The 140,040-nt window shown below is 46.5% G+C and overlaps 4 protein-coding genes and 2 pseudogenes across 15 annotated transcripts in view; 3 read left to right on the top strand and 3 right to left on the bottom strand.

Annotated features, from left to right (window-relative positions):
• WDR4 (WDR4 tRNA N7-guanosine methyltransferase non-catalytic subunit) overlaps nucleotides 1-7,539 on the bottom strand; it is a 24,306-nt gene extending 16,767 nt beyond the window's left edge. Inside the window, exons 1-3 of the mRNA XM_080654087.1 lie at nucleotides 7,358-7,539; nucleotides 2,073-4,155; nucleotides 175-243 (exon numbers count right to left, since the gene is read on the bottom strand). Of these exons, the coding sequence (XP_080510213.1) occupies nucleotides 175-243; nucleotides 2,073-2,290 (287 nt within the window). The 5' untranslated portion in view covers nucleotides 2,291-4,155; nucleotides 7,358-7,539. The remainder of the gene's footprint in view (nucleotides 1-174; nucleotides 244-2,072; nucleotides 4,156-7,357) is intronic.
• A 4,004-nt stretch (nucleotides 7,540-11,543) lies between these two features.
• Nucleotides 11,544-22,912, top strand: NDUFV3 (NADH:ubiquinone oxidoreductase subunit V3). 2 transcript variants are annotated; one of them, XM_080655931.1, is made up of 4 exons: nucleotides 11,558-11,681; nucleotides 12,340-12,460; nucleotides 19,585-20,676; nucleotides 22,650-22,912. In XM_080655931.1, the coding sequence occupies exons 1-4, from the start codon at nucleotides 11,634-11,636 to the stop codon at nucleotides 22,823-22,825; spliced, it is 1,437 nt and encodes a 478-aa protein (XP_080512057.1). In that variant the 5' UTR covers nucleotides 11,558-11,633; the 3' UTR covers nucleotides 22,826-22,912. The 2 variants fall into 2 exon arrangements, with proteins under 2 accessions (XP_080512058.1, XP_080512057.1); XM_080655932.1 differs by lacking the exon at nucleotides 19,585-20,676 and having other exon boundaries at nucleotides 11,544-11,681; nucleotides 22,650-22,903.
• LOC308242653 (large ribosomal subunit protein uL18-like) lies at nucleotides 14,418-16,200 on the bottom strand (annotated as a pseudogene). The gene is made up of 2 exons: nucleotides 16,182-16,200; nucleotides 14,418-15,264 (listed from the first exon to the last, which is right to left on the bottom strand). The product of its transcript is annotated as a large ribosomal subunit protein uL18-like (transcript).
• Nucleotides 22,913-42,577: 19,665 nt separating the features above from the next.
• On the top strand, nucleotides 42,578-109,673 carry PKNOX1 (PBX/knotted 1 homeobox 1). 8 transcript variants are annotated; one of them, XM_080656427.1, is made up of 12 exons: nucleotides 42,634-42,732; nucleotides 60,971-61,039; nucleotides 62,049-62,155; nucleotides 66,679-66,806; nucleotides 69,886-70,057; nucleotides 71,825-71,995; nucleotides 82,578-82,677; nucleotides 83,783-83,880; nucleotides 96,802-96,924; nucleotides 102,856-102,932; nucleotides 104,297-104,469; nucleotides 106,598-109,673. In XM_080656427.1, the coding sequence occupies exons 3-12, from the start codon at nucleotides 62,105-62,107 to the stop codon at nucleotides 106,807-106,809; spliced, it is 1,305 nt and encodes a 434-aa protein (XP_080512553.1). In that variant the 5' UTR covers nucleotides 42,634-42,732; nucleotides 60,971-61,039; nucleotides 62,049-62,104; the 3' UTR covers nucleotides 106,810-109,673. The 8 variants fall into 8 exon arrangements, with proteins under 8 accessions (XP_080512551.1, XP_080512554.1, XP_080512553.1 ...); XM_080656424.1 differs by having other exon boundaries at nucleotides 96,796-96,924; XM_080656426.1 differs by lacking the exon at nucleotides 42,634-42,732 and adding an exon at nucleotides 55,962-56,152 and having other exon boundaries at nucleotides 96,796-96,924.
• Nucleotides 47,003-47,480, top strand: LOC308242216 (U1 small nuclear ribonucleoprotein C-like; annotated as a pseudogene). Its single transcript has one exon. The product of its transcript is annotated as a U1 small nuclear ribonucleoprotein C-like (transcript).
• A 3,588-nt stretch (nucleotides 109,674-113,261) lies between the features above and the next one.
• On the bottom strand, nucleotides 113,262-132,648 carry CBS (cystathionine beta-synthase). Of its 2 annotated transcripts, XM_080656422.1 has the most exons (17): nucleotides 132,519-132,631; nucleotides 130,045-130,261; nucleotides 127,320-127,426; nucleotides 126,517-126,651; nucleotides 125,138-125,217; nucleotides 124,913-125,047; nucleotides 124,401-124,470; nucleotides 121,549-121,640; nucleotides 120,850-120,975; nucleotides 120,111-120,195; nucleotides 119,330-119,435; nucleotides 117,951-118,028; nucleotides 117,632-117,766; nucleotides 117,098-117,206; nucleotides 116,199-116,283; nucleotides 115,818-115,859; nucleotides 113,262-114,452 (listed from the first exon to the last, which is right to left on the bottom strand). In XM_080656422.1, the coding sequence occupies exons 2-17, from the start codon at nucleotides 130,251-130,253 to the stop codon at nucleotides 114,307-114,309; spliced, it is 1,740 nt and encodes a 579-aa protein (XP_080512548.1). In that variant the 5' UTR covers nucleotides 130,254-130,261; nucleotides 132,519-132,631; the 3' UTR covers nucleotides 113,262-114,306. The 2 variants fall into 2 exon arrangements, with proteins under 2 accessions (XP_080512548.1, XP_080512549.1); XM_080656423.1 differs by lacking the exon at nucleotides 115,818-115,859 and having other exon boundaries at nucleotides 113,270-114,452; nucleotides 132,519-132,648.
• Between the last annotated feature and the right edge of the window lie 7,392 nt (nucleotides 132,649-140,040).

Genomic DNA, 140,040 nt, shown 5'->3' with positions numbered 1-140,040 from the left:
TAATGCCTAATTCGAAAATTCCACATTTCTTTCCTGAGGTACCCGGTTTTCTACGCAGCAAGGTAAAGAGAAATGAAGAGTTCAGTGAGAAGACAACCATCTCCTTCTTAGGCTATCCGGTCCCACTACTCAAACCATGAATCGAATCGTGAGGAGACGTCCCCACTATCTCACCCTTTATTTTCTTGTGACTTCTTTTCTGCAGTACTGCAATCATATGTGAAGAGGCTGTCGTCATCCTCACTGAAGAAAAATAACAGAAAGATTTTTAAAAAGTACTTTGTTAATTAAAATGCTCATTTCTTTTATTTCCCTGGAACAGAAAAATATTTGCCTACTCATTAAGTTAAGGGTCTCAGCCACAGCAGGTAACTGTCTGGGTTTGCTACCTCAGGCAACAGTTATGGAGCTTTATTCGCCTAATCTCTATTTGGGGTCGCCATACACAACTGGCATGGTTCTGCACAAAAATCCGTTTAGTAAAATAAGTGAGAACAAAAGTCACCAGAAAGTATCCTATTCTTTCAGGCACTAGCACATGAATGTAAAATGGTTATGTTTGAAGAAATGTGTTCTGATATTGTTTTCAGTGGGTTTTTTGTACCCAAATTTAAAACTGCCATTTCTAGTTTAGAAAAATGTCTCACCTACCCAAAAAAGCTCCCTTAGCTGCCAAGCACTGACCAATACAGGAGCCACCCATCTTCCCCATTACACCCTAAGTTCTCTACTATATATTCCTCCCCACCACTCCTTAGCACACAGAAGGCATCTTGTACAAATGTATAGCCTTTAAATGACTGCGCTTTAAACTCTTCACAGGGAGCACTGGAGCAGAGAAAAGAGAAGTAGTCCTCCAAGTCAGAAACTGTGCGGGCCACCAAGGAAGCAAGCAGATGGATGTCTCCCTGTGGCATGTGTGAGACACTGTGCACCTCGAAAACAAAGTAATCTGGGATACATGACAGGTTTGTGAGTAAATTTAACATTGAGCCGACACCGGTTTGGCTCAGTGGATAGAGCGTCAGCCTGTGGACTGAAAGGTCCCAGGTTGGATTCCGGTCAAGGGCATGTACCTTAGTTGCGGGCACATCCCCAGTAGGAGGTGTGCAGGAGGCAGCTGATCGATGTTTCTCTCTCATCGATGTTTCGAACTATCTCTCTCCCTTCCTCTCTGTAAAAAATCAATAAGATATATTTTTTTAAAAAATTTAACATTGAGTTGGGAGTTCTGAAACCAGGACACTGAACAGTGAGCACTGATAGTGCATTTTTGTTAGGCACGTTGTCTGTTTCAAGCATGAGAATCAAAACCCTGAGAAAAGAAAAACAGGGGTGGAAACGGACCACTACCAACATCCCTGAGGCTCCCGAGTCAAGAATAATGGAGCAACAAACATTTCCTGATCTAAAAATCCCGAGCGCTGTGTGCACACTGGGGCACCATAAGGAAAGAACGTTAAATTAAGGAAAGCAAAAGCAGAACTGTGTGAAGGGCCACCAGGCAGGTGAGCGCTGCGGACTCCGAGTGCACCCTCGTGTAAGGAGTGGTCGCCGAAGACCCTCGAATCCTGAAGAGCAAGTAGGGCGGGGTCGCTAGATGCAGAGGAGTGTGAGGAAGCAAGGCACCAGCGCAGGACGAGGGAGGCCAGAGGGAGCGCGCCTGAGAGTCAACCCCTCCAACCAGGCTGCCTTCCTCTCACGCTCGGGTCTGGCGGGCGTCCCCGGGACCCCGCTTTGGCCCCATCCAGCCCCACATCGCCCCATGTAACTGGGCCCCACCTGGCCCCCTCAGAACCCAGCCAAGAGCAACGCAGACCAGCCATCGAGGGGGCGGGGCCCTGGACAGGTGGCCAGCGGAGCGCCCGGGGCGGTTCTAGGGAGAAGGGCTGAAAGGAATCGGTGCAGGCAAACAGCCAGGCCGAGGAGGCAGTGGAGGGCCCGAAGGCAGCGGCGGGACTCCCGCGGGGCACCCCAGCACGAGCGCAGCCCCGGGCGCAGGGAAATCGGGGTCTCCAGGCCCCGACGCGCGCCCGCAGCCTGGCTCCCTGCTCCAAGGCCAGACCCCTTACCTGCTCGCGGTGGTGGTGGCCAGGAACCGGCTGCCTCCCCGCACCACCAGCGCCTGCCCGCACAGAGCCAGTCCCGCGGAACTCGCCATGAGCCCAGCCGTTGCGCTAGTACCCACGTGCGCCGCCCAGCGCCTCTGCCCCGACCGCGCCCGAAAGTGACGTTGCGCGCAGACGCAGCAAGGTGACAGGTCACCGGTGACAGCGCCGATCCCGGGCATGCGTAGAAGGTCTTCTCTCTCTCTTCATCCTCCAAACCGGGTTTCCTGTCTCTTGGCGATTCAGGTTCTGTCGCTGATCAAATTTGTCCGGGGGAATACACAGCACACGCGATAACGCTTGCTTGACGTTGGTCTTTTCCCCCAGACCGAATAAGCCGGTTCTGAATTCTAATCATGCACCATGAAACCAACATGAGGTCTGGCCCCACAAGACACGGAGCAATGCATAAATGAAAACTTAAAGAACTGTGTTTGGCCATCAGATGTAAGCACAACTCAATCATTTTGATCTTTTTGAGATGCTAAGTCACTTGACTCACACTTTGACTTCTTACAGTACTTGTGCAAACAAGATTGATTTGCCTCAAGATCTTTTTCTTATCAAATTCCATGATAACCCATATCTTGCTTTTTAATTTTAATCAAGTCTGAATTGAAATGTTTTTAAGCTAAGTCTTATTTTCATAATCTTTCCTTTTTTATGTCTCTTCTGGAACTACTTATTTTGTTGTGAGCTATTAGACATTAACGTTTGCCTGCAAAAGTATTGTTTAAGTGGATTTTATCATCATTACTCTCATATATAAGTAAACTATAAATTTCATCATTATTATGATGCGTTGATATTTTACTATCTAATTATCTTAGCCTATTACCCAAAACCCACAACTTGAATTTCAGTTCTATGTAATTTGTCTATTGTTGTTTTTTTAATTTCTTAATATGGCTAAATTATCACCAAGTTTTCAATTCTATGAAATTTTAAAAACAATGAGGGTATATTAATCATTTACAGCTTTGATAAAAATGGAGAATTACTTGGTTTCATACCATCTCTCTTGGTAATTGTTAGTTCGCCAAAGGAGGAACACACGAGGCCAGAGTGGTGAGGGATTACGAATTTATTTTATTCGATCAGCCCCCAGTGATCGAAAAAGTCAGCGGCTTTTAAAGGACTTTTGGCGGGCTTTTTTTCTGGGTGGAGACTTCTTTGTGCATACCCAGAGGGGAGATAATGGAATGTGGTCACCGCAAGTGAAATGTGGTCAAAGGGAATGTCCATAGTGAAATGACCTGAAAAGTCAGTCCCCAGGGGGAGGGGTATCAATTCAATTGCTCCATCAAACCTAACAGTAATTTTCTCAAAGAAGGTGGCTGTGTTATTAGTAACTCTATCTGCTATCCACTGCCATAACAATGCATGGCAAACACAAAATTTTGTGACCGAAAACAGCATTCACTTAGCTCGATTCTGTGGGTTGGCTGTCGAGGCTGCACTTAGCTGGGTGGTTCTTCTGGTGTTGAATGAGCTGTGCCCTGTGCCTCTGGCCAGCCACCTCGCTGGAAGAGAACTAGCTGGTTTGAATGGCCTGGGACGGCTCATCTCTATTCCATCTGGCCTCTCGTCCCCCAGAAGGGTAATGGGTATGGTGTGCATGGTAAGCAAAATCAGGAAAAAGCCCGCAAACCTCATGAGATCCGGGCAGAACTGGTGCACTGTTCTAAGTGCACTTTTGACACAGTCTATTGGCCATAAAAAAAAAAAAGTCACAAGGGCATTAGGAGCCCAGGGGTGGGGAAATAAACTGCCCCTCCTGGCAAGCGGTGCAGCGAAGTCACATACAAAGAGGGCCTGAGCAAGGGAACTGATGGAACACTGAGGGCATTTGTAGAGTCCTATCTACCACAGTTCATCCTCTGGCCCCAGTGATTCATATCTACTCACCTGGAGAGCACTTACCTCCTCCCAACGTCCCCAAAAGTCCCATCCAACCAGGCTCCAAGTCCAGGATCTTGGGATCTGTACTAGGTTGGATGTGGCTCCTCGGGTGCAGCTAGCTCCTCTTGATCCAGAGACCTATAAACTAAAAGGCCGAGTTATCACCCCTACACAGCCAACCTGCCCCGGTGAGCTGGGAAAGGAAGGAGAACCACAGGAAACACTTCCCTTTGGAAAGGGGGAGCCTGGGGTACACCCAGCAATCTCTTGTCTACAGCAGTTCTGAAACCCACAGGAAACTGTCTGCAGGGTGCCCAGGAGTGGGAAGTACCCCTTGATGAGGTGAGACATCCCATCCTGATTCTTGCCTCTGCCCTCTACGCTAGCCCTCCTCTTCCAGCACCTTCTTGGTCACTTTGAAAAACATGCCCTTTGAGCAACTCTCTGAAACCTTTGGCTGCCTTAGCAAGTTGGGGGCCCAGAGGCCTTTTTTCACTTTAAATTTCCCAGTGCCCTTGAGCCAGCAGGTGTGCTTTGTTCAATACAACTCCCATAAAAACGTTGTGGAGCCCGACTAGTGTGGCTCAGTGGTTGAGCATCCACCTATGAACCAGGAGGGCATGGTTCGATTCCCTGTCAAGGCACATGCCCAGGTTGTGGGCTCGATCTCCAGTGGGGGAGTGCAGGAGGCAGCTGATCAATGATTCTCTCTCATCATTGATGTTTCTATCTCTCCCTCTCTTGTCAATAAAGATATTTTATTTTAAAAGATATTTTATTTTATTTTAAAGATATTTCTCTCTGAAATCAATAAAGATATTTTATTTTTAAAAAAAAGCTTTGTGGAGATGTCAGCATTGCAGTTGAATAAGATAGATCCCTCATCATGTCCTGCCCCCCCCCCCATCAAAACAATGTAACATCCATAGGCAAAAGTGCCCTTGTGGGAGCTGTGGGGTCCAGTACCATATGCCCAGGAACCCAGGAGTATCACCACCTATGCATCAGATAATAGGCATACACACCTTGGTCCCAGCTGTAGTGGCTGCAGTGGCTCATGAACTGCCTCCACCCCTCTTGGCCACAATCGGGGAGGAAAACACCGTCTTAGACCATCACCCATGAAAGAGCTTTGGTAGTAGTCCAGGTTTCCAGTGGACAAGTTCCAGCACATCGTCAGAGCAAAAAATATGAGGGTAGGAGGAGCAGTTTGACTTTGCCAGCACCACCCCACCCCTAAGGCAGCCCAGCTTAGGGCCAAGAGAGACCTTTTCAGCCATGATTTCTCCCACAGGAGAAAGTGAGAGCACCTGAGTGAGCACCCAGCTTCCCCAGCTGTGCCAGATGCTGCTAAGGAGTCTATTTCTCTCTTGCCCCAACCAGAGTACCGAATTGTGAGGCTGGGAGAGCAGGAGATAGAATTCTCAGAGGAACTTAAAGGGACATCAACATTGCTAAATGCATCACAGACTCTATCAAGAAGCCTGCCCCTGACCCGCTAGTCACCTGCAGAATCCACAACTGGCCCACAGGCACCCCAGCACACCACACACCTCATCCACACACACTTCTACCCTGTGAGCCGCTCCCTGTGCGTTCCCAGTGGTGGTGAGAGCCAGTTTGGGCAAAGGAATATTGAGCACACACGGGGGGGGCGGGGGGGGGGGCCTAAGTCTGTGGGCCAAGGAGAGACAATAAACTTGAGTTGTAGCACCACTTTTGGAAAACAAAAGGGAGTGTCAGCCCCCGCCTTTTGCATTGCAGGATCCGGAAAAGGCATGGAGCTTAGGAATTCTACCACAAGAGGGAGCAAGAAACGTGAAGCAAATGTATCCACAGAAGGTCTGAAAGACAATCCCTATCTGGGCTAATGGAAGGTGCTTCTCTCCCAGAGGCAGTTAGCAAAGATTGAGATGGACTGCTACTTCAAATGTGAAGACAGCAACACAAGACTTCAAAGAACACGAAAAATCCAGGAAACAGGATATCACCAAAGGATCACAATAATCTTCAAGTAACTTATCTCAAAGACAATGGACATCTTACAAGTTACCAGATAAAGAATTCAAAATAGCTGTTTTAAGGACTCTCAATAAATTGCAAGAAAGCAAAGAAGGACAATTCAATGAAATCAGTAAAACAATGCATTAAAAAATGAGAAGTTTAACAAAGATAGAAATCATAAAAAAGAATCAAAGAAAATTCTGGAGCCTAAGAACACTATGAATAAATTTTTTTTAAAAAGGCAATAGAGAGCATTAACAACAGAATGGATCCAGCAGAAGAAAGAATCTGTGAGTTAGAAGACAGAAACTTTGAAATATTCCAGTTGGAAGAGAACAAAGAAAAAAGAAAGCCTAGGCGATCTATGGAATACTAACAAAAAGAACAATTTGCAAATTGTTGCAGGTTCAGAAGGAGAAGAGAGAAAGAAAGGGGCAGAACACTTATTTAAATAAATATTAACTGAGAACTCCCCAAGTCAGGGGAGAGATTTGGACATCCAAGTTCATGGAGCTCATAACTCACCAAACAAACTCAAAGAGATCCTCTCAAACACACATAACAATAAAGATAAAGTAAGAGATCCCTAGCTAGTTTAGCTCAGTGGATAGAGCATCGGCCTGCAGACTGAAGGGTCCCAGGTTCAAGTCCAGTCAAGGGCACATGCCTGGGTTGCAGGCTCGATCCCCAATAGGGGGCATGCAGAAGGCAGCTGATCAACGATTCTCTCTCATCATTGATGTTTCTATCTCTCTCTCCCTCTCCCTTCCTCTCTGAAATCAATAAAGATATATTTTTAAATGCATTATGAAGTATTTCATACATGTCAAAAATATATAAGATACAAACACTCATGTACCTACAACACACCTGAAGAAATAAAGATTACTAATGGAACTGAAGCCCAAGGCTCCCTTCCATGTGGCTCTCACCCCAATCTACCCCCCGCCAACCACCCCTCCAGAGGGAGCCATTATCCTATTCTTGTGGGTGGCCTGTCTTTCTTGTTTAACGAGTAGGAAAGTCTTTATGTACTCTGGATACTAATTCTTTTTTTTAATTACTAATTCTTTATGAATTAAATAATTTCCTAGTTTGTCTTTCTTAACTTTTTATAGTGCCTTTTGTAAACAAAAATTTTAATGTCATTAAATAACTTGGAATGTCCTAGACCACAGCACGTGTGTGTGTGTGTGTGTGTGTGTGTGTGTGTGTGTGTGTATTTAACACCAAATTCAAAAGAGAGTAGGTCTGTAGACATTTCCCCCTGCCAGTGCCCAGGCTGAGGTAGACACATTCCCTGTGGCCTGTTTTTGCTAGCAGGTGGCTTTGCCCAGGTTTACCTTGTCAGTGAGGCGCAGCTCTGCTAGGGCTTCCTCTGCTTTCCAGCCCACTCCCAAGGGTTCACAGGTCCCAAGTCTTGTCTTCTCTTCTCCTGATATCACTTAAACCACGGGACTGGCTTACTGAGATCTGCAAATGCTCCCTGGGCAGTGCCCTGGGCTTCTTGTGTTTTCTTTCTTCTGGTGTTTCTTTGTTCTTGTTGTTTTGTTTTGTTTTTTTTGTTTACTTGTCCCTGGAGAACACTTCTATGGCCCAGGACATTCCAAACTATGACAAAATGATCACATGAGACCAAAATGGGCATCACTCAGAAGAGCCTAGTGGACATGAAAAGCAAATCCACGTGGGAGGCATGCACACTCAACCCAGGCTTAGGAATTCCCACAGTTAGGAGCCCAGAAAGACATGAACTTCAAGCACATCACTGCACAGTGATCATGAACAAGCACCAGCAGACAACAGAAAACAGCACTGGATGTGTGAACAGAACTGGTGGTTTAAATTATGCTTGAAACATTTTGCCCAGAATTGCTAAATGTTCTGTAGCCCAAGGGTTTTTCACAATACCTAGTGGCCCAATACTGCCAGGAAGAGAAGTCATTACATGTGTTTTCAATCACAGTTTTAGGTACTCCCATTTCACTTTAATTTTCCTTATTTCCTTAATTTTTCTTGGCAAAATTTTTTTTAATTTACTTTTCCTGTATGCTGAGCTGCCTGTTTTTATTCTTTTATTAAAAATAAAATTATCATCCCTGGCCAGGTATCTCAGTTGGTTAGAACATTGTCACAATATGCCAAGGTTGTGGGTTTGATCTCCAGTCAGGGCACATACCAGAAGTAATCAATGAATACAGAAATAAATGGAACAACAAATTGATCTCTCCCTCTCTCTCTCTCTTTCCCCCTTCCTCTCTCTCTCTAAAATCCATAAATAATATCTTAAATAAAAGTAAATTATCTTACTAATTTAGAAAAGCATAATATATAGGGTCATCCTAAACAATATTTTAAAACCAGTGTAACTGAAAGCTCTTTAAAAACAATCTTAATTTAAAATGCATAATTAAATTGTGTTAATTTACATAGGATAGTGGCATAATACATTCTTTTGGGGGCTTACATATTAGACAAGAATGCAGCTGGACTGATGTGGCTCAGTGGTTGAGCATGACCCAGGGACCAGGAGGTCACAGTTCCCCCCTCCCAGTCAAGGCACATGCCTGGGTTTTGGGCTCAATCCCCAGTAGGGATCGTGCAGGGGGCAGCTGATCTATGATGTTTCTCTCTCGTCGTTGATGTTTCTATCCCTCTTTCCCTCTCTCTGAAATCAATTAAAAAAAAAAAAAAAGAATGCAGAGCTAGGGTGTGCAGATGGCGTGATATCTGAGTATTTTTATTTTCTTCTTTGACCCCAACACCTTTGAGTTCACAGTTTGGGTCCAAGTAATGCTCCAGTTATCTAGTAAGTTATATTTTTAAAAGTTTAATTTTTCCTTAGGAGACATCTAGTAGTTTATATAAAACTATAGGGGATTAATAAGAGAATATGGACAAATGTAAGTTTTTGAGGTTGTTAACCTCAAAATAGAAAGCCAAAGTGAGAGGCAAGCAGTGTTTGAGAACAAAGGCTAGCTAATCAAGAAGCACTGACTGAGGCAGAAACCTAGTGTTCCAATAATGGGACTGAAGGCAAGAGGTTTTTATGAGAAAAAGCAGGGAAATCATTACATGAACAGAAGGAAGGAATTTGTATTGCTGTTAATAAGCTATGTTATTCTTTAGCTACACGTGGCTGTTTACTAATTCTAAAGAATGTCTTTATTTTTAGTCCTATACAGGGGCTGTTTCCTGTTAGCTTTACAACTGTTTGGAAGACAATGCTGCTCCGGCCCAGTCTAAAGGTTATTTTGCCAAGTTCAAAAGTTCAAGGAGTAAGACATGCAGGCGGGACCTCTGGAATTGCTGCCCAACTCTATTTTAAAATGGCTCTACTTGTGCCAACTTTTCACAAGGTTTTATCTAAAAATGCGGGGTTGGTACTTGGTAGAGCTCCAGGCAGAGGTGATCGGTGCCTGCAGAGAGTTTGGACAGAGAATTAGCAGTTGGAGCACCAACCCCTGCTGCCAGCAAACTCTAGGCTAGTTTCTTAGCTGATTGGAAAATATGGTCTAATCCCCTCTCCACAAATACTCATTAAATCACCAGCCCTTTCTAGCCTCCGCGTCTTCGATTTTTCTGCAGCACTTTATATTTGCTTCTTTTTTTCTAAAATATTTTTATTGATTTCAGAGACAGAGGGAGAGGGAGAGAGAGAAACATCAATGATGAGAGAGAATCATAGATTGGCTGCCTCCTGCAGGCCCCCCACTGGGGATCGAGCCCGCAACCTGGGCATGTGCCCTTGACCGGAATCAAACCTGGGACCCCTCAGTCCACAGGCCAACACTCTATCCACTGAGCCAAACCAGATAGGGCTGTATTTGCTTCTTGCACTTGGCTCTGTGTTTTCTATTCCTTTTGGCCAAATGCAGTGCAGACTAGTAATAACCTCCCCACCTGACTCAGCACTAGGTTCCCAGTAGATCCTGTGCCCTCCAGGCTTAGGCATTGATCATACATGCTGCCATAATTACCTTCACATGCATAATTATGTTGGTTCTTTGAAAACCATTAAGATGACATCTCCCTACTCACTGGGTCTCTTCTTCCCCAGGGCTCCCCTCAACCATATCTGCCCCCTCCTCAAATCACTCTGGCTGGTGATCACACCCCATCTCACTGGGGGAGGTCTTTTCACTTTGTTTGTTCTTGAATCTTAACCTTTAGCTGATTGTGCCTGCTGTTGGGGCTCCAGATCCTGTGAAGGAGGGTGAAGTGAACTACCCAAATCCAGATCAGCTTCTCCAAGTGGCAGCTGTGGGTAATCACCTTCAAAGCTTTTTTTAAAAATAAAATATTTTTATTGATTTCAGAGAGGAAGGGAGAGGGAGATAGAAACATCAATGAGATAGAATCATTGATTCACTGCCTCCTGCACGCCCCCTACTGGGGATCAAACTCGGACCCGGGGCATGTGTCCTGACCGGGATTTGAACCTTGACCTCCTTCACCTTCAATTTTCTTAATCACTTGTAAAAAAGGACACTTCACAAAGACAAGCATGAACTTTCCCCTGGGACAACAAAGTTAATTTGGTTTGAGCAAAGGATAATTATTGTTAGCATGTGGGTTTTTTTTTTTCTTCTCCCTGTAGGGATGTTAGTAGGACAAGGGTCTCAAGGTCTGGGCAGTTCTAAATGTTATTACTAAATGTTATTCTTGCTAAATGTTAAAATGTAATACAGTCTTTTGCAGGCCAGCTGTAAACAGGATGAGCTTGACAGGAACCCAACGGGATACATGTAGCCAACTGTAAAGAAGAAATCAATGTGTAATTAACCAAATATGTTATAAGCAACGGGTAACTTGAATGTAATGCTTTATTAAGGACACTGGGCATAGAAGGAGTGGGGGCGGGAAGACATGACCAATAGGGAAGGAAGCCGATTACTAACTACATTTACTCCACGATTATGTCTAACTCTGGGGAAATTTTACATTGAAAGCTATAAACATTCAGGTAAAATAAACTTGCATTTCTGATCTGCCTGGATCCGGTATTAGTGTTGTCACGGGCCAAAAGCGCGCTCACGGTCTGGCCTGAGGTAACCCAGTACAAGGGGCAGTAAACAGAGGTGACCACAGAAGACTACGCCGAAGGGAGGACGGAGTCTGATCGGATGCCGGAGGGTGGCCGCGGAGGGAGGCTGGGCAAGTGGTGCAGTTTCCACTTAACGTGCAGAAGGGCTTCAAGTCCACCAAGGCCAGAAAAACTCCCTCGGACCCGCGTTCCGCACACAATGACAGGAGGCGTGCCTGGCAATAAGCACGGTGCGGTCCCTGCGCCCAAGCTGCTGCATCACCCTGGTCCGGGAGGAACACCAGCCCGCGACCCACGATCCACTGGAGAACAATCTCCAGGCGTCCCGCGGAGAGCCGGGAGCAACTGGGGTGCGCGCTCGGGGCCACGCCTCCGCCCCGCCCCCTGTCCCCTCTTGTGATTGGTGCCCTGGGAGCATGTACTCAGCGCGCGCAGAGGCTGTTTCCCCTCCCATCCCTGCCTGGGATTGGTGACCTAGGTTCAAGGGGCGGGCTTTCAGGTGGGTGCGCGCGCAGTGCTCGCGTCAGTCCGGATGCGACCTCCTCTGGCCGGCCGGCTTCGGAGTCACCGCGATGGCGGCCTTCGTTCTGCTGCGGCAAGGGCGAGCCGGTGCGCTGAAGGTAAAAGGGAGCCGGGCGGTGCCTGGGAGCCCACGTAGGGCCGGGGCGAGGAGCGCGGCCCTAGCGGCCACCTCTGGCCGTCATGGGAGACGCTGACCCGCTTCCCGGCGGAGGAGAGAGCGCCTGGCCCGCGCAGCAGCCGGGGGTGGGGGCCAGCGAATGGACCCCCGACACTGGCCGGGCTCCCGGGGGAGCCTCCGTTGCGCGGGGCCCCCAGGTGGCGTGCGCCTCCGTGCTCTGTCAAAACCGTTCCGGACTGCGTCTTTACTTACTGAACCAGGAGAAGAAATGAGGGAACTTCTAGGTATCTAGTTGACCTGGTAACTTATTTCGCAGTTACTAAGAAGCCAGCTTACGGTACCTCGTGTGTGAAAAGGAAGAAAGAAGGGCTTTCTTTCTCCATATGTAAAAACAGGCCACTTCACTATATTGAAAATGTGAAAAGGTTCTTATTACCGAAGCAGTAACCATTTATTGCAAAATAATTTAAAGTACAGATGGGAAATCTATGGTCAAAGAGTCTACTATTTACGCCTTGATATATCTAGTTGCAAATTAGTTTTTCTGCTTTCATATACACACGTGGGTAAAGTTATAAACAAAAAATTTTGTTGGTTCTTCAGATTCCTAAAATTATCCTTATTAATTCTTTTGTCAGACTCTGCTTCTAGAAGGACAAGTGTTTCGAGGACTTGCGTCTACAGCTTCTCTCTCTGCAGAATCAGGAAAGAGTGACAAGGGACTGCCATCAAATTCCAAGAAACAAAGTCCACCAAAAAGTAAGATTTTAATGGTGGTCATGGGGGGAAAGAATGCAGATAAATCAGTCAGCTTTCCAGGAATGAAAAAGTTTTACTGGCTCCATAATTTGTGATTGTTCTTTTCCAGCACCATCCAGTTTATAATCAGACATAAGATCTGTAACAGATTTTAGACCAAACACATCAATAATGTAACAGTCTTTTACTCAACATTTAGCCCTGAACTGGTTCTGTCTGTATTTACTAAATGATGTGTAGCAACGGGATGTAGAGTATAAAGGCTCTGGGTATTTAGATGGCCCTAATACAGACCCCGTACTCCCATGAGGTGGTCATAAACACCACTTTACTTTTCTTTCCCTAATTCTGACGTTTTTCAATGTTTTGAGACTCCTCTGTAGTCTCCCAAGCTTTGCTCAGCCACAGTCCAGGACTGCAGGCATCAACATTTTGTGACTGTGAAGAGAGTTAAGAGCAGGCACCATTTTTCATTATATGACTTAACTTTGATGGAGTATGATGTCTGCTTTGTTTTGAGCTCTTTCTATAGTCATTTTGACTTATAGCACCAGTTTTTACTTTACTTTTCCCCTGAATACCAATGTAGCAAATCCGCATTGAAGGAAAAGGGGAAATGTAACAGTATGTTTTAAATACTTCTCTTCTGGGAATTTTATGTTCTATTCCCTGCGCTCATTGTTAATTGATTATAATCCAGATTCATTGCATTTGGTCTTAACTGATGAAACTTTACTAAACTCTTAAAAAATATATATGGTATCTGTAGTCTCTTGGCAAATCTTCTGTTTTCTTTTTTATTATTTGCGTGATATTGGTTAATAAAATTATATAGGTTTTGGGTGTACAATTCTATAATACATCATCTGTTACTGTGTTTTCACCACCCCAAGTCAAGTCTCCTTCCATTTATATCCCCTATACCAGGGGTGGGCAAACTTTTTGACTCGAGGGCCACAATGGGTTCTTAAACTGGACCGGAGGGCCGGAACAAAAGCATGGATGGAGTGTTTGTGTGAATATAAATTCAAAGTAAAGGAGCGGAGGGGAGAGCAAGAGAACTGGATAGAACAGCTGGATCCGGCCCGCCGTAGTTTGCCCTATACCCTCTTCTACCTCCCCCTACCCCCTTCCCCTCTGGGAATCACCATACTATTGTCTGTCTGTGAGGGTTTTTTGTTTTTGTTGTTTAATCTCTTCACCCAGCCCAGAAACCCTCCTCCCCTCTGACAGTTGTCAGCCTGTTCTCTATCTATGAGTCTGTTTCTATTTCATTTATTAGTTCTTTTGGCATATATTTAATATGCATGTGGAGTTTAGAATGATAATTTCAGTTTGTCTTATTTTCATGAAAATACCATTTTCTCAGTTTAAAAGTGTTTAGATTCTTTTGTTAGGTCCCTCCTTGGTCTGCACACAAAAACATGAGTAGGTTATAAGAGATTGGCCCTCTGTTGAAAGTGCCAACCTGCCAGCTGCCTTTCACATGCCATTGATCTCAACTAAGAAGACACCTTGCTGGTGGTGTCTTCGGCTCCTGAACACTGGAGGCCTGATTTTGACAGGAACATTATTTAATTCTGTCTTGTACCTGCTTCATTTTTAAATCCAGTGTTCTCTTTTTTTAGTCCATAAGTTTTAAAATAATTATCTTATACATAAGGGCTTTTATTTACTTATTTTTGTGTGGACATAACCATAATACCATCATCACACTTAAAACATGTTTATAAGAATGTCAGTTAAATTCTGTAGGTGCTGGGCATGTTTCTAACATTCTTTCATTGTTTACTGATGAATGACTAGTTGAGTTTCATTACTGATATTACCCTTGGCCTTGGAGAAGTTTTATCTTTTTCTTTCTGGGCTTTTTCCCCCCTGCTTGGTTAGTAAGTTTATTATTGTCTTTATCTGAAAATATGCATTAAAAATTGTGGTTTGGTTTATTAGCTCTCAGCAGCCCATTCCTGAGCTCTGAGGAAGCTTGCCTTCTTCTGAGCTACCAAATCGTTTTTCTAGACACTTTGGAATGTCTAGAGACATTTGGGAATGTCTTCTTTCTTAGGCCTCTTCGCATAGACAGGATTATCTCGTATAGCAGCACAAGATTTCTTATACATCTCCTTTGTGTCTGGAACCACATCGTTCTTTATGAACTTAGAGAGTTGTTATTGGTAGGCATCTTTATCTTCTTCCATTAGGTAGCACATATAACCTGCAATGTTCTGACCTATGTTGTACTTCCGCATTGAATCCCTTGCTTTCTGAATCATAGCCAGGGAATCATTTAGTACTGTGAGGGATAGACAAGCCTCCATCCATAGCTCCCTTCAGGGCCCCAAAAACTTTATTGCCGGTAGTAGTTCTGACAAGCCCTGCATCCAAGTAGCAGGTGAAGGCACCAGGTTGACCAGCGATGCTTTTCACATTCTATTCACCTGTAGCCACCTCCACTTGCCCTTCATAGATCTTGCCCATACCAACTCTGTTGAGAAGCCTGCAGGCCAGTATAATATACTGTAGCCTAATTTGTCAGGCCAACCTTCACTCCATACTTTGGGAGTTCATGAGTATAAACTGCACAAACTATTCTGCCTCCTTCTATACAGGCATAAGCAATCTGACAATTCATATCTTTGTTAATTACAGTACTATCACCCTGCTTTGGGGTGTGTTCTGCTTATTTTTACCCTGGACTGCCAAGCATTTATGGGCATAGTAATCAGTTTTTCCCTCTCATCACCTTCTAAATTTCACTTGGTATCTCTTGAAGTAGGCCTTATTTTTGACAACTTTGACAAACCCTGTTTTGCAGAAGAGAGATCCACGTTCGTGGCTCTGAAATTTTATATCTACAATCCTGCTTCATAGGCTTATGAAATTGGGTTAATGGATTTTAAAATATGGCAGAGCCAAAGATTCCCTTTTTACAAATTCGCTTCTGTATGTGAGTGGGAATGAGGTGCTTCTCCTGTGACAGTTTGGGGTGCAGTTATGAGAAGGGAACCCTTAGCTGGGAGTTGGCCTTGGCTTGTAGCTTTTGCCTCTGGATACAGCAGACCCTGCAGGCCCCTGAGCCTCAGACCCTTCCTGCCTTAGTGGGGTCATCGCATCCCAGAATTTAAAAAATAGTGATCCCCATTTGAAGACAAAGAAGTAATGCTTCTGAATAGATGTGTGCAGGTGCCAGTGTTTCCCCAGAGCATCAGTGATTGGTAAGCATGAGACAGAACCGCTTATCGCCCACAGGTGGCACACTGCCAGATTAAACCCCTGCCAGTGGTGGGTGTGTTTTATTACATTTGTCTTTCAAGGAAAAGTCACTACCGAAGTAAAACATTGTCAGATCTATCGGCATCCTGCTTCTAGACCAGGTGGGCTATATAAGGCCTTGGAAATCATTTGGTCTGGCACTGCCAAAGCATTAGAGGTGAGTTAATTAAATGTTTGACCAAATATAGCAGGCTCATTTTTAAGTTGATTATTTTGTATGGCCTGCAAATGATGTTATAAATATTCAAATGGCCCTTGGCAGCAAAAAGGTTCTCCACCCCTCTGTAGACAAAGGTCAGAGATTTCATGAAAACACAGGTAAAGTCATCCTTACATTCAAAGTGACAGCCATTGTTCCTCTACGTGACACTGCTGTGTTCCAGGAACATCGTTTGCACTACTGAATGCAGATTTGGTGTGAGCACTGGCACTTTGGTACAGCAGTTACTGGAGCAACCATAGACCATAGTGGCAAGCTTCCTTCTGAGTCACAAAGGATGCTGGCTGTGCTGCAGCGGGTCAGAAATGGACTCTCAATAAAAAGCAGAATGCAGTAGTTTAGTCTATTAGCCTTTTCATGGATTCTCCCAACAACTTCTCATGAGAACTTTAAAGCATTCTTATTTCTTGTGATGGAAGTTTCCTCTTCAAACAAAATTTTTAAATTCTATCATTGTTAATCTCATTTGAAATTTTCTTTCCATTTTTAGTAGGTGATGAATCAACCTATAATGCAGTTTTGGTAACTTATTTACAATTTTAAAAACCTCCATAACAAATTTTGGAAAATGTAGGTATAATTTTTCTACTCAAAGAGCCCATCTAAGATAAGCCTTATTTTGAATTACCTTATTTTTAAACCCCATCCCCTTTTCCACCTAACCCTCCCATTGTAACCATCAGTTTGTTCTCTTTGTTTTGTTTGTTCATTTGTTTTTACATTCCACAGTATTTGTCTTTCTCTGAGTTATTTCACTCAGTATAATACCCTTTAGGTCCATCCATGATGTTGCAAATGGCAAGGATTCTTTTTCTTTTTTGAATTGTTGAGTAATATTTAATATATATACCACATCTTTATTCATAATCGATGGACATCTGGTTGCTTCCATATCTTAGCTATTGTAAATAATGCTGCAATATATCTTTTCGAATGAATGTTTCCATTTTCTTTGGATAAATACTCAGAAGTAGAACTGATGGTTTTTATGGTAGCTCTGTTTTTTTAAGGAACCTCCATACTGTTTTCCACAGTGGCTGCACCAATCTGCATTCCCAACCAGAGTGCTCAAGGGTTCCCTTTTCTCCACATCCTCCCCAGCATCTGTTCTCCCTCTCTCTCTCTTTTTATCCTTACCCAGGATATGCTTTTTTATTGATTTGAAAGAGAGAGAGAAACAGAAACATCAATCTGTTGCCTCCCGTAGGCTCCCCGAACAGGGATCGAACTCAAAACCTAGGTATGTGCCCTGACCAGGAATTGAACTCTCAACCTATTTGGTGTACGGGACAACGCTCCAACCAACCCAGCCAGGGCTTTTGTTCCCTTTTGATAATAGCAGTTCTGATAGGTGTGAGGTAGTATCTCGTAGTTTTGATTTGCATTTACCTGGTGATTAGTGATGTTGAGCATCTTTTCATATTAATATTGGCCATCTGTATGTCCTCTTTTGAGTATTACCTGTTTAGGTCCTCTGCCCATTTTCTAATTGGATTATTTGGCGTTTTCTTTTTTCCCTCGTTTTTAGAAAATTTTTGCTCCGTAGAAATGGATTAATGACACTGGTGAGCAGGCTATTGGGGTTTGGAGGCCAGCATATCCTGTACATTGCCATTAGGCATATCTGAACTGCATGGTTTAGAGCAGGGGTGGGCAAACTTTTTGACTCGAGGGCCACAATGGGTTCTTGAACTGGACCGGAGGGCCGGAACAAAAGCATGGATGGAGTGTTTGTGTGAACTAATATAAATTCAAAGTAAAGGAGCGGAGGGGAGAGCAAGAGAACTCTCCGCTCTTTCGGCTCCACGGGCCAGATAGAACAGCCGAATGGGCCGGATCCGGCCCGTGGGCCATAGTTTGCCCATGGCTGGTTTAGAGAGACAGGGAGAAAGGGAGAGTTCAAGTGTGTATCCACTTCTTTGCCTCATTTTTATATTTGGCATGATCCTGGAGCTCTGTGTGAGTTCTGAGAGTTAACTGCATCAGCACCTGCTCTGGGCAGTCAGGATGCAGTCTACGCTGGCACCTGGCCACAGAATTAGACGTGGCGTGAAGGAAGTAGTGCTGGAAGTGGAGGTGACGGCTCTAAACAGTCACCCATGCTCTAGTTCAGTCAGATCCTTCTACACTGCCCATTAACCTCTGGCCCATTTCTGATTTTTTATTATTTCAGTTTTCTTTCATTATTTTCTGTCATTCTATTATATATAAGTCCCTGAGCTCAGAAGACAATTAAAAACCTTTTGGATACTGGTAATACAGAAAAGCTAGGAATACAGTTTTTTCACTTTAAAGACATAAGATTGATATCTTTTTAGTATAAAATTGACTTCTTGACTTGAAAATCAAGACTCTGGATTTAGAGTTTGCTCATTTGTAATATTGCTTAAGTTTTTACTTTAGATTTGAAAAGTAATTTTAATTTATAAAAACATGTCCTATATTTTTCTTTTAATCTGTATACTTAAAAAAGATTTACCCCCTGAGAAAACTGAAATTAGCTCTAATCAATGTACTGTGTAATTTCATTTTTCATAATTGACTTGACAAAACGTAAGACTTTTATGTTAGCGCTTACTAGATTTTGTGCAGTAAACCTGTTGCTTCCAATGATATATATGATGTTAAATTATTTTAGACTTTTGTGGTCTTATAATACTTTGCTTTCCTTAGCTAAAGAAATCCCCAAGTGGCTTATGATTTTGAAGGACTTCTCTTCCTCTTAGGGCAGTTTCACTTGAACTACTTTATACCCTCTCGCTGAACCCCCCACTGTGTGTGTGTGTGTGTGTGTGTGTGTGTGTGGTGTTGTGTGTGCACGTTTGTTTGTTTGTTTGTTTGTTTGTTTGTTTTATTAACCCTCACCAGAGGATATTTTTCTATTGATTTTTAGAGAGAGTGGAAAGGAAGGGGAGAGACAGAGAGAGAGAAACATCGATGGGAGAGAGGCACATAGATTGGTTGCCTCCCGCACATGACTGGAGATCGAGCCTGTAACCAAGGTATGTGCCCTTGATTGGAATCAAACCCAGGATCTTTCATTCTGTAAGCTGATGCTCTATCCACTGAGCCAAACTGGCTAGAGTATGAGCCGCCCACTCTTAACACACATGGATGTGTATACCCCAAGCTCAAACCAGGCTTTTGTCTCTACTTTTGCTTTGCTATTTTGTTCAAAAAGTTCAAGTTCATACAATATGGGTAACTGCTTTAATATATGAGAAGCGCCAGTTTTTTTAGGGTTTTAAGAAATTATACATTTGTAAATTTCAACAGTCATCTGAAAGTATCTTTATATTATAGTTTAACCATCTTAAATTTGGATGAAATAGTTTAAAAATAATTACCAAAGAAGCTCTCTTGTGAAAAATGGAAATGTTTACTTCTGTTTTTAAAAATCCCCATTTTTAAAATTTCCATTTACAAAGAAAAAAGCACCTACATTTCTTACTGTTTCCTCATGTGGTTTGGCTTGCACTTAAGAGTGGGTTCCCCTGAAACGTTTCTTGGGATTATTACGTTGATGATGTTATAAATGACAAGTTGGTATATGATGCAATGTCTGTGACACTGATGAATTTAGATTGTTTTACTAATTATTAAAAATAATCCTCTTTATGCCATTTCCTAGATGTAGTGGACCCAAAAGAGAGGGGCAAGCTACTAACCACTCCAACAGCAGCTGAATTACCTAAAAACTTAACTTCATCCAGTTCTTACTCATCAATTGTGAATCAAGGTGGGACAGTAGCTAGCCCTAACCGTGGTGACAACATGCTATTCACAGATGATGGGGTTGCAAAGTTTTTGTCAAGAAAGACTTTGGTAGAGTTTCCTGAAAAGGTTCCATCTTCATTCAGAAAACAGGGCTCCGACTCAGAAGCTCTTCAGAAGAGCAAGAGAGTGACAGACAGTTCATCTTCATCGTCATCTTCATCCAGCTCCTCTGATTCGGAGTCTGACGAGGAGAAAGATGGCTCAGAAGTTGATTCTCAACTGGTGAGCAAAGGCAAAGGAAGGGTTTCAAAATCAGAGGCCTCCCCTTCCTTTGAAAATAGAGCCTCCAAAATTTCAATATCAGCAAAAGAGAAAACCTGGTCACCACAGCCACAACCGGACCTCCCTTTGCCAGAAAAGCCCCGTCAGGCAAAGAAAGGGACCTCCATTATGCCATTAAAGGACAAGAAAGATGAAGCAAAACCCACAGTACCCAAGTCACAAGTAGGTGAAGAGTTTATGAAGCAAAATGTAAAGGAAAAAAAACTGCAGAAAATAGTTCGCTCGAATAAAATAGATGAAAGCCAGAAGCCATTTGAAGGTAAAAAAATTTCATCTGACCATACAAAGTCAGGGTTATCTACACAACCGAGTGGTGGCCCAGTGCCCACTCAATTGACAGAAGAAACCACCGCAAGAAGACAGCTACAAGCAACTCCTCCTGAGACCAGAGGAGGAAACTTAGAAAAACAAGTCCCAGAGCCTGATGGGGAGGTGCCTTTTTTCCCATTCAAAAAAGAAAATTTGGGAAAGCAGGCAATAGAAGGACTCTCAAAGGTTAACCAAGAAATTTTGGAAGATCAGGTACCAATGAAAAATTTGAAGCCAGTTCCTGTTCCTAATAAAGACGTTCTCCATGAAAAGACAACAGTTCTAAAGCTTGAGGCAAAGGGTGAAATCATGGAAGACTCAGCAACCCAAGTGGGAGACCAGCAGGACACACAGGGTACACCTTGATTGTTGAGAACTCTCCTTGTCCTTCGGGGGTGGTTAGACTGAAGAACTAGGATATGAGGCATACTGTACTTAATCAGATTCAGTAGGAGAAATACTGCCTGTTACTCTCAGATAAGCAGAGGAGTCTATGAATTATGAATAATACACACCTTAGAAACAAAATCCCTAAAACGTTTTACAAGGAAAGAGTAGGCCCTTGACACTCTTGACTGCTCCCCAGCCAGTGTAATTTTGAACACTGGCAATGTAACGCCTCACCCTTAACTTTGGAGGGTGTGCCAGTGTCCACTGCATGAGCTTACAGAGCAGCCCACTGAGTGGAAAGGGGAGTCCTGTTCCCTGTGAAGGGCGGCGGTTCCATTGGTCTGATGGACCGCATGATCTTTTCCCTGGACTTTCCTTTTCTGCTTTACTTAAACAACAGTGGGCTGCTGCCCTCGGCTATAATGAATTTTACCAAGGGCTTTTTTGCTACCACAGATTTTTAAAGGGAAATTGTTATTTTATGTTACCATTTACTTATGCATTGAACTTCATAAAATATAGTGTGCTTTAGGTAGGTCATGGCAAAACAGTAAAGGAGGTCTCCAATTTTAGGGTCTGTGTCTCTTCAAGACACCTTTAAAATGCATTACTAACAAATCCAGCTCCTTCCTGTCTGCTCTTTATACTTTTTAAAGAGTATACATTTTTTCCTGATTTATGTTACCTGGTCATTGTTACTGGTTGCGTTATGTTGACAGAATTTACGTGTTTCCTTCCCTCCTTTTTCTCCGTTTGTCATTAATATGCAAAGTGCCAGCACTTACCAGACTGCTCAGGACCTCAAGAACTGCATTGCCTAACGCTCCTGTTTCAGCCATTGTGTTGTAATGAGGAATACCGAAACCTTCAGGAGGAAAGCAGAATTTGGGGTTTTCAGAATGCACATCTTTTTGAAAAAACTTTGCTCCTAATTTTTCATGGATGTGTGAATTTTCCAATATTCTCTTTGCCCTTTGGAGGCGAGTGATGCCGTCCAGGAGTGCAGGGGCTGTGTCTGTGCAGTGGGCTGAATGTCACTAAGCCCACCCGGCTCCGTGCCTTCCAAGGGGACCGGTTTTTGATAAGTTTTCTATACCCATGTTTACCTTCACTTTGAAGATGCCCCACACCACATTGAAGACACTCGACTCGTGGAGATTGGAAAGGTGTCAGCTCTTTAAGACATCATTTTTACTTAATACAATTAAAAAAAGAAAAAAGAAAACCAAAGCTTTTGGTATGAATTCAAATAGTGGGAAAATGTATTTAAGATTTTTGTGCAGCCCAGAGAGCTCCAGTGAGACCTTAACCCGGACCTTAGCCGACATCCCACGCAAGCTTGATCCTGCCGTCATTCTGTCTTGCATTCCACCTTGCTGGCGAGCGATATTTCTTTTGCTTCAATCACACACTTCTAGTTTTAAGATTACCAAATATCTAGTGTCCTATATCAACAACTTTTTAAAAAAACGCTACACATCCCATTTCCAGTACCCTTTAACAGTGTTATTAAAACAATTGGAGTTTGTTTAATTTTCTTGTATTCAGAGACTTAGAAGAGACTTAGTTGCTGCTTTTGAAAATTTTCTTCTGTAAATGTTTGTTTCTGTTTATTTCTAGTAGATCTCATATTTTCCCCCTGCATCTTTATGTGACCTGAAAGTCCCGCCTCCGTAATTGTTCTAGGCATTTTCAAAGTTCTGACAAGTCCAGGGTTTAGAAGTACAAAAAGCAAGATGTTAATACACTTTATAATAACTATTCTATTTCATAGGCTATATGTTTTAGAATAGATTTTCAGCTAATCTCTTGATTTTGGTTTTGAAGATACTGTTGCTCTAATGGGCTTTCCTTTTCTAATTAAACACTTCATAGCAGGTAGGGTTCTAACGAAGCTCTTTCCTTGTCCAATATGCTCACTGTACATTTCCCCCACAGAGCCTGCACCAGCTGCCGCACCAGCCGCCGCTCCTGCCGAGCCTTTTGACAACACCACCTACAAGAACCTCCAGCATCATGACTACAACGTGTACACCTTCTTGGACGTGAACCTGGACCTCTCTAACCGGAGGTTGCCTCAGCCCTCTTCTGGCCGAGAGTCACCTCGCCACTGAGAGCTCAGTTTAATGATCACCCTTCATTGTCTGCTGCGTTCTTGCCTGCAAAATAAAGTCTGCTCAAGTCGTAAGGCCTGGCGTGTCATTGGTTTCCCTTTTATGCCTTCACAGTGAATGGCGAATTAGCAGCAAGACTGCTGATCATTTATTTATTCAGCATGTGTTTAGGAATTTTTCTTTAAAGCTATGGCTCACTGAACACATCCATAAAATTAGAGAATGTGAGTGCTTTCTAACTGTGTGGTTCTATGTTGAGCCCCTCGGCAGTTTAGTGTTAATCTGGGTTACCAACTAACTAGGTGTTGACAAATGGAATGGCAGCTTCTAATTTTATAGACCTAGTTCTTAATAAATTAGGAGTAGGAATTTGCTAATTTTAACTACTATATTGCAAAGAAATAATAATATAGCCTTTTATTATCAGGAGAAACAATCCTTTTGTTCACTTGAATTAGGTATTCGATGTAAACTCAGAAGCTTTCAGTGGTGGGATTAGCTAGAGGAAATTTTATAGGGTCCAGCAGCATCTTTGTTCCCAGGTGGCCACAGCCGACCCAGCTAAATTAGCTACGGTGGCCGAATAACCTTCCATCCTTCAAAATGTTACATGCCCTGGGTGTGTGTCATGCAGTGTCTGCACCAGGCACGCTGTGGGGACAAAGTAAGACTGCTCTGAGACAGTAACAAATCTCGATAAGAGTGCTGCTGATTCAGAGCTGAGATAAAAGACAGCATCCAGTCCTTGGGCAACACTTAAACAGCCTGACATGGAAAGTTCGTCTGCACATACATGAGTTTCATGATTGCCTTTGTTCTCTCAGAATCCCTTGTTTATGGGCTTCATTTCATTTCATATGAATTCTGGTCCTTGGCCTCCAGTCAATTTAGCAAATACTGTGGATTTGTAACTCATTATTCACATTCCTGTAATCCTACATTTCTTAAAATTAGTCCAAGTAAGAATACCAAAATTGAAAACAGTCTTGAAAACTAGTACTAAGATTGTCTGCCTCAGATTTTCTTACCACCCAAGAGGCTTAGCAACTCAGCAAGTCTTCTAAGCACATTTTTTATTATAAAAGTACTAAAACCACATTACCAAAGGGAAAATGGAAAGTAGTAAGATTACCTAAAATCCAATATGCTAACCCAGCCATTATTAACATTTTACATGTTTCCCTGGTGGTGGTGGTTTTAGTTAGATGTAATAGTATATAATGTACATACAGTTTTCTTCCGTGGTGGTTTTTTTCATGTAATAGCTTGCTTGTCAAACTGGCCCACAGAACCCCTATAATGTGCTGGGGTCTCAGGATGGTAGGGGAAATAGAATATGAAGCCACAGAGTGTGTTTCCCTGGACTGTTAATGCCACAGACTTGAAAGACTTTATATAAAAACTAGAGGCCTGGTGCACGAGATTCATGCACGGGGTAGGGAGGTCCCCTCAGCCTAGCCTGCACCCTCTCCAATCTGGGACCCCTTGGGGGATGTCCAACTGCCAGTTTAGGCCTGATCACTGGCAGTCGGACATCCCTCTCACAATCTGGGATTGCTGGTTCCTAACTGCTCACCTTCCTGCCTGCCTGATCGCCCCCAACTGCCCCCCCTTGCTAGCCTGATCACCCCCAGCTGCCTCTGCCTGCCGCCTAATTGCCCCCCCTCCCTGCCGGCCTGGTCATCCCTAACTGCCCCCTCTGCCGGCCTGGTCGCCCCTTGCTGCCCCCCCCCCACCAACCTGGTCACCCCCTACTGCCCCCCCGCCGGCCTGGTCCCCCCATGCAGCCTGCTGTTCAGTCATCCACCTGGTTGTTTTGGTCGTGATGGCCCCTGGCTTTTTATATATTAGGATGAGTATGAGTATATTTCAATTTGTGTGAAGTTTTCCCTTGGAATCAGTCCTGTGGGGTTGATTTTCAGTCTCCCTGGGACTTTGGTCCCCTCTCTGCCCACTGAAAAGGCTTGAAAAGCAACAACAGGCAGTGCCTGGCGGGTCTGCGTTTTAGACCCATTGTCACTAATGACTCCTTCATGTCCCATCTGGTGGCGACACGATGGTTGCCCACTGAGTGCAGTTTGCAATCTGTGTTATTTCCCGTGTTCTTGTTTGAGGAGTACTGCCAGAAACAGCAGTGTGAATATAACTTGTTTTGTGTTTGGTATTGTCTCCTTAAGATGGATTTCCAGAAGTAGATCTGATGGATCACATGTGATTCATGAACATTTGTCTTACTTTTGTTTCTGTGGTATTTTTTAAAAATGTATTTTTAATGATTTCAGAGAGGAAGGGAGAGGGAGAGAGAAATTGAAACATCAATGATAAGAGAGATTCATTGATCGGCTGCCTCCTGCATGCCCCAGACTGGGGATCAAGCCTGCAAACCAGGCGTGTGCCCTGACGAGGAATTGAACCGTGACCTCCTGGTTCATCGCTTGATGCTCAACCACTGAGCCACGCTGCTGGGCTCTGCGAGATTTTTTAAACCAGTTTAATAGGTTTGAGCTAAATAAGGTAAGTAATTGTTTTACCTTCTGTATTTTTCCTGTCACTTGCACTCTGGATTCTTTCTAGACATTTGATCTCTTATACCTGTCAAATCCTCTGATGTTTACTGGCAGCTGGCTAATAACTGAAAATCGCAGATGACCGGGACGGGCGTAGGGTAGAGGGGTGTCTGATTCTGCCTCCAGGCATGTGCTTTGTATTTTAATAGTTCCTGTCCTCCTGCCTATCTCTAGCATTCAGAACCCGGGAAGCACTCAGCAGCTCGCTACCCAGCACTGTCTGACCTGGCCCCGTGCTGGCACCAGGAAGTAATCCGAGGCCTGTGAAATGAGCTCACCCACAGCACAGAACTTACTGCACCCCATAGGATGCTTCAGGAGAGAGAAACGCTACTAAATTGGTTTGTCCTGTGGAAGCAGGGAGTGGCGAACTTTTTTAGGCTTTGCCACATACCTACAGTCAGTGTTGCACCGACTTCTTTTAACCCTTTAAAAATGTTAAAATCACTGTTAGCTTGTGTGCCTCACACAGGGTTTCTCTGAGGGGCCCCCAGTTTGTGGACCCCAGTATTAAAAGGGCTCGCCATAGATCACTGAATTGAATAAAAGGGCTGGCCAGAGAGAAGACTCAACAAGGGGTGTGGTCTAGGTGTCCAGCCCCCCTGGTTCTGCCTCCTCTCCCTGGCCCTCTGTCCCTTTTCCCTTCTCTTGCCCTTATTCTAGAAGGGATCTGAAACAACATCACGGTGTCAAAAATTAACAGCTGAAGTGCTGTTTCTTCTAGAGCAATTTTCACTCTTATGGGCCTGTAATAAACATTACTGTAAGTGTCTCCTAAGTCAGGCCTAGTCTGGGACTGTGGGTTCAGAGATGATAAAGAGTCTCTCCCGGGGAAGGGAGGGAAGCTAGTGAAAAGCACCAGGAGGTAAGGAGCTGTATCCAATGACAGCCGGGTGATAACGGAAGTGAGCTGATTGGGGAGGAGGTGAAGGTGGGCGTTCATCACAGAAGGCTGTGTGGGACATGAACCCACCAGGTGCCAGTGGAATTGTGGAGGGAGCCTGCAGGGTCTTCAAGGCATCAGGATGGGATATGCAGAGGCCTGGATGCTGAGACATCCATTGGTTTTCAGGAAACTCAGTCCTTCGGCATTGCTGGAGACCCCGTTTGAGAAGGGACACAGCCGGAATGAGTCATGAGGGCTGAATCATGAGGCTTGGGCTCTGCTCTCTGTGAGTCAGCCCCGGCTGCCATATCAAAATACCACAGTGAACGGCTTAACCCACAGATTTATCATCTCACAGTTCTGGAGGCTGGAAAGCCCAAGATCAAGGTGCTAGCCGATCCAGTTCATGGTAAGAGTGCTCTTCCTGGCCTGCAGTGGCTGTCTACTAATACCATCGCAGTGGAGATCAGGGCTTCAATATATGAATTTGGAGGGACACACACCTCCAGTCCATGTCAGACTCTAACCTGTAGGAAAAGAATTTAGTGTAGCTATCCTGTTTTATAAAAAGAACCAAGCTGATCATTTGTTTGAAATATTCTGACAAAAAACGGAGGGAAGGGGCTGTAGCAGAGGAGATAGAAGAATGGTAAAACAGGAAATGTTGAGACTGGGTGATGGGCAAATGGAAGTTCATGATTCTGCTCTAACTTTTCAAGTGCGTGGGAATTTCCATAATAAAAAAAGTATTTTTTTTTTAAATATATTTTATTGATATTTTACAGAGAGGAAGGGAGAGGGATAGAGAGCTAGAAACATCGATGAGAGAGAAACATCTATCAGCCGCCTCCTGCACAGCTCCCACTGGGGATGTGCCCACAACCAAGGTACATGCCCCCGGCCGGAATCGAACCCGGGACCCTTCAGTCCACAGGCCGACGCTCTATCCACTGAGCCAAACTGGTTTTGGCAGTATTTTTAAATCCTAATAGGAATATAGAGAATAAAGTTGGAAAGGAAGAAACTTGAGGCAGAGAGAGGAGACAGATCCCCCTGCAATTCCTCCAGGCAGAGTGACGAAACGTTGCACTCAAGCGTGGCTCCTCAGCTGGGTGGCCAGGTAACTTGGAGGTTTGGATAGACATACCTAACTGCCGCCCTGGAAGGTCATTCTGGTTTATAATCTTTCCAACAGTTTATGAATGCACCTGTCCCATTACACCCTTGCCAACAACAAGTATCATGGTCACTGATATTTGCTAATCTGATAAGTAACTTTTATTGGAATGTGGGTGAGCTTATATTTCTTCAGGTTTACAGGCATAAAAAGCGAGCCGCTTTGATAATAACCATGTGTCTCTGTCTCTTGTTCTATCTGCTCTGTCCATTATTTGATACAGTTTTTCATTTTCAGCCAATTTTCCTGTAGTTATCTAAATACATTTCCTATTTCTTTTCCGTGTCTTTGGATATCTAACGATTGCTGATACTGCTTTTGTCTGCCTTCTTTGATCAACACCATGAGCCCTTCATGGGAGAAAAATTGGACAATGAAACCCAACCAGCTAAGAGATGATTAACATGAAAACTCAGGAGGTGAGGAGCCACGGTAAGAAGACTGGGCTTGGCCATAGAATTCCTTTGCATATAGAACTAAGATGAAACAAATACAGCATCGTGGCTGCAAGACAGGACGAAACTGTTAGAAATCCTGACCAAGTAAAAATCATAGAAACCGAAGACTCTGGAGGCTGGAGCCAGGAGCCGGGAGGCCGCCTCACAGAGAGGAACCCAGCTCGTCTTTCAGAGCAAGTGAGGCCTGTCTAAAATAGAAACGGGGCTCAGGAAGCTGCGAGGCTTCTCTCGCCATGGTTTCCAGCCTGCTGCTTCATTTCAGTGGGCTTTATTAGGAACCAGGGTCTTCTGGGGAAAAACAAACAAACCCCAAAACAGTTATTTATCTGAAGTTTAGAAATCCTTTCATTTTTACTTCAATTTCTTTTTATCAATTAAATTTAATAATTTAATGCTTTGTATTTTTAAAAGTGTCAAAATAAGTTCTTTTTTGTTCAACGGGCTCTTGTACAGAAAATACTTTGTTTTAATTCTCTCCTGAGGATATTTTTTCCATTGGTTTTTAGAGAGAGTGGAAGAGAGGGAGGGAGGGGAGAGAGAAAGAGAGGTCACACCACAATCAGGGCAGGGAATCGCAACTGCAACCCAGGTATGTGCCCTTGACTGGGAATCGAACCTGAGACGCTGCGGTGTGAGGGCCAACGCTCTAACCACTTGAGCCACACTGGCCAGGGCAGAAAATGCTTTTTTTAAAGTTATATTTAAATTTTAAAAAATTATTGTAGCCTTAGCCGGCTTGGCTCAGTGGATAGAGCGTCGGCCTGCATACTGAAGGGTCGCGGGTTCGATTCCGGTCAAGGGCATACGTCTGGGTTGCGGGCTCAGTTCCCAGTGGGGGTCGTGCAGGAGGCAGCCAATCAATGCTTCTCTCTCATCATTGATGTTTCTATCTCTCTCTTCCTCTCCCTTCCTCTCTGAAATCAATAAAAATATATATTTAAAAACAATTATTGTAAAATTTGAACAAAATTTTAAATCAAAGCTTTAAAATGTTTTTTTTAAATATATTTTATTGCTTTTTTACAGAGAGGAAGGAAGAAGGATAGAGAGTTAGAAACATCGATCAGCTGCCTCCTGCACACCTCCTACTGGGGATGTGCCCGCAACCAAGTTACGTGCCCTTGACTGGAATCGAACCTGGGACCTTTCAGTCCACAGGCCGACGCTCTATCCACTGAGCCAAACCGGTTTTGGCTAAAATGTTTTTAATATTCTATCTTAAGAAATCTATTTTTTCTTAAAGCCTTTTTGTAAATATTATTAATCTATTTTTAATTGATTTTAGAGAGAGTCAAGTAGAGAGAGAAAGAAAAAAAACATTGATTTGTTGTTCCACTTATTTATGCATTTATGGTTGATTCTTGTACATGTCCTGATCGGGGATCGAACCCTCAACCTTGGTGTATCAAGATGATACTCTAACCAACTCTGCTACCCGGCCAGTGCTTATTACTCTATTTAGTAGTCATATTTTAATGATCACTTCTAAACTTAAAAAGTAAAACTTTATTGGACATGCATTTCTTAGTGAGATGTATTAGAACTATGCTTTTCCATTAGTTTTTATATTCATGGGTGAATATTACTTAAGGCTAGAATAGTTCATGAAAATTAATAGCCAAAAAAAGAGAGAAAGTATAGATCACTATCAGGAATGAATTTGGATTTTGTGGGGCCTAAAGCTTATAGAATTAGGAGAGCTCTTTTTAACAAAAACAGTGCAGAATTATGAATTCAAAGTAAAGTATATAAAAGTGAATATTATTTAGAATGAGGAAAATAATCTTACAAATTTTCAAAGCTGGTAGATACCATAAACCTCCTCACAAAATCCAGAAAAATAATATTTTTATTAACTGCTTGACTTACCTCCATATGTGTCAGGCAGTAAATAAAAAAACTTTCTTTTTTTAAAAAATATTTTATTGATTTCTTACAGAGAGGAAAGGGAGAGGGTAGATAGTTAGAAACATCGATCAGCTGCCTCCTGCACACCTCCCACTGGGATGTGCCTGCAACCCAGGTACATGCCCCTAACCAGAATCGAACCCGGGACCCTTCAGTCCGCAGTCCGACGCTCTATCCACTGAGCCAAACCGGTCAGGGCTAAAAAAAACTTTCAGCTGCATACCTTTCAATTGCTTTGTCACATGACAATTTTGTAGTACTATTTTTTTTTAAATATATTTCACTGATTTTTTACAGAGAGGAAGAGAGAGGGATAGAAAGCTAGAAACATAGATGAGAGAGACATCGATCAGCTGCCTCCTGCACGCCCCCCACTGGGGATGTGCCCGCAACCAAGGTACATGCCCTTGACCGGAATCGAACCTGGGACCCTTCAGTCCGCAGGCCAACGCTCTATCCACTGAGCCAAATTGGTCAGGGCTGTAGTACTATTTTGATGGAATATAAAGGTACTTCAGTCTTTCCCCTTGCATGGTTGGCCAAAATTTGTACTTTGATAATTTCGATACCTTAAAAATGTGACTTCACACACGGATGTCCTTGCTGTTTGTACCACTGCTCCAAACGTAGGAATTGTGATAAATTTTATCTCACACGGTTCCCATCAAAAAAGAAAAAGTGAAGCCCATGTTTAACTGCACAGGCTGCACTCGGGAGCACATTCCTGCAGGAGAGGAATTCCCTCATCCCGGTACGGAGGGAACCAGATCCTGTGCTTACAACTTTTCAAGATTGAAGGAATTCACCACCAGCTAGCTTCTGCTAGGCTTTGTGAATTTCAAAACCTGCTCCCTCTTTCCTCCACCTACTTCTGGTGCCAAGCATCTCAGGACATGGTCATATCTCATGTTCATGATCATATGTTTGTGGCCAAGTCACATGTTTGTGGCCACATCACATGTTTACATTTCATGTGCAAACGCACATAAGGGGTGAACTGGGGAAGAAAAGAGGGCAGTTTCATTGCACTTTTCTAGGTGGTGCAGACCTAACTGACCACCTGAACACCCTGGTGGAAGCTGCCCAGAGGGTTCCTGGGCCACGGGGCAGCTCCCTGGCCACTCTGCCCTAGGAGGCCGCACTCCCCTCCCCCCCAGGAGCGAGACCCACACTCAGGGATCAGATCCAACCTCTCCACCTGGGCACCCTGAGCCTTGGTTTCTTCCTTCCTTTTAAACACTGGCTTTGAAATCTTACCAATTGGAGCCCAGGCTCCAAGCATATCTTGATGTTTTTAGTTCCTCACAAGCCTTGCCAAGGTTTTTATTTTTAAATGTGGGGCTTAAAATATATCATCCTCAGCTCAGAGCCAGCCAGAGGAAGCCAAAGTAAAGCACTGTCTTCTTCAGAACATATGGCCAGTCACTGCAGCGGAACAAGGGGGTGCTAAGGAGAGAAAGGAGGCTGGTCCGAAATAAAAATGCAGGTTTAGTGCATGAAAATAGGCAAAGCTTCATGCCACCAAAAGCTGTTTTCAGAGAGAGAATTTTTAAACTATAGAGTTTGTGGAAAAGAGAAAAAAACGAAAGGGGTGAGAAAGACATTCCCAAAACAGACCTAGGCACTGGGGACCTGAATGTCCTATCTGAGCATGGACACAGGACACAGGACACAGGAAGGGAGGGAGCGGTGTCACCAACAAATTTAGGACGTAATTTAGGACATAGCTGAACCTGTACACACTGCTCTTAGCGAGGTTCATCGCCAGGATGGACCCTCACCTCTGCCTGAGTGGTACTTAGCTCAGTTCCTTTCCTTCCTCCCTTTTCTTTCTCTGGCTCTCAATTTCCACCGCCTCCCTTTTCATTGTGCCGCTGGGTCCTTTAAAGCCATCCTGATTGCACCACCAACTACAGAATTGCAAACTCAGGTCATCTACACGCAGGGGACAGCTTAAACAGCTTATGGCGCTTGAACCATTTTTAAGGTTTATTTTTCAGCATCTTTTGATGTTCTCTGTATATTTTTTTGTTTGTTTCAATCTTTTGGTTATTTGATCTAAAACCCATAATTCTCCCCTACGCTTTTAGCAGGCTGGGAGTTGCCAGGTCTCTCTTCTGCTTCCAGGGAAGGCTACAGTTTTTATTATTGTTATTAAGGAGTTGACCACATCGAGTAGGGAATTTTAAGTAGTGTTGCTGGATAGTCGACATTTTAGATATCTGAATTTATTATTGGAGCTAGAGTGTCATTAGAAAAAATGTGCACAACAAAAGGGGACTGTCAGTGGTGTAATTGTAGAGGCATTAGGTTAATATATAATGTATAAGTCTGTGTAACCGATAGTTTTTATTCATCATAAAATTTTCAAATGACTCGCAGATGTGCAGCCCTTGCAGCTGTTGCTCCCTCGCTAATGGCCTTAGGCTCTGACTCAGAGAGATAGTTTGTGCCAATGGATTCTGGCAAGGACTTTGGTTCTTGTGATACTCCCCCAGAGGAAATCATTCATTGTCAGCAGGGGTGATGATGACAAGCCCATAAAAGGCTGAATGGGGAGGGGCTGGTGAAGGAAGAAGGCTGGACATTGGCATGTAAAGAAGGCTGTTTGAAGCTGATTTCAAAAAGAAATATATTGACCCCCAAATTCTTACCATTGATTTACTGACTTCAAAATTCTTACCGTTGATTTACCCAAATCTGTTTCTATTTACAAAGTCTGCTTCCCCGCCCCCTGACAAAGCAGGGCTGCCATGAACATCAGCTTGAAGCTAGAACTACAGTTTGGAGAGGGAACTCCCTGCCGGCGCCCACTGCGCCCTCACCTGCTGGTGCAGAAAGTGTCTGTGTTCTATTGCATAGACCCCATGATGTTCCCCATCACACCGGCCTCCAGGGGGGAATGGCTCAAACCTGACCCCGTAGGAATCACCCCAGGGTGCTAGCAAAAATGCCAATTCCTGGCTTGGGCTGTCAGGACCAAACATGCAAGTAAGGAGACTGATTTTATTCTGGCTGCTACAGGAAGGAGAGGCCACATCCAAAGATCAGAGTCCTGCCAGGGTGGTCTCGCCTTGAACTTTTACGGAAAGGCCAGACTAGTCCCAGGCAGGGTGACTTACAGTGTCAGTGTCAGCAACAGAGGCCGTTTCAGGCAGTTAGCTGAAAGGGAAATGTGCATCTCTGTGTCTAGCTAGTTTCATGGAACAACGCTAATCCCAGCTGAAAGGGAAATGTGCATCTCTGTGTCTAGCTGGTTTCATGGAGACAAAGAACAGGAAACGGGGGCGGGCGTGGGCCGGTCCTGTGTATAAAAGGCATCTTCTGTGAGTCCTGTCCGAGTTGTGAGGAAGAGCAGACAGCAAGTCTTACCTGAATTGCAAAGGGAAGTGGGGGGCTCTCAAGGTCGCTGTTTCACGGGGGTTCAGCTAAGATTCATCCTTTTCAGCGCCACTAAGCTGCATTTTGGACAAACGCCCAGTGACTGGAGACAGGTGGAAGTGGACCAGACTTTGAGCAACTCTGTTTGGGGGCACGGGAGGGGTGCAGGTGCTGCCCGTTACTCCAATATCACTTTGCCATTTCTTGGTTGGTGTTTGCTGGCCCATCTCCTCTCACCTGAACTTTCTGACCAGAACGACCCAGGATGTCCCCGAGACAACCCTTGGTGCTGGGTAGGTGGCAGCTGCTCCCAGAGGGCACAGGCCACTTCCTGCTGCCTTCTCCCCGTTCCTGTGCCTGGTCAGGGCCAGCGGAGTACAGGAAGCACGCAGACCAGGCAATCTGAGGGCACTACCTGGCACTAGCTCCGAGCTGTGGCCTGTGGCCAAGGGATACTGTAGTGCTAGTTCCTAACGCCTGGTTACCAGGAGCTGTTTGCCCATCAAGGGAAGGACAAGCAGGGAGCAGTTCCCAGAATCTGGGAGGCAGGTGACAGCATGAAGCTGGGAGGAGGGACCTGACTCATGGTGACCGGGTATAACCCCACACACACTTTCCTCCTACCCTGTGAATGCTGACAGTGCCTCCCATTGGCCAGCCCACCTGGAAGCCAAAAGGAGGGAGCCGGGGGAGCAACCTGTGCAGGTGGCCCTCAGGGCACAGAGCAGGTGGGAGAAAGTGATGGTAACAATGTGTGTGATTCAATAATTAAAATCTAATATGACTGTTTTAAAACACAAATAAAGCAATAACAGAGAGAAACGGTGGACTATTTGTGACCCATCCCTTAGCTCAGGGTGGGCTGGAGCTCCTTCCCTCGAGGTGCCTGGGACTGTGCATCACCTGTGTGGCCAAGGGGAGAGGCCCCCAGCTCCCCGAGGTGCTGTGTTGAGATCTGGGGGTGAGTGTGGGACTGATGATGACCAGGTACCTTTGGGCCAAGAAGAGTGCTGGGCTGAGCAGAGCGATTCTGACACCAACTCTGGAGGTTAGTGCAGGCCCAGGGAGTGAGGGCACAGCCTCCCACAGGACTGCCTTTATTCTAGACACCACCCAAACTTTAAGGGTTCCAGGCCACTGGTGCTTCTGGCCAACTGGAGACTAGTTTCAGGCGTTCCTACCACCCTTCTGGTTCAATCATTTGCTAGAATGACTCAGAACTCAGGAAAGCACTATAGTTTAACCATAAAAGATACAAATCAGGACCAGCCCAAGAAGGGACCCACAGGGGGAGGTCTGGGCGGGCCTCCAATGCAGAGCCTCCGTGCCCTCAGGTGCCAGCCTTCTGGCACATTCACGTGTATCTCCAAACAAGAAGCTCATATGGATTTCCCATGTTTGGAGTTCTCATTGGGGATTTATCACAGGGGCACGATTGAACTACTGGGTCACGTGACTGACCTCAATCTCCAACTCCCCTCCCCTCCCTAGAGGTCAAGAGGTCAGCCTGATATCACTTGGCTCAAAGTCCCAGCTCTCTGAACCCCTGATGTTCTTTCTGGCCTGATAGGCCCTCATCCTGAAGCTATTTAGGGGCTGTCAGGACCCACCTCATTAGCATAGACTGGTGTGGTCTGAGGGGTTAAAGGCTGCCTCCAAACTAGGGACAAAAACAGGACAAATCCCTTGCTATACTAGTACAACAGTTTCCAGCAGCACCACAAGGGATAAAGGAAACTCCCAAATCACCCCTGAGAGATGCCATGAGAGTCACACACCTGTGGGGACCCTGGAGGGTGGTGATATGTCTGGCACTGTTGCCTTGAAGGCCCAGGTACCCAAAGCTCAAAAAGAAGTCAGGAGAAAACCCCAGACATTCAAGGTGTCTTAGTGGGAGATGGCCTTTGCTGTAAGTTCTCCTTGCAGGAATGTTGGCTTTGCCAATGCAACAAAATAGTATTTCTAGAGCTGCCATTGACCGGAGGTCGCACATTTATCCTTTATGACTCCATATGTTTGGATTTTAAATAGCATTCTTCTGAGTAAATGTCACTTTGGGGATTTAACTTCCTCGTTATTCTTTAAAGGGACCCTGATTTATAGTTTCAGGAAGTGAACTCTTTTAATTTATTTAAATACTCAGAGGCTGAGATAAATCCATCTATGTGAGTAATCTGTTCGAATATTGTTGCCACAGCTGACATAGTGTGGGTGACACACTCTCTGTGTAACTGAGGAAATCAATTTGGGGGATATTTGATTTCACTTATAGGACCAGTGTTAGAAGGAATCGACTTCTGGTACCTTCCTTCCCCACAGACTCACTGTGTCCTTTTGGGTGAGATTCTTAACATTTTAGTGCTTCTATTTTTCCATAAAATAGATCTAATAATGCTTGCTTCTACTGCAGTGAAATAACATGATATCTGGGATTTCTTTTAAAGTACTTAAGGGGGAGTGGGGGAGGAAGGATGGGAAACAGATGAGAGAAAATTGGCAAAATATTAATAATTTTACAGTTGAATGATAGGTACACAGCGGTTCATTATTCTCTTCTACTTGTGTGCATGTGAAAAAGTTTTTAAAAAGGTTAGAAAATAATAACACCTGCCATCCTCCCACAGAGAATGCATAAACTGCATCCTGTCCTTTGTGCACCTCTGGCCCTTGGAGGAGGATGCCACACAAACACAAGCCCGAGCTGTTACTCTGTGGCCTTCAAATTATTACATCACACCTTGAGCGTTGTTGACAAGGAGACAGAAAATAGATGAGGACCCAAGGGAAGCATGGCTATAAAATAGGGAGATAAACCTTCCAGAGCATGGGATGCTACCCCGAGGAATTTATCTTCGTATGACAAACTGGAGGCCCATCTGGGCACACTGGTGATGTAGGAAATAAATCTGCAATAAATCAAAAATATATTGCCTCGTAGTTGACAATTTATTTCTGAAGTTCCATGTGTGTAATATTTCCAGTCTCCTAAATGGTAAATAATAAATTTTTATTTATAAATCACCAGTTCCCAGATGAACACACTGAATAAAAGTAAGCTGTTACAGAAGCTGGTTAATTTCTGCCAACCGACACCCAGTAACAATGATTTACTGAGTTTGGGGAATCGGTGAGCCAATGGGGGAAGCTAATACATTGAAGAAATTGTGCCGATCACAGCACAAAGCTTATATTGTGGAAAGTGCAGTGGCATTGTATAGAAAGATACAGCATTGAACTATGTGCTGTAAAAGTCATCAACATACGATCTCTACCTGAAAGAAGGACATTTGAGAAGACATATTGTTGGCTTCCCACAAATCCCTGAGCTTTCTATAATAGTATAAGGAGAATTAGCTAAAGACTAGTAATACATCTGCTGTAAAAAACTCAGAAAGGACCAGAATGCCTCATTGTTATGTCGAAAACATGCCTCCACTTTCTAGATGTATGTTCATCTCAGACTGTAGCACTGGCTGGGGAAGGAGAGCACAAGGTTTCATTCCACTCAGCCTCAGTGATGGGATCCACAACTCGTGATAAACAAATTATTCTGTAGCTCAAGGACTCCCCGATTTTTCTAAGACAGAATAAACATGAGTGTACAGAAAAAGTCTTCGGTAATTCAGGGTCGTTGATGACAGGAACACGACAGGAGCAGGAGCTGATCTTTGTTTTTTTTTTTTTAATATATTTTATTGATATTTTACAGAGAGGAAGGGAGAGGGATAGAGAGCTAGAAACATCGATGAGAGAGAAACATCGATCAGCTGCCTCCTGTACACTCCCCTACTGGGGATGTGCCCGCAACCAGGGTACATGCCCTTGACCGGAATCGAACCCGGGACCCTTCAGTCCGCAGGCCGACGCTCTATCCACTGAGCCAAACCGGTTAGGGCAGGAGCTGATCTTTGTTAACAAACCCTTTGGTCAACGGATGATCAGACAGTGTGAATAAGGCTTACAGAGAAATCTTTAATAAGCAAGAAATAGTTTTAAAAAGAAAATTTGGGGCCCTGACCAGGTAGCTCAGTTGGTTAAGAGCATTGTCGCAATATACCAAGGTTGCAGGTTTGATTCCTGGTCAGGGCACATACAAGAAGCAAGCAATGAATATATAAATAAGTGGAACAATGAATGAGTGTTTCTCTCTCTCTCTCCAAAATCAATAATTTTTTTTTTAAGAAAAATTTGAGCCTGGCCAGCTTGGCTCAGTGGTTGAGTGTCGACCTATGAACCAGTAGGTCACAGTTCAATTCCCGGTCCGGGCACATGCCCGTGTTGTAGGCTCAATCCCCATTGTGGGGAGTGCAGGAGGCAGCCTATCAATGATTCTCTCTCATCATTGGTGTTTCTATCCCTCTTCCTCTCTGAAATCAATAAAAATAAAATTTTTAAAAGAAAAATGTGTAGCCCTGACCGGTTTGGCTCAGTGGATAGAGCCTCGGCCTGTGGACTCAAGGGTCCCAGGTTCGATTCCGGTCAAGGGCATGTACCTTGGTTGCGGGCACATCCCCAGCAGGAGGTGTGCAGGAGGCAGCTGATTGATGTTTCTCTCTCATCCATGTTTCTAACTCTCTATCCCTCTCCCTTCCTCTCTGTAAAACATCAATAAAATATATTTAAAAAAAAAAAAGAAAGAAAGAAAAATGTGAAAACCTTCCTATCTAAGAGTAATATGCAAATTAACCATCACTCCGCTACACCCACAGGCCACGCCCACCATCCAATCAGGAGTGAATATGCAAATAAACCCAACCAAGATGGCTACGGCCACAGAGAGCAGGAGGGAGGCTTGGGTTTCCCCGGCAATGGAGGAAGCCAAGCTTTCCGCCAGCCCTTGCCGGCCTAGGCCTCCACTCAAGGCTACAAAGTTTCAATGACAGAAGATACATAAACCCAAACAGAAATGGCAGCAGCCACGGAACTGGAAAGAGCAGGAGGCTAGGGTTGCCCCCGGCGATGGAGGAAGCCAAGCTTTCCGCACACCCTGGCCGGCCCAGGCCTCGCTTAAGGCTACAAAGTTTCAATTATAGAAGATACATAAATCCCAACAGAAATGGTTGCCGCCATGGAGCAAGCAGAAGGCTTGGCTCCGCTCCAGGCTACAAAGTTTCAATTGTAGAAAATAAATAAACCCCAGATACCAGGGCCTTCGCTTGGGTCGCTGGGGGGTGTGGCCGGCCTGCAAACCACCACAGGCCCCTCGCCCAGGCCGCACCACTCCCCAAGAGAGCCCCCACCCTGATCCGGGACACCCTTCAGGGCAAACCAACTGGCCCCCACCCATGCACCAGGCCTCTATCCTATCTAATAAAAGAGTAATATGCAGATTGACCATCACTCCAACATACAAGATGGCTGCCCCCATGTGGTCAAAGATCCTGCCCCCATGTGGACACAAGATGGCCACCACAAGATGGCCAGCAGGGGAGGGCAGTTGGGGGTGATCAAGCCTGCAGGGGAGGGCATTTAAGGGTGACCAAGCTGGCAGAGGATGGAAGTTGGGGGCAACCAGGCCTGCAGGGAAAGGCAGTTGGGAGGGACCCAGGCCTGCAGGAGAGAGCAGTTGGGGGGGACCAGGCCTGCAGGGGAGGGCAGTTAGGGGGGACCCAGGCCTGCAGGGGAGAGGAGTTGGGGGGGACAAGGCCTGCAGGGGAGGGCAGTTAGGGGTGACCAGGCCTGCAGGGGAGGGCATTTAGGGGTGACCAGGCCTGCAGGGGAGGGCAGTTAGGGGAAAACAGGCTGGCAGGGGAGCAGTTAGGCATCAATCAGGCTGGCAGGGGAGTGGTTAGGGGGTGACCAGGCTGGCAGGCAGAAGCGGTTAGGGGCAATCAGGAAGGCAGGCAGGCAAGCAGTTGGGAGCCAGCAGTCCTGGATTGTGAGAAGGATGTCCGACTGCCCGTTTAAGCCTGATCCTGGTGGGTCCCAGATTGGAGAGGGTGCAGGCTGGGCTGAAGGACACACACCCCCGTGCACAAATTTCGTGCACTGGGCCTCTAGTTACATATAATTACCAAAACCTAAGCTGATTATAAAAGATCCATCTCGTTGTTAAACAGGCTTCTAACAGTCCTTATTAGGCAAGAGTTTGTGTTCCTTGTTCATATTGAAAGTAGAAAAGGAGACACCCCCCACTGGGATGAGGGCTGTGACCTTGTCTTCATTGCACCGTGGGCTGCAGCGAGCCTTGTCTGGAAAGTTTTTTCCCCTTAAAATGACCCAGATTCCTGCTGGCTCTAGAATTTGTGAGCACATTTTGTTTTCCGGTAACAAGTTTATTCTTTAATCTTTCCACTGATTCTGATTAATATTTGCACATAACAAAGGTTTTTTATTTATAGACAAATATATGTGGATGCAGCAATACAAAAGTGCTGCCCAGCCCAATAGGCATCAAGAGAGATGGTGACACAGCCATCAAGAAGGCTGCTTTCTGACTGAGCTCACAGGTCCAGCCCAGGCTTTGTTCTCTCTCTCTCTCTCTCTCTCTCTCTCTCTCTCTCTCTCTCTCTCTGAAAATATGCTGCAGAAAATGAAACTCTGATGTCTCCAAAGATGGTAAACATTCCGGAAGATTAGGAAAATAGCCAAGAATGAGGGGGCAAGAAGAAAAAAAATTTTTTAGCTTGATATTCCTTTTGTTGTTGTTGTTAATCCTTGCCTGAGGATATTTTTCCATTGCTTTTTAGAGTGGAAGGAAGGGAGGGAGGGAGGGAGGGAGGGAGGGAGGGAGGGAGGGAGGAAGAAGAGGAGGAGGAGGAGGAGGAGGAGGAGGAGGAGAGAGAAACATAGATGGGTGGGTTACCTCCTGCACATACCCCAACCAAGGCCAGGGATCAAACTTGCAATTCAGGTGTGCCCTCGACCGGGAATCAAACCTGCAACACCTCAATGCATGGGCCAATGCTCTAACCACTGAACACAGCAGCCAGGGCTTGATGCTCCTTTTTGTGCTTTGTGCTATCCCAAGTGCAGGAGAGCAGTGCACCAGCTCTACTTCCTATCCCTTGGGCATCCATCTTGGGCTCCCCAGGCGGGGCCACAGCAGATCTGTGTCCCTGCAAAGGTCAGTGCAGCCAGGAGGTGGCAGAGGGACCCTCAGCCAGACAACTGAATCTGGGTCCCTTTTCATCTCCCTACCCCACCCCCACTCCTCCTCAGCCAGGTGGTGGATAGAACCCCTCCAGGTGGGAGTGTCCCAGTGGGAGGTGGGGGGGTGCTGAGAGGGCAAGAGGGTAACTCTCTGAAGGGCACGCTGACCACTATGGGCAGATAGGAAGCAGCACTACAGGGCTTGAAGCTTGTTTTCTGTGGCTGATCCTCAGCTTATGATCCTCATAATTCTTCTAGAAAAACCATGGGATGAGTGGCTAACTTGGACACAAGCCTTCCAGGGTTGTCCACAGAGGCCTTGGCCATCCACAGTAGAGAAGGAGGAAATGGTGCAGAAAATAAAAGAAGCATGCCTGCTCTCCGGATGGCCTCAATGTGCCATCATAGAGGTCTAAATAGAGAGGAAAAGGAATATTGTCTTTGTCAGCATTCTCAGAAACAATCGAGTGAAAAAAAATATATATATGTGGATATATATATATATATATATATATACACACACACAGATCTATATCACTATCTATCCTTCAAGAGACTGATTTTAAGGAATTGGCTCATGCCATTGTGGGTGCTGGCAAGTCTGAAATTTGCAGGGCAGGTCGGCCAGCTGAAAATTCTGGTAAGAGCTGATGCTGCTATGGTCTGCTGGTAGCATTCTTCAGGGGACCTCAGAGTGTTTTCTTGTAAGGCCTTCACCTGATTGGATGAGGCCCACCCACATCTTGGAGGGTAATCTGCTTTACTCAAAGCATACCGATTTAAATGTTAATTTCATCCAAGAAATATCTTCAGAGCAATATCTTACGTAGATTTGTGTTTAATCACACAATTGGATACTCTAGCTCAGCCAGGTGGACACATACCACTAACCATCACAGATACCAAAGCTCAGGAAATAGGCCGTGCCAGCTGCACACACTTGTGTCATTTCACAGTTCTGGCTTACTGTGCTTCCTGGTTCGTAGGTCAACACTCAAGGACAGAGCCACACCAACTGGGCAAGGTGGGAATGTTTCTGCAAAAATGAATGGTCAAGCCAGGTGTCACTCAGTGGTTGAGCCTCGACCTATGAACCTGGAGGTCAGGGTTTGATTCCAGGTCAGGGCACATGCCTGGGTTGTGGGCTGGATCCCCAGTAGAGGGTGTGCAGGAGATAGCCCATCAATGATTCTCATCATTGATGTTTCTATCTCTCTCTCCCTTCCTCTTGGAAATCAATAAAATATATATGTACATATTTATATACATATATACACATATACATACATACACACATCCCATATAATAAAAGCATAATATGCTAATTAGACTGGGTGTCCTTCCAGAGGAAGCCAGAGAAAAGCTGGTGCTGGCAGGAGGGGGTTGGCCTACTCTTGCAGGAATTTCATGCATCGGGCCTCTAGTACATGTATATTTAAATGAATGGCTAGTAGGACAAACCCCATGCCTCTGTACTAGGGCGGGTGAGGACTTCCCTTCAAGTCTTGTAGAGCAAGGCCGAGGGCGGGACCCATGGGTGCACTGAGACAGCCTTTGAAAGTCCACCTTGAGATAGGCTACACTTTCCATGTCCCCCCAGGGAAGTCACTTCACCTGTTGATAGGGCCTGCAAGGGTCACCTGGGGGACAGGTGTACTGAAGGCAAAGTGCCGGACCGGACCAGAGGCGTGCCAGCACCTGTGGCTGGAACCCGCACGCCGGGGACAGAGCCCAGGACCAGACCAATTGTTGGGCAGAGACAGGCGGCGACAACTACACCAGCCGCCGCGGCAAAGAGCACACTTACGCACCCGCTGTGCGGTCCGGCCTCGCGCCCACCGGGAGGCGGCGGGGGCTGCACACAAAGGGGGCGCGCGCAGGCCGAGCGGGTTCGGTGGCGGGCGCCCGTGAAGCCAATCTGCAATGGCCTCTGAGGGCAGCGCGTGTCGGCGCGGACCCACCTGTGACGGGAGCGCGAAGTGGGGCTGGTACCTCTTTCCCCACGGTCCCGCCCACCCAAGCCCGCTCCTCAGATCTGACCGGGACGCTGGAAAGAGAGCGGAGGGGCGTGGCGCGCGCCCAGGTCACGCCTTCGCTGCATAGTCATGAGGCGGGAAGCTCGGCTGGCTGGAGGCGGGGCCTGGCTCGGGCGCGAGGCGGGGGGTGGCCGGCCGCAGCCCGCCCCCGCCTCTCTCCCCACCCCCGGAAGGCAGGCCCCGCCCCGCGCCGCTGCGGCGCAGGGACGGGGCGGGGCCCGAGTCTGGATGGCCCCGCCTCCTATCTGAATATTGATGCGGCGCGCGTCGGCGTCGCCCTCCTCCCATTGAGCGAGGCTGTGTCGCGTGGCCTAGCGTCGGCGTGACGGTTGGACGCGGGCGCGGCACTGCGGGTCCCGATTGCTGCAGCCGCTTGTCAGTGTGATGAAGATTGGCACCCAGGTAAGCTGTCACTCAACCGCTCCGCCACCGCCGCCGCTCCGCCGCCCCGTCCCTATCAATCACGCTGGCCCGCCGGCGCCGCAGCCGTCACCCCGTCGCCACCGCCTGGGTCTCCCTGGGCCGCAGTCGCCCGGGAGGGCCGCGCCGGACCCGCCGCCCGGGGCAGGGGGCGGGGAGGGGGTGCTTGTGGGGGAGGGGAGCCAAGGACTCGGGGAGGGGCTTTATCTGCTGGGCAGCCGCGGGGGCGCGCCCACCTTGTTTCTCAGTGTGGGTTAACGGACGCGGAAATTTCTGGAAGCCGCCGCCGCTGCCGCTTGGGGCCCGTTGTGAGGCGCGCGCTCTTAAGCGTTCCTCACGGAGCGCGGCGCGCGCCCGGGCGCAGGCGGGGGCGGGGCAGGGGTGGGGGGCGCGCGGGCGCAGGCGGGGCGGGGCCGGCGTGAGGGGCGCGGGGGCGCGCGGGGGCGGGGCCAGGCGTGAGGGCAGCGCGGCCCCGCGGTTGGTGAGACGGCCGCGGGGGGTGCTCCGCGGGGCGGGAGGCGGGAAGATGGCTGGGGCGGCTGCCGGAGGGGCGCACCCTGGCCGACCCTCTGCGCCTTAGGCGGTGCGCGTCCCACCGGCCCTGCCGGGGTCGACAGAGTGGGGTGGGGGGCGGGTCCGGGGGTGCGGATCTGAGAGGGAGCCGGCTGCAGCCTGACGGGGTGCTGGGCTGTGTGCCTCAGGCCAGGGTTCCCGTTTCTGGAATTAGTTAGGAAGGTATCGCTTATAATAAACGGCCAACTTGAAATAGTGAGTGGACGTGTCCAACTTGGTCAGGCGCTCGCCGGAATTGCACATTCCTTTAGAAGTCGTGAGTCACATCAGAAAAATTAGAAAAGTGGAGCCTGCTTTATTTCATCCTGGGGCTCTGGAAATGCCCTAAGCGGCCCTGCGACACCAGTTAGGGTCTGCTCCTTGAGGTGTGACCCCTCAGTGCCCAGAGGTGTTGCTAGCGTGGGAATCGTGGCCGAGGACTGAAGGCGGGCGGGGGGCGGGGGATGTCCTTAAGCAGATGTGCGTTTAGTGAGTTTGATCGCAGCCTTGCAGCCATCCAGGATGTATCTGACGTGTCAGGTATAATTTAATTTAATAATTTAGATTGTAAGTTCGCTTTCTATAAAAGCTACTGTTTTTTTCCTTAGTGTAAGTGAGCACCTTCCACTTTAGGGTAAACGAAACCTTCGGCTTTAATTGGGTATAACTATGATTTTTCTGACATCGAAAAAGGAATTATATTTACACAATGCATCATGTTGAAATAAATTACATAATATGTTATACAGTACATGCTAGATGTTAACAAAGGAAGAACTGAGGTGAAGTTTGCAGGTAGTTGTTGGTGATGCACTCGAATCTGGTACATTGATTTGGAAGATGGCAGACTGCACATCTACCTGCCTTTCATCATTTTCCCCCTAATTTACTGAGTGGAGAGTGGCGTGTGCATCATCCACTTACAGGATTTGATTGACTGTCCAGTACACCACTGAGCGATGCTGACTGTCCATGCTTTCTTGTCCAGCAATAAAATGCGCTTCCTACTGTAGAGACTTGAAAAGGCATTGGGGTTGGTGAAACTGGTCTAAACAGGACTTGACAGATGAGGTTCTGTGCTTGTGATTTAAGTGTCAGCAGGTGGCATGTTAATAATGCTGAGTGCAAACATCTTGTTGGGCCCTGTCCTCTAGTTTACATCTCTACATCTGTGTCAGTGTGTTGTAACTTTAGAAAAGTACTTCATGAGCAGTAACATTCTAGTTATAACTTTCATTGTTGTTGCAAATTATTAAGCATTTTGAAACGGTTTAAAAGAAATCCTTGTAACTGCTACTGATGCAAAGCATTTGCCCTTGGGAGCCTTTCCTGTGTTCACCTGGCCTCTGGGCTCTCTGTAAAGATGTTGTAGATCAGTGATTTTCAGCCTTTCTCTTCTCATGGCACACTAATTACTAAAATTCTGTGGCACACCAAAAATATATTTTTTGCCAATCTGACAAAAAATAATTGGTTTAACTTTGATTCATTCACACCAGACAGCTATTGCGTTGGCTGTTGTTATTTTTTATTTGACAATCTAAGGGGAAAGGGGTCAGTGCCCCTGACTAGTCAGGTATTGCATGTTTTAAAAATTCTTGTGGTGCACTGTTAAAAAAAAATCACTGTTTTAGATAAAATAGGATCAAGAAGAGAACCCATTATTACTGAAATACAGTTATCAAAACATCGAACCAAACTGGTGATGAAGTTCCTCAGTGCCCTTCATTAGCTGAATTAGTAACAGACTGAGCACTGGCTGTAGTAATTCCTTTGCAGTGGTGAGAAGTGACTGACAATTTGGGATTTCTGAAGCAACTCTAATGCTTTGTGAAGATATTTGTGGTTTCTGTTGGTGAAAAAGCTACAGGTACTGCTGGAAAGCCAAGATTTAAAAAATTTTTTTAATGATTTCAGAGGGAAAGGGAGAGAGAGAGTGATAGAAACATCAGTGATGAGAGAAGCATTGATCAGCTGCCTCCTGCACAACCCACACTGGGGATCGAGCCAGCAACCCAGGCATGTGCCCTGACCAGGAATCGAACCATGACCTCCTGGTTCATAGGTTGACACTCAACCACTGAGCCACACCGCATGGGCTGGAACTCCAGGATTTAATGTCTACCCTCATAATTGAGTGAGTACTAGATTTCAGCCAGAGATTATTGCAAATAAAGATATTTTTTCTCAATCAAGTTCACAGACACCAAGTTCAGAACTTCTGCACCAGAACTCACCTTGTCCTCAGCCCATCCGTTAGTAGGAATATGTGTGTGCCCTGTTTTCCTTCCTAAAATGATGGCAATGGGGACGAGGAAATAAAAACAGTTCAAATAAGGGAACTCAGAACTTAGCAGGCTGGGGTCATGGAGGGTCGAGGGTGAGAGAAGCTGCAGGAGCCACATGGGGGCACTGTCTTAGACCATTGCGACAGACCACACACAGCTGTGATAAGTTAGCCTATTTTGTACAAGCTGTTTAAGAAGACACTGGTGGGGAGGAAAATCATCCTCTACCCTTCAAGTTCTGGCTGGACTAATAATCAAATTAACAGAAGACAGATTAGTAGGAGAAAAACAAAGTTTAGTAACATGTATACTTTGGAGAGACCCAGGAACACTGAGTAACTTGCCAAACTGTGGAAGCCATCATCTTAAATACCACCTTCAGCTAGTGAGAAAAGATGACATTGGGGGTGGAGAGTCTTTTATGGGAGGTTACCAGGCAAAACACAGACAACCAGCCTAAGGTTTTTCTGCAGATTTAAGTCCCTGCCTTCTCTGACAGTGAAAGGACAGGTACAGTGAGGGAAACTCCCTTACAGATGGAGGTTGCCCTTACAAATCTAATGGAGTTTTACAAAGGGTAACTTCTCCTAGGTTTTCAGAGCTTCTTCTAGGTCTGCTGTTTCTTAAAATTAACCAGCCTAAAATAATCAATATGCCAAAGTGGCATATTTGGCATCCCAAACTCTGTTCTCCTTCAATATAGAACATGGAAATACAGTGTAGAAAAAATTTGAACTGGAAATCTTTAGAATAAACATTCAAGTGATGATTGACATGATCATTTGGTGGAAAGGCCTGGTTGCAAAGGTTGTCAAATGAGGTTACTGCATCTGCCATGTTGTCCTGCCCACCAGAGTGTGCAGAGTGCTGCCAGCCACCAGGTACTGGTGTTTTGCCCGCACCTCCCCCCCCCCCCCCACACACACACACCAGTCTATTCATTTTCTGGGAAGTTCACTCAGAGGGTCACATACCTATCACAGCAAATGTGCTTTTTGACAAGGTGGTTTCAAGCTCCCCAGGGATCTTAGAAGGGGACAGCATAGCTTTCTAACTCTATGTAGGATTCCTTGGGGAGAAGGCTCAGCAGTTTTTTCACAATCTTGAAAACTGATGTACCGGGTTGAGAGACTGAAGGCCTGAGCTAGTAAACATTTTGGATTCATTTTGTTGTATTTCTCTAAATGATAGGATTTAGTTATCCTGACAGGTCCAGTATCAGGCCCTGCCTTCCCTTTCTTTAGAGTAAGCTGCTCATTGTGGATTGATGGTGCTCCTGTCTTGGGAAATTTTTCTGCTCAGGATGATGCCATCACCATAAGGCAGGCATCTTTGACACGCCTCTAGCCCAGTAAAGCCATGTGAGGTGGTCGCGGAGTGGCCAACGGAGTGCCAACGGCCTACAGAACAACATGCCGAAGTTTTAGTGTGACTGCTGCGATACATACCTCCCCCATGACTCTCCATCTGTGAGAATGACACACTGCAGTGTAGGAAACACAAAGAGAATGTGAAAGACTACTGTCAGAAATGGATGGAAGAGCAGGCTCAGAGCCTGACTGACAAAACAACTGCAGCATTTCAGCAAGGAAAAATACCTCCTACTCCATTCTCAGCTCCACCTCCTGCAGGGGCGATAATCCCACCTCCCCCCAGTCTTCGCGTCCACCTCGCCCTGGTATGATGCTAGCACCCCATATGGGGGGCCCTCCCATGATGCCAATGATGGGTCCTCCTCCTCCTGGGATGATGCCAGTGGGACCTGCTCCTGGAATGAGGCCGCCTGTGGGAGGGCACATGCCAATGATGCCTGGGCCCCCAATGATGAGACCTCCGGCCCGTTCCATGATGGTGCCCACTCGGCCCGGAATGACTCGACCAGACAGATAAGGAGAAAGGGGAGCCTCTTTCTATCAGGCTTCTATTACTTGTTCTACTTCACAGGAGATCAAGGTGCTGTGACTCTGGGTGTTTTCTAACAGCAGACAAGGAAGACTCACTCCCTCTTCCTATCTAAGAGAGAATAGTGTTTGAGGGGAGTAGTGGGACAAAAAAAAAAAAGATCAATTTTCATTTGTATTGTGAAATGTGAAAATAAAAATGTCAACTCTTTTCGTTAAAAAAAAAAAAAGCCATGTGAGCTGAGGCTATGGGCATGTTTACTGGAAATGCTGCTTTTCTTGTTTGCCACCTGTGGCTGACACAGAATGACTGGCTGTTTAGTCAGGTCTCAGGATGGCAGGGAGCAGGCTAACTTCAAGTCCAGGAGTCTGTGGTCCAACAAGGATAAGGAAAATCGGAATCTAGCGGGATTGCAGGGATCACCATAGTGCTGGGCCTTGGGGCCAGTTTTGGGTCCTGGCAGAGTCTGGCTGCCCACATGGGGTCTTGGCCATCCTTCTCTGTTGGACTCTAACTCTCCACTGTCTATTCCTGCACACTGTCAATTGCATGTTCTCCACCCCCCTTTTAGTTTGGGCCCAACTCTGCCACCTCATCCTCTTCCTCTTTCCCTCCACCCCACCTAGGAGCTGCCTGGTCCTGTCCCCAGGAACGGATGGACTCCTGCCATCTACACAGCTGCCCCCTTTCAGCAGGGTCTGTAGTGGGGTTGGGTCATTCAGAAGGGACTGTGGATTGATAGATACTGTGATTGCAGTATCCAAAACAGTTCATTATTTTTTGCAAAAATAATGCCTCAATGAGACCTTGCTAATCTTTCAATATAATATTTTGTCTAAGACATTTTGTCAAGATTTGTACTTTTTGCATTAAAAAATTAGGAATTTAATTTTGTACTTGTCTAAATTTAGTTATGTGTATATGTATATTTTTTTAAAAAAAGTTTTATTTCAGCAGAATTTCCTGCAGCATAGGTAGAAATACCTCTGCAATCCTCTAGAGCAGCAGTATACCATGGCACTGTTAACATTTGGGACTAGAAATGTCTGTGTGGAGGAGGTTGGTCCGTGCATTGTAAGATTTTAGCAGCATTCTTGGTCCCTACATACTAGAGGCTAGTGGGACCCTAGCCCCAGTTGTAACAATAAAAAATGTCTTCTGATATTGCCCATTGTCCTCTGGGGGAGAAAAGTCTTACCTGGTTGAGAACGACTGACCTAGAACAGCATTTCCCAAAACGTATTGTGTAGAACCCAAGTTTAGTTGGATATGCATACATTTTTATGTATTAATCAGTTAATCTATTTTGTGTTGTGTTTTTAGCCATCATTATTATATACTAGAGGCCCGGTGCACGTATTTGTGCACTGGTGGGGTCCCTCAGCCTGGTCTGCGCCCTCTCGCAATCTGGGACCCCTCGGGGGATGTCGAACTCCCAGTTTCTGCCCAATCCCTGCAGGCCAGGCCGAGGGACCCTACCGGTGCACGAATCCATGCACTGGGCCTTTAGTATGCATGTAAGATCTTTGGTTAATCTCTTCCCGCCCTCCCCCTGCCTCCCTTTCCTCAAATTCTTCAGTCTGTTTCATGTTTCCATGCCTGTGAGTTGAGCGTCTGCCCCCTGGTGGTCAGTGCACGTCATAGCTACTGGTCGAACAGTCGAACGGTCACTTAGGCTTTTTTATATATATATGTTTTTATATATTTACATAATCCAGGTAAATATGTTTTTTATTTTAAAAATTTAAGATCTCTTCACAATTTAATGGTTCTATTTTTTTTCTGATTATTTTATGTCCATGCCTAATGTGGCAGAGCCTTTTGAGCATCTCATTTTTTATATTTTCTGTGTTTATTTTAGCCTCCTCTGGCCTACAAGCTTAGTCAGATCCCAGGGGACCTAAGTAGGATGGTATCACTGCTGGGCCTATTTCTAAGGTGCTGTCCCCCAGCGCAGACAGTGCCCTAGGAAGAAAGATTGTATGTGTGAGGGGCCCTTGCCTTGAAGGAGTGGGGTTTCTGTTTTTCATAAAACATATTCATTGACCCTTAACAATAAATACTACATGAAAGGTTTGAGTATCAGCTTTTTAATGATGCCAATGATAGTCAAGGTCTTAAAAACTGTGATGTGAATTGAAATTCTATCCAGCTATACTAGACCAACCAGCTCAGAATTTACTAAAACAGGTCCTAAACCACTAAAACACCTTTGTGGTTAGAGTTTTACTATGTCTTTAGTGAACATTTGTGGGCTTTTGGCTTGGAAATATGTGTTTTGGACAGATTTTATTTTAACAGAATGTAATATTTATGATTTTATTTTATTTTTTTTGTTAATCCTCACTTGAGCATATTTTTCCATTGATTTTTAGGGAGAGTGGAAGAGAGTGAAAGACAGAGAGAAACATCAATGTGAGAGAAACACATAGATTGGTTGCCTCCTGCACAGGCCCTAACCAGGGCCTGGGCTGGGGAGGAGCCTGCAACCAAGATACTTGCCCTTGACCGGAATCGAACCTGTGCCCTTTGGTCTGCAGGCCGACACTCTATCTACTGAGCCAAACCGGCTGGGGCTATGATTTCATTTGAATATTAAACTTCAAGTGGTACTTCCCCAAGCCTTGTTTGAACAATAAAGTGATTGCTTGGCAGATGTTTTCCTCAGAATGTGTTATTGGCTGAACCCTCACTGGGATGGGGGATGTGAATGAAGCCAGGATAGAAGAGAGGGGACAGGTGGATGACAACTCACTGAACTGTAGTGATGGACAGTTGATTGTCCTAAAAGGTATCTTGGAAAAATCTCTTTTTTTTTTTTTTTGTATAGAATTTTGACAGTTTTCTTGGATTCCTTGACAGCTTTCTTTATTAATAATATTAGCAGGTTTAGTTTGGAAAAGTATCATCAATTAAATATTTTGAGAAAATATTAGCAGCCACAAAGATGTTGGTTGCAAATGTCTCTTGACTCTTGCTGTGTCCCCAGTCCTTTCCTGGCTCCTTAACCTTCTCTCTTCCAGACATGCAAGCTAAAGTTACCATAGACTTTCTTGCATTACTGTTAGTGGAATTGATTGTGCTCATCAGTTTAACAGCTTTGGAGAACAGCCGGGGAGTTGCCCTGCTGAGAAGGAAAGTGGCTAGGTGTGGCAGTTCCGAGCTTTATTGCATTGGGCCTGTCTGTAGATTAAATGAAAATTGCAAAAGACTTGATGTCCCAAAACTGAGTTAGAGAGCAAATTTTTAAAAAAAATATGTGTTGATTTCAGAGAGAAGGAAACATTGATCAGCTGCCTCCTACATACCCCCAATGGGGATCGAGCCTGCAACCCAGACATGTGCCCCGGCCTGGAATCAACGGGTGACTTCCTGGTGCATGGGATGATGCTCAACCAACTGAGCCACACTGGCCAGGTTAGAGAGTAACTTTTTGATGGATAAAAGAAGTTATGAACATGTCTCTATGGACAGATATATTTTAGGCCATGAGTTGGCAAATTGTAGGCCTCTGGGCCAAGTGCCACTAGAGCCATTGTAAAGGAAAAAGAATATACAATAGAAACAGTATGTGGCCCACAAAGCCTAAAATACTAATTAGCTGGCTCTTTACAGAAAAGTGTGCTGACCCCTCAGTCATTTCAGCTGAAACAAATTTGTGTCAGTCTGGATCAGGGGTCCTCAAACTTTTTAAACAAGGGGCCAGTTCACTGTCCCTCAGACCATTGGAGGGCTGGACTATAGTTAAAAAAAAAATGAACAAATTCCTATGCGCACTGCGGGCCCGGGATGAGTCGGCTGCTAAGCAGGACAGGCAGTGGCACCCGGCGGGCCGGATAAATGTCCTCGGTGGGCAGCATGTGGCCCGCGGGCCGTAGTTTGAGGACGCCTGGTCTGGATAAATGGAATCAAACAGTGATTGGTATGTAATGACACCTGTGTAAAAATAGGGCCTAGGTAAATAGCTCTTCAAGTCATAATTAGAATAATAAAGGAATTCATGTGAATAAATATTGAAAGCTAAATCTAGAAATCTTTGCTTTTGTGACCAGTTCCCATTGCTTCATTGCTCCTTTGTTTTTCCCTTTTGCTGGCATTTGAGCCCTGAGAAACTCTGCTTTGCTGAAGTCAGTATATAGAGCTTAATTCTTTCTTATGGGTACCACCTGGTCCAGAAGCAGTTGTTCTGAAACCCAAATGCCACTGGGAAAGCAAGTAGTCTTTCCTTGCCAATGATAGTCAAGGTCTTAAAAACTGTGATGTGAATTGAAATTCTATCCCGCTACACTAAACCAACCAGCTCAGAATTCACTAAAACAGGTCCTAAACCACTAAAACACCTTTGTGGTTAGAGTTTTACTATGTCTTTAGTGAACATTTGTGGACTTTTGGCTTGGAAATATGTGTTTTGGACAGAAATTTTAATCCTCATCCGAGGATATTTTTCCATTGATTTTTAGAGAGTGTGGAAGGGAGAGGGAGAGACAGAGAGAAACACCGATGTGAGAGAGATACATCAATTGGTTGCCTCTCGCATGTCCCCTACCAGGGCCGGGAGCCTGCAATCAAGGTATGTGTTCTTGACTGAAATTGAACCTGGGACCCTTCAGTCGCAGGCCAACGCTCTGTCCACTGAGCAAACTAGCTAGGGCTAATATACTTATTTTAAAAATGTTCAAACCCAGGAGATTATAATGTGCTGAAACAGCCTCACTGGTCACTATTGGAGAAGGATAGGGAACTAGCACGTTGTTCTGAAAATTGATAAGCAGGGGGAAAGAAGCAACTCTTAAGAAACCCCATAATTGGGGTTGCAGTGTGGAGAATGGACTTGGAGTGGGAAAGCATGACCATGGGAGACTGTGCTGAGAGTTCAGAAAATGGCAAGGTGATGGGGGAGCTTGTTTAATTTGCTGCATCATAGCATCAGGGAGATATTTCTTTCCTTTTCAGTAACTTGTGTTACGGTGTTTTGGAGGTGCCTACTTCCAGAGTTTGTCAGGAAATGCCACTTCTTCACATAAACACCAGGCTGTCATTTTTTTCTTTGGATTTGTTAGTGTTTGCAGAGCAGAGTTACATGCGTGTGCAGCATGGGCATCCTTGCCATGATTGAAAGTCATTCGTGCTGTTTACCTGATCATTGCCTTTTTCAACTATTCTCTTAAATGGTGTTTCCCATTTTGAAGGACACCATAATTCATAGTTTGAATTGATGAAATTAACATTTGCAGGCATCAAAATTGAACGGATTGTCAAATACTGTCCTGATTTTCTTACGAGTTCTACAGTTATCTTAGAAATAAAGTTATTGTGTTCTTAAAAATAATGTGTAGAAGAAATGGGGCTTCAGAGCCAGAGTCTGACCTCACAAAGGTATCTTAACCTCTTTGTGCTTCTGTAAGATGAGGACAGTGTTACAAAGCATCTGCTAGCATGTTCTGGTTCCTATTAGTGGGAACCCATTAGTGGCATAAAACAACCATTTTATGATGCTCATGGATTTGAGGCCAGGAATTTGGAAAGGATGCAGTGGAAATGGCCTGTGCCTGCTCCACAATGGTTGGGTCCTCAGCTAGCAATACGCAGGGGCTGGGAGTGGCTTGATGACTGAGGGCTGGAGTCTTTTAGAGGAATTTTCTCAAATTTGGAAGTTGATACTGGCTTTCAGCTGGGGTCGTTGACCAGGACTCTTCTATGATGACTCTACATGTGACCCAGGCTTCTTCACAGTATTGGGGTTGGGATGGGGGAGTGTGCTTTCTCACAGCATGGGGGCTTAGGGCATCAGAAATAAGTGTCCAAAGAAGGTAGCAGCTGCTTCACACTTATGACCCAGCCCAGCAGTCGCACACCATCGCTTCCACTGCATTCTCCAGGTTCCAACTGAGTCTCTAAGGTCAGCCTTAAAAGTGTCTTATGTAGGTCTTGAATATGAGAAGGTATTTCTTGGCTCATTTTCCCTTTCCTACTCTCACAGCCCCGTTGTGATACTGACAGGACAAAGTGAAGATTAAACGTAGAACAAATTCTCTGTACGTTTCTGCATTAACATGGACTATATATGTAGCTAGAACTGTGACACGGAGCTTTGAGACAGTGTTCTTCCAAAGCTGTAGAGATTTTATCTTGCAAGTGCTTCTGCTTTATCCAGCCCAGGCCACCCAGAGTCAGTGTGCCCATGTTTAAACAAGAGAACACACGACTGACCACAGGTACAGTGTGTTTGAAAAACAGCACCAAAACCCCAGTTTCACCAGCACTTTGCAGGGATTGATTGAGTTAGGAGAGATTTTTGTAAAAGAATCAAATTCTATTGCTTCCTGCATTTTGGGCAATTTTTCTTCAAGCCCTGGCAAATCTAGTGTCTTATTTCTTCTGTTCCAATGGCCTATTTATCTATTGTGTTATTACACACTTTTATGTTATTTCTGTAGTCTTGTAGGATACTTTAAAATTTGCAATTTCTTAAATCTTTTAAGGATAATTTAATTATTCATGGACCTTGATTCCACCGTATACATTTTAGGATAGGTTTTTTTTTAGTTTCTAAACAACAGGAATTTTTATTGGTATTACAGCTGCAAGATTTATAGATAACTACATGTACCAAGAAAACCAGTAGACTCTCCATAAACTGTTAGGACTAAAGGCCCTAGTGAAGTTGGCGGGTACAAGGTTAGTCCATACAGATTAGGGGGCACTTTTTTATCCAGCAGTCTACCACAAAGTATAGTGACAGTGAGATATTTTTGACAGCAGCAGGAAAAACTAAAAATGTTTAGGAATTAATTGAACCATGAGTACAGGAGACCTCTGTAGGAGAGGACCCAGGCTCTGGACGAGGGACACCTGACACCATAGAGGTGTCTCCTGGCCAAATTAATCTGTCAGGACTTTCTCAGCATTGGTATAAAGGTGTTTCTTGTTTTGTTTGCTGCTCTATCCCAAGCACTTACAACACAGCCCACACGGAGAAGACCTTCAGTAAGTCTTCGTGGACTGAATGACGGGCACAAATGCTAACAAATCTGGGCCCTGCCTTTCAGTTGGCAGGCTACTGTGAGACTTTCTATGCTGCTCCTGGATTTAACCACCATGCTGATGATTGATGATGGGTGACTATAATCGATTTCACTGTTCCTCTATGGATGACATGTAGGTTCTGTTTCCATTTATTATTAATATGGATAAAAAATATTAGCATCTAGCTTTTGATGCTAATTTCTCTCTTATACCTTTTCACTGAAAAAGAAATTATGTCTTAAATCAATAATGCAATTAATTATACATTTTAAGTTAAAATCAAGGCTAAAATTTAAGATTAATTTGTCATATTTTCTTAACTATTAAAGCACCATAAATGTCAAATACCTAGATTATTATGAACACCAAAATATTAAAATCTAAATCTTTCACAGGGTTTAACGATACCATTAAAGCACTAAGTCATCTCAGACAAGAGTGGGCAGACCACACTGGCTAGAGAGCTGTGGCCGGGAAGAGAGATGAGGCCTTGCCAACTTCAGGGCCTTCTTCTGACCTGCATACGATACCTTCTTTTCTAGTCTCTATGAGCTTCTGAGCCAGCTGGAACCTTCCCAGATTCATCCCTATTGTCTGAGCAGGAAAGACTTCACCACCGGATCAGTTTCAGCTAATCGTTTATATCTGGGACTTTTTGATAAACTTCTCTTATTCCAGTCAGCCTAGACGAGAAAGCTGAAAAATACTAAAATGTCAGTCTCTTAGATTTGGCCCATATTTCATATTTTTGTCTGCCTTTAAAGTCATAGCCTGAATGCTACAGTTTCTGGTTGATTGAAGAAAAATGCGATATTTTTTCATGACTGACTGTACATATAGTCACATTGTTTTCCAAACCAGTCATGCAGTTTGTGAATTCTAGGACTCCTTCAAAGTTCCAAGTTTTACTTCATCTTTGCTGGCAGTATAGTTGTTTTAAATTTAATAATTGCTAGATAAAAAGTATATTATTTTAAAATTATATATTAGTATTTTTTTTAATTACTAATGAGTTTTACTATTTCTGTACATGAATAGTGGAAAGTTGTGCTTATTTCATTTGTATTGGTCTAGCTGGAACTCTTGAAAGGGTACCAAAGTGACAACTTCAACAAATTATCACTGGGTGAAACTTGTATAAATAATATTCTATGTCTGACCCTTGAACACCATGGGATTATGAGTACATTGGGTTGGCAATTCTTTGACTTCGATTTTAGAGCCCCAAGTGATGTTAGGAAATTAAGGCACTGTTGTTTGAGTTTGAACATAATAGATACTTACTTTCTGTAACGGGGGGAAGAAATGGGGATTAATTGATTGTTTCTTAAACTCAAGTTAGCCGTTGGTTTTTACGTAATGCCCATTAAAACTATTATGGTAAAGAAAGATGAGCTTTGTTGACCATCATCCTTGGGTCAGATGCTTTCATTTATTTTCCAGTTGATGATAGGTATCAGTTAGTCACTCAGATTCTGTCTTGGGTCTGCCTGAGCCAGCGATCTGAGGGTCTATAGCTGAGCAGATCAACAGAGGCCTTGACCAGAGCAGAATGCCACCTCCTAAGCCCAAGAAGTCTGCTGAGATGAACCTTGTGAATTCTGCTGAGACCTGTTTGCCTGCCAGTCTTGCAGGTACCAGTCGGTGTTACATTATGCTAGAGTGGAATTTGGAAAGGAGCTCCACAAATTACGAGCAACAAATTTGCAAATGGCTCTTCCATGTGGTGGCACTGGTTGCAATGTCTACACACACACACACACACACACACACACACACACACACACACACCTGTTGGCAGCCGTCTTGAGCAGATGGTGCCATCTGCTGATAACTTCTCTCCAGCTTCTTTGATGTTCTGTAGGAATATTGGTCACAATGGTACTCTGCCTGTATGTTTATTGAACAATACACTATAGTCATATAGAATTTCTTTTTTTAAAATTCCTCACATGGTGTTTTGTTGTAGAGAGAGCACATATTTTCAAAACTTTTGACACAAATTTCAAAATTTTCCTTTAGAATAGTTGTACTAGTTTGTATCAGATATTGAAGTTTTAACCAGTTTTGATAGAGGGACTGCAAATCTATATGTTTTTGAAATAAAATTCTGACTCCCCCCCAGTATTTATTACAGGCATTTTAAGACACAAAAAGTTAGAAGAGTCATCCTCTACCACCTCCACTCAGCAGTCGTTGAGTTTGGCCACAGTTTTTATAAGTTGTGTGTGTGCTCTTATTGACCATTTAAAGTAAACTTTGGAGGCCTTGTCCGGGTAGTTCAATTGGTTAGAGCAGTGGTCGGCAAACACATTAGTCAACAGAGCCAAATATCAACAGTACAACGATTGAAATTTCTTTTGAGAGCCAAATTTTTTTTTTTTTTAATATATTTTATTGATTTTCACAGAGAGGAAGGGAGAGGGACAGAGAGCCAGAAACATCGATGAGAGAGAAACATCGACCAGCTGCCTCCCGCACACCCCCCACTGGGGATGTGCCCGCAACCAAGGCACATGCCCTCGACCGGAATCGAACCCGGGACCCTTCAGTCCGCAGGCCGACGCTCTATCCACTGAGCCAAACCGGTTTCGGCGAGAGCCAAATTTTTTAAACAAACTTCTTCTAACGCCACTTCAAAATAGACTCGCCCAGGCCGTGGTATTTTGTGGAAGAGCCGCATGTGGCTCCCGAGCCGCAGTTTGTCGACCATGGGGTTAGAGCAGGGGTGGGCAAACTTTTTGACTCGAGGGCCACAATGGGTTCTTAAACTGGACCAGAGGGCCGGAACAAAAGCATGGATGGAGTGTTTGTGTGAACTAATATAAATTCAAAGTAAACATCATTACATAAAAGGGTACAGTCTTTTTTTTTTTATTTCAATAGTTTTATTCATTTCAAACATTTTAACAAGAAGAATGTAAACACTAATTATTATAATTTGAAACTTCAAAAAAATGGAGGAATCATAGCACAATAACATACCTTATATTGAAGATGGCAATGGCAAAATAAAATTGCCTAACAAAGGAAAGGTACAAAAGCCTTTCAAATTAAACTTAAATATAATAAAATAATTTAAAACTAAAACAAATAGAAAAGAACAAAATGTGTAAACAGTAAATTAAACATTTTCTTTAGTGCAACTTCCAAATTATTCCCGGGATGTAGATGTAGATGGCAATGTAGACTGGGTTGAAAGGTTTTTGGTCTTTAAAACATCAACTTCAGTGGGAACAGTGTTGTTGGTCTCCTTTTTAGCTAATGCTCTGATACTGTGCTCTCCAGGGGCGTGTCTCCCTACATCACCACCATAACGTGTCTACGCATTCCCAGGGTGATGTCGGGGGACGCATCCGCGGGCATTACAAGGAGCCTCTGGAAGATTGAGAGGTTGTTCCTTCTACTGAATGGGCGGATATAAATCCGCCCACTCAGAAGAAGGAGCTGCGGGTGGCCGTGTTTCCCGACGTTGCCATGTTAACACTGCTGCTGGTGCTGGTGAAGGAGCGGAGGGGAGAGCAAGAGAACCCTCTGCTCTTTCGGCTCCGCAGGCCGGATAGAACAGCCGAACGGGCCGGATCCGGCCCGCGGGCTGTAGTTTGCCCACGGCTGGGTTAGAGCGTCATCCCAATACGCAAAGGTTGCAGATTTGATTTCTGGTCAGGAAACATATACAAGAAGCAACCAATGACTGCATAAATAAGTGAAACAACAAATCAATGTTTCTCTCCCATCTCTCTAAAAAATTTTTTCTTAAATCGATCAAAATATTTAAATAATAAAAAAAAACTGTGGCTTCACAACCATACCCCTAAACATCTTAGCCCTTGCTCTTCAAAACAAAGATGTTTCCATTAGCATACAGCATTATCACACCATCTTAACACTCAGTCTCTCATGCTGACTTAAATCAACTTTATATATATATATATATATATATATATATATATATATATATATATATATATATTTCAGAGAGGAAAGGAGAGGGAGAGAGAGGTGGAAACTTCAGTGATGAGAGAGAATCACTGAACAGCTGCCTCCTGTACGCCCCCCCACTGGGGACTAAGCCTGCAACCTGGGCATGTGCCCTAACCAAGAATCAAACTGTGACCTGGCTCATAGGTCGATGCCCAACCACTGAGCCATGCCTGACTGGGCTCTTTTGTCTCTTTTAAAAAAATTTTTTTTTAAATATATTTTTATTGATTTCAGAGAGGAAGGGAGAGGGAGAGATAGAAACATCAGTGATGAGAGAGAATCATTGATTGGCTGCCTCCTGCACGCCCTCCACTGGGGATCGAGCCCGCAACCTGGGCATGTGCCCTGACCGGGAATCGAACCGGTGACCTCTTGGTTCCTGGGTTGACGCTCAACTGCTGAGCTACACCTGGCTGGGCTGACTCTTAATTCAGAACAGTTCCCTTGCCTTTTTAAATTTGGTTTGTGGGCACATCCTCAGGATTAGGTAGATCTCTCCAGTGTTCCATTCTGTGTCCTTTTTGGGAGTCCCATCATGTTCATTTGTCTCATTACTATTGGTGTGACTTTTTACCTTTTGGGAGCTGCTGTGTGAGGGCAGGGTCAGGCAAGGGTCAGCCCTGAGACTTGATCTGCAAGGGCGGTTTGGACCAGATTTGCACTTTGGAAAGTGGAGAATGGAGGGAAGGAGGGTAAAATTAGAGGCCACAGGATCTCCTTCCCTGATCAAGGTGTGGGCCGTGATACAGACGTATCTCTGCCCTGAGGCACAGGGCAGATCACGGCACCCTGGAGAGCAGATGAGGGCACTGGGAAGAGGGCCAGGTTTTCGTCAGGGCAGAGACCATTGGGAGATACTCAGGTTGGCAGACGTGTGGGGCCTCTCTCTCAAGATTTGGGGTCTCAGGGCAGAGAGGGCAACATCGTGATGACTACACATGAGCTCCCTTCCCAGCAGTGGGGTTGCCAAGTCTCACTGCTCCATGGTGTAATGGCCTCTTTAGTGAGAAGATATCTTCAGACTGAAAGATGAATTAGCCAACTTCATAGAATATAATGGAATTTATTATAGGGTAATTTTCTTATGGGAAGATTAGGGCTGAAGCAGACAGAGGACCTAGCAGTTTTTTGCAAATTATACAACGCCCCCCCTTCCCCAAGACACCTGTTACTGCACTGTTTTTATAATATAACTCAGGTACTAATGATTGACAAGACAAAGGGACAAATAATGCAGTAGCACCAGGAGCCATCCCTCCTGGTGGTTGACACTGTCACCAGTTTGATATATATTTCGGTAGTCGACCATTACTAACAAAAGTGTTTATGGTTCCATTTTAGGGAATACAGATAATCATTAACTAGAAGGCTTTGATATGCTTACTAAAGACAGGTTGATCAAAAGCCACAGCATGAAAGGACACGAAAATAAAGATGTTATTTGTTCACACCTACATCTATGCAATGGATTCTCTCCCCTCCCCTCCCCATGTGAGGGTGCTCAGCCTTTCGGTTCCTTCACCCTCAGCTATGTTAACATGGCTGACATCCCCTCCTCAGCCCTCCTCCTCCACCCATGTGAGTGGCATCTCTTGATTCTAGTCTTGTCCTGCTGGCTGCCGCTCCTCATTCTGGGTTCCCTCTTCTTTCCAGCTTTCTTACATGGCCCACCTCCTCTCTCTTCCTGGGTGGTCTCATGCAGTTTGGTGGCTTTACCTACTGCCTTAGGGTCCTGGGGTTGCCGTAACCAAGCCCTACTAATTGGGTGGATGAAAACACAGGAATGGATTCTCTCAGGGTCCTGGTGGCCAAACCTGAAATCAAGGTGTTGATGGGGCCACACTTCCTCTGAAGGCTCAGGCCTTCTACCACCTGGTGGCTGTGTGTTCTTGGCTTACAGCAGCATTGCTCCAATCTCTGTCTCCAGTTTACATAGCCTTCCCCTCAGTTATGTCTCAGATATTTTTCTCCCTTCTCTTTTTTAAAAATAATTTTTAAAATTTTTTTTATTGATTTTTTAGAGAGAGAGAGGAAGGGAGAGGGGGAGAGAGATAGAAGCATCAATGAGAGAGAAACATTGATTGTCTACCTCCTGCATGCCCCCTTACTGGGGATCGAGCCTGCAACCTGGGCATGTAACCTGACTGGGAAATGGGATGACGCTCAACCAACCGAACCACACCGCTGGGCTTCTACCCCCTCTTAAAGGATATCAGTCATGGGATCCTGAGCCTCCCCTCAAACCAGGATGATCTCATCTCAAGGTCCTTAATAATCACATCTGTAAGGACCCTGTTCCAGATAAGGTCCCGTTCACAGGGACTGGGGGTTAGGATGGGTATATCTTGGCACAGTGTGACCCCCTTTGCACATATAAACCATACCCTGATGATTACTGAGTTTATATTTCTTGGATTTCTGAGAAGCATCTCACACCTAAAATGTCCTGACTTGCTTTCTCTTCCCAGGCCATAGAACCTGTTCCTCACCATCTGCTCTTTACCGGGACATGCAGCTCTGCTCTGCTAGTTGCTCAGGTGGGAACTTTGGACGCTTCCATGACCCCGCTCCCACACCCAACCCCAGGCCATCTGCAAACCCTGAGCTCTCAGTCCCCCTTGTCCACATGGCCCCCTGCCTGTCCATGGCAGTACTTCCCCACCCTCTGTGTGTTCCCCAGTCACGTAGCCTGTCCTTCACAGTCAGAGGTACCCTCCTAAGACTTAAATCACCCTTCTGCTCAGACCTTCCCAGGAACACCAGTCTTCACTCCGGCCCATGAGTCTGTGTGAACTGGTTCCGTGTCTCCCACTCCCTTACCTTCACTCCTTCACCACTCTGCTCAGGCACATCAGCTGACCCATGTTTCTCCCAGGCACTATCAGTAGCCTTGCCCCCAGTCATTCTCTATCCCCACCTGGTTTTCTTCCTCTCAACATCTTCTGACACTTACCTGTGTGTTGCCAGGAAAACAAACCATTATTCGCATCTCCGTATTACATACAGATGTTAGAAGAGTGCCGGCTCAGCCTCCCTGAGCACATCTTTGTCATTCCAGTCTGAACTCCAGTCTCCCTGTCTCAGCAGCCCCGATCAAGTCCTTGAGGTCTCAGTACCAGTATCTTCTCAGAGAGCTTGCCCTGTCACACGTCAGGGAGCCCCTTCACTCATCTCTGTTCTGACACCCTGTGTGCTACCTGACCTTCCTCGTGTTTATGGTCCCGCAGCCCCTGGCCTTGTCTGCCAGGAAAGCAGGGCCTCCCTAGAACAGTGTCCTTCCTGCATGTTTAGACATTCACTAGACACTTGGGCAAATGAATGAGTAAATCCAAATGACTGAGAAGTATGATAGCAAGTCAGGCCCTGTGTAAGAATAAACGTGATCACCAAGTAAGTAGGGTGATGCTGAGTAGGATTTGGCGTAAAGACAGGTTTTTTTTCCATATAAAAATATGTATTTAAAAAATTACATGAATGTTGTGGAGTAGGGAGGGCAAAAAATGCACTGCAATTGTTAACTGATGCTTTTCTGCTTTTATTTTCCAGATACCATTTGCTTTTGACTCAAGATGATTTGATGTCTTATAATAAACTTATTAACCATGATGGCTACACAGACATTAAGCATAGACAGTTATCAAGATGGGCAACAAGTGAGAGCTTAAGTTTTTATTCTGTGTTTTAATTACAGTCAGTCGACTTGGTACTAAAATACAAGCAATGCTTTTGCATATTAATAGTTCAACTTCCGTGAGATTGCAGGTTCAATTTTAGTATATTATTCATTTAATATAAGTTCAAATTATTTTCTAAATAATACCAAGATTGCTAGTAATTTTGACTCCCCTAAATCATACTTACTTGGGCATTTGCCTTTTTTTTTTTTTTTTTAATAGAGCCACAGTCACTCCCTGGCCCAGCTACCATGCCCCAAATAAAGCTACAGCCTCAGCCCTCTCCACATCTGCTCTTTGCCTGGAAGTGGAAAAAAGTCAAATTCCAAACCTCCTTATCTTCGTTTCCCCTATTCACAATACAGACCAGGCAAGGGGCCTGGGCTGAGCTATATGTGGGGTAGGGTTACTCTGCCTCCTCTTTCTGTGCAGTCAGTGTAAGAACACAGCCTGTGGCCCTGGCCTGGTAGCTCAGTTGGTTAGAGTGTCGTCCTGATATGCCAAGGTTGCAGGTTCGACCTTGGTTCAGGGCACATACAAGAAGCAACCAATGAATACATAAATAAGTGGAACAGCAAAATTGATGTTTCTCTCCCTACTTCTCTCTAAAAGATAAAAAATAAAAAGAACACAGTCTGTGGTAAGCACCAGGAGGCCTAGGAATTTGCCATTTTTATGTCAGTGTTAGCAGGGCCAGTGATGAACCTGTAACCCAGGTACTTGCCCTTGACTGGAAATCAAACCTGTGACCCTTCGGTGTGTGTGCTGGCACTCTAACCACTGAACCACCAGCCAAGGCTGTGGGTGTGGTTTCTTCTTTTAAATATACACCAAGTGGCCAGATTATTATCTCTGAACACATAGTAATCTGGCCACTCAGTATATATATATATATATATATATATATATATATTCATGCACCGGGCCTCTAATACATATATATACATATATATACATATATATACATGAGGCCCGGTGCATGAATTTGTGCATGGGTGGCATCTGGCCAGCCTGGCCAGGGGCGGGGACATGGGTGGTTGGCTGGCCTGCCTGCTGGTCAAACACCTGGTCGAGGGGACAATTTGCATATTAGCCTTTTATTATATAGGATATACACTGAGTGGCCAGATTATTATGCGTTTAGAGATCATAATAATCTGACCATTCAGTGTATACAGGCAGTCCCCGGGTTACGTCGGATTTGACTTACATCGTTTCGTGGTTATGTCGCCATCTCCCATTTATTTATAAAAAAAAAGTTCCATCATTTCAGCATATGTACATATGTGCTTTATGTTTATTATTTACCACAAGTAAAGGTCAGGAATTGTTACCTTTCTTTTAAATTTTTTTTACTGTTTCACTTCATTACTGCTGTGTATGTGCTCCATGTGAGTGATGTAGGTGCTTATGTAGGTAGGTTCCGACTTACGGCGAAAATCAATCGAGTTACATTGCGCTGTAGGAACGGATCTCCAATGTAACCCGAGGATTGACTGTGTTGATTTCAGAGAGGAAGGGAGAGGGAGGGAGAGATAGAAACATCAATGATGACAAAGAACCATTAATTCGCTACTTCTTGCACACCCCCTACTGGCATGTGCCCTGACCAGGAATCGAATTGTGACCTCCTTTTTTATAGGTAGACACTCAACCATTGAGCCACACTGGCTGGGATGTGGGTGGCTTCTTGACAGCCCTCCCACTGTCTGTAAGTTGTAGTTTTACGTGAAGTTACCCTGGTGTTTTATGTTCTGTGATCTGAAGGATTGGGAAGGAGGGGGCTTACTGAGTCCTATGCAGCTTCTCTTGGGACACCTGAAGTTTTGGGAATGCTCTGTGTGCTTCCAGAGGGGCCTTTCCCTTTTTTTCTCAGGAGCTTGGGAGCTGATTTCCATTGAAGACATTCAGCTCTGTCTTTGCTTCCCACCTACCTCATAATCAGGAGGCAGGAACAGAATGCCCATGCCAGGAGCTCTCTTCTCACCCTCCTTGAAGATTTTATTTGTTTGTTTTTGTTAATCCTCACACCTGAGGATATTTTTTTCATTGATATTTAGAGTGGGAGGAAGGAAAGGGGAGAGACAGAGAGAGAAACATTGATGTGAGACAGACACATCAGTTGGTTGCCTCCTGCACACACCCCGACCAGAGATGGAGCCTGCAACCGAGGTACGTGCCCTTGACCAGAATCGAACTCGGGACTCTGCAGTCCATGGGCTGATGTTCTATCCACTGAACTAAACCAGTCAGGGCCTCCTAGAGCAGTAGTCACCAACTTTTCAGACCTCGTGGACCACCGATTGGCCACCACTGTTCCAGAGGATTTTAGTGAAATCAACCAATTGATCAAATCTGGGTAGGGTCAACTCACCGTAGGAAGTCACAGCCCCCCCATTGGTGAGGCTCCAAATGGGCTTCTGGTGGGCGGTTAGGACCTGAGTCTGGCCACCCCAGCCTTGCTGACTCTCATGTCTTTTCCTTGGTGACCAGTTTTGCACCATTTCTGGTTTAGTTGCCGTTGCTTTTGTTTGCTTTTGTAGGTTTTTAAATCTTTTTAAGTGCTTTTTGCTTCTTATAGGAATTGAGGTAGAGAATTCTGTTTCAGCCTGCTCTTTTCACCTGTAAGTCCTTTGATATTTCCAAGTGACTAATCTAATGATGACTCCTCTCTCCTTGCTGAGGCCTGACCTTAACACCCCCCTTCCTCATTGCCTGGCACTCAGATCCCAGGTCCCCCTGCAACCTCCCCTGGTGCACTCATCTCTGCCTTCTTTACTCCTGGGCACCTCTCTGCCCTGTGGCCCTGGCTCTTCCCTTCACTTTTCCTCCCACCTCCCTCGGGCAGCAGCCTGGCGAGCTCCTTCCTGTTCTGCAGGTCTTTGCCTGCATCACCCCTTTCTTCGAAGACTCCCCTGCCTGCCCTAGTTACTTACCACTGCAACTTTCTCTGATCTTCTCTCCTTCCCAGCAATGATCACCTTCTGACATATTCTGTTAAGTGATAGTCTTCTGTGCTTACCCCTGTCTGTCTTCTTCCCTGTCTGTGCCCTGATGCAGCGAGTATGCAGTGCAGTGCCAGGCACAGTAGGGAGGGGGTAGTGAACCCCTTGATTTTAATAGCTAAGCATTTCCCCATGACACAGAAAACTCTTTGAAAACATTAATTTTTTATTTTTTATTTTTCGTGAGAGGAAGGGAGAGAGAGAGACAGACATTGATTTGTTCCACCCATTTATGCACTCATTGGTTGATTCTTATATGTGCCCTGATTGGGGATCGAACTGTAACCTTAGCTTATTAGAATGACACTCTTAACTGAGCTTCCTGGCCACGGCGAGAACATGAGCACTTAATATTATTCAGTATACATATACCAAATTTACTTAACCATTCCTGTGAGGTTGAACATTTATTCTTTCACAGTCATTAAAAAAGAAACCTTGAAATCTCTTAAGGCTTTTTTTATAATACTGTCATATTTCCCCCCAAAAAAGACTGTGTTTGAGTGGGCATTAGTTCGTTGCTTTTGTGTTTTGTTTTATTTTTTTTAATAGAGAAGAACAATTTCCCAAGTATACTGTGCCATTTAAAGGCACCAGAACGAAATTGTCACTCTGGACTTTTGGAGAGCCTGGATCTGAGGACTGCTTCCTTGGCCACAGCCCCTGGGTGTCAGGGAGGGATCATGTTGGGGCTCTCCCGTCTCCTGGGGATGAGTCCCCCACCCCAGTGCACCCAACACACTGCTTCCTTGAGGGCAGAGGCATGGCAGCTAGGGTGGCACAGGGGTGGGAGGTAATCTGCTCATGGATAATTACAAGTTTACTGCGGCAGTTTTGTTTTATATTTTTGTAAACTGAATTCTTTGTGTTTAAGAATTTAAATACTTTTTACCTAACTTACAAACAACATCGCTAGTTTAAAGCAATTTAAATGATAATATCTTAAAGACTTCCTCTTATATTTAATACTATTTCTTTAAACACAGTTGGTTTTTATTTCCTGAATAGAGTGACTTTTTAAAAGAATTATAGTTTATGTATTCCTGAAGTTTAAGCATAGATAGGGGAGAATTTCAGGCCTGTCAGAGATATGTAGCATATTGGATATGAGTTGTTTTTATGACAAGAGAAGCTTGGACAATTTTGTTTACTCTTCTCTCATTGCAGTATTATCCAGCATGAGGCTATACTGCAGGCAGGCAGACAGTAAGATTGCATATGGACCAATTCCCTTCAGTAATGTCTGGTTATTATGATTTTGAAAATCATAAGCATTTCACATATATCAGTCCTCTTTGTTTTTAAGTGATTTGGAAATTTGACCTTTGGCCTTTTTTTAAACATTCAATTAAAAAGGAGTTTGTGGGTGGTATTTATATTGTTGCCAATCACACAGCTGGCAGTTACCCTTCCCATTGCATTCCTGTTTGATAATAGAACACTTAATAGCGGTTTGTTTCTTGTTTAGTAACAAAAAGTATCCTCTTCCTTTCACAGATACAAGTAGTAACAGAGTTAAAAACGGAGCAAGATCCCAACTGCTCTGAACCTGATGTGGAAGGAGTGAGCCCTCCCCCTGTGGGATCCCAGACACCGATGGATGCAGACAAGCAGGCCATTTATAGGTAGCGAAGAGATGTGAAGCATGTGGGTTTTAAGAGGAATAATGAGAGTAGAAAACCTTGTTAAAGGGAACATTAGAGCTATTAGCTAGGCAGAGTAAGATATGATGTGGTAACTACTGGAGTGAAGATTTTCTCAGAGTAAGATGTTATTTCTAATATCTTTCTTTAAAAAAAGTTTTGTAACATAAATCACATTATGGCTGCCCCCATGTGGACACAAGATGGCCGCCACAAGATGGCCAGCAGGGGAGGGAAGTTGGGAGGGACCAGGCCTGCAAGGGAGGGCAGTTGTGGGCGATCAGGCCAGCAGGGGAGGGCAGTTGGGAGGGACCAGGCCTGCAAGGGAGGGCAGTTGGGGGTGATCAAGCCTGCAGGGGAGGGCAGTTAGGGGTGACCAGGCTGGCAGAGGAGGGAAGTTGGGGGTGACAGGGCCTGCAGGGAAGGGCAGTTGGGGGGGGGACCCAGGCCTGCAGGGGAGGGTGGTTAGGGGTGACCAGGCCTACAGGGGAGGGCAGTTAGGGGCAAACAGGCTGGCAGGGGAGCAGTTAGGCATCAATCAGGCTGGCAGGGGAGTGGTTAGGGTCAATCAGGAAGGCAGGCAGGCGAGCAGTTGGGAGCCAGCAGTCCTGGATTGTGAGAGGGATGTCCGACTGCCCGTTTAGGCCCGATCCTGGTAGGATCGGGCCTAAACGGGCAGTCGGACATCCCTCGAGGGGTCCCAGATTGGAGAGGGTTCAGGCTGGGCTGAGGGACACACCCCCTGTGCACGATTTTTGTGCACTGGGCCTCTAGAAATATGTAATGACCAAGTGGAGTTTATGCCAGGAATGCAAGACTAGTTCACTGTTCAAAGATCAACCAATGAGATTCACAGTGTGATCATATCAAGTGATGCAGGAAAGCATTTGACAAAATCAAGAGCTAATTATTATTTAAAACTGTCAGCAAAGGGGAACTTTCTTTTCAAATATATGTTTATTGATTTCAGAGAAGAAGGGAGAGGGAGAGAGAGATAGAAACATCAATGATGAGATCGGCTGCCTCCTGCAACCCGGGCATGTGCCCTTGACTGGAATTGAACCTGGGACCCTTCAGTCCACAGGCCGATGCTCTATCCACTGAGCCACACAAGCTGGGCAAAGGGGAACTTTCTTAACCTGATGAAGGGCAACTACAAAACCCACAGCTCACATCAGACTTGATGGTGAAAGATTGAATACTTTCCCCTAAGTTTGGGAATGAGAGATATTCACCCTGACTCTTCTTATTCAACACTGTAATAAAAGTCCTAGCCAGTGCAGTAAGACAAGAAAAAGATTAAAAGGAAGAAATAAGCCGAAACCGGTTTGGCTCAGTGGATAGAGCGTCAGCCTGCAGACTGAAGGGTCCCAGGTTCGATTCCGGTCAGGGGCATGTGCCTTGGTTGCGGGCACATCCCCAGTGGGGGGTGTGCAGGAGGCAGCTGATCGATGTTTCTCTCTCATCGATGTTTCTGACTCTCTGTCCCTCTCCCTTCCTCTCTGTAAAATATCAATAAAATATATTTTAAAAAAATAAAAATAAAAATAAAAAATAAAAGGAAGAAATAAAACTGGCTCAATGCACAAAAGACATGATTATCGACATAGAAAATTCCAGCATCTACCAAAAGACTTCCAGGTACATAATGAATTTAATAAGGTCACAGGTTACACATGCAACACACGAAAACCAACCCTATTTCTATACCTGTAACATACAAATGGAAACAGAAAACAAAAAGATAGTACATTTACCAGAATTCCAAAAAACTTAGGTATAAATCTATACCTATAAAACACTGATACAAGCAAATCAGACAACCTAATAAATGGCAGGACATACCATGTTTATGGATTCAAAACATAATGCAGATGTCTGTTCTCCTAAAATCAGGCTATAGACTTAATACAATTCCAATTAAGCTTTATCAGGATATTTTTGTGCATATAGACAAGTTCATTCTAAATTTTATATAGAAGTCAGAAGAACTAGATCAACTAAAACAAATTTGAAAAAGAATAAAGGAGGAATCAAATCTATTTGATCTTAAGATTTGCTATCATGTTACAGTAATTAAGACATTGTGATATTTGTGAAGGGATAGACACACACAGATCAATGCCACAGAGAGAGTCCAGAAATAAATCTACATAAATATGATTTGATCTTTAGCTAAGGTGTGAAAACAATTCAATAAGAGAAAAGGTAGACTTTTGGACAAATGGTGTTAGAACAATAGGATATCTATATTCAGAAAAAAAGATCCTTGACCTACTTTGACATCTTATACAAAAAGTTACTCAAAATGGACTATCGACCTAAATGTAAATTTTAAAACTAAAATTGGTACATCCATATAATGGATATTATTTGGCCATAAAGAAGGAATGAGGTACTGATACCTGTTACAGCATCAATAAGTCTTGAAAACATGCTATGTGAAAGATGCCAGACACAAAAGGTCTCATATATATATATATATATATATATATATATATATATATATGGCTAATATGCACATTGTCCCCTTGGGAGACTGGGCATTTGACTGCTCGCTATGACGTACGTGCACTGATCACCAGGGGTCAGCGCCAAATGAAGGAAGGCCCCAGCCGGCAGCTGGCAGCTAGGGAAGGAAGGCCCCGGCCAGCAGCCAGAAGGTCCTGATCACCAGCCAAACCTAGGGACCCTACCCGTGCATGAATCTCGTGCACCAGGCCTCTGGTATTATATGAAATGTCTAGAATTGGCAAATCTATAGAGACAGCAGATTAGTGGTGGCCTGGGGATGGGACTTTGGGGTAAAATAGAGAGTGACTGCTAATGGCTACAGAGTTTCTTTGGGGGATGATGAAAATGTTCTAAAATTGATTGTGATGGTTACACAACTTTGTGAATGTACTAAAAACTGTTGAATTGTGAACTTTGAAGAGATAAATTATATATTACATGAATTATATTTCAATGAAGTTGATATGTCAAATAATGTGTACATACGCACATACCAAACATTCTCATGCCATATGTAGAGTGTACATTTTTTTTCTTTTTTCCCCAGGCATCCACTCTTTCCATTATTAGCTTTGTTGTTTGAAAAATGTGAGCAATCCACGCAGGGCTCAGAAGGTACAACTTCTGCCAGTTTTGATGTGGACATTGAAAATTTTGTAAGGAAGCAAGAGAAGGAAGGAAAACCCTTCTTTTGTGAAGATCCAGAAACTGACAATTTAGTGAGTAAATTAATGAGTATTTTTTTATTTCTTCCAAATTTAAAATCTGTTCAATAAATTTTAAAGTTCCAGTTAAAACTTTAGACTGTTTGTAGTTCTGCTAAACGGGAGAATTGTACAATTCATGAGATAACGTGTGTGTGTGTGTGTGTGTGTGTGTGTGTGTGTGTGTGTGTGACTTGAATGTCTTCCAGCCTTCTCTCGTTACCCTTTCCTCTTAGCAAATAAGCTGGCTCAGCCTCCATCTTAAATGGACCAGGGGATTCAGTTCTCTCCTAAACATTTGAAAGGTTCATTGGGGTTGACGTGCTCACCTGACTTGCTTCCCAGGCAGCATGTCGATGCTCAACTTCAGTCCTTGACTTTTCCTTGACCATGGACACATGACTCTATTCTCCAAGACAGCTCTGTCTTGAGGCTCACACTGATTTGTGGTGGAGGACAAAGTTTATCAAGATTTGGGGCCCACCAGCACTGAGCAGGGACAGGCTTCGAGGCCCCTCATGACCTCCCTTGGTTTTTCTGTCTGAAGCCAATCTGTCTCATATAAATGCCCTCCTCCTAGGTCCAGTGTTCTAAAATTCAGGGTTCTCTGTGCTTTCTGAAGGAAATGGAGAATTCTTTGGCATTAACATCAGCGCTGCACCCAAGGAGAGCAGTGCCATTCAGTACTGTGGAGCACTGTCAGCTGTGTCTGGGGTCCTCACTGGATTTCTGTTGAAGACTGCTATGCTAGTTCCCAGATCAAAACCTTTGCCAGGCTCTGGTCAGCAGAAAGGGTCTTTGCAAATCTTTTTCCTGAATAAACTGCCCAGGTCTTCATTGCTGTTGTTTAAATTTCTCATTACATAGTTAACCCTTATTGCCCAATAATAGATTTTAAGGTGAGTTGTCTGACTTTGAATCTGTCTCTTCATCTTTTAAATGGAACTGACAGTGCCTGCCCTTTTGGATTTAGGACCAGAGACTCTCTCTGCCTCTGATCTGTCATACAGCCATCAGCGAGTGAGGGGCAGAAGTGGCCACAGTGGCCCCAGGCTGGCAGGGACCACGGCTTTCCTGACTGGTGTTAGGGCACAGGGCCTGGCAGAGCTGGATGCTTGGTATTCCTCATTATTGACTCACTGGCTGATTGGTTCCCTCCACAAGTACTATGAATTACTATCCAAGGTCACAGGAGAAGGAGCTGAGGCAGGTGCTGCTCATGGTAATGGTTTCATCTACTGCTGTGGGATAAAGTATAGTGAATTAATCCAAAATCATAAACTTAGAAAAATCATAAGAGAAAATCTTTAGGATCTAGGGCTAGGCAAAGAGTTCTTAGACTTGACACCAAAAGCATGATCCATAAAAGGCAGAGTTGGTAAGTTGAACGTTGTTAAACTTAAGAACCACCTATGAGATGGGTCTGGATCCATCCTAGTTTATAGATGAAGCAGGAACAGAGTGAGGACTGGCAACTTGCTTGTAGGGCCTGAGGCAGTGGTGAAGCTGGCTGAGGTCTGGTTGGTCCTGGCACTGTACTCGCTGAGGTCGCACTGGCATTGTCTGTCTTCCTGCATATCAGAGGGAGCATGGGTCTGGTGCTGGGATGATTTGTCATTTTGCACAATATCTGATGTAATTCCACTTCTGTCACTGGCAGTACAGATGGCGATGGCTGTGCAGGTTTCAGGCTAATAACAGAGTAGTTATGTGATGATGATTATAACTGAACATCATGCTACCTTTTCCTTGTCTGAAAGTCTTCATTTTCTCTGCTTCTAGATGGTCAAAGCAATCCAGGTTTTGCGTATTCATCTTCTTGAGCTGGAAAAGGTTAATGAACTCTGCAAAGATTTCTGCAGTCGATATATTGCTTGTCTAAAAACGAAAATGAACAGTGAAACTCTCTTAAGTGGAGAACCTGGAAGCCCGTACTCCCCTGTCCAGTCTCAGGTATTTATGTTCAGGTCCTGCTCTACTTCCTGGTTGCTGTAACATCTACAAAGATGAACTGTGTTGATCCTGAGAACACCAGCCCTTTCCGAATCACAAGTCTGTCTTAATGGCTGTCCTGGCCCTCTAGATCTCTGACTCTAGCCTGGGCTGAGAGTAAATTCCAAACACCATCCATCTGGCTTCATACAGTGAATGCAATGAGGCCCTGACCTGTATACTGGACCCTGGGTCCTATGTTTCTGGAGTTCCATCCATTTCTTTCTTTTTTCCTTTTTTAAAAATATACTAGAGGCCCAATGCACAAAATTCGTGCAAGGGGCTCTGCCCTCGCAGCCCCGGCTGCCTCGCGGCCCTATGGCCTGGCCCCCTGCCCACTGGTCATTCCGGAAGGTCATTCCGCTGTCCAGTCTAATTAGCATATTAGCTCTTTATTATATAGGATTTTAAAAAATGGTAATATACATATATCACAAAATGTACCATCCTAACCATGTTTAAGTGTACAGTTTAGTGGCATTAAGCACATTAACATTGTTGTGCAACCATCATCACCATCCATTTCCAGAACTTTCCATCTTCCCAAACTGAAACTCTGTCCTCATAAACACTAACTCCCATCCCCCCAACCCAGCCCCTAGCACCCACCATTCTACTTTCTGTCTGTATGAATTTGACTCCTTTAAGGACCTTATGTAAGGGGAATCATTTGTCCTTTTTTTTAAAAAAATATGTCTTACTGTTTTCAGAGAGGAGGGGGAGAAGGAGAGAGGGATAGAAACATTAATGATGAGAGAGAATCATGGATCAGCTGCCTCCTGCATGCCCCCCACTGGGGATCGAGCCTACAACCCAGGCATGTGCCCTGCCAGGAATCAAACCATGACCTTCCTGGTTCATAGGTTGATGCTCAACCACTGAGCCACACCGGCTGGGCCGTCCTTTTGTATTTGGCTTATTTCACTCAACATATGTCCTCAAGGTTCCTCCATCTTGGAGCCCTATTATATTGTAGCCATTCTGATAGATTGTAGTGACATTCATTGTGCTTGGAACTTGCATCTCCCTGGTGGCTAATGATGCTGACCATCTTTTTATGTGCTTATTTTCCCTCTGTATATCCTCTTCGGTAGAATGTCTTCTCACATCTTTTGCCCAATTTCTAATTGGATTTTTTTTTTAAACTGTTGACTTTTGAGAGTATTCCAGATACTAGTCTTTTATTGGATATACATTTTTCAAATATTTTTTCCAAGTCTGTAGCTTATTTTTCATTCTCTTATCAGTGTCTTTTGCAGAGCAAGCATTCACCACCACCCCCATCTTTATTTTATTTTATTTATTTTAAATTTTTATTTCCCATCCATCCACCTCACCTCCCTTTTAGCAACCATTAGCTTGTTCTCTATATCTTTGGGGTCTGCTTTTTTGTTTATTCATTTGTTTTGTCCTTTTAGGTTCTGCATACGAGTGAAATCTTATGGTATTTGTCCTTCTCTTTCTTATTTTACTTTGCATAATAACCTCTAGCTCCATCCATGTTGTCTCAAATGGCAAGATTCCATTCTTTTTATTGCTGAATAATAAAATTCCATTGTATATATGTACTGCATCTTTTTTATCCACTCAGCTATTGCTTCCATATCTTGGCTGTTATAAATAATTAGAGGCCCAATGCACGAAATTCATGCAAGAGTAAGCCTTCCTTTCCCCAGCCGGCACCGACTTCCCTCCCGCACCCAGGACCCGAGCTTCCCTCGCAACCTTCCAGAAGGTTGTCCGAAGGATGTCTGGTCTAATTAGCATACTACACTTTTTTATTATTATATTATAATTTATTATTATAGATGCTGCAGTGAACATAGGGGTGACTACATCTTTTTTAATTAGTGTTTTTGTTTCCTTGATATAAATACCTAGAAGTGAAGTTGCTGGGTCACATGGCAGTTCTATTTTTAATTTTGGAGGGAACCTCCATACTGTTTTTCATAGTGACTGCACTAATTTGCAGTCCTACCAACAGGGCATGAGGATTCCCTTTTCTCCACATTTTTGCCAACACTTGTATATTGATTTATTGATCATAGCCATTCTGACTGGTGTGAGGTGATAATCTCATTGTGGTTTTAATTTACAGTTCCCTGATAATTAGTGATGTTGAACATTTTTCATTTGTTTGTTGTCCATTTGTATGTCCTCTTTATAAAAATGTCTATTCAGTTCTTCTGCCTATTTTTTAATTGTGGGTTTTTTTGGGGGTGTTAAGTTATATGAGTTCCTTATGTATTTTGGATATTAACCCCTTATCAGATATATCATTTATGAATATCTTCTCCCGTTTAGTAGGTGGTCTTTTTGTTTTGTTGATGGTTTTCTTCACTGTTCAAAAACTTTTTAGTTTGATGTAGTCCCATTTGTTTATTTTTCTCTTTGTTTCCCTTGCTTGAGGAGATATATCCACAAAGATATTACTAAGACCAATGTCAAAGAGTTTACTACCTATGTTTTCTTCTAGGAGTTTTATGATTTCAAGTCTTACATTTAAGTCATAATCCATTTTGAGTTTATTTTTGTAAATGGTTTAAGAAAGTGGTACCATTTTATTTTATTTTTCATATATCTATCCAGTTTTCCCAGCAGCACTTTTTAAAAAAAATATATTTTATTGATTTTTTACAGAGAGGAAGGGAGAGGGATAGAGAATTAGAAACATCGATGAGAGAGAAACATCGATCACCAGCAGCACTTATTGAAGAGACTGTCTTTACCTCATTGTATATCCTTGCCTCCTTTGTTGTAGATTGACCGTATAAGCAAGGATTTATTTCTGGATTTGCTATTCAACATTTTTTAATGTTGATAATTCCTACTTACCAACTTTTCCCTTTATGAGTTGTGATTTTCGTGTCAAGTTTAAGAACTCTTTCCCTAGCCTTAGATCCCAAAGATTTTCTCTCATTATTTTTCCATAAGTTTTATATTTTACATTTAAATCCATGGTCAGTTTTGAGTTAACTTTTGTATAAAGCATGAGGATTTTGGCTGAGGTTTATTTGTTTGCCTCTGGATGTCCAGTTGTCCAGCACCATTTGTTAAAGACTCCTTCCTCCATTGAATTGCTTTTGCACCTTGTCAAAAGTCAGTTGGGCATATAGATAAGATTTCTGTGTCTTTTGTTCTGTTCAGATTTATATATCTATACCATATAGTTTTGATTTCTGTAATTGTATAATCTCAAAATTCAGTACACTGATTCCTCTGACTATTCTTTTTAAAAATACTCTTTTCTCAAAATATTTGAGCTATTTCTAGTTCCTTTGCCTTTCCATATAAATTTTAGAATAATTTTGTCTATCTACAAAAAAAAATATTACTAAGATTTTGATAGGAATTGCATTAAACCTGTATGTTGTGTTTTGAGGAGAATTGACATCTTTACTATGTTAACTCTTTCAGCTCACACACATGGTGTGTCTCCCCATTCATTTACTCTTTCTATGATTTCATTCATTAGTTCTCAACATAGGAGTCCTGCACATGTGTTTTTAGAATTAAACTTCAGTATTTTTGTGTGTGTGTGTTTTTCTTTTGAGCAATTGTAAATGGTATATTTTTAACTTGTGTCATGCTACTTTATAGAAATGCAGTTGGTTTTTATTTTATTTTTTTTAAATAAATCTTTATTCAGATTATTACAATTATTTCTCCTTTTTTCCCCCATAGCTCCCCTCCACCCATTTCCCACCCCACCTTCTGCCCTTACCTACCCCCCACTGTCCTCATCCATAGGTGTATGATTTTTGTCCAGTCTCTTTATGAACCCCCCCATACCCCTTTCCCCCTGAGAATTATCAGTCCACTCCCTTTCTATGCCCCTGATTCTATTATATTCACCAGATTATTCTGTTCCTCAGGTTTTTAATTCACTTGATCTTTAGGTTCACTTGTTGATAGATATGTATTTGTTGTTCATAATTTTTATCTTTCCTTTTTTCTTCTTCCTCTTCTTTAAGAATACCTTTCAGCATTTCATATAATACTGGTTTGGTGGTGATGAACTCCTTTAGCTTTTTCTTGTCTGTGAAACTCTTTATCTGCCCTTCAATTCTGAATGATAGCTTTGCTGGGTAGAGTAATCTTGGTTGTAGGTTCTTGCTATTCATCACATTGAAAATTTCTTGCCACTCCCGTCTGGCCTGCATAGTTTCTATTGAAAAGTCAGCTGACAGTCGTATGGGTGCTCCCTTGTAGGTAACTAACTGTTTTTCTCTTGCTGCTTTTAATATTCTCTCTTTGTCTTTTGCTCTTGGCATTTTAATTATGATGTGTCTTGGTGTAGTCCTCTTTGGATTCCTTTTGTTTGGGGTTCTGTGGGCTTCCTGGACTTGTAAGTCTATTTCTTTCACCAGGTGGGGGAAGTTTTCGGTCATTATTTCTTCAAATAGGTTTTCAGTATCTTGCTCTCTCTCTTCTTCTGGCACCCCCATAATTCTGATGTTGGTACGCTTGAAGTTGTCCCAGAGTCTTCTTACATTATCTTCAACTTTTTGGATTTTTTTTTTTTGCTTTTTGCTTTTTCGGTTGAGTGTTTTTTTGCTTCTTTGTATTTCAATTCTTTGACTTGATTCTTGTGTTCCTCTGTTCTGTTTCTGGGTCTCTGTATAATATTTTTTATTTCAGTCAGTGTATGTTTAATTTCTAGTTGGTCCTTTTTCATCTCTTCGGGGGTCTCATTATATTTATCGGCCTTTTCTAGGATATTCTTAAAAAGCCTTATAACCGTGGTTTTGAATTCTATATCCAGTCGTTTGTTTTCCTCCATTTCTTTTGTTTGTGATCTGATTCTTAGACGCCGCATTTTCACTGCTTCCCTGAGTTGGTAGATTTGTGTGCTAGGTTTCCAATTTGGCCCAGTGGGTCTGCCTCCCCAGTTAACCTGAGGTGGACACTCTTGGTGCACACCTTTGTGGACTGTGTGTACAGCCTTGTTGTAATTAAGTCTTTATTGTTGTTGGTATCACTGGGAAGAATTGACCTCCAGGCCAGTTGGCTGTAAGGATCAGCTGTGTCTATGCTGGGAGAAGTCCGGTGCTGGAGACAGCCTTATAGGATTAGACTTGCCAAATTGCAATAGCCTCTGTGCTCAGCTTGGATGGGGTGGGGTCTCAGTCTTGGCTTCCCGTCAGCGTTGCCCTTGCGCGCACGTGTGTACCTTCAGTCCTCTGCCTTCCCGGCTCCCGATTCTCTGCCCGAGAGTCCAGACTCCCCCCACAAGAGTGTGGGTCCCCAGGGGCTCGCCTGGAACTGGGGTTCACTGCAGTCAGAACTGGGGCTCACTTCAGTCAGAACTGAGGTTCAGTGCCGTCAGGAGCCTCTCACTCCCTTCCGCTAGGGAAAGCCTGTGGCAGCCTCCGCAGCCTTTGTGCGCACTGGCGCGAGCGGACTTTCAGTCCTCCGCCGTCCCTGGCTCCTGAGTCTCCGCCCGAGAGTCCAGACTCCCCCCACAAGAGCGTGGGTCCCCAGGGGCTCGCCTGGAACTGGGGTTCACTGCAGTCAGAACTGGGGCTCACTTCGGTCAGAACTGAGGTTCAGTGCCGTCAGGAGCCTCTCACTCCCTTCCGCTAGGGAAAGCCTGTGGCAGCCTCCGCAGCCTTTGTGCGCACTGGCGCGAGAGGACTTTCAGTCCTCCGCCGTCCCTGGCTCCTGAGTCTCCGCCCGAGAGTCCAGACTCCCCCCACAAGAGCGTGGGTCCCCAGGGGCTCGCCCGGAACAGGGGTTCAGTCCAGTCAGAACTGGGGTTCAGTGTGGTCGGGGGCTCCCTTCCCTCTTCCGCCAGAGAAAGTCAGCCAGGCTCTCAGCCGCCCTTCCTCTCCGCGCGCACAAAGACCCTTTGCCGTACCTCCAATTCTCTGTGAGCTTTTCTCTATCCTTCTAGTTGTAGAATTTTCACTCAGTCAGCTTTCCTGTGGTTCTGGATGGTGTCCGTTCTGTCTTTTAGTTGTAGTTTTGAAATTGTTGTGCGAGGCAGCAGTTTAGGTGTTTACCTATGCCGCCATCTTGGTTTTTCTCTGCAGTTGGTTTTTAAATGTTTATCTTGTATCCTGTGGCCTTGCTGAACTCACTTAACTAGTTCTAGGAGTCCTTTTTATAGAGTCATTAGGACTTTCTGCCTATTTAGCCATGTCATCTGCAAATAGGGACAGTTTTGTTTCTTCCTTTGTGATCTGTATACTTGTTATTTCCTTTTTTTTTTCTTTTTTTTTTCTTTAATAAATCTTTATTCAGATTATTACAATTGTTTCTCCTTTTTCCCACCATAGCTCCCCTCCACCCGGTTCCCACCCCACCTTCTGCCCTTACCTCCCCCGCACTGTCCTCATCCATAGGTGTATGATTTTTGTCCAGTCTCTTTATGAACCCCCCCATACCCCTTTCCCCCTGAGAATTATCAGTCCACTCCCTTTCTATGCCCCTGATTCTATTATATTCACCAGATTATTCTGTTCCTCAGGTTTTTAATTCACTTGATTTTTAGGTTCACTTGTTGATAGATATGTATTTGTTGTTCATAATTTTTCTCTTTACTTTTTTCTTCTTCCTCTTCTTTAAGAATACCTTTCAGCATTTCATATAATACTGGTTTGGTGGTGATGAACTCCTTTAGCTTTTTCTTATCTGTGAAGCTCTTTATCTGACCTTCAATTCTGAATGATAGCTTTGCTGGGTAGAGTAATTTTGGTTGTAGGTTCTTGCTATTCATCACATTGAAAATTTCTTGCCACTCCCGTCTGGCCTGCATAGTTTCTGTTGAGAAATCAGCTGACAGTCGTATAGGTGCTCCCTTGTAGGTAATTAACTGTTTTTCTCTTGCTGCTTTTAATATTCTCTCTTTGTCTTTTGCCCTTGGCATTTTAATTATGATGTGTCTTGGTGTGGTCCTCTTTGGATTCCTTTTGTTTGGGGTTCTGTGCGCTTCCTGGACTTGTAAGTCTATTTCTTTCACCAGGTGGGGGAAGTTTTCGGTCATTATTTCTTCAAATAGGTTTTCAGTATCTTGCTCTCTCTCTTCTTCTGGCACCCCCATAATTCTGATGTTGGTACGCTTGAAGTTGTCCCAGAGTCTTCTTACACCATCTTCAACTTTTTGGATTTTTTTTTTCTTTTTGCTTTTTCAGTTGAGTGTTTTTTGCTTCTTTGTATTTCAATTCTTTGACTGATTCTTGTGTTCCTCTAGTTCGTTTTTGGGTCTCTGTATAATATTTTTTATTTCAGTTAGTGTATGTTTAATTTCTAGTTGGTCCTTTTTCATATCTTCGAGGGTCTCGTTATATTTATCGGCCTTTGCTAGGATATTCTTGAAAAGCCTTATAACTGTGGTTTTGAATTCTATATCCAGTTGTTTGTTTTCCTCCATTTCTTTCGTTTGTGATCTGTTTCTTTGTTGCCGCATTTTCACTGCTTCCCTGAGTTGGTAGAGTAGATTTGTGTGCTAGGTTTCCTATATGGCCCAGTGGGTCAGCCTCCCCAGTTAACCTGAGGTGGACACTCTTGGTGCACCCCTTTGTGGACTGTGTGTACAGCCTTGTTGTAATTTGGTCTTGATTGTTGTTGGTATCACTGGGAGGAATTGACCTCCAGGCCAGTTGGCTGTAAGGATCAGCTGTGTCTACGTTGGGAGAAGTTCAGTGCTGGAGACAGCCTTATAGGATTAGACTTGCCAAATTGCAATAGCCTCTGTGCTCAGCTTGGATGGGGTGGAGTCTCAGGGCGGAGCAGACAGTCTTGGCTTCCCGTCAGCCTTGCCCTTGCACGCACGCGTACTGCCTTCCCCGGCTCCCGAGTCTCCGCCCGAGAGTCCAGATTCCCCCCCTAAGAGCGTGGGTCCCCAGGGGCTCGCCTGTAACTGGGGTTCACTGCAGTCAGAACTGGGGTTCAGTGTGGTCGGGGGCTTCCTTCCCCCTTCTGCCAGAGAAAGTCAGCCAGGCTCTCAGCTGCCCTTCCTCTCTGCGTGCACAAAGCCCCTTTGCCGTACCTCCAATTCTCTGTGAGCTTTTCTCTTTCCTTCTAGTTGTAGAATTTTCACTCAGCCAGCTTTCCTGTGGTTCTGGATGGTGTCCGTTCTGTCTTTTAGTTGTAGTTTTGAAATTGTTGTGCAAGGCAGCAGTTTACGTGTTTACCTATGCCGCCATCTTGGTTTAACCCTTGTTATTTCCTTGTCTTGCCTTATTGCATTGGCTAGAACATCTAGTACTATCTTGAATAGGATTGGTGAGAGCAGGCATCCTTTGCTTGTTTCCAATCTTATGGGAAAAGTGTTCAGCCTTTCACTATTAATTTTTATTTTCATGATAGTTTTTCCCCCTAGATGCTCTTTATCAAATTGAAGAAGTTCCCCTCCTATTTTTCTGAGAGTTTTTATTACATTGAATTTTTTCAACTGCGTAGATTGATATGATTATGTGATTTTTCTTCTTTAGCCTGTTAATATGGTAGGTTACATTGAGTTTTTTAATATTGAGCAAGCCTTGCATTCCTGGAATAAACTGTACTTGGTCATGGCGTGTAATTCTTTTTATATGGATTCCTGAATTTTCTTCTAATTGCTAATATTTTGTTAAGCATTTTTGTGTCTATATTGAGGGATATTGTAGTTATCTTTTTTGTGCAGTCTTCATCTATGTTTGGTATTAGGAAAATGAATTGGAGAGTATTTCCTGCTCTTCTGTTTTTTTAGGGAGGGGTTAGAATAGGTATTAATTTTTTTTAAATATATTTTATTGATTTTTTACAGAGAGGAAGGGAGAGGGATAGAGAGTTAGAAACATCGATGAGAGAGAAACATCGATCCGCTGCCTCCTGCACACCTCCCACTGGGGATGTGCCCGCAACCAAGGTACATGCCCTTGACCAGAATTGAACCTGGTACCCTTCAGTCCGCAGGCCGACGCTCTATCCACTGAGCCAAACTGGTTAGGGCAGAATTGGTATTAATTTTTCTCTGAATGTTTGATAGAATTCTTCAGTGATCCTACCTGGACCTGGAGATTTCTTTTTTTTTGGAGGTTTTTAAATTACAATTTTAGTTTCCTTAATAGCTATAGGGCTATTCAAATTATCTACTTCATATTGGATTTTGTCTACTATGTCAAGTTCATATGTTGAGTTCATGGTATTCCTTTTTCTTCTTTTGATGTCTGCAAGGTCTTCAGTGATCTCCCCTGTTTCATTTCTGATATTGGTAATTTGCCTTTTTTTCTGTTTTTATTTACTAGAGGTTTGTCAATGTATTGATCTTTTCAAAGAACTAGTTCTTTTTTCTCTGTTGTTTTTCTGTCTTCAATTTCATTGTTATCTGCTTTGATCTTTATTATTTCCTTCCTTTTGCTTGCTTTGGTTTTATTTTGTTCCTCTTTCTCTAGGTTATTGATATATGAGGTTGGGTTATTGATTTGATAGCTTAGCTTTGTTCTGACCAAGTTAATGTAGCCTACTTTGTGTGCACCTACCAAAGCTTACACATTCACATTGTGCCCACAGAGCAATCGCCTCTGGATGATACTCATTTATGCTACTTAACTGCTCAAATATCTGGGTGCCTGCATGTAACAGACCTCATGCTAGATGCCAGGTATAGGGATCCTCTCCCTTGTGAACCACAAACCCAGCCATCAGTCTGTGGGTAAATTCACCCATTTGGATCTAATGTCAGATCATTAGAATCTCTGACGAGGTGTTTACAAATGTTTACATGGAGCGTGCTGTGGGCCAGGCCTAGGCCCAGTACTCCAAACACAATGGGCACACAGGGAGGTGGGGCTCAGCTGTGCACTATGCTGAGATTGGGGTGATAGGAAGCTCTGTGGGCCTCAGGGGTGACTCCCCATCACCACTCAGAGCCTCCCAAGCCTGTGGGATAATCTGAAAGCATTCATACATTCCAGGAGGCATTGGTTCTTGGAAAATCAAGAGTCTGCGCCAAATTGAATGGGAAAGTTGTGTGATAGATTAGGTAATTTTGGTCTCCCTAGTCCAGGGGTGGACAAACTTTTTGACTTGAGGGCCACAATGGGTTCTTAAACTGGACCGGAGGGCCGGAACAAAAGCATGGATGGAGTGTTTGTGTGAACTAATATAAATTCAAAGTAAAGGAGTGGAGGGGAGAGCAAGAGAACCCTCCGCTCTTTCGGCTCTGCGGGCCGGATAGAACAGCCGAACGGGCCGGATAGAACAGCCGAACGGGTCGGATCCGGCTCGCGGGCCGTAGTTTGCCCACGGCTGCCCTAGTCCTATCTCCAAGACTGTTAAGGTGTGGTTACTATGCAGTGAGATGAGAGATAATCTTTGGAAGCCAAATTGAAACTAATATCTTAGTATCGATCATCACATTTAATATTCAGTCAGACTTCCCTCTCCTGGTTTCCAGATATGTAGAGCCTGCTTCATGGAAGGCTTGTCATCTGATTGTGCTCTTTGCCTCAAGCATATCCTTTATTAATAATGCCATTATACCACTTGTTAGGAAGTTTTAAATGTGGATGTTCTGTTTTCTAATAATCCCTTTCTGTGTATTTCCGACTTACAGCAAATTCAAAGTGCCATCACAGGCACTCTCAGCCCCCAAGGAATTGTGGTGCCTGCATCCGCGCTGCAACAGGGGAATGTAACTATGGCAACAGTGGCAGGTATGGTGATGGAAAAAAAGGACACCTTTTCCTTGAGCTTTTGCAGAAAAAGTCCTTCATAGTAGAATGGAGACTTTCATAAACATAATTTTAAATTAATGCCAGTTCCCTAATAGGAGTCCCATAAATTAGGCTTCTTTGAATGCTTGTTTCTTGTTAATTCTCAATGACAAATACTTTATGCAAATTGTTTCCCTACCAAAAAATGTTGGGAAGAAAGGTTTTGTATAGGAATTGAAACTTTATAGCAAAAACTAATTGTAATTTTCAAATAACTGTTTTTAAATGTGCTCTTAGCAGCACCTGAAAAATCTTAAGTTGTGTCATTAATTGATGACAAACAAATAAAAATGCAGTCTTAGTCTTGACCTAACTTATATGATAAAAACCATCACAGGGGTCCCAGGTTCGATTCCGGTCAAGGGCACATGCCTGGGTTGTGGGCTCGATCCCCAGTGGGGGACGTGCGGGAGGCAGCCCATCACTGATTCTCATCATTGATGTTTCTCTCTCTCTCTCCCTCTTCCTTCCTCTCTGAAATCAATAAAAATATATTTTAAAAAAAAATCATAGGAAGGGGACAGATTCTCAAGTTCCCTGTTGCACCTAGAACATTACAAATACAAGACCATCGTGAAAATATAAGGAGGGGAAGCAATTTACACTAAAAACCCCGTGTAATAGCACAAAGGGAAACCTCCACAGCAAAATAAAGCACATTTGACCAAAAAGAGAAACATAATAAAAATATTTGTCATCTGAAACCTTTGGCCAAGTCCTTTGATATGTTCTAATTGTGGGGAAAGTGGAAAATGGGGGCAAGCAAAAGGCACGGAAGTGCAGACCCCCTGACCCCGCCGTGCCCTGTGCACTGTCTGTGAGGACAGGAGGGATGCCCGTCAGCATAGTGTCACCTGGGCACTGCTTGTGCAGTGAGTCCACTTCGATAATTTACAGTGACAAGTCAGCTAGCAAAGTATCAATCATTTGAAAGATGTAAAAAGCTCATCAAACTACAGATTTTATTCCTTTCATAGTATAGTGAGAAGATTGGTTTTAAACCATTGAGACATAAATTTAATTTTTTTTCTTCTTCCTTTTTGAGGCGGCACAGTTTATCAGCCTGTTACAGTCGTCACTCCTCAAGGCCAAGTAGTGACACAGGCATTGTCACCTGGGACAATCAGGATCCAGAACTCCCAGGTGTGTGAGCCATTCCTTTGGCAGGATTGGGAGCGGGGAGGAAGTGTTGCACAGGTGTGGAAGTGCAGGTGGAGGCAGGCTGGAGCCATTCTCTCTGGGTGAAGATAACTTATCTCATACTCGCTCTCATGCAGCAACCTCCAGTTAATCTGAATGTCAGTATTTTGTTTCTTTTTCACTCTTCAGATCTATCATTGTAAAAAAGTTGCAAAGTTCAGAAAAGTCTAAGGAAGCAGAAAAAAAATCATCTGTTATCCCTTCCCTTAAGCAGCCACTGTTGTCCAATTTAATGCTGGATTGTGTAGTTGTCTACACCAGGAGATTTGAAGCCATGTGGACGTGCTCCCCTCTCCAGTCTCCAGGTCACAGCAGAACCGCAGGCAGGTTTTTGAGACCATGCCCAGCTGCCCCACACCTCCAGCATGAGAGTATTGGCTGGGTTTTGGGCCTGTGTGTTCTGAAAAACTGTTCTTGGCCTTTCTGCTGTGCTTCTGCTAAGCCAGAGCAGGGCTTCAGGGTGTCCGGGGCACTTGCTTAATGCCCCCCCCACACCCTGGTGAGAAATCTGAAAGAGGGCTCCCCTTTTTCCTCTGTACGCTGCCCACTGGGGGCGCTACTTCAAGAAGGCTGGTCTGCTGCTCCTCCCCGTGGCCCCCAGCTCCCAGAGCACAGAGGCACTTCCAGGGCAGAAGTGACAGCTGGAAATGCAGTGACATGCCAATACCTTGGGATGGTCCTACCCTCTCTGTGTCTTTGGTAAGATGAGATTGAGCTTGGTGGTCCTCCAGACCCCTCTAAGTTCTGGACACACACGCACACACACACACACTCATACACGCACACACTTTTACATTTAGCTGGGTTTTAATAAGAAAGTGTTTCTGTTACCTGTTCTTATTTAAGAGCATTGATTCCCTCTGTATGTTAGTTGCTTGTCTTTGGCCTGTGCAGATATTTTCTATATTCTTAACCACTTTGAGGCCCCCCCCTTGGGGATGTGGGTGTTTTTGAGGGGGCCTGGTGTGTGTGTGAGCCAGCACAACTAGTCTGGGGTTCCTATCTTTGAATTCATGGAAGGTTTTGTTGGACAGTCACGCTGGGGCTGGTCAGGGCTGAGTGGTTGAGAGGCCTCAGAGACTAGGTGACTTCCAAGTAAGCGGAGGGTTGGGGGTAAGAGAGGAGCTAGGCCCACCCACGTTGGCCCTGGGTCCTCGGCCACCCTCATCTCCCTGTAGTTTCCCACTTATAATAGCTGTAAGCATAGAGCAGGGCCTGGTTTGAGTGTTGCCTAGTATTAAAGTGGACTGTTCTTGCTCTGGCCGGCGTGGCTCCATTGGTTGGGCATTATCCTTTGTTCTGAAAGGTTGCCAATTCGATTCCGGGTGGGGACACATGGCCAGGTTGTGGACTTGATCCCCCGTCGGGGGGCCGGGGAGGGTTCTGCAGGAGGCAGCTTATCAATGTTTCGTTCTAGCATCCATGTTTCTCTTCCTTCCTCTCTCTAAAAATCAGTAAAAATATTTTTAAAAAATAAAGTGAGCTATTCTTAGAGGAAAACTTTTAAAAATCAAATACCTCGGAGAAACCAAGATGGCGGCATAGGTAAACACCTAAACTGCTGCCTCGCACAACAATTTCAAAACTACAACTAAAAGACAGAACGGACACCATCCAGAACCACAGGAAAGTTGGCTGAGTGAAAATTCTACAACTAGAAGGAAAGAGAAAACCTCACAGAGAATTGGAGGTACGGCAAAGGGGCTTTGTGCGCGCAGAGAGGAAGGGCGGCTGAGAGCCTGGCTGACTTTCTCTGGCGGAAGGGGGAAGGAAGCCTCCGACCGCACTGAACCCCAGTTCTGACTGCACTGAACCCCAGTTCCGGGCGAACCCCTGGGGACCCACGCTCTTACGGGGGAAGTCTGGACTCTCGGGCGGAGACTCGAGCTGGGAAAGGCAGAAGTCTGAAGGCGCACGCGGGCCAGTGCGCACAAAGGCTGCGGAGGTTGCCACAGGCTTTCCCTAGTGGAAGGGAGTCAGAGGATCCTGACTGCACTGAGCCCCAGTTCTGACTGCAGTGAACCCCAGTTCCAGGCGAGCCCCTGGGGACCCACGCTCTTGTGGGGGGAGTCTGGACTCTCGGGCGGAGACTCGGGAGCCGGGGAAGGCGGAGGACTGAAAGTGCGCACGCGCGCGCGTGCCAGTGCGCACAAAGGCTGCGGAAGTTGCCACAGGCTTTCCCTAGTGGAAGGGAGTCAGAGGATTCTGACTGCACTGAGCCCCAGTTCTGACTGCAGTGAACCCCAGTTCCAGGCGAGCCCCTGGGGACCCACGCTCTTGTGGGGGGAGTCTGGACTCTCAGGCGGAGACTCGGGAGCCGGGGAAGGTGGAGGACTGAAAGCGCACAGGCGCGCAAGGGCAAGGCTGACAGGAAGCCAAGACTGAGACTCCACCCCATCCAAGCTGAGCACAGAGGCTATTGCAATTTGGCAAGTCTAAACCTATAAGGCTGTCTCCAGCACCAAACTTCTCCCAGCATAGACACAGCTGATCCTTACAACCAACTGGCCCGGAGGTCAATTCTTCCCAGTGATACCAACAACAATAAAGACTTAATTACAACAAGGCTGTACACACAGTCCACAAAGGGGTGCACCAAGAGTGTCCACCTCAGGTTAACTGGGGAAGCAGACCCACTGGGCCATGTTGGAAACCTAGCACAAATATCTACCTTACCAACTCAGGGAATCAGTGAAAATGCGGGGTCAAAGAATCAGATCATAAACGAAAGAAATGGAGGAAAACAAACGACTGGATATAGAATTCAAAACCACGGTTATAAGACTTTTTAAGAATATCATAGAAAAGGCCGATAAATATAACGAGACCCTCGAAGATATGAAAAAGGACCAACTAGAAATTAAACATACACTGACTGAAATAAAAAATATTATACAGAGACCCAGAAACAGAACAGAGGAACACAAGAATCAAGTCAAAGAATTGAAATACAAAGAAGCAAAAAAACACTCAACCGAAAAAGCAAAAAGCAAAAAAAAAAAATCCAAAAAGTTGAAGATAATGTAAGAAGACTCTGGGACAACTTCAAGCGTACCAACATCAGAATTATGGGGGTGCCAGAAGAAGAGAGAGAGCAAGATACTGAAAACCTATTTGAAGAAATAATGACCGAAAACTTCCCCCACCTGGTGAAAGAAATAGACTTACAAGTCCAGGAAACGCACAGAACCCCAAACAAAAGGAATCCAAAGAGGACCACACCAAGACACATCATAATTAAAATGCCAAGAGCAAAAGACAAAGAGAGAATATTAAAAGCAGCAAGAGAAAAACAGTTAATTACCTACAAGGGAGCACCCATACGACTGTCAGCTGACTTCTCAACAGAAACTATGCAGGCCAGACGGGAGTGGCAAGAAATTTTCAATGTGATGAATAGCAAGAACCTACAACCAAGATTACTCTACCCAGCAAAGCTATCATTCAGAATTGAAGGTCAGATAAAGAGCTACACAGATAAGAAAAAACTGAAGGAGTTCATCACCACCAAACCAGTATTATATGAAATGCTGAAAGGTATTCTTTAAGAAGAGGAAGAAGAAAAAAGTAAAGATAAAAATTATGAACAACAAATACATATCTATCAACAAGTGAACCTAAAAATCAAGTGAATTAAAAACCTGAGGAACAGAATAATCTGGTGAATATAATAGAATCAGGGGCATAGAAAGGGAGTGAACTGATAATTCTCAGGGGGAAAGGGGTATGGGGGTTCATGAAGAGAATGGACAAAAATCATACACCTATGGATGAGGACAGTGCGGGGGAGGTAAGGGCAGAAGGTGGGGTGGGAAATGGGTGGAGGGGAGCTATGGGGGGAAAAAGGAGAAATAATTGTAATAATCTGAATAAAGATTTATTTAAAAAAAATAATAAAAATAAAAAAAATAAAAATAAAAATCAAATACCTCACTTACGTACTAGAGGTTCATTTGTCCTGCTGTTTGAGAAGGAAGTTTCCTAATTAACTGAATTTTCTTACAGACGAAAATTTCTACTTTAAATAGCAAACATAACAAGTTTGGATTATTTCAGTAGAACACCTTGTCATGTTTAATGTGACATCACTCCCCAGATCCCATTGGCAGATCCCCAGTGAGGGTACCTCCCTGCTTCTGCCTGTGTGCTGCCCCTGCTCTGGTCCACAGTGGCCATGGTGCCCCACTGTGCCCTTGTCCTTACCTGTCCTGTCCTCCCTCTTGTTGCTTCCAATGTGGCTGGCTGGAGCCAGAGAAAGAGCTGCTGAGGTTCCTAACAGAAGAAGAGACCCGATAGAGGCCTTGGGGGGGTGTCCTTTGACTAAAACCCGCAATGTTACATGGATGATTCTGTCACAGCTGTTTAGGCTGCTCTGGGCTATTTTCCCTTCTTTTTTGGCCAAAGTGTGGGTTCTTGTGCTTCAGATAATGAGAGTGGTAATTTACCACAGGTGCTTCTGTGTTGTTGTGTCAGACACTCTCAGGGTTGGTTTTGTCCAGAGAATTGGTATTATCACGACTCCTGTTGTTACTCTGGTGGTGGCATTACCCAGGTGGACCTCGGCAGCACAGCAGTGTGGTGGCAGTCCTGGAAGTGCCTGTGCCATCCCATCCCTCCCCCCCAGGACGGGTCCCTGCCCACTGTGGGGCAGGATTGTGGGCACATGGCGGGGGGCGGAGCAGGAATTTAGCCCAGCATCGCCCAGCTCCCTGGAAAGAATCAGCACGGTGGGAAAGTGGTCAGGGTTCGGATTCTCACTTCCTACTGCATTCCTAGGAAAAAGTATTTTATTACACTTCTAATACAAACCCATTTAAAAAATGTTTTGAGAGGAGTGGAGAAACCAAGATGGCGGCACAGTTAAACACCTAAACTGCTGCCTCGCACAACAATTTCAAAACTACAACTAAAAGACAAAACGGACATCATCCAGAACCACAGGAAGGCTGGCTGAGTGGAAATTCTACAACTAGAAGGAAAGAGAAGAGCACACTGAGACTCACAGGAGCTGCAGAAGGCAGAGGTACGGAGGCGCGTACACGGAGAGGGCTGGCAACTGAGTATGCGGCTGACTTTCTCAATCGGGAGGGAGACAGAATCTCCCGAATACTCTTAACTCCAGTTATAGGCAAGACTCTGGGGACCCAGACTCATTTGGGGAGAAACTGGGCTGTCTGGAAGCGGGCGAAACTCGAGGGCGGCTTTCTCTCAGAGGTGCTTGCAGCGATTAACGAGGGACACTGAGACATGGGGACCTCTTAGGGCAGGGCTGATGGGAAGCCATCGCTGTTGGCTCCACCCCGAGACTCTGCCCCATCCAAGCTGAGCGCAGAGGCTTTTGCAAGTCTTGTCTCATAAGGGTGTCTCCAGCACAGAAGTTCTCCCAGCGTAGACACAGCTGATCCTCACAGCCAGTTGGCCTGGAGGTCAATTCCTCCCAGTGATACCAACAACAATCAAGGCTTAACTACAAGACTGTGCACACAGCCCACAAAGGGGTGCACCAAGAGTGTCCACCTCAGGTAACTGGGGAGGCTGAGCCACTGGGCCCTATAAGACACCTACCACACAAAGCCACTCTACCAACTCAGGGAAGCAGCGAAAATGCAGAGACAAAGAAACAGGTCACAAATGAAAGAAATGGAGGAAAGCAAACAACAGGATATAGAGTTCAAAACCAGGGTTATAAGGTTTTTCAAGAATTTCCTAGAAAAGGCTGATAAATTTAGCGAGACCCTAGAGCAGGGGTCCTCAAACTACGGCCCGTGGGCCACATGCGGCCCGCCGAGGACATTTATCCGGCCCGCCAGGTGCCGCTGCCTGTCCTGCTTAGCAGCCTACTCATCCCGGGCCCGCAGTACGCATAGGTATTTGTTCATAGTTTGTTTTTTTTTAACTATAGTCCGGCCCTCCAACGGTGTGAGGGACAGTGAACTGGCCCCCTGTTTAAAAAGTTTGAGGACCACTGCCCTAGAGGATATGAAAAAGGACCAACTAGAAATTAAGCATACACTGACTGAAATAAAGAATAATATACAGAGATCTAACAGCAGACTAGAGGATCCCAAGAATCAAGTCAAAGATTTGAAATGCAAAGAAACAAAAACACCCAACCTGAAAAGCAAAAAGAAAAAATAATCCAAAAATTTGAAGATAGTGTAAGGAGCCTCTGGGACAACTTCAAGCGTACCAACATCCAAGTTATGGGGGTGCCAGAAGAAGAGAGAGAGCAAGATACTGAAAACCTATTTGAAGAAATAATGACAGAAAACTTCCCCACCTGGTGAAAGAAATACACTTATAAGTCCAGGAAGCGCACAGAACCCCAAACAAAAGGAATCCAAAGAGGACCACACCAAGACACATCATAATTAAAATGCCAAGGGCAAAAGACAAAGAGAGAATATTAAAAGCAGCAAGAGAAAAACAGTTAGTTACCTACAAGGGAGTACCCATACGAATGTCAGCTGATTTCTCAACAGAAACTATGCAGGCCAGAAGGGAGTGGCAAGAAATAGTCAAAGTGATGAATAACAAGAACCTACAACCAAGATTACTCTACCCAGCAAAGCTATCATTCAGAATTGAAGGTCAGATAAAGAGCTTCACAGATAAGAAAAAGCTAAAGGAGTTCATCACCACCAAACCAGTATTATATGAAATGCTGAAAGGTATTCTTTAAGAAGAGGAAGAAGAAGAAAAAGGTAAAGATAAAAACTATGAACAACAAATAATATCTATCAACAAGTGAATCTAAAAATCAAGTGAATAAAAAATCTGATGAACAGAATAAACTGGTGAATATAATAGAATCAGGGGCATAGAACGGGAGTGGACTGACAATTCTCGGGGGGAAGGGGTGTGGGGGGTGCAGAAAGAGACTGGACAAAAATCGTACACCTATGGATGAGGACAGTGGGGGGAGCGGTAAGGGCAGAGGGTGGGGTGGGAACCGGATGGAGGGGAGGTATGGGGGGAAAAAAGAGGAACAATTGTAATAATCTGAACAATAAAGATTTATTTAAAAAACAAAACAAAACATTTTTTTGAGAAAAGGAGAAGTAACCAAGAGGTGAGATTTTGTTGATGTTTCTCCCTCTCCTTCTCCCCTCCCCTTTGCCTAGCAGTCTTATTTCTACTACCTTAGTCAAGTTACCATGTCATAGGTCGGTGTCCAATGTGCCGAAAGTCTCAGGACAGATGGCAAGGGTTCATGTGCTACCCTCTGTGCCGCCCGCCCGCCCCCCCCCCCCCAGCCCCGTGGCCTTAGGCAACCACTGTCTTTTAGTCACTTCTTCTGTTTCTTCCCTCCATGCTTATAAATAATGACCTTCTCTCTCTCTCTTTTTTTAAATAAATCTTTATTGTTCAGATTATTACAGTTGTTCCTCTTTTTTCCCCCCATAGCTCCCCTCCACCCGGTTCCCTTCCCACCCTCTGCCCTTACCCCCCCCCCCACTGTCCTCATCCATAGGTGTACAATTTTTGTCCAGTCTCTTCCCGCACCCCCACACCCCTTTTCCCCCGAGAATTGTCAGTCCACTCCCTTTCTATGCCCCTGATTCTATTATATTCACCAGTTTATTCTGTTCATCAGATTTTTTATTCACTTGATTTTTAGATTCACTTGTTGATAGACATGTATTCGTTGTTCATAATTTTTATCTTTACCTTTTTCTTCTTCTTCCTCTTCCTAAAGAATACCTTTCAGCATTTCATATAATACTGGTTTGGTGGTGATGAACTCCTTTAGCTTTTTCTTATCTGTGAAGCTCTTTATCTGACCTTCAATTCTGAATGATAGCTTTGCTGGGTAGAGTAATCTTGGTTGTAGGTTCTTGTTATTCATCATTTTTAATATTTCTTGCCATTCCCGTCTGGCCTGCATACTTTCTGTTAAGAAATCAGCTGACAATCGTATGTATGTTTAATTTTTAGTTGGTCCTTTTTCATATCCTCTAGGGTCTCGCTAAATTTATCGGCCTTTTCTAGGAAATTCTTGAAAAACCTTATAACCCTGGTTTTGAACTCTATATCCTATCGTTTGCTTTCCTCAATTTCTTTCATTTGTGACCTGTTTCTTTGTCTCCGCATTTTTGCTGCTTCCCTGGGTTGGTAGAGTAGCTTTGTGTGGTAGGTGTCCTATAGAGCCCAGTGGCTCAGCCTCCCCAGTTACCTGAGGTGGACACTCTTGGTGCACCCCTTTGTGGACTGTGTGCTCAGCCTTGTTGTAGTTAAGTCTTGATTGTTGTTGGTATCACTGGGAGGAATTGACCTCCAGGCCAATTGGCTGTGAGGATCAGCTGTGTCTACGCTGGGAGAACTTCTGTGCTGGAGACACCCTTATGAGACAAGACTTGCAAAATTGTAAAAGCCTCTGTGCTCAGCTTAGATGGGTCGGAGTTTCAGGGCAGAGCAGACAGCGATGGCTTCCTGTCAGCCCTGCCCTATGAAGCCCTGGGTCTCAGTGTCCCTCGGTAATCGCTGCAAGCACCTCTGAGAGAAAGCCGCCCTCGAGTTTCCCCCGCTGCCAGACAGTCCAGTTTCTCCCCAATGAGTCTGGGTTCCCAGAAACTCGCCCGGAGCTGGAGTTCAGCGCAGTCGGGAGCTTCCGTCTCCCTCCCACTTTAGAAAGCGAGCCGCGCACTCAGCCGTCCATGCACTGAGCAGTCAGTCCTCTCTGCACACACGCACCTCCAGACCTCTGCCTTCCGCAGCTCCCGAGTCGCAGTGTGCTTTCTCTTTTCCTGACAGTCCAGATTCCCCCCGAATGAGTCTGGTTTCCCAGAGTCTTGCCCGGGACTGGAGTTCAGCGCAGTTGGGAGCTTCCGTCTCCCGCTTTAGAAAGCCAGCCGTGCACTGAGCTGCCCATGCATTCAGCCGCCCGTCCTCTCCATGCGCGTGTCTCCATACCTCAACCTTTTGCAGCTCCTCTGAGTCTCAATGTGCTTTCCTCTTTCCTTCTAGTTGTAGAATTTCCACTCAGCCAGCTTTCCTGTGGTTCTGGATGGTATCCGTTTTGTCTTTTAGTTGTAGTTGTGATATTGTTGTGCAAGGCAGCAGTTTAGGTGTTTACCTATGCCACCATCTTGGTTTTTCTCCATGACCTTCTCTTTTAACTCGCCTCTTAAGACATCTAGTTTTGGCTTCAGAGTGGTCAGGGAGCCTGTACTCTTTGGTCCCTCCCATGTCTTTTCACATGTCCTCCCCATTCATTTCGAGTGCACTGTAGTTGAGTCTGTTTTTAGTGTTAACATCATGTAAATACTGGTTTCTACTGAACTGAGTGTCTAACCATGGTGGCAGCACCTTTTCAGTTCAGATGCATGCTTCTCCCCAAGCTAATCACTACTTGATTCCCCCCACCTCCCACCCCCTTTGCTCAGTGTCCCTGGTATCGATGGCCAAATCCTCCAATATTCTCTGTGATTCCCCATCCACCCAGCCTGGGTAATACATCGGGACCAGTACCGCCCAGGAGCTCTCGGCCCTCCTGGTGTCCAGTCTCCAGGCTGCTCTGTCCAGGGCCAGCATAGCACACATCTGTGGACTTTCCTTTGACACCACCTTGAGGATTCCCTTCTCTTGGAGCCCACATCTTCTATTCTGGCTTTACTGCCCCCTTTGATAACTTCTATAGAAAATGTGCATGGGAAGTGCATTTTGCTGAGACTTTGCAAACCTAAAAGTCACTTGATTTTGGTCCTGTACTTAATAGGCAGTCTGTGTACATGTGCAGGTCCAGGTGAGAGTCACTTCCCCGGAGATGGGGAGGCATTTCATCATGTGTTCTTAGTAACAGGGTTGCCTCTGAGAAGCTTGGTGGTAGCTCTGTTTTCCAATCTTGCATTTTCCCCTCTTTTAGATGCTTCTCTTTTCTCAAAGTTTTTGGTGCTGAGTACTGCAGAAAGACTCCATATTTTTTGTTCTGGGACATTTCCTTGAACTCTCTGTGACAGCCATTCTCCCCACATTCTTTTTCTAGGGCCCTTAAACTGACCATTAGCCCTTCTGAACCATCTCTTGTTTCTGTTTTGTTTTTTTTCTTACTTTATTGAATAAGGTATTACATATGTGTCCTTATCCCCCCAATGCTCCCCTACACCCCCGCCCCCCTTCCCGCTCATGCCCTCACCCCCCTGGTGTCTGTGTCCATTGGTTATGTTTATATGCATGCATACAAGTCCTTTGATGAACCATCTCTTGATGTCTGTGCATTTTTATATTTGTATTCCCATTGCCAACTTTTTGCCTACTTTCTGAGAGATTTTCTTTTATCTTCAAACCCCTCTATAAAGCTTAAATTTTTCAGCATTGTTTTAATTTCTAATACTCTTCTTTACCTCCTTTACCCTGCATTCTATTTTTGGATCATGGTGTCTGAAGTTTTCTTTGATTTCTGCATACTTTCTGTTTTCTCTGCATCTCAGAGTTTATTCACTTTAGTGTCTGCTTTCTGTGATGGAGGCTTGCCTTTCAAGTGTTAGGGGACACTTGGCTGCCCTTTTAGATGTAAACATGAAAGCTGTTTGGTGCTTGTCAAGTGCTAGGCTGTGGCAGGCTGGCTTTTGGGCTGGCTGACTCCACACTCTCATTCATTTCTTCCTTAGTTTCTCTGGGGAAGGGCTCTCTGATCACTGCATAGGTCAGGGGCAGGAGAGACTGGCGTCTCCCAGTTTGTGTGCAGACTTCCCTCACCCCTCTTCCTAGCCCCGCCCCTCACTCCCACCCTCCAGCCATGCTCATGTGCTAAGTCTGCAACCTCTGGTCTGTTTCTTTGGGAAAGAAACCTTGAGCCTCCTGCAGGGGTGGGGCAGAGTAGTTATCTGCAGAGGATGATGGGGGAAAGTTGAGGGCCTTCCTGCTTCTTAAACAGACTGTCAGCCAGTTTCCTAGGCTTTTAAATCCCATGTTTTGTCCAGACCCAGGCTTTGCTGGAGCCCAGTGAGGGTGAATGGGCCCTTACGTGCTCTTCTCTTCGGGCTTGGTTGGCATCCCCAGCCCCTCCGGAGGCATCCTGAGAGTGGAGTCAAGGGCCATCCCTTGTCACTTAGCCTATTGATGAGTCTGCCTTTGCTTTAACCTGGCACAGAAAAGCAACACTGAAGCACATGTCAGGTTTCATGAAGAACATCACATATTAAATGGGGAAAGATAGAGCAAACAAACTAAATTTTGGCCCTGGTACTTTGGAATTAGTTTTAAAAGTTCATTTTTCATTCTTTTTTCTGTACATGAACATTAGCATACAGTTGGTGCTTAATACCATTTGCTTTCACTCCTTTAACAAACAAATACATTCCAAAAAACAATTACACCCTCAGTTACTAGTATATCTTGAATTTTAAGAAATTTTAGATACAATTAGTGGTCTTCATATCTCCTTCAAGTCATAAATTTCATGTCTTTTTAGATGTTGATGTTCAGGCTTTTGAAGAATATATCCCAAACTAGAGGCCCGGTGCATGAAATTCTTGCACTGGGGGAGTAGGGGGAGTCCCTCAGCCCATATTGCGAGAGGGCGCAAGCCAGGCCAAGGGACCCACTGGTGCATGATCAGGGCCAGGGAGGGACGTGAGAGCTTGGCCAGCCGGGGATCAGCCAGACCCCAGCAGCAAGCTAACCTACCGGTTGGAGCTTCTGCCCCTGGTGGTCAGTGCACGTCATAGCAAGCGGTTGAGTGGCCTTAGCATACCATTAGCATATTACGCCTTGATTGGTTGAATGACCGACCAGACAACCAGACACTTAGCATATTAGGCTTTTATTATATAGGATGATGTATATCCAGAGGAAATACAAATAAAATGGTGAAAAAGTGAATTTCCAAATCCTTTAAACTATGTTTATGAGTACATTCTATTGAAATGGACCTGTAGAAGCTGATGCTCATTCGTCTGTAGAGTGAGAGTCACATGTAAGTTCTGAATTAAAGCACGAGGTGCAGCAGAGATGCACCTCACTCAGTGTGTCCACGCTGAGGCCCTAGTAAGCCATGCAGTTGACTCTTGAACAGCCTGGGTTTGCACTTATGCGCAGGCGTATAGGAGGACCTGCACAGTTCAAACCCGCGTTGTTCAAGGGCCCCGGGCATCTGTTTTCTTCCCTGGTCCCTGTAGTGACCACTGTGACACCATCTCTGCAGGCACGCTGGGAGAGAGAGGCTGAGCCTGGGAAACATGCCTGGCCTGAGCAGGGCCTGGTAACATCAAGTCTTTTCTCAGGTTTGCAGGAGACATTCATCTAAGAACTGTTGTTGTGTGCACACTTTCCTATTGAAATGCAATGACAGAAAGTGCTGTATACTTTCCTCAGGGATGGGGGAAGCTGTGTTCCCAGAGGCTGTGGAGGCCCCTGAGGAGGCCGTCACCACAGCCATCGCTTTGTGATCTCTTTGTTGCACTTTGTGTGTTGCTGTTTGCTTCCCCTCTGTTCAGCTGGCATGGGCTCCTTTAGTTAGGGGTCCTTTCAGCTTCCCTGTCCATTCTCAGTGGTTGCTTTAAATCTTGGGTGTTATCACATCCATTCCTGAAAGAAGCAAGATGAGAACAGGTGTTGCATGAGAGACACGGGGCTCACCTGTCTGAAGGTGAACGACTCAGGGGCCTTCTCAGCATCCATCCCATCTGCCTCACCAGACGAGGGGCCGCTGCATAGCTGAGGCACTAGTGTAAATAGTTGTAAGACAGAGGGAACCAAAGCCTAAAATCAGCCCGAACAGGGTTCCAGTGTATGTGCCTCTATTGTAAGTCCCTTATCGCTAAGATCCTTGGGTATTTTCTCCATCAGAAGTGGTGAGATACTTGGAGGTGTCATAATTTTCTGTGCTCTCTAATGTTATCTTTCAATGTTTAAAAGCTTCAGTTACAGTTAAACCAAGATTTGAGCATCTTGCATCAAGACGATGGCTCATCCAAGAACAAGAGGGGCGTTCTGCCAAAGCATGCCACCAGTGTGATGCGATCCTGGCTCTTTCAGCACATAGGGGTAAGACCGCGGGACCTCGCGGATAGCAACATCCTCCCCCAGCCTTCTTTCTGGCTTGTTTTCTAGAAAAAAGTTGCCTGTACATGCTAGTAGGCCTGGTTTTTAATATCTGTATTTTGTTAACTGTCCATGTGGGTTGAGTGTGGGACAGAAGAGAGGGTTACCAAAAAATGAAGTACATCACTTCAAGACACTTAAATAAGTGAGGGGACCACTGGTGAAAAGAGAATCAATTCAGCTCATACTAGTCTTATGTAGTTAGAGAAGCTACTCGTGAAGGGTGACTGGGGTGAGTGAGGTTAATTAGAGAAGTGAGCAGGGAAAAGATGCATTTGGGCAAAACCTTGGTATAGAGCAATGATTTCTATGTTGGATTTTTAAGGAAGATGCACTAAGAAACCCCAAGATAGAGCTGGATAGTTGAGCATATGGACAGCGTGGTCAGCAGATGGCTTGTTGAACTTGAGATAGAGTTGGGCCAGTAGGCAGCACCCACCCATCCCATTCTGTCGGAGCCCCTGGTTTCTGTGAAGACGCCTTGTCTTAGGAGCACACACTTGTTGGTGGGTTTAATGGGATAAGCTCACTCATTACTAGATTGAGCCCTCAATCCTCACACCACTGACCTCAGGGAAGGCCTGAGACCCAGAGCAGCTTTCAGAAGTGACTCCCAGTGTAGTGGCCAGAGTCAGGACTGACCAGGACAGCTGTCAGGAGCAGGTGGGAACAGAGGAAGTAGATGCTCCCTGCTGAGCCATAGCGGTGTTCAGGCAGGGGAAGAGCCAGCAAGGAGCTGGACGGACAGAAGGAAAGGAGGCCTGCCCAGCAGCCTCAGGAATAAGCTTTCAGGCCAGGTACTTCCATCCGCGGTCAGTTCTTTCTGAGTGCAGTGGCCACCTGCTCCTTGAGCAGCCCTGGCCCCAGGTTGTCCCTAAGAGCTGGGCTGGCCCCTGGATCTGCCTCTCCACTTCACGGCAGTTGTCACCTGCTCATGTCTTCAGCTGATGGCCACTTCCTCACTTTCCCATCTTCTTTGTCACTGTCCTGGTGCTGTTGCTGTCAGTGGAGGTGTCTTACAGGCCCACATCTCCTCATGCCCTTCTTCCTTCACCCTGTCGCAGGCCTGAGGGTCCCTTGGCACCTGTCTCCATCCTCACCCTGATTTTGAGCCCCAAGACCAACACCCGTCTCTCAGTTATCTCATTTCCCCCTGGGTTTGGCCCTAGTCACTGTTTCGTGCCCCCCTTTTTCTGGCATTGGGCTCCATCCCTGAGGGCCAGGGGCCTGATAGCTGTGATGTCATTGAACAGTCCTGGGAGGAGAGGGAGATCCCTCCCTTTCCTGAGGGGAAACGTTGAAGGATCTGAGGCTGCCCCTCCCTGAGCACTAGGCCCAGCTTTCTCCCTTCTCTGCTGTCTGCTCTGTTAGGCTATTGCCACCGAACAGTGTGACCATGCCTAGAAATATGTCCTAAAAATATTCACAAGAAAATTAAATATTTTTACAGATAAAATGGCATAATGATATTCATTATCCTAAAGGGAAATGATTAGTATGAGAATTAGAACCTATCAATTTGATGGAGTATTATGCAGCTATTTAGCATGATAAACGAGGGTGTGTACACTAGGAAGCTCCAGGTAGATGGTAGTAAGTGAAAAAGAATAGACAGTTTAAAAGATATTGTGATTATTATAACCAATAAATATAACTGTGATTGGTTTTCCTGTTAAGCTTCCTTTAATAATTTCTAAAACAATAACCCTGCTCAGATATTCAGTTAAAATGCCACATTTTTTCTCCTATGGACTATTTTCTATCTCTGCTTGCCTTCATTTTTTTTGAAATATTGTCCTATCCTTATAGTTTTCCTAACACTCCAGGACAGCGTTTACTATTGGTGTTTGTTTTCTGGTTTATACACGTTTTAAAATATTTTTAAAAATTCATTTCAGAGAGGAAGGGAGAGGGAGCGATAGAAACATCAGTGATGAGAGAGAATCATTGATCTGCTGCCTCCTGCATACCCCCACTGAGGATCGAGCCCACAATCCAAGCATGTGCCCTGACCGGGAATCAAACTATGACCTCCTGGTTCATAGGTCAAGGCTCAACCACTGAGCCACACCAGCTGGGTTAGTTTATGCACTTTTGTTTCCTGGTTTGTGTACTTTTGTTTCCTGTTCCCTCTTTATTTTATGAGCTTTTTAAAGGGCAAGAGCAGTATTTACGTTTTCATAACATCTCACTCGGGGCCATATGCTCATCCACAGAATCAAATTGAGTTGCCAGTTGAATGGAGGGAACAGGTAGACTGCTGCTGAGATCACCCTCATGCTGCTCCATTATCACTGTCATGCACAGTGACTTTTCCAACAGACTGAATGTTCACTTAAAATAAAAACAGAAAAAAAAAAACCACAAAAAAAACCTGAATAACCCAGCTCCTGACTGTTGGTGCCATTTACTCTCTGGGGTCCCACGTGGTCTGAAGTAAGAGACTTAAGTGCATGTAGGTTTTAGAGTAAATATCTTTTTTGGGGGTGGGGACTTCTTTTTTTAAAAATCTTTATTGTTCAGATTATTACAGTTCCTCTTTTTTCCCCCCATAGCTCCCCTCCACCCAGTACCCATCCCACCCCCTGCCCTTACCCGCCCCCCGCCGCACTGTCCTCATCCATGGGTGTATGATTTTTGTCCAGTCTCTTCCCACACCCCCCACACCCACTTCCCCCTGAGAATTGTCAGTCCACTTCCTTTCTATGCCCCTGATTCTATTATATTCACCAGTTTATTCTGTTCATCAGATTTTTTATTCACTCAAGTTTTAGATTCACTTGTTGATAGATATGTATTTGTTGTTCATAATTTTTATCTTTATCTTTTTCTTCTTCTTCCTCTTCTTAAAGAATACCCTTCAGCATTTCATATAATACTGTTTTGGCAATGATGAACTCCTTTAGCTTTTTCTTATCTGTGAAGCTCTTTATCTGACCTTCAATTCTAAATGATAACTTTGCTGGGTAGAGTAATCTTGGTTGTAGGTTCTTGCTATTCATCACTTTGAATATTTCTTGCCACTCCCTTCTGCATAGTTTCTGTTGAGAAATCAGCTGACATTCGTATGGGTGCTCCCTTGTAGGTAACTAACTGTTTTTCTCTTGCTGCTTTTAATATTCTCTCTTTGTCTTTTACCCTTGGCATTTTAATTATGATGTGTCTTGGTGTGGTCCTCTTTGGATTCCTTTTGTTTGGGGTTCTCTGCGCTTTCTGGACTTGTAAGTCTATTTCTTTCACCAGATCGGGGAAGTTTTCTGTCATTATTTCTTCAAATAGGTTTTCAGTATCTTGCTCTCTCTCTTCTTCTGGCACCCCCATAATTTTGATGTTGGTACGCTTGAAGTTGTCCCAGAGGCTCCTTACACTATCTTCAAATTTTTGGATTCTTTTTTCTTTTTGCTTTTCAGGTTGGGTGTTTTTTGTTTCTTCACATTTCAAATCTTTGATTTGATTCTTGGGATCCTCTAGTCTTCTGTTAGATCTCTGTATATTATTCTTTATTTCAGTCAGTGTATGTTTAATTTCTAGTTGGTCCTTCTTCATATCCTTGAGGGTCTCACTAAATTTCTCAGAAGTTTCTAGAAGATTCTTGAGTAACATTATAACCATGGTTTTAAACTCTATATCCAGTAGTTTGCTTTCCTCCATTTCTTTCATTTGTGACCTGTTTCTTTGTCTCCGCATTTTGGCTGCTTCCATGAGTTGATAGAGTGGCTTTGTGTGCTAGGTATCCTATAGGGCCCAGTGGCTCAGCCTCCCTAATTATTTGAGGTGGACACTCTTGGTGTACCCCTTTGTGGGCTGTGTGCACAGTCTTGTTGTAGTTAAGCCTTGATTGCTGTTGGTATCACTGGGAGGAATTGACCTCCAGGCCAACTGGCTGTGAGGATCAGTTGTGTCTGCAGTGGGAGAACTTCTGTGCTGGAGACACTCTTATGGGGCAAGATTTGCTTCAGTGGGGCTTTGGCACTCACTGAGTCTGCCCCCTGAGTGTGTCTCTTATGCATGTGCACAGTTGTAATCTGGATGGTCCCACTCTGACCATTGGGTACACTGGTTCTTGGATCTCCAAGGAGGTGCAAAGTTAGCCACTGCCTGAGGCCACCCAGCAGGAGCTACAGAGAGATCTGCAGATTCCTCCTCTTTGTTCGGGGTTTGGAGGTGCCCAGATGAGACCCAGCTATGAAGCAATGTAAGCTGCTGTCCAACCTTGGGCCTACTTTTGGAGGCTCTGGGGCTCTCTGACCCAGCTGCAGTTTGTTAGGTTTTAGATTGCAAAAGGCCAGGCCATTCATATGCAAATGCCTCTGCGCACAGCTTGGGTAGGGTTGTAAATTGGGTGGGGCGGGGTCTCAGGGAATCACCAGGGCAGAGCAAACAGCAATGGCTGACCGTCAGTCCTGCCCAGAAAAGATCCCCGGGTCTCTGTGTCCCATGGCACCATGCAGGAACAATGATCGCTGCAAGCATCTCTGAGAGAAAGCCACCCTGGTGGTCCGGCCCGATGCTAGACAGTCCAGTTTCTCCCCATATGAATCTGGGTCCCCAGAGTCTCTCCGGGAACTGGAGTTCAGAGCAGTCGGGAGCTTGTATCTCCCTCCCAGTTGAAAAAGACAACAGCGTATCCAGTTGCCAGCCCCTTCCCGCGCACGCACACCCCCGTACCTCCATACTTCACTTCTGCACCCCCCCCAGTCTCAGTGTGCTTTTCTCTTTCCTTCCATTTGTATTACTTCCACTCAGCCAGCCTTCCCGTGGTTCTGGATGATATCTGTTTTGTCTTTTAGTTGTAGTTTTGATGTTGTTGTGTGCAGCAGCAAGTTCAAGTGTTTACCTATGCCGCCATCTTGGTTCCTCTCCAATTTGGACTTTAGAGTAAATATCTTAATTGGTTTCTACACGTGGACAGGAATCAGTCCTGGAGAAATGGTTTATCACCATAGATAGAAATTGTTTTCTTTTGGTATTTCTCTGAATTTTGAAATTCACTTCTGTTTTGATTCATTTTTTTAAAAAAGTGAAATGTCTTAATCATATATAATAGAAAGAGAAATATGACAAATGCCCCCACTCCGTTTGGTTTCTTTATCGACAGCACACACGAACCTATCAGAGATCATTCTTGAAAAGCCTTAGAGGGTGTCAGTGCATCCATTGTTGGTTTCTCCTAAAGGTCCCCACGTAGAGACCTGCCACCTGAAGTGACGGCAGAGAGCAGCCTACCGGGCTCCTTTTCTGCCACCTCACATAGCCAGCTGTAGGCGGCAGGGGTGGGGGCTAAGGGGTGGGGGGAGTTTTTTAAATTCTCCATGCCTCACTTCCCCATCTGTAAAGTGAAGGTGACAACAGTGTCTGTCTCAGAGGTGATGGTGAGGCACCAGTGAGTTACTGTAGAATGTGCGGAGGTGAGAGAAACCTGCTATGCCTGCTGTGTCAGAGGTTTGTGGGTCCAGACCCCACCATTTATCCACTTTAAATGGGTGCAGTTTATGGCCCATAAATTATGCCTCAGTCACGTTGATACAAAAGCTATAGGAATATCAGGTGCTTAGAACAGCGCCCAAAGTGGTGGCACTTGGCAGTGTTACCAGTGTCATCTCTGAGCCTCAGGCTGACGGGTCTAACCAGCGTGGGCTTCAACCAGCTGCCATTCCGGGGCATTCCTGGGCAGCCAGGAGAAACACTTCATTCTGCTTGGATATTTCTAAAAAAAACAACTACTGTGAGACTAAAGTTTTTAACTGAAAGCAATATTGATTGGTACTTGTCAGTTGTTTATAAATGATTATTTGTATGCCTGGATTTTACCTAGAAAATCCTGAATTCCTTTTTAAAAATTGAAGTTCAGAGTGATCCTTTTTTTATTTTTAGCATCCCTACCCAACAGAAGATGAGAAAAAACAGATTGCTGCTCAGACAAATTTGACGCTACTCCAAGTTAACAACTGGTAAGACACGCCTACTTTCCAAAATTGTGCCTGTAAACATCATAGAACACTCGGAAACACTGACAGTAATATCTAGTAAAATTTGGTTGAAAATATGAGTTCTTTTAACTAGCAATACTCTCTTTTCAGAGTGCTGGAATTAGTGGTAGATACTTAAGAATCAATCAGCACACTTTTTTTTTTTAATCTATTGATTTGAGAGGGAGAGAGATGGACATTGATTTGTTGTTCCGCTTATTTATGCATTCTTTGGTTGCTTCTTGAGTGATTGAACCCTCAGCCTTGGTGTATTGGGATGACGCTCTAACCAACTGACCCACCTGACCAGGGCTCAGCACACACTTTCAACTTACATTTTTCATGATCAACATCTCATTGTGAGCTTTTTGCTTATATCCTGCTTGCCCAATTAGAAATCTGTTTCTCTATTGCGTTACTACTCCCAAGCCCCCGAATTCATTCAGAAATGTGATGTTTTCGTGGCTAAGCTTCCAGGTGGTGGATAGCCGAGATGAGGTATCCTGACCTCTGGTGGCCTCTCTGCAGCTCTCCTACCTTTTGAAACCTTGTGTTGTGTCCCTTTGGGGGAGGCAGTCCTCGCTGTCTGTGTGGTGGTCCTGCCCCACACCAGCACCTGGGGTGGGGGAGATGCCCAGGATGATGATTATTAATGAGACATTCTGCTCTGGTTTTTGTGTCACATGTGACTAGGGATACCTGGACCATGACCACGTTGGGTTCCCTTCAGTCAGAGCTGTTCACATTACTAAGTGGCACTAAGGTCTAGGGTGCACTTAGATTTTGTTTGTCAGTCACTCATCTCATGTTTATTTACTTATTATTCAGACAAGAATAATAAGAAGTGATTTCAGCTTACTAAAATAGACATGCATAAAAGAAATGGCGCCCTAGCTGGTATGGCTCAGTGGATAGTGTTGGCCTGCAGACTGAAGGGTCCCAGGTTCGATTCTGGTCAAGGGCACATGCCCGGTTGCAGACTCGATCCCCAGTAGGGGGCGTGCAGAAGGCAGCCAATCAGTGATTCTCTCTCATCATTGATGTTTCTCTCTCTCCCTTCCTCTCTGAAATCAATAAAAACATTTTTTTAAAGGGGGTACCATGGAGGAGTTGATCTTTATTTAAATGAATTATCTTAAAAACAGAATGCCCTGTTTTTCTGGACACTTAGATAATATGTGTGCCACTATTCTAAATACCTGTTGTCATAGGGAATATGAGTTCTTCTGATCGTTTTTGTGTGATTTATAAAGCAGCTTGTTTACTGGAAGGACTTTGTTGCTCCTGCAGGGGTCTTTAAAAGGCTGTTTGATGACAGTGCTTCCTTTGTCGACCTCAATGCTCAGGTTCATCAATGCTAGAAGACGAATTCTTCAGCCGATGTTGGATTCTAGTTGTTCAGAAACTCCAAAAACAAAGAAGAAAACTGCTCAGAACAGACCAGTTCAGAGGTTTTGGCCCGACTCCATTGCATCCGGAGCCACACAGCCACCACCCAATGAACTCGCCATGTCAGAAGGTACAGGGATACCGCAGGGTGGGTGGTGAATCGTAAGCACTGTCGCTTCCTGTGAGTTTAGGGAACAGGAACCAAGGTGTGTGCAGTTGTCTGTTTCTGCATCTGAAACTCGGGGAGCATCATCCTGGGGCCTATGTGTTAAGACACTCACAGCACATAGGAAACATGACCCACACCAAGTCCCAGCGTCCACAGTGCATTGTGTCCTGTGTCCTTTCGTCTTTCTTTTTCCTCCCGCTCATTTCTCACCACCTGGCACTTCGCCCTCTTTATTTACCCTTTTATTTATTTATTTATTTATTTTTTAAATATATTGATTTTTTACAGAGAGGAAGGGAGAGGGAGAGAGAGAGAAACATCGATAAGAGAGAAACATCAATCAGCTGCCTCCTGCACACCCCCTACTGGGGATGTGTCTGCAACCAAGGTACATGTCCTTGACCGGAATCGAACCTGGGACCCTTGAGTCTGCAGGCCGACGCTCTATCCACTGAGCCAAACCGGTCAGGGCTATTTACCCTTTTAGTCCCCTCAGTTCTTTGACCCGTCACAACCTCTCTGATGTGTTTAATGCACACCTTTCTGTCTCTATGCGTGTATTTTTAAATGTATATTGATGGTGTTATCTTTTCATTCTCCATCTTACTTTTTTTCACTCAGCAGCATAACTGTTATTAAGGTAGGAAAGTTTGCTCCATTATTTCTTCAAATATATTTTTATCCCTGCACCCCTCTGTTAAGTGGTTAAAGGTCACACAGTTGCGGATGGTCTTTCAAGTTTTGAATTCTTTTCTCTGCCTCATTGTGGATTGTTTCTGCTCCTAGCCATCAGCTGTTCCAGTCTTTTTCTTCTGCTGTGTTTAATGCCTCTGATCCCATCCAGTGTGCTTTTTGTGTTAGACATTGTAGTTTTCATCTCCAGAAGTTCCGTGTGAGTCTTTCTGTCTCTCATGGGTCTGCCTACGTTTTGAATCATATAGTTACAATCACTGCTTGATTCCATCCTCTGTCAGTTCTGGGTCTTGCTTTTGTGATTGGTTTTTGTTCCCAGCAGTGCTCAGCCCCAGGCTGATCACCCCCTACAATCATGCAAGACCTAGGAGTGCTCCACCCAGCCTCCTGTGCATTGGGTGTGTCCACTCTGGCTAGAGAGTGCTGGACACCGCTCTATAATCTCAGATGGTCCTTTCCCCGGCCCCAGGTCATCTCCCCACATGCACATGCCGGTCCATCCTCTGCCCCATGCTCAAGGCATGCATTCCCAGCCATGCTGGCCTAGGCTGGGACGGCCCTCACAGTGGGCTGTAAGTCAGGCTTATTTGGTTTCCACTGAACTCCTCTTGAGTTGTAGTGTGTGCTCTTAAACCTTTGGCTTCCTCGGGTGGGTTTTGGTATGTAGTGATCCTACATCCATATTCAAATAATTGCTATTTTCAGTTTTTATTTTCTCTTTTAATCCAATAATTAGAAAGGTATTTTTTTCCCTCTCTCCCTCTCCTCCTCCAAAAGGAAAGGCAGTATCTGTCTATTGGGGGACACATTCAAACAAGAATATCCTGTGAAATAAATCTCCCCTCCATCCTGTCATCTAGTCCTCTCAGGAGACAACCCTTGTTTCCAGTTTCCTGTACGTGCTCCCATTGCACTTGTGATGAGGTATTCTGTGCACAGACACGAATGAGTGAACCTCCTTCCCCAAATTTAACATATACAGTGATGTCTCTTTCACCACTTATTAATACACTGGAGACTTTTACAGGTGAGCACGTGAGATCACTGTAGTTTCCAAGACAGGCAGGGATTAGCACTCCCTTCCAAACTGGTCTCCTCACCCTGACTTTATGCACCTTTTCTTTGTCTTCCCATTTATGTCTGTGTGGGCCTTTCTCCTGCCTTCTCTGGTCTCTTTTGTTCTCCTTGTGGCACTATTTCCACCCTGACCCCTGAGACCTTCAGCAAGGACTGAGGCCAATTCTAGAGTTTCTTAAACCCCTGTTGAGCATCCCAGAAACACACGGGTCTTAATGAGAGGTCACATGAGCAAATAGCACCCAGTTGGCTAGCAGTGTTTTCCTCCACTGAGCACTAATTTGAATAGTGACCACCACGTTCTGCCGATTTGCCACAGGAGCTGTTGTGACGATCACCACACCCGTGAGCATGAACGTGGACAGCCTCCAGTCTCTGTCCTCAGACGGTGCCACCCTCGCTGTGCAGCAGGTCATGATGGCGGAGCAGAGTGAGGATGAGTCCGTGGACAGCCCAGGGGCTGGCGGGCCTGCGCTCACCCCCACCCACATCAGTGGGCTGGTTCTGGAGAACAGCGACTCCCTGCAGTAGGCCATGGCCAGGACCCAGGGCGCCTAGGACCCAGGGCGGCGCCAGGACCCAGGGCAGCGGGCCTGGCTTTTTATAGTTTGCACAGCAAACATTTTACACAGTTTTATTTCTGATCTGTTTTATATGTAGATATAGAAGAGTGCACTTTTGTATTTCATAGCAAGCTCAAGGGCGTCTGTGCCGGTGCAGCGACTTCTTTCAAGTGAGTGCGCGCGTGCGTGTGGGTCTTCAAGGAAATTCTTTAAAGGTTTAACGCTAAGTATGTGACAAATGACAAACCCCTGTGAGCCCCTAAGTAGATTAAGGAACTTTTTTAAAAAAAATTATGCCGTTTTAATGTGTTCTGTGGTTAAAGCAGGTCCCCGTGGGCTGACTTCTTTGTGTAGCCCACAGGTTTGAAAGAAGCTTCTGCACCTTAGAACCGCCAGTGCGAGGTGGACAAGACCCGGCCGTAGACTGGCGTGACTCTGTGGTGAATGTATGGCAACTTCAGTACCTTTACGTTCTCTCATAGTCAGCGAGCCTGTTTCGTTTGCTATATATAAAAAGAAACTCCTATTTTTACCTTGCTGGAATTATTGGATAAAAAGCTATTTTTATAAATTCGTTATGAATTGGATTATGACTATATTAAGGATAAAATTTCTAGAGAAGAAATCATACATGCTTACTATTTCAATTTGGAGTGTTATGAATTGACCAAATTTAATGAACCTGCCCCAAGATAGCTAGGGTAGTAATTTACATTTACTACTACAAAAGAAACAACTATTTAATGAAATTTTGATATGTAGTCAAATTTTAGTTTACATGTAAATGCTCAGATTTCATTTTCCACTTAATCTAAACAAATATCTAAAGGTATTTGCTAAGTAGGACTTAGTTAAACGAAATGGTAGCCAGTAATTAGTTCTTACCATACATATTTCAGTCTAATTTAAATTTGACTACAGTTAAATGGTGACTATACCATGTTAGCTGTGTGTTGTTTTAGAGTTTTTTAGTCAGCCATATGTTATACATAGAATGTTTATTATAAACTAATATAAAATGCCCTCTGTCCCACTGGCTCAGAGCTAGGGTAAATCAAAAACATTCAGCTTCATTTCATAGTTAGCAGATACCCATGAAGTGACCAGGACTGTGCTGACAAGCGGTGCACACTCCTGCTATTGGCCACACACGTTACCCTTGGTCCTGGGCCGAGGTTTTCTCCTTGTTTGTGTTACTCTGGAATTTCCAGAGATTTGGAATAATGTTAGGACTTCCATTTCCTGTTGACAAGCCGAATCAAAATTGTAGACTAGGTTTTTGTCTATTTTGGTTGTTTTCATTTGCTTGCTTGCCATTGGGGTTTTTTTCTCAGAGAGAAAACGGGGCGCCTTGTTTTAGAGAGCAGGTCTGTATGGAATCTTACCTGTGACACCCAGAGTTCATGTGTTCCCAGAGGAGGTCTCATGGTTGGGAAGGTCGTTAGTTCTTGAGATCCAGCAGCAGTAACTGGTTATGGACCAGGTTTACTTTGAACGGTATTCAGAGCTAGTGCAGATTTTTTTTCTGGGACTGACTTTTCCTTAAAAATTTATTAAAGTTAATCATAGGAAAGTACTTCCTAGATAACCTAGAAGGCAGAAAGAAATAATAGAAATTTCTTTTAAAGTATTTCAGCAGCTTTAAAAAGAAATGCTTGACTGTCAACTCTTTGGGGAGAGCATACTATTTTAAAGTAACTTGATTTCTTATTTATAAACAGTTTTTAATATTTTAAGTCTACATAACTTTCAAAGATCATTTTAACTTTACTTACATTCTAACTTTGCTGGACTTCTCAAAATGAGGATCTGTGGAAGCCAGCCCTCTCCCCCTCCCCCACCCCCCACCCCCCAGCCTGCTATTTGTCCCTCTGGGCCACCCTGCTCTTTGGTTTACGAAAAACATTCAGAGAATGTAGGCTCCTTATAGGTCATTGTTTCTCTCCCCACCAGAAACCATGGCCACTGTGGCAGCAGATTGTTCGCCGAGGGCTGCACATACGAGTCAGTTTGGATGCGGCATGTCAGGGTTTGCATTGGCCTGAATTCAGCTTATGTGCCCAATGATGAGGCGTGGGCCTCTGCAGCTGAAGTGGTGTTCTTAGCCCTAAGCTCTTGTCACTGCCTTCAGGGGGCTAGGGCAAAGGTCATTTAGAGAGAGTGCAGGCATGGACAGGCATAGCCTGAGGTTTTTTTTAACATCTTCCCCCTATTTAACCACCTGACATGGCTGTTTGGGTCATAAAACGACTGCCCAGTATCATTTTCTACCTTATCAACACCGTTTTCCAGACATTGGAGAGAACCTGTGAAAGTACCTCTTCCACTGAATTTTCACTGTAAACAAGCAGATCCTTTGCTGTCCAATTCTTTCCTTATGAAGGATGCTTTTGAATGTTTTGACACCCCAGGTAAGCATGTTGTCCCTGCCGCTCAGCTGTTGAGCAGATAGCTGGACCGGCTTTGCTGCACCCAGACAACTCCAGCTGATGGACTAACCCAGCTTTCAGCCTTTGGTTCCAGATGGCAAGATACGTTTCAGCATTTATTCCGTATGCAAAGGAATCAGTTCTGTGTCACCTCTCGGGTGACTCAACTCTGACCTGTGTGAAAAGTGCTGAGGCACATTTTTTTTCAAACTTAGACATACCTGGAAGGTGTGACAGACCCATTTTTGGCAGTTAGTGACAGAAATGACTCAGCAATCTTCCTTTGTTTTAGTTATGTTTGGTCTATGAACTGACAATCTTTAAAACGTGAATACTGTAACTATGTTTTCTTGGATTGTTGTCTTTAAAAGGGATTTTTGTGAAGCAATTGATTTATCAAAGCAAAAAAATTAAAAATGGAAACACACTTTATGGATGTTTTCTTTTTAGAAAAAATATTTTTATTGATTTCAGAGAAGGGAGAGGGAGAGAGATAGAAACATCAATGAGAATCATTGCCTGACTGCCTCCTGCATGCCCCCTACTGGGGATTGAAGTTGCAACCTGGGCATGTGTCCTGACCAGAAATGGAACCCTGACCACCTGGTTCATAGGTCAACGCTCAACCATTGAGCCACACTGGCCGGGCTGGATGTTTCATTTTCTAAAGCCCATGTCACTGCAAGCTCCTTTTATATTTTAATACATTCAAGTTGTTGACATGTTTTGCTGGTGACAGTGGGGTTTGTGGTGACCCCTGCACATTTTAAAAATTAGGATTACCCCACACTGGAGCCATTTATTTTTAAGAATCTTCAATTACTTCAGTTAGTCATTGGTTTTCCAGGAAAAAATGAGCCCAAGACTTCAGCCTATAAAAACCAGTAATGGCTGTGACTTTGGTTTTTTGGGGGGGAGGGAGGGTTGGTATTTCATAAATCTGATTATTTCAATAGTAATGAGAAGGTTATGATTGATGAGTAAGGTATTGCCTCTCATAATTCCTGTTGTAAACCGCATGCCCAGGCAGAACGTTTCAGAATGGTTTTATCTCCCCAGAGCTGTATGCCAGAGGCTAACATGAGTCAGCAGACTTTAAGTACTTTTTAACAAGTGCAGCTAAAATTTCCAATCTTGCTGGAGATTAGCACTCACAGTGATGAAGTGTATTGTTTCTGGAAGTGTTCCGATAGATTTGACAGAAAAGAGAGTCACTGTGTTGTCACTCCAACTCCTTTACGTCAGAGGTGAGAGGGTGGATGTGAAATTTACCCAGGTAAGGTCCAGCCCTGACCATCACCTCCAGGCTTCAAGTGCTTCGTTTGTAAAAGGGAAGGAATTGGTTTATAAAAGGAAATAAATTGGTTCATACTATAAGGTTCATTCTAGGTCAAAAGTGCTGTTTATGATAAATAAAATTCTATCCTGAAAGAGAAGGGTTAATAAGTAATGATCTATTCTAGCAAATCCTGAAAGTAAGAAATGTATTTGGATTTTCTATTTGAGCCCATAAAAGCCAATAATGGCTATGGTATGGGGAGAAACACTATCCCAGCTGGTTCGAAAGGAGCATTTTAATTAGGTTGATGACTTTAGTTGCTTAGACTTTTTTTTAGCAAATGGCTTGTAGATAAAATCATGTATATTTTTAAGATATTTTGCTGTATGTTACTAGTAACTATTTTTTTCTGATATTATTTCAACATAGCAATCCATGTCAGAAGTTGCGAAGCCTTTGATGGTTTATGTCTGGGGTGTTAGTGTAGCTCTGAGTTTGCAAACTAGGGTGTGTGTCAAAGAACAGGCAGGGGGCTGGAGGAGACGCAGTGAATGGAGCCAGGGAAGCCGAGAAAGCAGTTTCTAGGGGAAGCTGACCTGTGGACTCACAAGAGCACACAGTGAGCCTGATGCTGGTTCTGGATCCGTCACTATTCCCCCACTTTGCTGTTGGGTGAAGGGAAGGCATTTTGGAGTCTGGGAATAGGCTGCTCACAGCCCACCGCTAGTCAAGGCACCTGCTTCATCCAGGGTGCAGTGCCATCCTCAGCGTGAACAGGCAGCAAGGCGGCTCTGCATGCCTACCTAACATATTTATAGTCCAACCCCATCACGGGCCGCAGAAATGCCCGGTCAAGTCTGAGGTGCTCCTAGGCAGCCAGGGAGGCAGTCATGAAGGAGACACCTGCCCAGTCCCGGGAGGAAGGGCCAGATTGTTTTGAACTGAATCACAGAAGCCAGATTGAACCATAAAAGTTATATACCTGTTCTGTTATTAAAATGCTTAAGAAATGACTCATTTGCAAACCAGTGCTCCTAAAAGTGTTTCGGGGCCTGATTTAAACACCCACTCGGTGGTAATGAGCAGCATCTGTCTTTCCGATTGTGTGCTGCTCAGTCTGGGCAGCTTGCTGTCTCAGGTAGGTCACATGGGATCTTGCACTGCCTTTCTTAGTAGACACTGGCCCAGCAAGCCTTTATCTTTTTAAGCAAACAGCACAAGAACACCAGCACTCTCCACTGAACCCTAAGCACTGGCTCCCTGCCTAGGAGGCTCAGGGAGCCGAAGGTCTGGTAGGCTGCATATCCAGGCCTCACCCAGGGGACGCTTCAGTCCACTCGGGCCATGCCCACGCAGCGGTGAGTCCACACCTGCCCCAGCCGTGACGGCTGTGTGTGGAGGGCAACGAGGCCACATTAATGAGAGGAGGAAGGGGTGGATGCCAAGTAGATCAACAGTGACCCCAACTCTGGGCAGCGTCGTCATGCCATGGGGGCTTCAAGATCCCAGCAAGAGCATAAGGAAAGCAGTGCCTGGCCACCCACACTCCCACGGCTGGGACTCGGCATGGAGAGCCTGTTTCTTTTGCCCCTCAAAGCAACACTCCTGGGCCCTTTCAACCACAACCCGTGGCTGCCGGGCCCTCCACGACCTCTCCTGGTGGAGACAGTTTTCTCTCCTGTGTTGTACTTTCTCATCTTGGTGAGGTGCATCTTCCAGTGCTTTCCTAGGCAAGAAGGCCGCTTGCCCTGGTGACACCTACACACTTCTCTGTTGTTAACAGAGGAATGTGCTTGCCTCAAGAATCTGGCCGCCATCCCTTCTCTTTTCTGATGTTTTTAGAAGCTGCTCCCTTGCCTCCCAGCCTCCGTGTGCTGGAGATGCAGAAGTCTGATGCCTTTCTCTTTCTGAGATTTTCTATTTGAGCCAGGTTTCCCCACCTCTGGAAGCTTTAGTTGGATCTTCTTGTCCCAAGTGATGTTCCCTGTGTGGCTCCTCTCAATTTGCGAAATCATGTCTTTCAGTCTGGGACAGTTTCTTGAATTATTGCCTTCTGTTTTCTTTTTTCCTTCCTGGAGCTATTACTGGTAAGATATTAGAATCCAAGAAGTTCAAAGAATTGCAAGCACAAGAAACATGAAGAAAAGTACATCATGGTGCATCATGATGTCTAAAACAATATTGAAAATGAACAAAGATAGAGGACACACACTTCCTGATTTCAAAACATACTAAAAAGCTACAGTAATGAAAACAGTATGGCTCCAGCATATGGATAAATGTATAGACCAATGAAATAGAATTGAGAGTCCATAAGTAAACCCATACATCTATGGCCAATTGATTTTCAGCAAGAGTGCTGAGACCAGTCAATGGGGGAAAGAATGTCTCTTCAACAAATGGATATTAACATAAAAGGATGACGTTGGACAACTAGCTCACACCATGTATAAAAATTAACTCATAATGAGCCGACTTTGAGCTAAAAATATAAAATTCTTAGAACTCCTACAACTGAATAAAAGACAATTTAAAATGGGCAAAGAACTTGACTAGGCATTTCTCTCCAAAGACGATATACAAATGAAAGGAAGCCTGATATCATTGGCCACCAGGGAAAGGCAAATCAAGACCATGAGATGCCATGTCACACCCACCACCAGGGCAATAAAAAAAAAAAAAAAAGGAAATTAAGTATTGGCAAGGACAAGGAGAAACTGGAACCTCATGTATTGTGGTGGAATATAAAATGGTACAACTACTATGGGATACAGTTTGGCAGGTCTTTAAAGAACCACAGAATTATACTACCCAGCAACCGCAGTCCTGGGTATCCACCCAAAATTACTGAAAATAGTTATTCAAACCAATACTCATACATGACTGTTCATAGCAGCATAATTCACAATAGCCAGAGAGTGGGAATAACCTAAGTGTCCATCAATGATAAACGGGTAAACAAAATGTGGCATATCCACACAATGAAATATTCAGCCATAAAAAGGAATAAAGTACTGATACCTACTACAAAATGAACCTTGAAAACATGTTAAGTGAAATAAGCCAGACACAAAAGGCCAGATTGTATGATCCATTTATCTGAAATATCCCAAATAGGTAAACCACATGGAGACAAAGCAGATTAGTGTTGCCAGGAGGGAAGGGGGAGAGGGGAATGACTGCTTCTGGGGGTGATGAAAATGCTTTGAACTTGGCAGAGGTGGATGTAATAAATGCCACTGAATTGTGCATTTAAAATTTGTTCATTTTAGGTATGTGGATTTCACCTCAATTAAAAACCCAAATACTCAAGCCACTCTAACCAGCCCATTCCCACACAGACAGCGCTGCTGTGTGAGGGTCACTGAAAGATCCTTACTTCCTGAGCCCCTTCTGCTGCTCCCCATCCGAATTCTCCTCCGGAAAAGGCACTTCCTTCTGCTTCCAGTCCACTCTGCCCCCATCATGCATGGGTTCATCCACCTGGCTGAGTTCCCTTTTAATAAGATTTCCTTGTTGAAACATTTTTCAAGAGAAAGTTAAAAAGAAAAGCACATTTTAATAAACCATAGATTCATCCAAGTGTCAGGTGTTAATAAAAGGGAAACTAACATTTACGCTGCCCTTGGGCTAAGTACCCTAAACCTGCTCATTGCTGCCCATAGCAGTGGGGCAGTGCCCAGCACTGGGCAGTTAAAAGGCACACAGGCTTCTTGTTTAGTGTGTGAGAGCAAAAGAGCAGCCGGCACGTGCAGGGTCAGAGCTGGGCTACTCTGGATTCCAAGGTACTTGCTGACTTTGTCTTCTGGTCCCGCTCCCGGGCAGCCACAAAGTTCAGCAGGTCAATGGCAGTGACGACCCCGAACACCATCTGCCTCTTGCTGGACTTCCCAGGGCTGTGGTCTGAGGAGGGAATTAAGGCAGTAGATTAAAGGCACCTCCACATGGAGCTGCACCTATTCCCAGACACTGTCAGAGGCTGAACCACAAAGTGTGGCCCTGGGGGACCAGCCCTGAGCCTGCCCCAGTACCTACAGGCACCTGTGTATTGTGGGAACCCAGGCAGCACCCACCAACAGATGCCTTCTGCTAACAGGAGCCATCTGGGGGAAGCTGCACAGAGCAAGGTGCTAACCTCTCCAAGCCATGCCCACCGGCCACACGCCTGTGGTCGGTCTGGGTGCCCAATGTTCAAGTCTTGGCATGGAATTCCAACACCAAGCACACCCACAAGCTACATCAGCTCACATCTCTGGCCTGTGATTATCTTCAAATCCATGCTTTTCTCTGGGGCTTAGAACGAATGCTGGCCCTGACCCCGCTAAGAGCAGTGAGGATTGTTGAGGTGGTTCGACTTGACTGGCCAGTGGAATGCCCAGATTTGTTCAAACGCTATTCTGGGTGTTTCTAGATGAGATCATCATCTGAATCGGTAGACTGAGCAAAGCAGATTGCCCTCTGGTGTGAGTGGTGGGCCTCATCTAAGGAGTTGAAGACCTGAATAGGAAAAAAAAGGCTCCCCATGTAAGAGGGGACTTTTCCAGCCTTAGGACTTGAACTGAAACATTGGCTTCTCCGGGGTCTGCCCACTCCCCCTGCAGATCATGGGATTTGCCAAACTCGTCATGTGAGCCAGTCCTGGTAACAAATCTCTCTATATACACACATTCCACTGGTTCTGTTTCTCTGGAGACCCTTGACAAGGTCATCACGAAGCACAGAGAGCCAGGTGGAGCTGAGGAGTGGGTGAGAAGTGCCCAGGTCACATTTTTATCCCGCCAGACCCCAACCCAGCAACTTTATGGCCATCTGTCCCTAGGGTGGGGGTGCAGCGAGACAGAGGAGCCAGGCACCCTGCTGGCCTATTTGAGCACCTCAGAAAAAAACACGGGGAGCAGAGAGACCAGCTCCCCACATTTCAGGGACTTCGAGGGAAAGTGGCACTTTGGAGAAGTGTGTCCCCTGCAGGGGAGGGTGGTCTGTGCAGCCTCTGCAACCTGGCCCTCCAGAACCTCGGAGCCTCATGCACAGTGGAGTTGGCCACCTCTGTGAAGGGTCGGAGTCTGTTATGACCCCGCAGTTCTGCCAACAGCATGGAGGCAGCATTGGACACGGTATCGGGCGTGCTGTGCCCAAGGATGCTTCCTTTATGGACCCTGAAATTGGGACTCGTTCTGGGGCGTGTTCATATATGAGTAAATGTGAGGTGAGGGCGAACCCTCCCACCAAGCTTTGGGGTCTGGGACCCCGGACAGCGGGCGTACATACCTGCAGGCCCCCCCACCACTCCTGCCAAGGCCTGGTCCCGTGCTGTGGAGCCAAGGACGGGAGAGGGGTTAGGCTTGGCCACCCAGGCCCCGAGACGGCCCTCAGCTGGGTGGGGGGCGGGCTCCAGGGCACTCCCAATTCTGATTATGACCCTTACCCTTGTGGGCACCCAGGCCTGGCCCACAGAGGGGTTCTTATAAGAACCGTGCCCAAGGCTGAGGATGGCTGAAGGTCACCACCACTGACTCCAAAAGCCTGTGAGGCACCAGGACCTCGCTGCCCCACAGGCACTCAGCAGCAAAGCGCAGGCGGCAGCCTGGGACCGGGCCTCAGTGGCCAGTACCCTCAGGGCTCCCCAGCCCTGCTCCCAGCCCCACTTACACTGGATCTGCTCGTGGACCACCAGGGCGAAGTGGTCCGTCTCCAGGATGCGCGAGAGCATGCCGAGCGGGTCAGTCAGGCGGATCTGGAAGAGAGGCCGCAGTCAGCACTCACCAGGGCAGCCCAGCCAGGCCCTCGGCGGAGAGAAGCGCAATGGAACCTGAACTGTTTGGACAGCATGTTCTCCTGGGGTCTCCTTGTTACAGGGGCGGGGGTGGGGGTGGGGAGGTGGCTGCAGGAACCACATGACAGGTGACGGCATTGGGGATGAAATGGCACAAATATACGGATTCCAGTGACATGTCAGCTGTGTGTGTGTGTGTGTGTGTGTGTAGTGTGGGGAGGGGAAAGCAAGGTCAAGTTATCTCCTAGGTTTGGGCTCAATCTTAGTCCCACTCACTGGGAGGTTGGAGAAGGCAGGTGTGAAATGGGGACCAGGGAGAGGGGGCGCCCCGATGGCACTGCCCTCAGGGACACAGCAGGGTCCAGTCAGCTCTGCCCAAGCTGTCAGAGGGTGGCCAACATTGTCTCAGAAGCGGGGCTTCTCCCAGGACATTCTATTTATTAAATCACTGTATGTGCCAGGTGTTCTTAAACGAATGCTTCATGGGGGAAATGAGGGCCCAATGTTATGAAACCGACCCCCAGGCGTGGCCAAAATACAGCGGGCGTGGGTGAGCCCTCATGAATGGGCCTTTCCCCACCGGCTTCCCTGCAAAGCTGGGGCGAATTCTCAGATGTATAGGTTCGAGGAGGGGCAGCCAGCACTGGCCCAGCTGGCACAGGAGCAGTGCAGAGGATCGGGGACCTGGCCCCCTTGCCCAGGAAGCGCTGTGCCCCGCCTCCAAGGACAGAAGCGGGTCTTGGCACCCGCGGCCCCAGTGGATGGGAGCTCATACCTGCTTGAACTGCTTGTAGATGACTTTGTGAACTTGGTCTGATGGCTGCACCTTCCCAGCGAGCAGGCATGACAGCATGTTTCCCAGAGTCACCATCCCCAGGATCACTCTGAGGGGTGTGGGGGGGGGAGAGTCAGTGCAGGGCCCTCCCTGAGACAGCAGGACCCACCCACAGCCGTCCTCCGTCCGCGCCAGAATGCAGAATTCCTCTTAGAATTCAACAGATACCTGCCAAGTGCCCACACGTGGCAGGAAGACAGTGATCAGATGCCCTGCCCTGGACCTGCCCATCCAGTGGCAGACAGTAAGCCATTGAGTCCTTTGGGTATTTCCAACTGACAAGTGTCAGCCATGGGACTATGAGACGCCTCCTCCCGGGCTCAGTGCAGTGGGTGGGACACGGGTTAACACGGCCACCCGCCACCCAGCCAGTGCTCAGGAACATGTCCAATGGGCGGCCCGGCGCTCTGGACATCCCTGTGCAGGGACTAAGGTCAGCCAGCCGCCCTGTCCTGGGGTGTGGCTGAGACTGACCCCGATTCATCGACCACGGGCACTTGGTCGAAGCCCTTCTCCCGGAGGATCTCAATGGTGTGCTTGCAGGTGACCGTGGGCAGCACTGTCAGCGGAGTTAACAGGCTCAGCTCCTGGACTTGGAGGTGCCACCACCTGAGGGAAGAGGGCAGGGCAGGGAGGGCTGAGGGCCGGCAGGTGGGAGTCAAGGACAACATCACACAGGGAGACTGTGGGGATGACCAGCCAGGCGGACAGAGCACAGGCACCCAGGTCCCAGGGACCTGCGCTCTGCAGCCACTGTGGCTCTGGGTGTGGCCCTGCTCAGAGATGTTCTCACCAGGGCTTCTTCACTGCGAGGCCCTCCTCCTTCAGGAAGCCCTTCTGCAGCATCCACCTGTCACTCAGGAACTTGGACCTGCAGGAGTCAGGAGGTCAGCAGGGCCTGGCAGAGGGTCTCACCACTGTCTCTGCCCACACCAAGGGGCACAGTTCCCACAGAAAGCCCAGGACCCCTCCCAGACCCCACCGGTCCAGGAGAGACCCCCACGTGGCTGGCTGGAGCTCCAGGAAGAGGCTGGGAACCAGACTGTAGAGAGCCCGTGGGAATTTCATGTCCAGGGGGCATCTGGTCTACCAGGGAGGAGGAGCTCATAGCACAGACGGTTCTGTCCTGGAACCTTTGCCGTCAGCCCCCTCGTGCTCCCTGGGTGCCTCCTCCCAACACTCCTCACTTCTGCTTTGCCAGAAGGAGCAGGGGAGCCTGATCCACTTGGGTCAAAGCCTCCAGACCAGGCCTTGGGGGCTGCCAGGGACCTGCTCTAAAAAGGTGGACTGAAAGGGGAGGGAGGTTGTAAAGGGTAGGGGCAGCCATATACACTGAGTGGCCAGATTATTATGATCTGTGAATGCATAATAATCTGGCCACTCAGTGTATATCCTATATAATAAAAGGCTAATATGTAAATTGTCCCCTCAACCAGGAGTTCGACCAGCAGGCAGGCCGGCCAACCGCCCATGTCCCCTCCCCTGGCCAGGCTTGCTGGACCCCACCCATGCACGAATTCATGCACCGGGCCTAACACACACACACACACACACACACACACACACACACACACTGAGTGGCCAGATTATTATGTGTTCAGAGATCATAATAATCTGGCCACTCAGTGTATATGGTGACGGAAAATGATTTGACTTTGGGTGGTGGACACACAATGCAATATACAAATCATGTATCATAGAAATGTGCACTTGAAGCCTCTATGATCCTATTAACCGATGTCACCCCAACAAGTTTACAGAAATAAAAATAAAGCGACATGTTGCATCCTCCAATAGGCCAGAAGGCAAGGTGGAGGATGTGGCAGAGATGACGCTCTACTCAAAGAGTGGAAGAGGAGAAGAAAAATAAAAAATAAAATTAAATAAATAAATATAAAGGTGGCTTGAGGACCCATGTAGTGGGGAGCAGATGACCCTGCGCCCCTGTGAGCAAGACTGGCCTGTACAGCAGGCCGAGAAAACATGCACTTGGGAGCCGTGGGTGGAGGCCTGGCTGGGGAGAGGGGGGTGCAGAGCTTGCAGGGCCCCTGGCCCCACCCCGAAGCCCGGCTGTCAGATCTCAGGGGAGATCCAGTGGAGTAACCACAGCAGCCGCAAGGCGGTGGCAGGGAGGGACAGGCCTGCAGGCGGTGGAGGACGGAGGCTTCTTACATGTAGTTGCGGACAGAGTCGGGCAGAATCACCACGCAGCGCTGGCCCTCCCGCAGCTCCTGGGCCGCCTTCACAGCCACCGACATGGCGCTGCCGGAGCTGCCACCTGCCGAGAGGGCCGGAGTCAGACCCAGGCCCACGTGTCAGAGGGAAGTGAGCCGGCAGGAGCCTGGTCCCATCTCCTCGCCACGAAGCTCTGGAGATGGACACCCTCCAGGCTCTCCCAGCACCCCGTCCCCGCTTTGGACCCCATTGATGGGGAGTCCCCCCCCACCCAAGGACAATGCTGGTCTTGATTGAAAAAGCCAGGTGTCCTGACATTCTGGCCCCAAAACATATACACCAATCACAGTGCTGCCAGCCTCCTCTTGGCGGCCACCCCCACCCTCACTGGTGACTGGGAACGCAAAGCCAACAGCTGCTTCCTCTTTCTGTCAAGCTCTCCGGCTCCCCAGGCCCTTTCCAGGACCTCGTGCCACGCCCCACGCTCCGAGACAAAGCATGTGGCTGCAGGGACCCCAGGGCCCCAGGAAACTGACCCAGACCTCTGGCCACACTGTGAAGGGGCACTCCTATCCCGCCTGTGGAGTGACCGCCGATCTGAGGACAGGCCAGCTGACCTCCTAGGGGTTGGAGTGAACGGACGGACGGCACCGGGGAAGCCGCCATGCAGCCCCAGGATGAGGGCGCCTTTACAAATCTGGACTGGAAGCCGGCAGAAGGCAAGCGCCCCTGTGTCCTCTGCACCCCGGCCGCCGCCCAGCGCCTGGCCGCCACTCACCGCACAGCAGTCCCTCCTGCGCAATCAGCATGCGGGCAAAGGCAAAGGACTCCTCATCGTTGCACTTGAACCACTTGTCCACCACCTGCAGGCAGGACCAGACTGCCGGCTCCAGGAGGCGCTCGGGCAGGTGTGCAGTTTGGGTGGGGGCCCCACAGCTATGTTCACAACCTCACGGATGCCTCGGTCCAGGAAGCTGTGACCCTTAACGGGCACAGCCCGGCCCCTGCTCTGGGGTCTGAGACTCGGGTCTACAAACCTGGAACTTTCTACCTCTCCCTGGTCCAACACATTGTGCACATGGCTATTAAACTGCCCGCTGGCTCCCGCAGCACTGCCATATGTCCTATGGCTGGACTCTACGTCCCTCAGAACGAAGCCCCCTTGTGGGTCCTTAGGAGTCTGTTCTGGGGTCCTTACCGCTCCCACGTTTCCCCTGCTCAATCGCCAGAGCTCCCGCCTCTGCAGGGGCCTGATCTGTGCGCACGGCCAGAGCTGAACTTCTGGGAGTCTTTGCCCAGTGGGTTCATGTCACTTCTTGGATATGGTGCAGCATGCCACTTGGTGCTGACCTTGGACTCTACCCTTCCTCTACCTGCTTGTATAGGGTCATGTTTCTACTCCCTGCCCCCACAGGAAAGCCAGGCCGGGCACCGGGGGTCAGCCAGCCATGCAGATGTGCAAGCTGGTTAAAGGGCGAGCCCTGAGGACTGGAAGCGAACACTGCAGCCCCACCTACCGTTCGGTCCAGCACCGTGGGGATGAAGTCATAGCCAATCCCTTCCACCTCATAAGCCGTCAGCTCCGTCCGGTTCAGCTCCTCGGGCTCAGCAAGGATGGAGCCTTCGGGATCCACCCCAATGATCTACAGTGGGGAGACCGTTAGGGCTCATGCCCAGCAAGTCTAATGTGGATGTTCCCGGCCATCATCGGGGGCCAAGACCACCCCTAATGGGCACCTGTTAATGATCTGCCCGGGGGATGCAGTTCTTGTTCCCGGCTCCAGGGCAAGACTGGAAACCCAGAGACCTGGGAGCCAGGGTGATTACAACTCAGGGGCAGCTGGGGGAAGTGGTTCCGGGCAGTTCCCCTGCACAGAACGTCCCAGCCTGGCACACGCCCTGGGGGGCAGTGGGGCCTGGAGAACAAGGAGCAGTGCTGGGCACTGACCTCTTCCTGGGCAGAGGGAGGAAGTGGGCTCAGCACCACCCGCCAGATATTTCTATGAGCCCCACCCCAGGCCCCTCAACTCCAAATTCAGTGCCCTCCCTCTCAGAGTCCCTAATGGGGCAGATGCAGGACCTGAACCTAAAAGCTTAAAGATTCATAGTGATCCTTGGGGGCCACCCAAATGGACTCCCACCCCCCGTCATTTGGTCGCTGGATTCCTCACTCCCGGCCAGGGCCCGCAACCCCCCTGGCCGCCCCGGGCACTCACTTTGCATCCAGGACACTTCTCCTTCAGCTTCCTGGCGATGCCTGTGATGGTGCCACCTGTGCCCGCCGAAGCCACCAGCATGTCCAGCTTCCCTGAAGGGTTGAGAAGCCGTATCAGGAAGAACATTCTAATAAGTGAAAACTCACTCGGCCAAGAAGGCAGGTCATCAAAAAGGTGAAACTTCAATTCCCATGGCCTCTCATCACAGTCCTTTATCCTTAAGAAGCATTCATCACTGGGTCACAGGGGCCAGCAAGCTTCATTTAAGTCTCGGCCATGGAATCTACTTGGTGTAAGGCCCGTCAGGAGGTGCAGGAAGGACAGATGCAGTGCCTGCCTGAGGGGGACAGGACGCAGGGAGGCTCCTCATGATGCACTTTCTTTTTTAAAAAAATATACTTTTATTGATTTCAGCGAGGAAAAGAGAGGGAGAGTGTGGTGAGCCGGCACGGCCATGGCATACTCGGCCCCACGTTGGGCACTTTTATGTGCCGCGCCAGCTCAGCCAGGTTCAGTGACCCTGAGGGGGCGGTGAAGGATTGAGAAAAGACAGACAAGAGAATGAAAGCTGGGTCTGGGTGGGACGCTGACCTCTCTGATGGAGAGCTAGCGATAGCGCCACAGACTACAAGTTGTGTCTTTATTTTATAGCCAGACTAGAGGCCTAGTGCACAAAATTCGTGCACGGGGGTGTGTGTCCCTCAGCCCAGCCTGCACCCTCTCCAATCTGGGATCCCTCTCACAATCCAGGACTGCTGGCTCCCAACTGCTCACCTGCCTGCCTTCCTGATTGCCCCAAATCACTTCTGCCTGCCAGCCTGGTCACCCCCTAACCACTCCCCTACAGGCCTGGTCACCCCTAACTGCCCTCCCCTGCAGGCCTGGTCACCCCTAACTGCCCTTCCCTGCGGGCCTGGTCGCCCCTAACTGCCCTCCCCTGCAGGCTTGATTGCTCCCAATTGCCCTCCCTTAAAGACCTGGTGTCTCCCAACCTCCCAACTGCCCTCCCCTACTGGCCATCTTGTGTCCACATGGGGGCAGCCATCTTGTGTTGGAGTGATAGTCAATATGCATATTACTCTTTTATTAGATAGGATAGAGACCTGGTGCACAGATGGGGGCTGGCTGGTTTGCCCTGAAGGGTATCCTGGGCGAGGGGCCTCTGGTGGTTTGCAGGCTGGCCACGCCCCCCAGCGACCCAAGTGGAGGCCCTGGTATCTGGGATTTACTTATCTTCTATAATTGAAACTTTGTAGCCTTGAGCAGAGGCCAGGGCAGGCCGGGGAGTGGGGGGGAGCGGGGGCAGGAAGCTTGGCTTCCTCCATCCCCGGGGAAACCCAAGCCTCCTGCTCTCTCCAGCTCCGTGGCCACCGCCATTTTTGTTGGGATTTATTTATCTTCTGTAATTGAAACTTTGTAGCCTTGAGCGGAGGCCTGGGCCAGCCAGAGTGTGGGAAGCTTGGCTTCCTCCATTGCCAGGGAAACCCAAGCCTCCTACTCTCTCTGTGGCCACAGCCATCTTAGTTGGGTTAATTCGCATACTTGCTCCTGATTGGCTGGTGGGCGTGGCTTGTGGGTGTAGCAGAGGTGCGGTCAATTTGCGTATTACTCTTTTATTAGATAGGATTCCACGAGGCAAAGTAAGGGCATGGTCAAGATGTTTACAACATCCTCGTGGGTTTCGAGACTACTCAATTACATGCACCTGAACTCTATCAATCCCACATCACTCAGGCATGTGAGGCCATGTGTTCGGACCATAGGTTCAAGCTCACAACTAGAGCTGTTGGCTATAATTGTGCTGGGAGGGCTCTACCCTCCAAGCTGGATCTTGCATGTGGTCATGAGAGGACTGTGCCCTCTCATTAGTCCGAGGCTTGAACCTGTCCAAACACTGTAGCCGCTCTCCACAGGAGAGAGAGAGATAGAAACATCAATGATGAGAGAGAATCATTGATTGACTGCTCCTGCACGCCCCACACTGGGGATCGAGCCTGCAACCCTGGCATGTGCTCTGATCGGGAACCGAACCGAGATTTCCTGGTTCATAGGTCGACACTCAACCACTGAGGCACACTGGCCAGGCATGATGCACTTTCTTATGCTGTTTGCTTTTGGATGATGACAAAAAGGTAACTAAATTATGTAGGAAATAGAATAAATCACTCGGGCTTGATTCAGAAATCATCTGGGCTTTCTCGCTGCTGAGCGCCAGCCCAGGCATCCTGCAGACAAGTCCACGCAGGCCCCCATGCCGAGGCAGAGGGTTGTTTTTGCCAAATGAGAGAATTCTCACACATAAAACTTTGGTGAGCAAATGCCTGGATCCAACCACCTGGCAGAATCCCCTCACATCTCTTAGGGAAACAGCCCTTCAGGAGACATCACAACCCCACGGGCCTTGGCACCAGTTATGTGGAAATGTTCCAGGGAGCCTCACGTCTGTATAGAGTAAGCTAATCATTGGCATTACCACCCAAGCTGGAGATGGGATAACCTGAACGTGGAATTCAAGACCCAAGTCAGGGCTTGATGCCTAGTGCCATTCAGCAATGTGAAGTCCCAGCTGTGAGCCCAGCCCAGCCAAGGACATACTCACTGCCTGCACTCAGGAGCTTCTGCAGCTGGGCAAACAAATATGATTGCCTGATACTGCGCAAGAGAGCACAACAGAAGCAGAAACCGCTCTACACAGATGCTCTGGAGAGCACTTCAGAGAGGGGACATTTGATCTGGGTTTTGAAGGATGAATAGGAGTTTACCAAAGAGTGGGTAAGTGACTTGTACACTCCCAGACAACCAGGGAGAGCGGCAGTGAGGATGGGGGGAGGGGTTAGGATAGACGCACACACCATCACACTGCTGCAGGATCTCCTCGGCCGTGCTGTCGTAGTGAGCAACGGGGTTGTTGATGTTGCGGTACTGCATGGAGAGAGCAAAGGGGCGGTGAGAGGAAGTCAAAGACACTGAAACGGCAGCAGGCACAGGGCAGCAGGCAGCTTTAGGAGCCTCAATAGACACAAAACATTAAACCCAGCTCTTCAGATGTGAATTTCTGAATTAACCCCGGAGCGAAATAAGTGAGACAGAAGAGCGTCCAGTGAAAAAGGTTTTTACACCTTCCGAGGGCTTCCAGGGTCCTCAGCCAAGGGCACGCCCACCCAGGGCGATGAACTGAGGCGCTGGCTGCACGCTGGAGGTTCCCTGGCTGGGAGAAGCCTGCGACAGGCGCCACTCACTGTCAGTCCTCTCAGCAGCCCCCATTCCTGCTGCAAACGTGGCACCACCCCACCCCGACACCCCCGGGAGCGCCCCTCGGGGTCCACACTCTGAATGCACGTTCACCCCAGGTCCCGAGCCTCACCTGGTCCAGGATGTGAGAATTGGGGATCTCATTCTTCAGCCTCCATGCCACCCCCACATGGGACTCGGGGGAGTCGAACCTGGCGTTGGTGGGTGTCCTCACGATCTCGGCCCCCAGGGCCCGCAGGACGTCTACCTGCAGAGCAACATCGAGCCTTGACCCACCGCCAGGCCTCCCGAGCTGGGGGAGGGGTCCCGGGAGACAGGCCCCCGTCGGCCGACCTACCTTCTCCATGCTCATCTTCTCCGGCATCACGATGATGCAGCGGTAGCCCTTCACCGCGGCCGCCAGGGCCAGCCCGATGCCTGGGAAGCACATGGTGAGCCCCTGCCCGTGCACCTGCAGCCTTGTCTGGGATGCCAGAGACTAGCCCTGAGGGCCCACGGAGCAGGCACTACAGGGTTCCCCAAAGCCCCACACTGCCCCCTCTGTCCTCAGGGCGAAGAGAGAATGCGGAGACAAATAAAAGGGCGTGTGCTCACAGGGAAGGAAAGCCAGGGAGCAAACACAAGCTCAATTCCTCCAGCTTCTGCTGGGTGCCCACAGCTCAATGTGGGTGCCTGAGGACCGTAGCAGGAAGAGCAAACACTGTGGGCTGTGGGTGGGCACCCCTGGTCCTTCTAGGAAAGGCAGGATGGCCCTGGAGGCAGGCAGAGACCAGCAGGGCGGCCTCCCTGGTCACAAAGGGGTCAGGGCCACTGTCCGGAGGGCAGGAGTTCGAGCCAAAGAGGATTACTGTGGAGTCATAAGACCCGACGGAATTTGCCCAACTGGGCTTTAGACTTGCTGGGGACCAAGCACCCCTCCTTCTGTCTGGTTTCTCCCTTTGCAACAGGGGTGCCTGTCCTATGCCTGTCCCTCCACTGTATTTTGGAATCACATGACCCGTCTGGTTTCACAGGCTCACAGCTGGAGAGGACCCTGCCCAGGACTCTCCCCCACACCTGATGGAGATGAGACCTTGGACTGCAGAGATGCTGCTGGAAGGAGCGGATTTGTTGGGGCCACTGGGATGATTTGCATGTGAGAAGGGCATGGATTTGGGGGCCAGGTGGCAAGCTATGGGCTGAATTGTATCCTCTGAAATTCCTACACTGAAGTCCAACCCCCATCACCTCAGAAAGCAACTGTGCTTGGAGATGGTCTTTAAAGAGGGGAGTAAGGTTAAGTGAGGTCACGGGGTGGTTCCTAATGCGGAGGACAGGTGTCCCCGGAATAAGAGAGGAGGACACAGACACATGGAGAGGGGCGGCCGCGTGAGGACGCAGGGAGACAGTGTCCACATGCCAAGGAGAGGCCTCAGGAGGAACCAGCCCTGCAAACCCCTGACCTGGCCTCAGCCTCCAGGACGGGGAGGGAGCTGGCGTGCTGGCTAAGCCCCCCTCGGTGGTATCTGTTATGGCAGCTGGAGGGACCTAAGGCAGATTTTCACTCTCAGGGGTAGCCGCTCAGGTGAGCATCCGACATCATCAACGCAGGCCTGACTACGAGATGTCGGAGGAAGCGGCACAGCACGCAGCGGCTCGCGGGGAAGAGCCGCCAGCCAGGCCAGCGCAGCCGCCGGGTCACCCCAGCCCGGGGTCCGGGGCCTGTCCCTCGCTCACCTGTGTTCCCAGACGTCGGCTCGATGATGGTGTCCCCAGGCTTCAGGATCCCGGCCCGCTCGGCCTCCTCCACCATGCGCTGGCTGATGCGGTCCTTCACGCTCCCGCCCGCATTGAAGAACTCACACTTGGCCACTGGGAGCCGGAGACGAATCATGAGCGTGGAAGGCCCCGGATCCCTATCTGTCCCCTCCCCCACTACCCGATCCACCTTGATGCAGGGCTAGGCCTGCTCTTCGCTGGTTCTGTACATCGGCCCCCTCTCCACGCCTACCCACCACCGCAGCTGGCAGTGCCATGCAGAGGACCATGTGGCAACTCCGAGGGAATGAGACAGAGGCGCCTCAAGGAGCCCCCACTGGGTGGACAGGTCAGACCCCCTCCAGCAGTCCCAACAGGAGCTTGCTGGGCATACAGCGGTCGGCTCACCTGAGCCCCATGCACCCGTAAGGCCCAGCCATACCCAGTGGCCCCTGCCAGGCAACTTGATGCCCCGAAGCCACTGCACCCGGATCACACCACGGACCAGGCCCCCCAAACCCTCCACACCCCGCCTCCCACCGCCCAGGCTCCCCTACTCTGCCACTCGCCCTGCCCAGCAAACACGCTGTCCTTTTCTGGGCCCAGGCCTTTGCTCTGCTCTCTCCTTTGGACAACTCCCTCCCACCTCCTAAAAGTTTGTAATGTTTGCAAGAAAAAGATGCTTCCCCAACAGGGATCTGAAGACCCCGGGCCAGCCTACGACACCCACAGCCCCCCGGCCCCTGTGGGCCGAGCGAAGGAGGGGGGAAGCAGGTACTCACGGAGCTCACACTTCAGGCCAAAGTTCTTCCCGATCTTATTGATTCTCACCATGGGGGTATCTCCAATTTTCTTCAGGATATTTGGCAAGATTTTGGGCGATTTTGCCCTAAAACAGAAGAGCCCATGATTATTCAGAAAAACAAAATGATACCAGCCGTGGAAGGCCAGCACATTCTTTTAAATAAATCAAAGAACTGCCCTGGCCAGTGGCTCAATTGGTTGGCGTGTTATGTCACATATCAAAAGGTTGCCGGTTGGGCCCAGCCGGTGTGGGTGTGGCACGGTGGCTGACCATCAAACTATGAGCCAGGAGGTCATGGTTCGATTCCCAATCGGGGCACATGCCTGGGCTACGGGCTAAACCCCAGTGAGGGGCGTGCAAGAGGCAGTGATTCTCCCTCATTGATGTTTCTATCTCTCCCTCTCCCTTCCTCTCTGAAAACCATTTTTTAAATTATGCATATTTTTTAAAAGGCTGTGGGTTCAATCCCCAGGGGCCCTGAGACTGGTAAAACATGCTGCCGTCCACCCGGGGGTCCAACCACGCAGCCACACAGACAAGCTGGCATCCAGCTGCTCCCTCCACTGGGGAAGGAGCTGAAAGGGACGGCCAGGCCAGAGGCAGGTGCCAAGGTGAGGGGAGAGCTAGGCTGGGGGCAAAGGGCTCCTGACCACTTTGGAGGCCAGGTTCTTGAGGCCACGCCGGGGTTGGTTCATTAACTAGTTAAAGCCAAGGCCGGACAGAGGTAAACACCTGTGCCATCACGTGGCGGTGGCAAAGGTCACACTAGCCCAGCAGGGGTTATGGCGGCCAGAGCAGGCTGTGGCCCACCCACCGCTAGGCAGGGGGGTGGGCAGGCAAAGAACCTGGGTTCCTGCCTCTGTCACCTGAGAACCTTGCCTGCGGTCATCAGGGCAGGCCCTGAGGGAGAGCATTTACCGCAGGTGGCCCTGGGTCACCTTCTCTCAATGGCTTGCACTGTGACAGCCCCAGAGGCCTCCAGGACAACCCCACCAGTTCTTAGAACCCCCCCGCCTCCTTAGCAGGACCAGGGACCTGCCTGCCCCACCCCTTCTGAGGCCCCCTCCACTCACTTGGCTGCTTCCACTCTGGCCCTCGTTGTAAGCCCACCCCACCTCGGAACCACCTGGAACCCCCTTTCCCAGAAATCCACACTTCAGCACCTTCTGCCTATGCAGGTACCAGCTCCAGGGCCTTCCCCGAGCCAGGTCACCTCTGTCTCCCAATCAGGAACCCCAAGGGCTGTTTCCTCTCGGGACCTTGGTTTGGTGTCCCCCCTGGCAGGTAAGCTCCCGCCTGACCTGGGCCCAGGCCCAGTTCCCTTTTAACCAGGTACCTGACCTAGGACAGGGGGCATAGGGCTCAGCTTCCAGATGGGATTAGCCCTTAGGGCTTTTCGAGAGGTGTGACTAGGCCAGGAAGTGAGGGGCAGGTGTCATGCTGTCTCACAACCTGGAGAGAAGAGTGTCCTTTCCGCCCCAGGACCCAGAGGGAGGTCACCCACCCTCAGAAACCAGGTCTCTTCCCTGCCTGCCCCCAGCAGCCACACCCCAGCCTTTACCCACTGCTTCGTTTGCTTTGGCACCAAGGGATCATCCTGTTTGGCCAGTGGCCCATTGGTTTCCTAAGCACCCAGCACTGAGATATGTTTAGTGCTTGAGCTTCTGGGTGTGTAAATTTCCATTCCTATTTATTGGCCCCACAGAGGAGTACACCCCTTTCTCCACCCCCCAGTTCTGATCTTAAAATCAATAACCATGAATGTTGGTATAGCAGGTTATACGGAATAAGAATCAAATATCTAAAGCCCAGCTGGCAGGGCTCAGTGGTTGGGCGTCGACCTATGAACCAGGAGGTCACGGTTCGATGCCTGGGTTGTGGGCTCAATCTCCAGTGTGGGGCGTGCAGGAGACAGCCGATCAATGATTTTCTCATCATTGATGTTTCTATCACTCTCTCTCCCTTTCCCCCCTTCTCTGAAATCAATAAAAATCTATTTAAAAAACAAAAGAAGAATCAAACATCTAAAAAACATAGTCTTTGACTCTGAAAGATCATACTACGGACATAAAGATAATCCTAAAACTTAGTGAGCTCAATTTAAGTTTCCCAATGGGTCGGGGGCTTTGTCTTTTTTTCCTTTGGCAGAGAGATCTCGTGCACCTAGAACAGGGCACAACATACAATAGGTGCTTAATAAAGATGGACTGACGACATGAATGTATATGGTTTCTATTGTAGTTGTTCGGAACAAGATAATGGCTACATCTAAATCCCATCGGAGGGCTTAAAAAATTGTGGTTTATTCATCCAACAGTCTCTGTCCAACCTCAGAAAGAGGTCACTATCGAAAAAATAGTCATGGCCCGGAGCAATGTTTACGACTTAAGAGTTCAGTAGGAGGTGCTGGTGTGAACCTAACTGCTGAAAACATGCACACGCACCTCAAACCCCAGTGTGCAGCCGGCGGCCCCGCGTTAGGAGCCTCCGGTCGCCCCCTCACTCAGAGTGTGCGACGTGGGTGCTCACTGACCCGGGTGCTGGCTGCAGCACAAACAAGCCGTGGCCTCTCTGAGCCGGGGTGGACTGATCTAAACAGCGCCCCCATCCAGCAGCTCACCACGTCACAGGGATGGCAAGGGGGATGGGTCACACCCCAAGTCCACATGGCTCCTCCCCTCCAGGTCGTAACAGGGACTTACAAGGCAGTGTGGTGATGTGGAGAGTCAGTGATGGGCCTGCCCAGCTTCCAGGAGCACCTGCTCGGGGCATCAGGCCGGATCCACAGGTGATCCTTAGGGTCCTTGTCCCCTGTGGGCCCCTGCTCCAGGCTCCCTTTTGCTGAGTGTGTCCCTGAGAGGTGGGGGCACCTTGCCACCCCCTCTTCTGCTTGGGATGTCTCAGAAGACATGCTTCGCTCTATCAGAGGAATGGGAAAGAGAAGTCATCGGCCCAGGCCGTTCCCAAACGCTACGGAAGAGCCTGCTCTGATGCGGCTGGGCCCAGGGACTGCTGCCCGCCCGCCCGCCCGCCCTCTCTGGGTGCAGAGCTCCACACTTTCAGGGGCTCAGCAAGAACAGGCATAAAAGCACAGGCACCAAGTGCTCGGACAAGTTTAACTAGCCTGGCCAGCATGGCTGAGTCGGTCTATGTATGAACCAGGAGGTCACGGTTCAATTCCCAGTCAGGGCACATGCCCGGGTTTGCAGGCTCCATCCCCAGTGTGGGGCGTGCAGGAGGCAGCCAATCAATGATTCTCTCTCATCATTGGTGTTTCTCTCTCTCTCTCTCTCCCTTCCTCTCTGAAATCAATAAGCAAATAAATAAATAAATAGCCCTGACTGGTTTGGCTCAGTGGATAGAGCATCGGCCTGCAGACTTAAAGGTCCCAGGTTCGATTCCGGTCAAGGGCATGTACCTTGGCTGCGGAGCACATCCCCAGTAAGGGGTGTGCAGGAGGCAGCTGATCGATGTTTCTCTCTCATCGATGTTTCTAACTCTCTATCCCTCTCCCTTTCTCTCTGTAAAAAAATCAAAATATATTTAAAAAATAAATAAATAAATAAATAAATAAATAAATAAGGTTAACTACCCCACAATTCTACTCCTAGGCATCTATCCAAAAAAATGGAAACCGATATTTGCACACCACATTCGTAACAGCACTATTCACAATAGCCAAGATGTGCAGACAAAGCAAGTGGCCGTCAAGGAATGAATGGCTACACAAAATGTGGTATATTCATACAATGAAGTATTATTTGGCCAAGCCCTGGCTGATAAGTGGAACAGAGCCTTCCTTCCCTCTGGCCTGCACCTGGCCGGTGGGGACGTGATTCTTCCATTTGCAGGAGGCCCCCCACCCTGTGGTAGACCTCCCTCCCCACCTCACAGCCTGCAGCACCCTGGCTGGTGGGCGCTTGCTGGGTCCCGGGACTGGCCACAATCTCACCGAGACCGGGCCCCAGCATAACAGGCACCTCCTTCTTGGCAACTTGCCTCACCCTGGAGCAACCTCCAGCAAGGTAAGGGGCTGATGGGAAATGAATTTAAATCGATCTGGTGAAAGGCACTCTGCTTGGCAACAAGGGTCTGAACCTGCAGGCTCTGCCCAGCATTGTGGGACTTGGCTTCCGGGGGCTGCTGCAGACGTGGGGGGACGCATGTGCGTGGTGGGGAGGCGGGCTCACTCCTGTCCGCCACTCCTCTCACACCTGAAACCACGAGACCCTTCGGGGTCACTGTTAGGTCTGATCAAATAATTGAATGGATACCCCTCCCCCTGGGAACTGACTTTTCAGGCCATTTCACTATGGACATTCCCTTTGCTGCGACCACACTCCGGGTATGCACAGAGAATTGTCCGCCCAGAAAAAGCCCGCCAAAAGTCCTTTAAAGGCTGCTGACTCCCGTCACGGGGGGCTGGAGTCATCCAGGCTCAGCCACCTGGTATGCGGATGATGGAATAAATTCGTAATCCCTCACCATTCTGGCCTCCTGCGTTCCTCCTTCGGGGACCTAACAGTCACGATGCACGCAAGGGCATCCGCACTCACGCACCAGTCGGCCCCAAGGGGGCGGGTTAGGGCCCAGGGCGCGGATGGAAATCACAGAGAATTTCCAGGTGGGAGACCGCGACCACTCAGCAGATCTGGACACCGCCGGTCACCGGACTTGGGGGAGGGGGAGCTCTTGGAGACACAGTTTGGGATAAATGCGCCCGACTAATCCTGAGGCTAAAAGTTTTGCGTTCCCGCCCCGCCCCCACCCGACACCGCACCCGGGCTGGGGCCCGCGCAACTCTATCAACATTCACCCCCACCCCCTGCCATCGGCAGGAAGGAGCAATTTCCCATCCAAAATGACGCGGAAAACCAATGGTGAATGTTGATAGAGCTCATCTCCCCCAAATGCCCCCCCACCCGGGTCCCCGCGGGGCGCTCCCAGACTCGCGGCCCCGCGCCCTCTGCAGTCGGAGTTGGGGTCCGGGCCGGGGCCACGTGGGCACTGAACCCCGGCTTCAGGGAGGTCCGGACTCGCGGAAGGGAGGTCCCGGGTACCGGGGAGGGGTCGCCGGCTCAGCTCCGCCGCGAGCGGCTGCAGATGATGCAACTCCGGCGGGGGGTGGAGACCTGGGACCCTGGGCTGGGCCGGGGCTGGGCCGAGCAGTGCTCACCCGGATCGAGCGCGGGAAGGAGGCGAGTGGGGCGCGTCCGATCACGGCGAGCGGCGGCGAGACTAGCGGCACCTGGAAGACGCGACCCCCTGCTAGCGGGCGGCACTCTGATCCAGGCCGAGCGTGGCTGGAGGACGATTGGCCGAAGGCGGGGGCGAGGGCCAGCGCCCGACCAATCCCAAGTGCGGAGCGCCCGCCCGCCGCCACGCCCCCGCCCCACCCCCCACCTCCCCCGCCCCACCTCCCCCGCCTCCCCCGCCCCACCTCCTCCGCCCTCGGGACGGGGGAGGGCCGCTCCTCTCATCCGGCCTCCTTGGCAGCTCGGCGGGTGGGGATCCCACCCTACGCCCGACCCAGGGCCCGCTCGCCCCACCCCACTCCCACTGTTCAGCCGCGGGCGGACCCCGCCTCCCCGCTGCCCCGCCCCATCGCCCACTCCCCGTGGCGCAACTGCGACCCCAGGCCCCCAGCTCCCGGCCCCGGGCCCTTCCCAGAACCGCGGCCTCCGGGCTCGGCGGACACTCAGTCCCCGTTGTCCCGAGGCGTTTTACTTGGGTAACTGCTCGCTTTGCCGGCGTAATAAACGTTCGTGGATGAATTCTAAGTGTGCCGGCTGGTGGGGGGCAGGACTTGGAAGGCCCTGAGGATGAGCCTCAGCAAACATCCCGCCCTGGGGGCCCTACGCCGGCCCTGGTCCCCATGGCCTGGGCGGCCTGCAGGGCCGAAAGCTGAGGCTGCCCCGCGCGCACAGTCGGCGCCAGGCGCCTGGGATCTGGATGAACAGGTGGGAGGGTTATCAGGATTATTTCTCGCCCCTCCTTGTCCCGGGGTTCAGACACACAGGCTTCCCTGAGCTCCACAGTCCGCCCAGCCGGGGACTCTCCCACTGGTCAGGGAAGCCATCCCAGCTCACTGAGCCTTGGTCAGAAGTCACAAAAGCCTCTTAAAACAAAGGTCACGCAGGCGGTCCCCATCAATGGATATTAGGGCTGCCGGCCAGGAGGGGCATGGAGGCCCCTGGGAGGTCACGTCTAACAATATGGCAAATATGTGTACTCTGGAGTCCCCAGGACTGAATAGAGTACCCCTCACCCCGACTTTCTCAGCACCTGGCCAGTCAAGGGCAGTACTGCCAGGTTTGGACACAGGTGGGCACCCGGAGCCACCATTATTTAGCAAGTCCCTGCCACCTGCCCACTCTATGTTTGTTTGTTTTTTCTTTTCTTTTTTTCAATGCTCAACCACGAAGGTGAATAGTTTTGAAGACATTGTCGTTTTTTAAGTATCCAGGCCAGATATTTGCATAATGTTTCCTCATGATCAGTCTCAGGGGGGTGCACTTTTGTTGAGAGCCATGCTGAGTTAAGTGTCTGTGACCTGTCAGGGGCACACGCCATCCGTGTGCCTTCTCTGGCACTGGTAACTTTGAACATTTGCTTTCTCCCCTGTAAAGTTACTATATTTACCCTTTGTATTTAACAAGAATCTTGTGGGGAGATACTTTGAAACTATGGAAATAGCCTTCTCAAACTCTCCCTCTCCGGTGGTGTTAGCTTCCATTGATGATTTGTGTGGGCCTGAATCAATTTCCATTAAATTGGTGGCCAAAGGGTGATTTTTCAAATCTCATCATTCCTTCTACATTTTATTATTTGGCATTCCACTAGATTTTGTCTTCTCGCCCACTCATTTATCTAATTATGTATTCATACCAGTGAGGGTCCAAGATCCTTTTCTTTTAAAAGCATACATTTTACCATTGAAAGTGCACAATCCACCCAGCCAGTGTTGCTCAGTGGTTGAACATCGACCCATGAACTGAAAGGTCACCAGTTCAATTCCTGGTCAGGACACATGCCCAGGTTTTGCCTTGATCCCCAGTAGGGGGCATGCAAGAGGCAGCCAATTGATGTTTCTATCTCTTTATCCTTCTTCCTTCCTCTCTCTAAAATAAATAGATTTTGAAAAAAAAGAATGCACAACCCAATGGTTTTTAGTATGCAGATGATATTTAGTACTCAGGATTGTGTAGTCATCACAATATACATGAACATTTCTGTCACTCAAAAAAGAAACCCTGCATCCATTAGCAGTCCCTGACCATCCCCCTACAACCTTGCAGCGGTGGGTAAACCACTCCTTTACCTCATTTATGTCAGGTGGATTCGTGGAGTCTTGCCTGTAGAGAGCACCTGGAAAGGCACAAGAGCATTTCTTTCATTATTGTCAGCTGAATCCAGTGGTGTTGGCAGAGCCACGTCCTGGAAACACACCTTGCCAGAGGCAGGAGTGTTGTCAGCTTGACCTTCAGCCCAAGTGGGTTTCGTTATCTAAATCCAGCCAAGCACCAGGAATGAATACGACTCGAGCCCACTCAAGAATGCACATAGCCCTGACCATTTTGCTCAGTGGATAGAGCGTCGGCCTGGGGACTGAGGGGTCCCGGGTTCAATTCCAGTCAAGGGCATGTACCTTGGTTGAGGGCACATCCCTAGTGGGGTGTGTGCAAGAGGCAGGGCACATCCCTAGTGGGGTGTGTGCAGGAGGCAGCTGATCAATGTTTCTCTCTCATTGATGTTTCTAACTCTCTATCCCTCTCCCTTCCTCTCTGTAAAAAAATTAATAAAATATGAAAAAAGAGACCTAGGAATCAAAATGACATTAAAAAAAAAAAAAAAGAATGCACAGCCAAAACCGGTTTGGCTCAGTGGATAGAGCGTCGGCCTGCGGACTGAAAGGTCCCAGGTTCGATTCCAGTCAAGGGCACGTACCTTGGTTGCGGGCACATCCCCAGTAGCAGGTGTGCAGGAGGCAGCTGATCAATGTTTCTCTCTCATCGATGTTTCTGACTCTCTATCCCTCTCCCTTCCTCTCTGTAAAAATCAATAAAATATATATTTAAAAAAAAAAAAAGAATGCACATAATCTCCTTTGTCTTGACCTTTAGTAAAACTTCCTGGGTTTTGCTGTATAAAATAAACATGCTGTATTGGCTCTGGGTCTCTGTCTCTCCATCAGAGGACCGTGGTCCCACCCGGCCCCAGCTTTTTCCTTCCATCTCTGTGTCTGTCTCTTTCATTTTCTCAATCCCCAGCCGCCCCTACTCAGGAACCAGACCGCTCTCTAGCCGCGCTGGACGTGGAAAAGAGAGGAATATTTATACTTGCCTTATGAAATAGGTCATCATCTTCTACGACCATTATTTTGATGCTAAAATGGCCCTAGGCCAGGTGTCAAGCTGGATCCTGTGTCTTTTTTGTCACTTCCCCATCATTCTTTGAGCACCTCCTATTTAGGGCACAACAGGTGTTTCTGGCTCGTTTTCTCTACTAGGGACTTGGGAGCAGACATTCTACAACAGGTTCCTGTAATGGGCTAACCTGTGTCCTCCCAAAATTCTTTTTTTTTTTTTTTTAATATATTTTATTGATTTTTCACAGAGTGGAAGGGAGAAGGATAGAGAGCCAGAAACATCGATCGGCCGCCTCCTGCACACCTCCCACCGGGAATGTGCCCGCAACCAAGGCACATGCCCCTGACCGGAACCAAACCCAGGACCCTTCAGTCCGCAGGCCGACGCTCTATCCACCGAGCCAAACCAGTCAGGGCTCCCCAAATTCTTTCTTTCTTTCTTTTTTTTAAAAGTTTTTGATAGACATGAACATTACTTTTTTTTTTTAAATATATTTTATTGATTTTTTACAGAGAGGAAGGAAGAGGGATAGATAGAAACATCGATGAGAGAGAAACATCGATCAGTTGCCTCTTGCACACCCCCCACTGGGGATGTGCCCGCAACCAAGTTACATGCCCTTGACCGGAATCGAACCTGGGACCTTTCAGTCCCCAGGCTGACGCTCTATCCACTGAGCCAAACCGGTTTTGGCAGGGCTCCCCAAATTCTTATGTTGAGGTTCCAACCTCCCTGTCTAAGAATGTAACTGTGCTTGTAGATAAAGGTCTTTAAAGGAGAGTCTTAGTGAATATGAGGCTATTAGGGTGGCCAAGACTCTATCCTGGATTAAACTTTGGTCAGGTTCCTTAGAGACACCCCCCCCCCACCCCCTTTGGCCTGCCTTAGGCAAGAATCAGGTTAGGTGAGTTCAGCAAGAATCTGTCCAGCCTGCATGACACCACACTTACACTCTGCTCCTCAGCTCTCTTTGTTGTATTCAGAGTTGAGCGCCATCTCTCTCCCCTATTCCCATCAGTAGTCTGCAATGTCTTTCTTATTTTAACAAGTGTCAGGATAAATTTTTCTTTTTCTTTTCTTTTTTTAAAATATTTTTATTGATTTCAGAGAGGAAGGGAGAGGGAGAGAGTGATAGAAACATCAATGATGAGACAGAATCATTGATTGGCTGCCTCCTGCATGCCCCCTACTGGGTATCGAGCCCGCAACCCAGGCATGTGCTCTCACTGCGAATTGAACCGTGACCTCCTGGTTCATGGGTTGACACTCAAACACTGAGCCATGCCGGCCAGGCAAGTTTTTCTTAAAAAAAATTTTTTTAAATGGATTTTTAGAGAGGGAGGAAGGGAGAAAGGGGTGGGGAGACATCAATTTGTTGTTCCATTTATGTATGCATTCATTGGTTGATTCTCGTATGTATCCTGACCATGAATCGAGCCTGCAACCTTGGCATATCGGGATGCCGCTCTAACCAACTGAGCTGAGCTACCTGGCCAGGGTTCAGAATAAGTTTTTCTTGTACATGAGTGGGGCCCTGGCTTAGACAACAGACCCATATTTCACACAGTTCTGGAGGCTGGAAATCCAAGTTCAAGGTGACCGCCTGCTTCCTGGCTTGAAGACAATGGAGTGGGAGGAGGGGATGGACAAGCTCTCTCCTGTCTCTTCTTTTTTTTTTTTTTTTTAAATAAATCTTTTTTCAGATTATTACAATTATTTCTCTTTTTTCCCCCCATAGCTCCCCTCCACCCAGTTCCCACCCCACCTTCTGCCCTTACCTCCCCGCCAATGTCCTCATCCATAGGTGTATGATTTTTGTCCAGTCACTTCATGAACCCCCCCATACCCCTTTCCCCCTGAGCATTATCAGTCCACTCCCTTTCTATGCCCCTGATTCTATTATATTCACCAGATTATTCTGTTCCTCAGGTTTTTAATTCACTTGATTTTTAGGTTCACTTGTTGATAGATATGTATTTGTTGTTCATAATTTTTCTCTTTACTTTTTTCTTCTTCCTCTTCTTTAAGAATACCTTTCAGCATTTCATATAATACTGGTTTGGTGGTGATGAACTCCTTCAGCTTTTTCTTATCTGTGAAGCTCTTTATCTGCCCTTCAATTCTGAATGATAGCTTTGCTGGGTAGAGTAATCTTGGTTGTAGGTTCTTGCTATTCATCACATTGAAAATTTCTTGCCACTCCCGTCTGGCCTGCATAGTTTCTGTTGAGAAATCAGCTGACAGTCGTATGGGTGCTCCCTTGTAGGTAATTAACTGTTTTTCTCTTGCTGCTTTTAATATTCTCTCTTTGTCTTTTGCCCTTGGCATTTTAATTATGATGTGTCTTGGTGTGGTCCTCTTTGGATTCCTTTTGTTTGGGGTTCTGTGGGCTTCCTGGACTTGTAAGTCTATTTCTTTCACCAGGTGGGGGAAGTTTTCTGTCATTATTTCTTCAAATAGGTTTTCAGTATCTTGCTCTCTCTCTTCTTCTGGCACCCCCATAATTCTGATGTTGGTACGCTTGAAGTTGTCCCAGAGTTTTCTTACACTATCTTCAACTTTTTGGATTTTTTTTTTTGCTTTTTGCTTTTTCGGTTGAGTGTTTTTTGCTTCTTTGTATTTCAATTCTTTGACTTGATTTTTGTGTTCCTCTTGTCTGTTTTTGGGTCTCTGTATAATATTTTTTATTTCAGTCAGTGTATGTTTAATTTCTAGTTGGTCCTTTTTCATATCTTCGAGGGTCTCGTTATATTTATCGGCCTTTTCTAGGATATTCTTGAAAAGCCTTATAACTGTGGTTTTGAATTCTATATCCAGTCGTTTGTTTTCCTCCATTTCTTTCGTTTGTGATCTGATTCTTTGAGGCCGCATTTTCACTGCTTCCCTGAGTTGGTAAGGTAGATTTGTGTGCTAGGTTTCCAATATGGCCCAGTGGGTCTGCCTCCCCAGTTAACCTGAGGTGGACACTCTTGGTGCACCCCTTTGTGGACTGTGTGTACAGCCTTGTTGTAATTAAGTCTTGATTGTTGTTGGTATCACTGGGAAGAATTGACCTCCAGGCCAGTTGGCTGTAAGGATCAGCTGTGTCTATGCTGGGAGAAGTTCGGTGCTGGAGACAGTCTTATAGGATTAGACTTGCCAAATTGCAATAGCCTCTGTGCTCAGCTTGGATGGGGTAGAATCTCAGTCTTGGCTTCCCGTCAGCCTTACCCTTGCGCGCACGTGCACACCTTCAGACCTCCGCCTTCCCTGGCTCCTGAGTCTCCGCCCGAGAGTCCAGACTCCCCCCACAAGAGCGTGGGTCCCCAGGGGCTCGCCTGGAACTGGGGTCCAGTGCAGTCAGAACTGGGGCCCAGTGCAGTCAGGAACCTCTGACTCCCTTCCACTAGGGAAAGCCTGTGGCAACCTCCGCAGCCTTTGTGCGCACTGGCACGTGCGCGCTTTCAGTCCTCCGCCTTCCCCGGCTCCTGAGTCTCCCCCTGAGAGTCCAGACTCCCCCCGTAAGAGCGTGGGTCCCCAGGGGCTCGCCCGGAACTGGGGTTCAGTGCAGTCAGAACTGGGGTTCAGTGCGGTCGGGGGCTTCCTTCCCCCTTCCGCCAGAGAAAGTCAGCCAGGCTCTCAGCCACCCTTCCTCTCTGCGCGCACAAAGACCCTTTGCCGTACCTCCAATTCTCTGTGAGCTTTTCTCTTTCCTTCTAGTTGTAGAATTTTCACTCAGCCAGCTTTCCTGTGGTTCTGGATGGTGTCCGTTCTGTCTTTTAGTTGTAGTTTTGAAATTGTTGTGCGAGGCAGCAGTTTAGGTGCTTACCTATGCCGCCATCTTGGTTTCTCCTCCTGTCTCTTCTTATAAGGGCATTAATTCATCATGAGGGTTCCACCTCCATATATCATCATATTGGGGGTTAGGACTTTACAAATTTTTTGTGTGTGGTAGGGGTGAGGGGACACAAATATTCAGTCCAGCCCTAGCCGGCTTGGCTCAGTGGATAGAGCATTAGCCTGTGGACCGAATAGTCCCAGGTTCAATTCCAGCCAAGGGCACATGCCTGGGTTGCAGGCTTGATCACCAGTAGGGGGTGTGCAGGAGGCAGCCAATCAATGATCCTCTCTCATCATTGATGTTTCTATCTCTCTTTTTCCCTTTCTCTCTGAAATCAATAAAGAAATATATTTTTAAAAACAACAAATATTCAGTCCATAGCAAGTTAAACCCAATATGATTGGTCCTTATAAGAAGATACCAGAGATGCATTTGCACCAAAGAAAGACCACGTGAGGACACAGGGAGAAAGTGGTCATCTGTGAGCCAAGGAGAGAGGCCTCAGGAGG

Source organism: Plecotus auritus, assembly GCF_963455305.1.
Source record: "Plecotus auritus genome assembly, chromosome: 2".
In the NCBI taxonomy this organism is placed as follows: Eukaryota; Metazoa; Chordata; class Mammalia; order Chiroptera; family Vespertilionidae; genus Plecotus; species Plecotus auritus.
Note: the sequence above shows the minus strand (reverse complement) of the source record. Positions and strands in the feature narration are given on the sequence as shown.

What these genes read in the sequence shown, in the direction of transcription:
- NDUFV3 (XM_080655931.1), top strand. Translation starts at nt 11,634, where the DNA reads ATGGCGGCCTTCGTTCTGCTGCGGCAAGGGCGAGCCGGTGCGCTGAAG. An exon ending in GGCGAGCCGGTGCGCTGAAG is followed by an intron (nt 11,682 to 12,339) that starts GTAAAAGGGAGC and finishes TTCTTTTGTCAG; the next exon opens with ACTCTGCTTCTAGAAGGACA. An exon ending in AGACCAGCAGGACACACAGG is followed by an intron (nt 20,677 to 22,649) that starts GTACACCTTGAT and finishes TTTCCCCCACAG; the next exon opens with AGCCTGCACCAGCTGCCGCA.
- PKNOX1 (XM_080656425.1), top strand. Translation starts at nt 62,105, where the DNA reads ATGATGGCTACACAGACATTAAGCATAGACAGTTATCAAGATGGGCAA. An exon ending in GTTATCAAGATGGGCAACAA is followed by an intron (nt 62,156 to 66,678) that starts GTGAGAGCTTAA and finishes TTCCTTTCACAG; the next exon opens with ATACAAGTAGTAACAGAGTT. An exon ending in TGAACTCGCCATGTCAGAAG is followed by an intron (nt 104,470 to 106,597) that starts GTACAGGGATAC and finishes GATTTGCCACAG; the next exon opens with GAGCTGTTGTGACGATCACC.
- CBS (XM_080656422.1), bottom strand. Translation starts at nt 130,253, where the DNA reads ATGTCTTCTGAGACATCCCAAGCAGAAGAGGGGGTGGCAAGGTGCCCC. An exon ending in CCACGGTGCTGGACCGAACG is followed by an intron (nt 120,196 to 120,849) that starts GTAGGTGGGGCT and finishes TCCTGCCTGCAG; the next exon opens with GTGGTGGACAAGTGGTTCAA. An exon ending in CCCGTGGTCGATGAATCGGG is followed by an intron (nt 117,207 to 117,631) that starts GTCAGTCTCAGC and finishes CACACCCCTCAG; the next exon opens with AGTGATCCTGGGGATGGTGA.